Source organism: Ixodes scapularis, unplaced genomic scaffold (genome assembly GCF_016920785.2).
Source record: "Ixodes scapularis isolate PalLabHiFi unplaced genomic scaffold, ASM1692078v2 PGA_scaffold13__105_contigs__length_92229423, whole genome shotgun sequence".
Lineage (NCBI taxonomy): Eukaryota > Metazoa > Arthropoda > Arachnida > Ixodida > Ixodidae > Ixodes > Ixodes scapularis.
In genome coordinates this window covers 87,049,492-87,193,670 of record NW_024609839.1, presented here as the reverse complement: position 1 = coordinate 87,193,670, position 144,179 = coordinate 87,049,492, and the positions used below count along the sequence as shown (strand labels likewise).

The following is a 144,179-nucleotide window of genomic DNA, read 5'->3' as shown; positions in this document are numbered from 1 at the left end:
AGATCTAGAGACAAACTTGCGAAATTTTTAAGACAAACAAAGTGAACGACGAATCTTGCGGGATCGGGTTTGAATGATTAATAGACGCCGACAGAGCATCCAGGATGATGTGCGGATGAGTGGGCCGTTTTTGTTCACGCACATTAGACCCTTTTCAGAAGTGTAGTTCCCTTATGTACAGGCTTTGCTAATTATTCGAATCCGCCATTCTTTACGCACGTATTCCGAGCATGCATTTAACACGATGTTTGCGTCAGCATTTGCCAGGGACTCCTTTTCCAGGCACAGGCTTCGTACCAATGTTGCTCGATGAACTTTTGGAAACGGTCAGTTCGGTGGAGGAAGTAAACAAAAAACTTCAGGAGAACCGACGCCTTACAGCTTTTTATCTCACAGCGTAGACCCCTGATGTTTCAAAATAATCGCTCCACAGAATAGTTACAAAAAAATCTTTAAAAAGCTAATCGTTTTTCCAGTGAATATTCAAGAACCTTGCTCGGAACTCAGACGGCTGACTTCTATCATGAATGTATCCACGCCCTTGTGCCACAGCATGACAAAAGCCTAAAAGGAGCCCGCAAATGAAAATTCAGCTTGTGACCTATTTTAGGTATTACCTCATTGATGGTTCGGTCTACACGGGGAACAAACAGTAGCCACGAAATATTAGCACTTCATATTTTAACTCAAAATGACAAAAACAGCTGAACGTTTCCTGGCGAAACAGTGTGTAGAAGACGCGCCCACCACTGAAATCACCGTTAACTATTTGGTGATTGGTAGTCGGCAAGTGCCGTTAACATTTACTTTGTTCACGCTAAATAACGTCTGCCGGTCCGCAAATCATCGTTATTTTTTCGAGAAAGCGTTCTATTCGGCAAGAAAGATGGAAAACAGAGAAGAATATCATTCAAATGTGCAGGAATAAAGGGAAAAAAAAAACAAGACACGCCCGCATCACCGCGGCGGAACCAACCGTCGCGCATGCGCAGTAGTGCTGCGATCGCGTTGAGCTCATTCAACGCTGCCCAGCTAGCCCTAGCGCGGGCGCCCATCGTCCCATCGGGAATCAGCGTGCCCGGCTTTCACTTCAGCGATTTGTATCTGCCGTGTGTCGTGTGCTATTCTCGCCGTTCAGTCTGGCGCCTTCGTGTTTCTGTGTCGGTGTGCGCAACGTCTGTGCGCTTGATCGGGCACGTCTGTTCCTGGACGGCTCTACGCGCTATCCCGAGAAACTTAGAAGGCCTTACGAGTCGGACGCGATATCACGGGGTGTTAGCCAAAGCTAGAAGCTCGATAACGACCCAAAGGCAGACTTAATAAGAATCCAGGACGACCTCGTGGTTGAGATACGTATGATTATGTGCTATTCGCATCTCGCCCGCAGTCATTTCCTTTCGAAACAACCAACGCCGAATGGTTGCAGTAAAAACAAGGTTGGAACCCGGAATGTTTATTTGGGGTGGGCGACAATTTTGAACACGTAAACGGCGCAATTTAAAGATTATCCGATCCCTCTATGTTATACAGAAATCAACGCGGAAGGTTTCTGCGAAACAAGAGTGCACCAAATTCGTCAAAGCCGGCCAACGGATGCTTTGACGGACTCAACACTCTAATTTCCTATTTATTTATTTTTTTCGCGGATTTTTGTGTGACATTCGATAAAAAGTTTAAGTGAAGCTGAAAGACGGTGAGAGTGCAGGCGAGCTGGTGGTAGCTAATCATGTCGTATTACACCTGAGACTGCGGTGGAAGAAATCGGAAGAACTTTCAGTAGAAGGAACAGACACAGAGAACGTCTCAAAAGAGACGTTCTCTGTGTCTGTTCCTTCTACTGAAAGTTCTTCCGATTTCTTCCACTGCAGTCTCAGGTGTAATACGACATGAAGCTGAAAGAGTTCTTTAAATAAAACGAGTTAGAAGTGAATTCCAGAGCATTTTTATCTTGTGAATCTGAATAGCAAGTTCGTTTTCCACGGAAATGTAACTAAACGCGAGAAAACACGAAGAACCTCCGACCAGTCGTTGCGCTATAAAAGGACCTTTCGGGCGTCAAGCGTGTGGGCGTCGCGCGCAATCGCAGGCTAGTCTAGTGCCTTCTCCTGCACTGACACCAGCCGTGACATCTTCCGACTTATTTTCTTTTTTTAACAGCAGTGCGTGTGTATAGCCTTCATAGGCGCTGAAGACTCGTGAGAGCGGAGATTCCGAAATCTCCTTTTTTCACGTAACGCTCCGGGAAGAAGGATCATTATCGGCACATCGAAAATTATTTTTTGCGGTCTTCGTTCACCGAATTTAAAAATAATCCAGATATTCGTGATCCTGAAGCCCAAATGAAAACGATACAGGTCCTCTTACCCAAATAGAGATACGCTTCTGTTTCTTTTTAATGCTTATTTGCACTTGTTATTCCCAACATTCGCTCTTATTTGTGTATTTTTTTACGAACCTATCGGCTGCAACTGCCTACTCTGAATCGCGGCTTCGATCCCATCGCGCTGTATTCTATGACGGGGTGCGACGAAGTGGAAGACAAACAGCGTTTTACGCCTGCGCGCGTTGGGTTCGCCCAGACCGAAGTATAAACATCCCAAGTCCATTGGTAACGCCGATCGTGTTCAGGGCCTGAAGTTACGACGATGCAAGGGGCTTTAGCGACGATGCCACGATGCGAACACGTAGTCGGCAAGGCGGACATGAGCCTAACCCGCAGCCATTTTTGCTCCAACCCTCCACTCATTTAATTCTTCCGACTGTGCCACCGAAGAAAAAAAAAATATTGCCTCTTCTTCTAATTTTAATTCGCTCATAACTCCCAAGATAATTAGAATTTACGGAAATACATTTTTTCTCCATGTTACTACGTTCAATGAGGTCCGTTTCCGCGCAAATACCGAACCAGTTCGAAAATCACTGGAGAGTAACATAAACACCTAAAGAAATTTCACTAAACATTCGTTAAGGTATGCAAACTCTATTTAAGAAATAAAGCCACGTGCGTCTTTGGAAGTTTCTTATTGCAACACGAAACATTTATTCTTGATATACCACTGAAATATCTGAATTATTAATATCATAAACAATAAATTCCTGCCATGTCCTTAAAATACTGTATATAACGTTCTGTGGCCACCACAATATGTATTTTATCATCAATTTCAGGCTTCGAATGTCGAAGACGAGTCGAATGGTGAAGGTGTTGGAGGTGAGTCGGCTTTTTATCCTCATATTTTTTTCAACTAGATAATGTGCGTGACGCGATTTTACTTTGATTTTTTCTTTTGCGTATAAAAAGAGGCACACATCTCCTTAGCGGTGCACCTTCGACTATTTCAGTAAAAAATTACGATGACATTTTCACACAACATTCACTTACAACCTAAAAACGCTGGGTGTGACCGATTATGTTCAAGCTTCCTGATTCGTGGTTCGTTGTCCACCGTTTTTATATTCTCATTGGCAGCTGAGGATTTGGGAGACACTCAGAACTTGCTGCGCCCTGTGTTTTTTAAGGTGTAAGTGGCATGCAGCTTGACAACTGGCTGCATTGTGCCTTATGGAATGTTATTTTTTTTTTTTTTGGTTAGAGTAAACACCTACATAAAGTGGCTGGAAGCTCGCAGCACCCAGCTGCTGTCCGCGGGAGCTTGAAAGTATGTTAACAAATTTTCAAATACTGAGCAAGGTGTTTCTTTTTAATAATGTTTCTTTTTTGTAATAGATAAGTCGTGTATTTCTGTAAACATGGTATGATTCAGGCGGGTGTGACGTTACGTTACTCGGTCCTGATTAATACATAACGTAATGTTGAACGGGTTTGCTTATTAATTATGCTTTGTTTCAGCATCGGTGAGAGAACAGTCAAAGTTTACGTGAAACGGTGATACATATTCACAGAAGAGCAAGAAAAAGCGCATAGTCACGGCACATTCACAGCATTTTATTGATTTAGCAGGGATTAACATACAGAGAAAAGAAAGACCAACGCCGTGACGTTGCGTTTTAGATCCTTCTTGATTGGACTCTGTCTCGTAGCACTCTCACCTACAGCGAAACGTTGTGCAGTATTCGAAAATATTGATAAACCCTGCGTGAATAAAAAAGTTCAAGAAAAAACAAAAGAAATGACAGGACCATGCCTTCACAACTGCAAGTTTATTCAGCAAAGAAGATATACATGCACACTGCACTTCTACTTCGCATGAGCGTGCACATTCTTAAGGTCATTGACAACCTCCGGAACTCAGGACGTGGTGGGTACAGAACAACTTAACATCGCTTCGCAACCAATCGCATAGCGACGTTAACTGATAACAACGCCAAAGGAAGAATCACGAGCCGTGGACATAATGGGCGCGTCTTAGGTTTATTAAGCAGTCGCTGACTCTATACTTGGTTTCAGCTGAGGTCCAAGCGCGGCCGATGTTATGAGCCGGAGGGCCAATCAAACAGCGAAACAGGCACAACGTCATGGCGTGCCCTCTGCAGTTGATAGGACTAGCCGGTATTCGCTGTCTCTCTGTGCGTGCTCCTCCGCCAGCTATTCCTATCAAGCGCAGAGAGCACGCCATGGCGTTACGCATTTTGCGCTGTATGATTGGCCCTTCGGCTCATAACATCGTCCGCGCCCGGACATCAGGTGAAACGAAGTATAGTCACTCTTCGAACGCGTTCCAGCATCTAGTGCCGGCGTCCGCCTTAGAGCTAGAGTTCTACGCTTCGACGTCCCCGAAGGCTGGCTTACACAAGTGGAACCCTCCCTTTTGCTTAACTAGTATGCGTCAACTAGCTAGCATTTGCGACGGTGGGTCTCTGTTTTAAAGATAAGGCCGTGTCGCCGGCTCCTGCCCTTTGCCTCCCTTTGTTATCGTTACTCTTCGCGTTGTTTTTACCATGGACGTTAACCAAGTTGCACAACATTACTTTCTGGTATGAATATTTAGTTTATTTGTGTTTTATTGCTCTTTCTATCGTTGATAATAACATTTTATATTACGAAACACGTGTGAGCAATTTAGAACTGACCACCTCGACCTGCTTGCTCCCTTTGCTTCTCTCTGCAGAGACCACGACGAAGGTCTTCGATCTCGAAGATGCATTGAAGAAGTTTGTTCATATTTTTCAAAAGGTGTACAACGTCCGAGTGAAGTGGACTGATATGAATTCGAGTAGTACGGAAATGAAAAACCTTTTCAAGACTAAAAGGTAACTAGAACTTAGCCTTACCTCTCACAAAATTGGAAGTATATTACGACCTTTTTACTCCGCGCAATGTCTCTTTTTTCGAAGCCGTCCTTACACCGCGACGCTATCAATATAGCGTTACTACATGTCGTTTTTTATCTTTGATATTCACATCGAGGGATTCTGCTGCAAACCCGAAGCACATGATTTTTCTACACCGCTGAAAACAACAAAAAGAAACACAAAAAGTGATATGCTAAAGCTCTCTAATATGAGGTAAGACAACATTTTAAGGGAAATAATCAGTTCAGTTGAATAAAAAAAAAACGCTAAAGGAAGTGCTTAAAGGCTGACAGACCTGGAACTAAAACACGTTTAGCTGCTATAAACTGCTAAGAAATGAAATACGTTACGACTTGTAATTATTAAAGGACGATAATCAGACAGTGCATTTCACGTTAGTTTTGTCTTGCCCACCACCTGCCAGCGAGAGTATGATAGCTTCACTTTCACTGATCAACGGCTTATTGATTACTCGTTACTTTGAAAATGTAGCTCCGTTTTCCTTTAAGCTGAGAGTGGAAGGTTCGTCTTCAGCGCGATTTCTTCGCTTGCTAACACGAGTGTGAGCGCGAAGGCACGCGGAACCAAAGCACTGCACAAGCCAGTGAGCTCGCGCTGAAGGCGGAGCTCCTATTCTCAGCTTAAAGGGACACTGACAGGGTATTTAAACTCGCTAAGGTTTTTATTTGTACTTGACATATGAGAGCCCAATTACCCAGAACACAATTTGCGGATCGAAATGTGTGTTCTTTCCTCCCGAAACCCGCGTCGATCAGGAACTGGTCGGTTTAAGTCGGGCTCACTCTTTTCTCCATTGTCACGGGGCGTAATCTATTCACCGCATTCGGTGGGAGTTGGTACCACGAGGGCGCCACAGTATTTGGTGCCCCAGTAGACTTCCGGTAGTGTATTTATTTCTTCTTCAGTAACACACAGCGATCGTAAAATAAGATTTCCCTTCGGAGAGGTACGTGTGATAGGTTTGTAAGAACCTACGCGCTTTGTAGAACGTAGTACAAATAACAAAAGGATGTGTGACAAGAGGAAAAGAAGAGGAAAACCGGAAGCGCGCAGGGGTCCGCCGATAGTGGGCGGCAGCGAGCTTGTTTGCAAACAAACATTGGTGAATATTTATTGCATTTATTTATTGTTTAGCAACCACTAAATAAAATCATAGTCCTGGGTCATCGAACACGCACGCTCAATATTAAAAATACAAAAGTAGTGTGATACCCATTTTCGTGGCTCATAAAAAGTCGCAAATACGTTGATTTAAAAAAAAAACAGTTGCACAGCCACGTGACATTCGCCAACTCTCTCGTTCTCTCTATATATTCTTCCTCCCCAGTCCAGTTTCCGTTTCGGTTTTGAGCAGTTGCATTTTTTTAACTTTATTAGAAATATTCGTCATGCTGTAGCAAAATATTGATTGGGTAGTTTTCTGACACCACAAAAAATCAAATGGCAAAACAAAAAAACCGTATCTCCACGTGGTGAATGATGTTGATTGGGGCGAAGCTCTGGTGGTGCTTGTCTGCGTAGACGCTGAGCCGCAGCGTGCCGAGCCTTTCGTTCGTTTTCATCCATGTCACGCTGCGGTCAAATGCTCAAATGCGTATATAACCACGTTCCACACCACACATTCTCTTTCTGACATGGATGAAAACGAACGAGAGGCTCGGCATGCTGCGGCTCACCGTCTACGCAGACATGCACCACCAGAGCTTCGCCCCAATCAACATCATTCACCACGTGGAGATGCGGTTGTTTTTTTGTTTTTTTTGCCCTACACGAGCACGGGAGCACGTGCTCACGTGCTCGTGATTACATGAGCGTGTGAGCTCACGAGCAGGAGCAGGTGCACCCGACGGCGGACGGACATACGGACATGGCTAGCCCCTAAAGCATGTTTGGGGGTGTCAGTGTCCCTTACTATAGGACGTATTCACTGGACGCCATATTTGAGGGCGATGTTTAGAGCGCATGCTCAGAACGAGCTCACATCAATAGCCTGCTAAGACCGGCAACCTTTGATGGTGCTAAATGCACGCTCCTAAAGGACTGCGGAAGCTCCCCGTCAGCACGCGCGCAGCAGCGGCGCACACGGAAATGGCCGCCAGTGAATACTCCCTATTGGCAATGTGAGCGATCGAAAGCGTCGCTGTCGTCGGCCCACCACAATTGGCCGAAGTCTGACTATGACGTCAGCGAAGGCTTTCTCATCGACGGAAATAAGAGGAATGTAAGAACTTCAATTCTGAAGGTGTTGGCAGTGTTTCTTTGAGAGCGTTTTGATTTCAGGCTTCCATCATGCCCATTACAAACACCATCGATCTTGTTGTTCGTAAGGTAATGACGTCACGAAAGGTAACCGAACGAGGGCGCCACCGAGACATCTCGCCGCTAATAGTCCCCGACAAAGTGAAAATGCGTGTCTTCTGAATGCCCAGGGTTCAGTAAAGTCTTCCTGACTTTCGCCCTAATTTGGCTGCGTGCGCGTGCTCTAGGTGCACGAGACGGCGAAGCATTGTCAAGGGTAGGAATCTCGCGCTGGAGGTCGGACTTCTCATGCCATTTCCTACCCCAGGTTCAGCACAGTTCTTCGGGCAACATTAAAATGTTTTGTCTTGACTATTTGGGCCTTAAAACCCCGCAAATAACCAAGGTACAGCCAAACTTGACCTCCTTTGGCCGAAGTCTGCGTTTCTTGGCCCACATTCTCCAAACAAGTACAGAAGTTAGGCTTTACTGCCGGTTGTATGGATGTCATCTGGCATCTCTGACCCAAAATCGTCAAACAAGTGTCAGACATACTGGCTTCACTTCTGAGTTGGTTTTAATGTGGCAACTTTGGGCCCAAATTTCCAAACAAATGCCAGCCTTTTTTGGCTTCGGTTCATATCTGGCATTTCTCGGCTCAAGTCTGGCACTTGGGACGCAATTATGTGGAGAGTAGACACTAAAAAACAAAAATGGACTGGTGTTAACTATCGTCTTCTACCAAAACCGCACAAGGCCCAAGTTAGGCCCCTGAGATTGCAAAGCTTGTTTTGCGTTTCTCTGACGTGCTACCTGGTGCCGTTTTTACCTTGCCCATTACTACATTTGGATCATTTTAATCACGCCTTTTATTTTAAAGATTTCAGGTAACAGTCGAAAGGGGCCCTATAAAAATTGGTGAGGCAACAACAATCAGCAAAACCCGCACTCTCCTCTACGCAAATCTCTATGACAATGAAGCGAATGCAAGTCAAACGTATACAGTCACGCATTCTACCAGTCGCAAAGAAAAATCGTCTTACACGGTGAAACTAGGATTCAGCCTTGGCCTTGAGGTGTCGGGAGGTATTTCATTTAAAAAAATATTCGGGCTGAGTGGCAGCGTCGGACTTAAGTTCAACAGAGAAGCTGGCAACACAGACACTCAAACGAAACTCAAGACCTTTTCGGTCGGCACGAGTGTCACCGTTCCTCCAAATAGGACCGTGCAAGTGAAGTGGTACGCCACCACCACTCAAAAAGTACGTGATTTGCAATTTCTATGCACTGTCCAGTTTCTAGAGTCGGTGAGAGTAAAAATGTATGTTTCTGACAAGCAAATGTTACCAATATCAATTATTTGCATTAAAAATTGTGAATTTTTTTTATTATTAGAGCTACTTTGTTTTGCTTATTTCATATATTTGCCCGATCAAATTTCTTCAGGCCATTATTTTCAGTCTTCCCTTCATGATACTTTCTTGTATAAATTTCTAGTCTGTTTTAATCAAAACTAATATTATTATTGACACTCTTTACGTGAAACAGTAGTTAGATGCTATGGGTATTATTTCACAATAAACATCCTTCATGAGTTGCTTATAAGAGAAGTAATGCGTGATCGATATAATGTTGGGAAGCAAGTATTTGAAGCATTTTTTAATTGGAAAGCTAATCTTAGAAAATGGGTAAGCTCTCGTTTGTTATGTTTTAAGAACAGCAACAAAGGAAACAAACAAATGTAAAGAAATTACCACTGTGTGTTGTTATGCCACTGCATATTTTAACTACGACTGGAAAACCTCCAGTAGGCCAGGTACTTCTAAAAAAGAATTAAGAAACAAACGCGCATATGTGATTTACCTCACTTTTTCACGGAAAAACACTCCTTCTTCATTACTGTCACAGCGTATACAGGTACAAAAAGGCCATGTTTTTTTTTGTTTTTTTTTTCTAGATGCAGACATCTCTCAGTGACAGAGCAAATAGCTTATCTAAGCCCTATTGAGTCTCCAAATGCTGCTCTGTCTTTCCAGGATTTTATTTGGACCTGCGATATTACCATCAGTGGATACTTTGCTATCGGGCTCGAAAAACCGTTGGAAAACACCTACCTGCTCATCATTCCAGCGTATTACCTCGCCCTTGTGAACCACGAACTGAAAGTAGTAGGCCCCCGGCACGCGCGCTTCGAGGCTTCTGGTGTATTCACAACAATCACCGTGGAGGAAACTGAAATCTACACAACAGACGTGACGGACACTTTAAAAGACAAAATAACAACGATTTCTGGAAGGTCTCGAATTGTCGGATAAATTTTGTTTTAGAAGCAGGCGCGCGCTTTCGACATTATGTAGGGGCGGTTGCACGTCCGCAAGAATAATACAGGTGGCGTCTGTGCTCAGCATCGCAATACATACCCCCATCTAAGCACGCGTCAAAATTTGTTTTGGACTGAAAAGCATTATGTGCATACAGAATGCAAAATTTATGTGACAAAACTTAGCCCGCAATTAAAAATGAACAGAGTGCAAGTATTGATATAATTAAAGACGTGCGTCTGCGCAATCTTGGTTTCTGGATTTGTTATACAAACCAGTGGCATTCTCGATTTATTATTATGTAGACAAAGGAAATGTTTAGTTTTTGTGTTGACGTCTGCTTTCCAACTGGTGCGTGTATATTTCGCCGTATTTATTTGAAAAATGTTTTTCAATGAAAAATGAAAGCGATATCACTTGTGTTTAACAAAGTTACTCATCACCAACATTTGAAAAAAAAAATCCGGTAGACCTCAAAACTGAACAAAAACTATAATCAGAAACGCAACGCCAACCGCTTCTTCATAAGTACGTTGCTACAATAAAAGTTTGAAATTTTTCATTCTACGAGATTTTTGTTTCTTTCAGACAGCTGTCGGCAAGTTTGTTTTCATTTTTTTCTTAACTGCATGCAAGAGTAACTAAGTTGTTCTTTATATGAAGGTTATATGTTGGTGTATGAATTTGTTTAAAATAGGCTGACATAACTCAAACATTGCGGGGCTCAACTCTGAACATGAAAAAACGTGTTCTCGAGGGGATCGCAGTTAGGAAAAGACGTGCATTGTCATGAGAGCTGTAACAGTTGTTGGGCTGGCGGTTTGGAGCGATGGGAAGGGTCTCCTTATCGTTGTATTTATATTCTAGTTTTTCCGTCAACTCTTCACTTCGCTCCCAACCGCTCGTCTTGTTGTATCATTGCTAGTGTTCCTAGATTTCAGAGCGTTTCCAACTGCTGGATAAGGGTAACGTGGTTTATGGGCCGCGTTTGCAGAACGAGCAGCGAGGAGGTGCCGGAAGTGTTAATCGTCTGCAAACGTCTTTGCATTTCCGCCTGCTTTCCTCCTCGCCACGTGAAAACGCAGCGCATGCGCACTAGCGACGAATCTACGCAGGAGGCGTTAGCCATTAAATTGCAAACGTTCTCCATGGCTGGAGCGCACTCTCTCGCTTACGTCTACGCCAGGGTGTAAGATAGACAGGCAGGGAAACGGCCCATAGAAACCTACCGCAGCGCCGTGACCGGATTGTGTACTCGTCTGCTTGCGGGTACCCCCGATTTGCGACAGATGGCGCTGCGGCAAGAGGTAAAAAAGTCGGAATCGAATTTGCATGGAACTCTATGGGAAAGTTCACAAAATAAACCGAGAGCACGACAGTCCTCCATTGAAGATCCACGAGAAACCTTCTCCGTCAGTTTAGCCGGTCGCCACCGGTCGCCCACCCGGAGTGAGAGTTTGCGGTGCTCCACAAAAGATGGCGCCACAGAAAAAGAGAAAACCGATGGGGACACAATCTGGTCGCTCATTTGGCTTTCGTTTCCCCACCTGTCTATCTTACACCCAAGTCTAGGCTCTCCACATCCTTGCTTGTTACGTGGTGACCAAAGTGAAGGAGAGGTGGCCGTGTCGTAAGCTCTTCTGTGGCAGCCTTGACCATGAAGGGGTTGAAACCACCAGAGCCGCTCTTGTTTATAGGCAATGCCGTTGGAAACTGGAAACCCTTTAAACGACGAGTGAAAATATCTGCATAACAGCCACGAATCCGGCCCCCAAATGGGAGGACGGACAGAAGATTACGAAGCTGATGCTGTAGCACGTCGCCGGAGAACAAATCTTGAGAGTTCACAGCAACCGTCAACCTGAATGATGAGCACACCTACACGGCTGTCCTAGACAATTTTTAAAGGATCCGTTCGCCCGAGAATAATTAAACTTTTGAGCGTTGTATATTCAGGATGAGGGGGCGAGCATGAAGGGAAGCCGTTTAGCGATCGACTTTTTCCAAGGAGACTTCTGCGCATGCGCGCTTTTCCGTCAAACAGTGGCGAAAAGCTTGTTCATACTTCGCTTTACATTAATAGTAATAATAATAATAATTTTCATTTCCACATAGGTATTCTAGTATCTGCTGGGCACTGTGCAAGGCTAGAGAGTAAGGTTGGGACCCTTACGCAGGTTCACCTGCTCGCCCGCGCCGATTTAAAATATGTAGTAACTATATTGCATAAATGCATCAAAGAATATACAGCCCAAACACGCACACATACATATATACACACGCACGCGCAGACAGGCAAACTTGCTGTACATCCTGTCATCTTCTGAAGCACCGTGGCCCTCCCTTTGAATACAAGAGGTGGCCATACTTCTAACATAACCCTGGGCACTCCTCTGTGTATTGTGAGAGGGGCTGGCGTTCCCTCAGCGAAACAGAGAGGAACTCCCTGATGGTTGCGGGGATTAGTGTCATTCTGTGTCTTTTTGTACGGGACTGGAATCGTTCAGGTTGGCCGGTGCGTCTGTTCACACGTACGGCTGCGTATAAGTAGTTTCCAGATCGTGAGCCGTTCAACACGCGGCACAAGAGACGCGCACGGGCGATGCTCCGCGCTTACTCGAAGGATCGCAATCCAGCAATCTTCGGCTGGCTCTCGTAGTGCTCCTAGTTAGTTCCTGTAGCTCGTGCGCATAGAGTGAGTTCCACTTCTTTGGACACCCTCGATGCAAGGCGCAAGATAAGGTTGGGAAGGAGACCACACCGCACTACAGTATTCCAGCATGGGCAACACGATCGCTGTGTAGAGCGTACTGAAAGCCAGAAGGCCACATGGCTTGGACACACGAGGGACGAACTCCATAGTGCGACGGGGCTTGGCGACAATTCCAGTGACGTGGACAGACAAGTCGAGCGTTTGTGTAGAAGTGACCCCTATTATTTTTAATGAGTTATGCACGGCACTCGGGACATCACGTAGATGGTACGTAGGATTTTCCACACTGCGTGAACTGCTGAAGCGCTTCCCATAACTTTTGACCGGACTCAGTTTTAGGCGGTTTTGTGTTGCTCAGCACCCAATTTTGGTGAGGTAGTTTCGTAGATGAACGTGCGTGGCAGCTGAATCAAGTATAGCCAAGATTGAAGTGTCGTCCGCATATTGAACGAGAAGAAACTTGTCGTTTTGGGGCATATCGTTAGCAACAATTAGGAATAAGGTGGGGGCTAAGACCGATCTCTGGGGCACACCAGAGTGAACCTTTATGTCGGCTGAGCGTGCACCATGCTAGAAAACTTGTTAACTGCGGTTCCTTAGAAAGGTGACTTGAGGATAAAACACCCCACACCAGCTTTTATCACTTTATTTAAATGGAGGACAGTGCAAGGGTGTTGAAGGCATTACTGAGCCTTGCTGGATAAGGTCCGTCTCCTTGTGATTGTGAAGCTTGTTGCTCACGTATTGAATCAGGTTTGCCAGGGCCGTCTCACAGCTACAGTTAGTGCGAAAGCCGTGCTGCGTCTGTGACAGTTATCTAGTGTGCTCCCGGAAGTCTACAATGCGGGTGTTCACAACAAGCTCGAAGGTGCGGCATATACTATATGTTAGGGAGACTGGCCGATAGTTTCACACGTCATCCGTAAGCTTCCCCTTTCTCTTGTGTATGGGAGTGACGACGGCACGTCGCCAGGTGGGAGGGATGGCACCTTGGTCAAGGAGATCCAGCAGTACTTTCGCCAGCGATGGTAGAGTGTGTTGCGCTATCATCTTGAACAACGAGGGCACCATACTGTTTAGGCTAGGACTTTGAGATTATTTTATTTTGGAGATAGTGGTACACAGTGATTTTTCAGTAAAGACGACTGACGCGAGGAGGGGGCAGTCGCGATCAGTGCATGTGTGTGCACTAGCAGTGGGTGGGAAGGCGGGACCACCGTGCAGCGGCTTTACCGGACTAACGTTCAGATACGAGAAATGGTTTGCACATAGCACCACGACTTCGCCGGGGGCGTCAATCGCTCTTCCGCTTGTGCTGAAACTAGGATGACGGCCAGGTGCTCGAAGACGGCTCGGAGAGAACCAGAATACCTTTGGGTCGTCCCTTGCCTCCTTGGCTATTCCGGCAAAGTAGTGTTGGCGGGCAACGTGAATAGCGGCCTTTAGGGAACGCTGACTATCCTTCGCGATCTGAAGAGCACTGGGAACTTAGTTCGAAATGCTTTCTAGAAAAGTGCTCTCTTTCTCTTTGCTGCCTTCATGAGAATAAGGGTGATCTTTGGAAAGTACTTTCTTCGTGTAGAAGGAGTGCAGGAGGGTACGCATTCCTTCTTTATCGCTTCAGTCAGGTCGCACTAAAAGTCGAAATTGACGAGCGTGTCCTTTCCAGTCGTTGTCATGCACAATGGTGCAGGGTGTTTAAGTGTGTTGGGTGGTAATGTTATTTTTATCAAAGTTCCACAGTGCGCTTGCATGATGTTCCCGGCGAGGCAGCACCACATCGTACGTAATTTAAACCGCGAGGTGGTTGCTGCCGGGCAGTCCTTCAGAGGTCTCCCGTGATATGACCCGGGTAGAGTTAGTCACTAAAAGAAGTTCCAAGAAGCTTGGAGCGCCTTCACGAATTCCGTATGTTCGATCAAAACAAGCCTGCCTAAGCCCGTCCGACGTTGAGATGTCTAGCAGGACGTCGTCCATTTGATCCAGGGGAACTGGGATGCCATGAGTAACCCAATCAATAATGTGCGTTAAAATCACTGAACACAAATACGTTCGCGTAGTTCCTGCTACAGTAGTCTGTAACGCCTTGTCAAGATATCTGTATGATTCTTTCGGCGTCGATGGTGGCCAGTAGACGCAGCATACCAAAGTTATGCTGCGGGGCAGGCGGAGCTCTACGAAAAAGGCTCCAAGGGCATGGTGTTCAAGGTCCATGCGCCTGGCCACTAGTGCAAGGCCGGGAAAGCAAACAGTACGCCACCGCCCCGGGTGCCCCAATATCTCCAGAACACGGTGTAGACATCAGTATCAATAAGTTCGCTGTCGGCCACACTGTTATCTAGCTAGGTCTCTGTCAGCAGCATGATTGAATCCGGCGGCAGCGAGGTCACTTGCGCCTGAAAGTCGATTATCTTGTATTGTATAATTCGACAGCTGTTGTACCAAAAAGTGGACTTTGTTTAAACTATCAGAGAAAGTGTTGCGTTTACCGAGAACGGGTGTTGCGGGAGTCCTTTCGACGAGGCGGTGGAGTCGATAAATAGGTCGTTCGCGAAGTCGGCTAGGGAGCAGCCCAAGTAGTACCACGAGTCGCTACTAGAGCTCGCCCAGGAATAGGGAATGGTTGGAGGGAGGAGGTTACGTCGGAGGTGTGAAGCTGAGGAAGTTGCCCTGGGGCAAATCCAGTATGTGTGCTTACTGGAAGGGTATCCTCCCCAGACCTGACATTTTGGTTGGTTGGGGCGCCCTAAGATGTAATGGCGTGAGAGTTCGTAGGGTACAGAGTGGGTCTGCGCCTGGCATATGTAGGCCACGTCTGCTCTGGGGGGGAGGGGGGGGGAGCTTGGAGGGAGAAGGCAGGATACACCGTCGGCATCGTTCTTCGTAGAGGTGACACCTGCGTTCTCTGTGTTGCTCGGCGCGGTCTTCTCTGGGGTTATATATCTCGGACCAGGGCGTAGGGGGGCCCGGGGGTTCGCTATCCCAAGCCACAACGTAAGGACGCTCGTTCCCCTGAATTCCCTTGTGGCCCGGAATCCACTTGAAGGTCAGATGAGGGTGCGTTCTCATGTGCTCGTAGAGTATGGTGTGAACGTGGCCGGGTAGCGTCTTTGACTCCAATTCCCGGGGGGCTCCTTTAATGTCGGTGGGCACAGTTATATCAGGGGTGGAGTGCTCGTGGAGAGTGATGGCCTCTGTGATGGCTTGAATCCCCGCTGCAGTTGGTGAAGGGACGTCTGAGTGAAGACGCGTCAACATGGAGCAAGGGTTCACAACAGCCGTGACGACTTAGTGAGGTTGTACTTTTGCGTCAGTGTGATACGTGTCATGCAAGGGTATTGCTAGGTGTCTGGCCCTGTCCTGTCGGCGTTGTTGGTCCGCCTCGGGATTCATATGTTTAGGTATGGGGCGGAGGGCGATTCCGGGTATACTGCCCCTGGTTGCTTCTCTCTCCTCCCCTGACGCGCACACCTTTTATCTTTGTTTTGCATTTTTACACCCGCGCGTCGACTGTAGCGCCGCCTGGATCGAGCCAAGATAGAAGCCGGCATTCTTCAAAGGATGGCGCTACTTTTTCGTATAAAGGGGCTTCAGGCAGGGCAGCGCACGCAGCGGGCCGGCGAGGTGTGGCGGTGCAGGCCTGGCCGCAGAGACCGTTCGGGCAAATTCGGAGGACGTTGCACAGCCAGCTCAGCGCGGCTTACAAGAACGCGCGCTCGCCTGTCGGCCTCTACATCGGCAGTACAGAAACGTGGGCGTCCACGCCACTACGCCGCAGACGAACTAAGGGAGCGGAAAAACGACATTCATGCTTTCGCATTCACAACTCATAAGAAGTGCTAAATGGCCTCGAACTTCTTATTTCCCGCGCGTTCCCTGGGGAACAAAACAATACCGCCGGTGTTTAAAACAGTGGCGCAATCTGTTAGAAGATGAGCACAACACTACAAATGGCGCCACTTTTCTCAGGATGGAGGGGCTTTAGAACCGCCTCAGCAACGCACACCCGCCGTTCGTCAGAGCCCAGCCGGACGGCGTCCGCAGAGGATGGCGGAGCAAGCAGCTTGTATAGGAATAAGCTGCGCATACGAATGATTTCACATTCCTACACGCAGGGCCAGCCCTAGGGGTGGGCGACCTCGACAGTGGCCCAGGGCGTCATCAAAAGGGGGGCGCCGCCGCGCCACCCTTTTCATTTTTTTTTTTCTGATTTATTTGACTATGGCGCTTGACAGGACGGTTTATGCTCCATCGCCGTTCGTTTTTGGAATGCGGTTCTCGTATAACAAAATGCTCGTGTTTGGCAATACTAACATGTTTACTAACAGCGTGATGTCGATAGCTATATTTTGTCTCATCCTACGATGGACTAAAAGCCAAAGCCACGGTTCGCCAGGTCCAATCACATTCCAAACTAAACTATGACATGCTTAGCGTTCATTAGGGGTGAACAAATAATGTAAAATTGTTGAGTCACTCAGTGCTATTCGATTTGAACCACTGTCCACCAATCCCCATCAGTGATCCGAGGCGCGGGCACCAATACGTGTATCGCAGCGAAATACCGCACAATTTCTAAGTGGCTCGTGATTGGATCGGTCGATCCGTAGCTTTGGCCTTTAGTCCATCGTAGGACGAGACAAGTGTAGGGGCGTATAAAAAGGGAGGGGGGGACGCCATTGTTGGAGTTTGCCCAGGGCGCTTGATGATGTAGGGCCGGCACTGCCTACACGCAAGCAGTCTTAAGTGTCCTCCTGTAATTTCATTCTTGACGTCTTTGCCTCACTGTTTTTTGTTTTTTTTTTAAATAATTGCGTGCTCCCCCCTCCACCCTCCAGCGGCAAAAAAAAAAAAAGTTATATGGTTGCAATTTCAAGGTTTTGCGCCACCTAGAAATCTCGAACGGCAGAACCCGGTGCACTGCGTTAGTTGTTACGCTCGCATAATATTTCACTGACCTGTGCACTTTGAAACAAGTCTCACTCCGCACGGCATTTTCGTGTACTTGATTACATAAATGAAATTTTAATAATTCGCTGCTGCAACTTTCAACGTCAGAATTGTTGCACTGCTCTTTTTAATAATATTCTTTTTTGGGTCAAAATAAAGAACAAAATCGCGCATTCTCCTCGCTATCAATGTAGATACCCCAAGTAAGTGGTAAAACTTACTGTCCATCCGCCGCCATCGGTCTCCCTGTCATACCACACTCGCGTCGGATTCTGAACATTGATATCTTTACCGATCGTGTCGTTTGTTTTCCTCTGTGCACAGCTTACTGCTCGGTTGCCACTTGCAAAGAAAGAAGCGTGAAGGAAACGTCGCTAATCGATATTGGAAGAAGAGGGACTGTACAAGAATCCGCCGGCTCTTAAACAAAATTATCGATGAGTTTCAATTCAGTTTCTTGTGTATTCCCATAGAGTACACTAGAAACTCAATTGAAGCTCTACGATATTTTGTAGTATTTTTCTGCAGTTAAAAACCTGAAAATAAAAGCTAGTTCTTTACTTCGTTTCGCTTAAATGGCTCGGGCCTCGCTCAGCCACCGCTTAATCGGCGCCAGCAACAGTGACCGCAAGTTAGCGCCGCCAGGCTCCATACCACTTCCTGCGGTCGCCTTGAGAACTTTCGTTTCCCTCGGCAAAAATAACAACTTGGCAGGCCTCTCGCAGCGGATAGAAAACCAGAATCGAGCGGCCGTGGTCTAACAAAGGCCTTGATGAGTGCGAGCGCAGCGACACACATACCGATTCGTCAGTCTTTTGTTTGGTTATTCATCTGGCTTTGAATTGATTCAAATGTGTTCTGTGCGGACAGAGCTAATGTAACGAGCTTATTCGTTTTCAGATAGAAGTCGAAATTACACAGAGCACACGAGAAGAAAAGCGAGCATGAAATATATTTAAAAAGAATAGCGAGAATTATATGTCCAGGCAAACTGGGCAACACTGTTAGGGCGAACGAGCTAACGTCGGATTTTTTCGTGGGTTTTTTCTTTAGTCTAAATGTCGTCATCAAAATTACAAGGATGATGGAAAGTGCTCACTCAAACAACTAGTTGAAGTGGTAGCTTTTCCTACCTCTTGAACGTGTAGCGTGACGTTCTTGATGATTGCCTGCCTGTTAGTTTTGTTTTTATTTCGTGGCATGTCCAAAGATCGAAAGATTTTGGTTTTGTCGCGCTGTCTGATATAGCGTGCCGGTATTCTGTTTTGCGCGATTCGCTGTCTGGAATATTAGGGACGGAGGCGCACTTCAAGACGGCGTGTTGTGTGTGTCTGAGTGCCCGTGCGTGTTGTGAGCTGTGGTGCTCCGGATTAGTTCCTGTCGGTCACGGACTTCCCTGTCAATTGTAAAAGAACTTGTAGTTTGGCTAGTTCGTGTTGACTGTATTGAACCATTGTTAAAAGCGCTAAAAAGACATGCGCAAGATAGAAGCCCAACACGGGCGCTACTAACAACTGTATTGGGAAAGATGGAAGTATATATATATATATATATATATATATATATATATATATATATATATATATATATATATATATATATATATATATATATATATATATATTGTCAGGAAGGTGAAGACGACGACGGGGCAGTGGCGCGCACGACCATCTCGCGCCAGGCCCCACGGGCCGGCTCGGCCTCCATAAATCCTTTGGGTGTTCTATCATCGTGTACTGTCCTGTCCTTTCTGCTGCCGACAGCATCACCCTAACAGTATGGTGGAGGTGCGGAGCCATCCTCATCTCCTTCATTGAACATCGGCGTCGCTGTGATCCTATGAACCCGCCTCGTTGAGGCAGTCATCCGCAGCAGCAGACCAAGCACCTGCCCATGGCTCCGTCGCCCAGCCCCCGCCCAGACGCCATGACAAGCCGAATCGGACGAAGCCGCATCAGACGAAGCCGACAGACGATCCCCCGCCCCTATCCCCAGCCCCCGACGCTCCGACGCTTCTGAGTGACGTGAGTCCCCCAGCCCGGACCGTGCCGTCGTGTGGCTGGTGCAGAGGTCGGTGACGCTGCGGAAGAGGCCGAAATTCAACGTTTCCATCTTCATCGTCACCCTCGCTGTCGGCAGCCGTCCTTTGTCTTTCTGTGTGTGTGGCTTTCTAAGTGTGCTTTATGTGTTCATTTATTCACCGGCCGGGTCGGCCGTTTTCGCCGGAGGGAGTACTGTCAGGAAGGTGAAGACGACGACGGGGCAGTGGCGCGCACGACCATCTCGCGCCAGGCCCCACGGGCCGGCTCGGCCTCCATAAATCCTTTGTGTGTTCTATCATCGTGTACTGTCCTGTCCTTTCTGCTGCCGACAGCATCACCCTAACAATATATATATATATATATATATATATATATTGTTACGGAGATGGGGGTGCCGGCGGGAGAGGACAAGGATGTTCACGTAATGAAGCCAAATTATTTAATGGCGGCCGGGCCCTGCGCGTGGGCCTAGCGCGGATTAGTAGTGCACACGACTGCCGCAGCGTCGTCGTCTTCATCGTCACATTATCCCCCTCCTTGAAAGAGGACGACCCGGCCGATGAATGAGGAACACGCAAGAAAAACATGCACGCAAACACAACAGAAACATATGAAGACAGAAGGACGAAGCACTGCTGCCTGCCGCGAATTATGAGAACCTGTCGCCGTTTCATGTCCGGAAGACGCTCTAGCAGCATTACCGAAAGAAGCACCAGTCACAGCCCCACGACGACACTGTCCGGGCTGGGGAACGTCCGTCATGCCGTCACAAGATTGGGCTGCGGACGAGTCAGGGGATCGACGTTGAGGTTGAGGGGGGTGAACAAGATGATCGGTACCCCGCACCTCCACTCTGAGCGGATAATCCTGCAGATTTGTTTCTGGTGTCCCCATGATGGTCTAACAATCCCACAGAGAGCACTTACCTCCTGGGGAGTCACTCCTTTCCTGATGCAGAAGCCGATGTATCTTGCGCGGCACGTTGCACTCACGATGTGACTGACCAGCGTATCGACATTAGGAAGAACGGGAGGAACACAAAAAGCTGGACCCACTGTAGAAGAAGTGAATTTTGTTAGTAAAAATTGATCAGACGCTTGAGCAAGTACTCAATGATTTTAATGTTTTTAAAGTTTTTAGATACGTAGACGACCTTTTGATTGTTTTTAGAAAACAAACTTCTTTGGTGTACCAGCATGGGGTGCTCTCTGTCTTAGATGCTTTTAGACGACATTGTAAGGGCCTACATTTTACACATGAACTCCCTAACCAGGATCACCTACAGTTTTTGGACCTGAGCTTGAAGTTGCAGGAGGGACACGTGTGTTGGATGTATTCCCCACGATCCCCAAAAGCGCTCCTGTCATATGACTCTGCGCCTTCTAAGGTGGTAAAGAGAGGAATTACAACGCTCTGCCTAGAGTCAGTTATCAAGAAGTCGTGTGCTCACCGCATGCAGGCCACCTTCTACAACCAATTGACTAGACGATTGTCAGCGGGCTTCTTTCAAACGGTCTTGACGAGCGTGGCAGAGGCTACCCTACAGAAAGTAAAAGGTCACACAACTAGGAAAGGGACGCAGTCGGAACTGGGCAATATGAGGCCAGAGGTTGTACCATATGTACGCAAAATGGCGCACAACCTCGAGAAGGTGGCGAACAGGTACAGAGTACCTCTCGTGCTTTCAGCGCCAAAGAAACTCGCCCAACTTTGCCCTCGAATCGCTAAAAAAAGCAGGAACGAGCGAGAATGTGGCACGAAGCACGCCAGGCCGTACATCGAATGCGTCGCAGGGGTCGTGTATGAAATTCCCCTAAGGTGTGGAAAATCTTACGTTGGACAAACGGGAAGATGCACGAATGACCGTTTAAGAGAGCACGCACCAAATTTAAAGACAAATGACAGGGCACATTGGTTTGCGCACTGTAGGACCAGCAAATGCAAGCAACACTTCGGTGATACCACGATTCTCGGTAGAAGCAGAATTCAAAGAGCACGCGAACTGCAAGAGGCATATTTTATCAAGAGGGGACCCCAGTGCGTCAGCGACACGTCAATAGCATTGTATACAATGCTGAGATTGGTTTTTTCAATAATTACATGTAAACGAGTTTATTCTCTTGTATCTCGCGCGTGTGTAGCTTGGGGGACGATAAGTGTATCAGATATATATATATAGATATATGTACTTCCATCTTCCTTTCCCAATACAGTTGTAAGTAACGCCCGTGTTAGTCTTCTATCTTGTGTACGTCTTTTTAACGCTTCTAACCATGGTTCAATATTCCCAGTGATGAACGTCAACCGCTGGCCTGCCTGGTTTGATGCTACCACCACTATCATCGAGGGTGCTCGTCATCATCGGTGACACTCAACTGAGCGAGTTCCCTGCCGGAGGTTCAGGGGACCATGCAACCTCGGGCCCCCCGGAGTGTGAGCCTTGAGGGGAGGGAGGCGTGGTGATCTGGCTGCCCTCCCCCGCGCCGACCCTTCGGGCCCCAAATCCCGGCCTCCGAGACGCGTCATGCCTCGGCGGAGCGGCGATGGCCTCGTGTACCACAAGATCCGGGAATGGCGCTCCCCACGCAATCCGGGAATGGCGCTCCCCACGCGACTGGCTTTTCGGAAGAAAGGACCCAAGGCTTGATGACGGGACGCAGGACAAGGAGGGCTCTCTCTCGGACGGCGGCTCTCTCGAACGGCGGAGAGCTAGGAACGCTCACGCGGGATTCGGCATGGAGATGGACGCTGGAGGACGCAGCGATCCTGGAGGACGACGTCCCCATGGCGCGGTGTGGACGACTACCACTGGGACTTGGAGCAGCTGCAGTAGCAGCGGACTCTCCCCCCGGCCGCGCTGATGAACGTTCCCCGATCCCGAAAAACCCCAGGCAATAAGTGAGTGAATAAACCCTTTTGCCGAGAGCGAAGTATTGGTGTGTCATGTTCATCCGGGAACAGGGTCTCGGAGTTGAAAGCCCGCAAGTTTTAAGGTCATCTCAAGGATGACGCCAACGTGGCAGTGTTTTTCCTCGTCGTAATCTACCACAAGAGGTCGTAATGCACTCGGTCGTAAGCAGTCGCATGTGTGTCAACCAACCTAAATTAAGGTTTAAGCATCCATGCAACCAACGGGAGATTGCGCTCTACTACTGCCTGGTACAAGTTAAGGACCTCAGGTTTTCACTTGCACTGCTTTCTCCAGACGACCCCTCTACATGAAACACACACGTGTTTAAGGTAAATTTCCTGTTATTTATGTAAACGTTTTTATAAAACAGTTACGCAACCCATAAGTTGAAACCGAGCGACAGCTGAGGTGTGACGTCGCAGCCGCCAAGTTCTCATTTCGGAGCTAATGGACTGAATGAGCGGTAAAAGAGCTAAAGCACCATAGAGTTTGCATAAGAGTTTTGTATTAGACCAAGTAAGTCACCGTGTGAAATTTTCGTAGCGTTTCGGAATTAATGAGGGTGTATTAAGTAGAGAGCATTTCCTGTGTCTGCCTAAGAGGGGATCGCGTGTTTTCGTGCGTCACTTCAGTGCAAATAGTCACGCGTGCTGAACGAAAAGCGCGGAATAATCAGGGACAGAGAAGTAGACAAGACGAAGTGCACTCTCAAAAGAAGGTTTATAGATTTAAGAAATATACACTATTTTTGTGTATTCGCTATCTGTCACCTGCATTGATCGGGCACTAACACACTCGCTTTCCCCTTGCTTTCTGACACAGTATGCACCGTAAAAACCGAAGGCTGTTTTATATGCGTATCTTTCAAAAATTGCTGTTTGTGCTGATTCTGACCTGCCAGATTGCCCGGTGGGGACTGGGGTGGGACCATGCATGTTACCTTGCTATAGACCATTCCATTTAGCGCTCTCTGGGCGGCATCATTTTGTTCGACAGCAGCGCCTTCTCCATACATCCGGGAAATTCAGCGGGTTCGGCGGGGTAAAACGAGAGAGAGGGCACGCGTCCGACTCCGCTAGAAGACGACAAAACGGGAGGTTGCTAATCTCCATCTTTGGGCTGTATCGGCGGGCTGTACGGAACATCAAACTCTCGCTCGTGGCTGCCGTTGTGAAGTGGTTCGCGTTTTTAGAATAGTTATGGCTACTCTAAAATCAGCCTAGAGCTCTCTGTTGTTCTACTTCGGTAAAAGATCAACTCACATATCTTTTTTCCGTTACTTAAACAGCAATTGAGTCAGCCGGCAGTACTACCGTCAGCTACTGCGTGTATTGCGGCGGGAGAGCACGTTTTTATTTATTATTTCAGACATCCCCTCATGGTCGCTAAAGGCCTACACGGGTACGAACTTTGTATAGTAAAAAAGGTACAGCCACCGGATTCACCTTTCGCCGGAGAGACCGGCCAGTCTGACACAGTTTTCCCTATTTCTTTTTTATTTGCACGCAGATAACAGCGCAATTGGACTCTGTCCGTCTTTTTTATCTAACATAGTATTACCCAATAACTGGTATACCAAAATCTGCGCATCTGGGCTTGAAATCCCCAAAATGATGCGATTTCAAACAGAGTTTGTACGCCAGCCGGATGCTAGGTACTGCCCACTCGGCGGAGCAGACGACGTGCGGGCGAGAGGGGGAGGGCATTTTTTTCTCTTTTTACCCTCTCTGCTATGACCTTAATGGAACGGTCTATAGTCAGTTAGAGGTTAAGAAGGTAGCGGCAAATGCCCCTCAAAGGGAATCGGATATCCCTCCGCCACCTCCGCATCCAATAGCGTCCCACCGTTTCCGTGACGTCGCGGCCAACGCGCGAGGAGGGTCTTGCCTTTCTGTACATATTTGCTTTATCTTTGGAGTTTGACTTAGCATTGTGGAAGCCACGAGAGGGAGATTAGAGTTCTCCCCCACCGACGGAAACAAATACGACTTTCGGGGCTTAGCTTCCCCCCCGATGAATACAAAGGCTGCTTTCAGGGGCTCGGTTCCGCTTTCTTAAAAAGGGGGATCGGAGACAAGTGGGAATCCATTGAAGCGGAACAAGGAGCGTTTCCAGTGAACTCTTCTTTCGACTGCGGAGAGATTTGAAACGGGCGCATCACGGTTGTGGGAGGAGCTTCTCCTACCTTCATGGCTTGTAACCGACTATAGCGTGTATGACCATGCATGCTATATTGCTTCCTGGTTATCTCGTTATCAGCGGGCCCGTGGAATTGTTGGCGGAGTGCCAAAAATGTCCCTCCTCGATATGGAGCGCGGATTACTGAGCGAAACCGTGAAGTTTCCCATTAACGGCTATAGCTTTATTATCGCAGGAAAACGCAGGTTGTCTGTCGTACCGAATTCTCCTCACATTTCCTGTACAACAAAGACAACAGACGCTTTTTTAAGCTAAATATTTTGCTATTTAATTAAAAATCCTCGTAATAAATGCTAGATAGGGCCTTACTAGTGCGTGGTCTGCGTTAAAGACCGCAAATTACAAATAATGCAGCGTGGACCAGGTTGACGTATACACAAGAGACAAATAACTAGAAATGCCGCCATATGAACGCATGTTCTACGACACTTTTGAAATATGGCTCAAATCTCATCTCGCATTGAACAAGCCCACCTTAAAGGTGCAGAGTCAGTGCATTTTGGGTTAAGCCTTAGCGAGAGCCGGGATTGAGGTGAGAAGTCTTTTGTGCTTCTGAAGTGGCATTTAATATGACCCATTTTGTTTTTCTTTTGTATAAAACTAAGAAAGCGAGAAACACACGAGGTAGAGTGAATGGACACTTCAACTCAAATTAGTGATTTTTGGCACTGATGCAGACATGAGCTATCAAATAATTTATTTTGCCATTTCGCCCGTGCAGAATTTATAATCGATATCCCTGACCTTCATCTCTACTTTCTCGTAGACGTTTAGGTAGGAACTCCAATCGCCTATTCTGTACCACGTAATACCATGACCCATGTTATTTGACGGAACGCTACCTTTGAATTTACGCCCATTAAGATTCGAAAAGAGGCAACCAAAAGGCGGAAACCACCAGCCACCACTTCTCCGTGACTTTGAGCAATGGTCTATCCGATCGTTTTCTTTCATGACGCGAAACTTGGTTCTGTTGTGGAACGCCAGCCCGTCGTAATCAGGACCTGAACAAACACAATGTAAAAGAATCAATGACGTTGACCGCTTAACACTATTATACAAGGTGTTCTAAATAACTTTTACACGTATAACAATACAAAACCAAAACAAACAAGAAATTTGCGAACGCTGCGTTACTGCGTTCTATGCAGGTGAGTTTTACGTCCAGGGAGACATAAAGCAGGTTGATAATCGTTGCGATAAGTCTGGTAATTAAATAAGATGTATTGATTACCTTTTGAACTACTAAATAAGAAGATTCGGTTTCAATCGGAAATTTGTTGAGTGTCATAACAAAACTACTAAATCAATCGATGTTAGAAGTACTTTATGCACGCCTGGGAAGTCCGGGGATCTGTCAAAGTTGCCGTTCGTGTTGCAGGCACAGGGCAGGACAGTGCGAAAACGTGGATGACAAGATTTACAGTCCCGATTTCTAAGTATTTAATAGAAACCATGTTTACATTCACTAAGAAAAAAGTAAATCAACAATTATAAGTTTATTTCTCGACTTATCGTGCCAATTAGTCGAATGCACTGCTGGTATATATCGCTATTCTAAAAAAAATTAAAATAAACATTGCACCGATAGTTGGAGCAGTTTAGCGTCATATAGATACGGGATTCGACAGTGTATACACATGCGCAAACGTTTTCAACTCATCGTTTTCATTCAGAAAAGCTGTGTGTAATCAAGAAACTCGGGATGGCTCAGAAATGAAAATAGTTTGATTATAAAACGGTAAACGGGAGCCTTGGACTTCGAATACATTAACTGGCGCCGCTCCTACGCTCGCCATTTACAGCGTTTCGAGCAAAAAGACTTTGATTGATTAATTAACTGATCAATTGATTGATTTCTTGATCGATTTAATTATATATTTTATCTTAGCACAGATGTCAACGCGATTAGGAAAAAAGGTGGTTGAAATCACCTGGTCCACCAATACAACACACAGGCAGCACGCCTACATATTTGACAATATAGTGACAACCCAGGAGCGGGGGAAAAACAGGATGGACAAAACAAAGCTCCAATTGAAGCTTTGTGCTGTCCGTCCCGTTTTCCCTACCTTCTGTGTTGACAAGTCAGCATTGAACCAGCTCGCCTCCACGCTTGCTTTAGTTTCGGTGACATGTAGCGTTTTAGACTTTTGTACATCCTTTCGGAAGTAATGTCGGAAGTAAAGGCAGGAACTTCCGGTCACTTAGCTGATCACTTCGGACAATCCCAGTGCCCGCTTCATGCTGCGAGAGAGCCTGTTCTCCGTACTCAAGCATGCAGGCGGCTGATCCGTGTTCTCGGAGCAAAATTCTTGGGTAAGAGGTCGGGTATCCGAACTCCCACGGAGCGATTGAGGTGCTCATTTTGTAGGCTTAACGCAGGGGGACATGTTCATTCGTGAATCACATTCTCATTTTTTTCTTTCCGCATGGCTGGCATTCCAGTTGACAAAAAAAGCTGTACCGCTCAAAAGTAGAATATACTCTATACTTGAATGCGTTGTCCGGGCGCATGTGAACTCCTTCATTTCAGTAGAACCACGATTACTTTCTTGGCTAGTATTAGTAACAACAGCGTGTACTGCTGTTTTCTGTTTCAAGTGTAACAGCTAGTAAAGTGCTAGTAACGGTGATAGAGGTTCATTAACTACTGCAGTTACTATCATTTGACTACCTTTATTTCTATGAGTACGAGTACCTGTATATTTTTAACAAAGTAGACATCTGAGGTCGCAACTGGCCGGAAAACGCGCATCTGAATGTATTTTTCGAAGAGCGTAATTAGGTCTCCTTTCAGCAGAGTCAGCTCCTGCTCAGATAAGAAAATAATGATCAAATTTTTCCGTCGCCAGTCAGTCGCCAGTGATAAATAAAAAGCGAGAAAAGTCTCCGAGGCAACCCATCAGCGAATGCAGCGAGGTGGCAAGTCCCTGTATCCGAATCTCTCGAAATGTAACTTGAACTAACCGAAATTGCACTAGAAGAAAGCCCTGGCTCCTCGTTTAACTAACTGGCGTTACATTTAAGCACATCGAAATAATAGTTACCCTCCTCTACTTTCGGAGAGTAGGCCCTTGGCTACAGCCTGCTTAGCCCCCTCCCCTTATCCAGCCCTATGACAGACACGTTTCACAGTAGAGTTCACAGAGTTCACAACATCGATCCTAAACAACCCAGTGCAATGCTGGTCGTCGCATTCTCGGGTAAGGTTTAAATTCCTAGAGTTTGTCTTTAACCTGATAAACAGAGTCTTCCAAAATTTGCACCAACCACCGACTAACGCAGCGCTGCAGGCGACGCGAGAGCAGAGTGCAAGAGGCATGGTGAAAGCGTCGATATTTACCATTAGGGCTCCAGAAACCCTCGTAGGTCAGCATGTAGCCGTCCTTTTTGGAACCGACTTTAAATTTACCATAGTTTGCAACAATTGTTTGTTTATTCTGTTTTGTCAGTTCGATCCTGAGAAATTGTTCGTTATTTGGATGGCTCGTGAGGGCATGAATATTGTCGTTCCCTGTAGTGGAATGTAAGAAATGCATTTAGGAATAAAACACCAATACATCCTGCAGAGTAAGAGTAACTCATACATGTTTCTTGACATTGATTATTTTATGACTGAGGTAAAGCGTAAGCTTACCCCTAACATAAGCTGCAGGAATCAGCATCACATTTTAAACCTGAAACCCAGCATATCGTTGGTAAAGACTCGCTGACTTTACTGACCTGGCGTCGTATTACAGTGAATAAAGCTGCATGAATTACCATCCCGCTTTAAATATAAAAGCCCGCAATCGATGCAAACTCTCGCTGACTTTATTAACTTTACTGGCATGGCGTTGGCACAGAAGCACATATCAAACATATCTAAAAAATAATGCATTAAAAAATGTGACTGAAAGATAGCGATTCACACGTTTATTTAATTCACGTAACTATACATATAATAGTTCTAGAGTTAAAGATCTATAATTGTTTGAGCTCGTGATCAAGATAAAATGTTAGTCAAAAACGATTCCATGTTTTGCTGTTCTTTGCTTAATGCAAGAATCTGGTTTCTGGACCGTTTTCGTTAACGCAATAATTCAGGGTATTGAACCGAACCCGAACCGTGAACCGAAAACCGGCAAAAAACGTTATTTTCGCGCAAACCGGAGTTGACTCGGAACGAAATACTTTTTCTCGCTCCGGAGCGGAACCGATATGCTTTCCATGCGGTTTTCGGTTCATTCGCAAAGGCAGGTTGCGTGAAAAGTGTGTGGCAAGAAGCACAGTAACCTTAGAAATAAACCAAGAAATAAAAGAAAAAGAATATATTTTTGCGCAAACTGGGGGAGTTGAGTTGGACCGAAACAAATATTTTTTCGTTTCTGGAAAAAACTAATCAATTATATTTGCGGTGTTTCGTTCACGTGGAACGTAAAAAAAAATTAAGAAACAAAATAGGTAGTGAAAAGCTTTTTAACGTACCATTATGAGGGTTTCAGATAACGGTCGCCTTCATAATTTATAAAGTTTGTCTCAAGAAATCAAACAAAATGAGCACAGTAGCTATAAATTCTCCGGGATTTCTCGTTTTATGTATTTCTTTAAGAGATGCTTAGATTCGTCCCAACCTTTTCTTGGAGACCGGAAATGGCTTATCAAAGAAAATATAACACTAGGAAATACCCAATTCGCACGTCAGCAAAAGTGAGCAATTAATGAGCCTATTTGGTGGCAAACGGTGAGTTATGCTACTTGGTTTATCATCACGAACTAAACGCAAGAAAAAAAGGACAAAAAGAGGTATAGACAACACCCTTAGTGTTGTCGATACCTCTCTTTGTTCTTTTTTTTTTTTTGGCGTTCAGTTTAAGGTTTTTTTGGTGTTTCTTGTCTTCAATTTTGTAGAGTTGTGTGCAATTTATTTTAAACGCCTTGATTTTATCGTATAACTGATCGGATAAGAAAGCGATAGAAAGGTCGATGGATATTTTAGAACCTGCACGAGTTGTCATACTTTGGCGCTTCTAATCCGCTTTCAAAATAACCCAGTGGATTTAATAATCTGTCCGAAATTAAAGTCTAGCACCGGGAAGGGGAGGGGAAATTTAATCAGCAGTTACAACTACAGAAAACAGCAAAACAGCTTCAATCTCTGGTAGCAGAAACAGCGAGGGCCAAAACGTTTTCTCATCAGAAACACGAACATCAAGGCGCACAGCTCTTCTGAGCATTGCTAGACAAGGATCCGCAGCTTTCAAGGGACGCCAACGTGTTACAGCTTTGGGAGGAGAGAAGGGAACGCCATCCAGAAAACTACCCATTGGCGCAAGTAGTCGTGGGAGCGCCTGCGACCCACGTCAGCGTGCAGCGAGCCTTTTCTGCACTGAAGTTCATTCTATCGTCTCAGAGGTGCCGTCTTGCCCCGGATATGCATGACGACGTCCTGCTTTTTCGGTCAGCTGCCTGACACAGAACTGCGCTTTCCACCACGTCCCGAGGTGCCCCAGCACTAGCGCGTTCGTTCCACACAGTAATGTGAGCCTTTGCTTCTATATGTAACACTTTTATAAAATATGCATAGCTTATATTTTGCTGTCGTCAATTGATTTTGTAGCATTTGAGTACGAACCGGTTCGAACCGGTTTGAACCTTAATTTTTTCACTCCGGAGTTGAATTGGAGCTGAACCGTTTTCCCTGAACCGGAACGAAAACCGGAACGCAAAACATTTCGGTTCGACACCCTGCGCAATATTACCTTTTTATAAAGACAATTTTTGTTGTCCTTTTCGTTTTTTTTTTTCGGGGGTCATTGTAGGTAAATATGTAACATCACTCACAGATATGACGTGATGGACGTTATATGTTCACCACTAAATTTAGCGGGAAGTTTTACCACAGCGCGTGACGTTACCATGTGGCGCGACACCTTGACACCTGTGAACGTATTCTCCCTTCACAGGAGTTTTGCCGGGATTCTACACTCTAAGAAATGCTTGCGTGTCTACTTACCCTCAAAACACTGAAAGAGCAAATCTCTTCGATCTACGAAATCAGCTCAGCGAATGATGAGGCGGAATATCCGTTTAGACCTAAAAATGAAGTCTGCTTTATGGCATCACGCAATGCAAAGCGTCATGCTTGCATTGCGTAATGCCACAAGGCAGACTTCATTTTGAGGTCCAAACGGATGTTCCGTCTCATCATTCGCTGAGCTGATTTCGTAGATCGCAGAGGTTGGCTGTTCAAGTGTTTTGCGGGTAAGGAGACGCGCAGGCATTTCTTAGGGTATAGGCATGTTTTTGTTATTATTTGCTGGTGGCATTTTCGAAGAAGCATATACACAAGGATTGGTATAACTTGCCTATCCAGTACGAAGACACGCCTCCGTAAAATCCTTCCTCATACTCTTTTGCGGATTTCTCGAATTTGTCTTCACCCTCCTCGTCCGAGGACCGACGTTGGATTATCTGGAATTGGATTGAAGAGTAAGCGTGAAGCGAAAGTCCCAGAATATTTCGAGTTTTCGGATAAACATATTGCCACCGTGTTCGACCAGGTCCGTTTCAGCACATATTTAAAGAAAAAATTCAATAATTATTGGAGGGCCCATTAATAAAACGGCTTGTTTCTGTTTTCCTTTTTTTACGTGCAATGGCGCATTAAAAGCTTTTTTTAATGCCTTTGTTGGTATGCTTAATAGCAAGTATAATGCACTGGCGATTATTATTTTTTGTTTTCGTTTCGCAATAGCTACATTTTATCATTTTTGCTCTTTTTTTTCTAATGTTGGAGGTGCACAGGGTTATAATGACCACGGTTCACGTAACATTCCTTCTTTGACTGGAGAGAGCATCAGCTGTCATTGAGCGGTGCATCCTGTTGAACTTTATTTTTCACAAAATGAAGAACAAAATTGCGTTTTTTTTTCTTCACTGGGAATATGGATGCATTAAATAAGTGGTGACACTTACTGTCCATCCGCCGCCATCAGTCTCCATGTCACACCACACATAAAATTATTGTGAGGAGTGATTAAATAATCTTGGCTCTGATCATTTCCCTCTCTTTTTAACTGGGCACAGCTTACTGTCCGTCTGCCAGCTGCAACGAAAGAAGCGTGAAGCAAACGTTGCTTATCAATGTTGCAAAAGGTGGACTGTAGCAGAAACCTCCGGTGGAGCGTCCACTAATGCACCACAGGGATCGCCAACGTTACAAATGGTCAGAACTGCAAATTAAACCAAACAAAAAGGTGCTTTTTTTACTCACAAAATTAAAAGAAAGGCTCATTCTATACATCCGTTGTTAGCGGCCCTGAAAGAGCCACCGACAACTGCAATTACATTATTATTTTATTTTTGTCTCAAACGTCACAAAAACGCGCAATAACAACGTAAAAAAGTCCTGCAATTTCTTTTTTTTTTTACATAGTATGCAAAGAGATTTTTGAGAAATACATATGTTGCGATTTGGATGGCTGTAAGAATTATTAACGATGTTCAACAAACATGTTTTCACGGCAATAGACCCTTTTCAAAAGTCAAAGTCCCAAATGCTCCAATATTGCCGTTCCAGATGCGGTGATAGGAGATCATGCTCGGCTAAATCAAGCACCCTCGATCTTGTGAATCTAAGGTGACATGAAAGAAACAGCTTATTTTCCCCTTTCTGCTCTATGCTTTCGAAGACATTCGTTTTTTCTGGTGTGGAGGAGCTGCGTAGCGCCGCCATTACAGCATCTGCTTTGGCTCTGCACAGGGTGGGTATGGCTGACTTTCGGAAAGGGTCTATTGTGAGCGGGCTGTAGGTCTCCCACCTGAGAACATAACAAGAGAAGTCCCGAAAGTGTTAGTGACGATGCTTCGGTCAATACCTGGCTTTTCGCGTTGTTAGTTTAAACTTGACGGCGCCCGGCGACTGTGCTGGGCAACGTTAATACCCCGTGTCCCAAATAGCTGCCAGGCTATTTAATAGGATGGTGAACCGAAATTTGGATTTCAGGAAAAACAATGCAGGAGATGTAGGCGGGACGCTACGATCCCTACAGCACTACCCGTAAGGCGGTATCTCGAATGGACGGCCGTGTTTTAAGAAAAAGAGGTCGAGATTGAACCAGGCCGACGAGGCGCGTGACGTCAAGATATCCTCGTTTCCTCCTCTCTTCGCTTCACTCCCTCAAGGTGGCGAGGCGGAGAAGACGCGAGGCCGTTTCCTCTGCTTCTCAGAGAAACATGACGCGAACATTTTTATCAAATGCGCCTCCTTTTCTTGAAAAATACGGTCATCCGTTCGAAATATCGCTGTATGAGTGATGTTCTGGTATTTGTAGCATCCCGTTGCACCCTTTTGCCGCGTGCTTTGTGGAATCCAGATTTCGGTTCAGCATCCATTTAAACCGACCGCAAAAATCGGTTTATGAATTATCACGTTACGATTTTGTACAGCGTTGGCCACAGGTGGTGCATTTTTTCTACGAAATTCTCAAAGAACAAACTCACCTGAGAAAAAAGTAAAAAAAAAAAAAAAATCTTAGCTCCTGTGGAAATGCAGCGAAGCCACCGGTCTTCAAACCATAGGGCGCCGTGTTGTCTGAAGACCGGAGGCTTCGCTGCGTTTCCATAGGAGTTAAGCCGTTTCCTCTCTCTACTTTTTCCTCCGGTAAGTTCGCTCTTTGCAAATTTTATAGAAAAAAATGGACCACCTGTGGTCAACGCTGTACAAAATCGGAACGCGATAGGTTAAGAGACCAATTTTTGCGGTCGATTTAAAGAGCCTGGCCGCTATTTGGGAAACACAGTAGATCAAAATCTGTTATCAGTTTCACAGAACGCCGTGCGCCTTTTCGTGGAGCGTTCGCTCGGTGTTGCTTGCACGCTATGAGCTATCGAACAAAAATAATAGAAGAGATCAGAACCCGCAGAGTTCCAACGGGTATCTCAACAGGTGCAGATGGTGTACCAATAAAGTTGATGAAACAGTTAGGACCCAAATCTAAGAAAGCGTTAAGGAAAGCGGTAAGTAGCATTATGACGAAGGGAACTGCCCGGGAACAATAAAGGCTAAACAGAATAGGTTTAATATACAAGGGAAAGGGGGACAAAGCTGACATAGGTAACTATTGTCCCATAGCAGCAGCAGCATCAGTAGTCTACAGGTTGGCAATGCAGATTATTAAGGAGAGATTAAAGGCATGCATTGGCAAAAAATGAGAATGTGCTAGGAGAGCTACAAAATGGTTTCCGAGGAGAAATGAGTTGGAGGACAATTAATTTTAACACAGTCTATTGAGGCAGCAGAAAAGGAAAGTAGACCATTCTAACTTGCATTCCCAGGTATAAAGGAGGCTTATGACAATGACATGCAAGGCAATTTGTGGAACACAATGAGAAGCCTAGATGTGGCCGACGGAATATTAAAATTTTTAGGGGATCTTTACAAAGACAACATGGTACTAATAACATAGGAAGGAAAAATAACAAAGCCCATGAAAATAAACCTAGGTCCTAGACAGAGATGCCTCTTGCCGCCATTGCTGTTCGTGTTGTACTTACGTCACGTCGGATGTGTCGCCATAAACAACTATAGAGATTCTCATTAGGTGAACATAGTTCATTCTACAATTAGTTTGATGAAAAAAGTAGTCTCACGTTTTTTCAAGTTGCAGGGGTCAAATATCGTGTAGGGTTTTGTAAACCCGCTTCTTTCCGTTATTTCCGGAACTCGCTTAGAGCTGTTTTCCGCAAAGACGTTCCCGGCTACAATCGGTATGAAAAGGACCGCTACGAACATGTTGGAATTTTTTGCCGGCGATTCAGAGGTTCGTATAAGTCGTAACCAACGTTCTTATCCCATTTCTTTCCTGTCTTATAGAGCGTGAAGACTTCACAGGGGGAAAATCAAACAAACACGACGGACGTATTAAAAAAAAAAAGAACAAACATTTGAGCTTGAAGAGCATTGTTTAGCTGTGTACGCTGATCTATGACACAATAGAACATTTTAGCCGAGAGCTAACGATGACTACGTCAGACAAGGGGGTGCTGTGTCTGCGCGCCAGCTGTGGTTTTGAAACATATACTTGTTATACTCAGTTTCGCCTTACCAACGCTCATTGCGGAGGAGGCGCCGTGCAACAGAGATTTTGATGGCACGGCAAAAGATCGCCATTGGTCCAAGTTAATTATTGTTCCTCCGCTAGAGAGTGCCAGATGCCCCTGGTTTGTTTGCCACGAAAAAAAGAACAACACTAGTTTAATACTTACTTTAACAGTTAAATGGGTCAAAAAGCAATATCGGGTAGGAATGTTTATGACTTTGCAGAGGCGTACCGATCCTAGTTTGTTCCAAATATACTCGCACAGACCGCCACTGTTTCAGAAGCTTCGTTGTTGCGGTGAAATTGCCAGGCTAAAAAGGGACTATTAATTTCAGTCGCACCTTGGAAATGTTTGATGTCGTAATTGCGGGATCGAAACCTCACGCCTGACAACATTCGAGCGCGGCTCATGGATTGAACACCTAAACTGCGTGAGCACTCGACTTTGCCCCGTAACAATCAATCCCTCGGCTTTCATTTAGAGTGCACGTACTACACTTAAAAATAAAGCATACGCATTCTTCCCCCTTGCATCTCAATTTGAATTTCCGCCCTAGTGTATATTTTTATATATAAATGGTTATTATGGCTTATTTTTTTAATATTTCCTTGTTTATGTTGCCTTATCTAGTGTCCGGGAACAGATCCCCCAACTGACCCCCTAGCCAAAATGCTTGAAGGCCCCTGATTTGGATGTCCTGCAAGGCAAGTCAGTTCAGTGCACCAAACTTTTATCGAAATACGACAGCTACGCTTTCTTCCACGTCTGTGTGCAGGCACGTAGCCAGAGGGGGGGGGGGGGGGGGGCATGGGACCTGGGTCCCCCCCCCCCCCCCCCCCGAAATCTTCAATTTTGCTGGGACCTCCTCTCCTCCCTCGTCATTTTTAAAGCTTTTTTAGAAAGTAGAAAACAATGCATCTTTCTAGTCATTTTAAAGGAAGTTTAAACGCATCATAACAGGGCTTCAATAAGTCTAGGTCTGTGAAATCAAACTTGGCAAACTATTTCAGTTGCGTTGGTCCTTACCTCGCCAACCGTGGTCCGGTCGGCGCCATTTATTTCGACCTAATTAAGGCATTTGACCGTGTGCGTCATGAACTATTACTTCGTAAAACTGTGAGGATATGGAGTGTCTTTGCCGTTATGTCTTTGGTTCAAAACGTATTTGACTGGGCGTATTAACAGATTTCGTGTTATCGGTGTGTTATCAAGATTATTCATATGTCCTTCAGGTATTTCCCAGGGTTCAACTCTGAGACCTTTGCTGTTTAATAATTTTGTTAATGACCTTTATCCTTGTATAAAACATTCCGAATTGCTCCAGTTCACCGATGACATTAAGATCCACAGACATATCAAATCGGATGCTGATTGCGAAGTTTTGTAAAAAGACATCTGCAGTTTCGTGATGGCGTGAGATGCAACACTTGCGTTTAAATAGGAAAAAAACACGCTTCTCATTTCATCATCCCTCAAAAATGTGTTCTCAATTTTTTGTATCAGCTGGATAATGAACCATTCCGTCGAGTGGGTTGTGTGCGGGATTTGTTCCTCTATGTGGATTCCACCCTAAGTTTTGATGCATATTTGTCAAATTTCGTGACTTAATGCTTCTGACTTTTAGGTTTGGTTTGTTTTCGAGAATAACTCGAGATTTCAAGGAGACCCATGTCTTGTAAGGCTTTACGCCTCTGTTGTGCGCTCAAAACATGAGTTTGTCTCCGTGGTCTGGAACTGTTTGAGTATGGCAGACTCTGAGAGGTTATAGCATGTTAAGATGCAGCTGGCAGGCATTGTGTACGAAATTTATTACGGTTGCGGGATTTTTTTTAGTTACGAGTCAATGTTACACAGGATGAATTTCCAGACATTAGTAGCTCAGCGAAATGTTCGAGATTACGTATTTTTGGCCAAAGCTGTTCATGGAACATTAAGTTGTTCTGAATTTGTGTTTCTGCTCTCTTTATCCATTCCACGCGTGAGCAATCGCAACCCCAACAAGTTCTGTTTGCAAGACCTTTGTTCGCGTTTGCCCATGTTGCGTAGTCAAAATAGTTTTAATACACTCAGCGCGAAGGTTGATATCTTCGATAGTGAATGCTCGTTTAAAAATCCCGTAATCAATCAGTTTTATTAGGATCAAGGCTTTTGTGTATTCCTTTTTTGTACAAAAGGCGTATTTTTGTGTATCAGCATCCAGGCTTCGGCTGCTCCTGGGCACAATAAAGGAAGATTAAAGAATAAAAAATAAAAAGGGAAAATCTGGCAATACGCGCTCGAAATCTCGCGTGCACTATTCAAAAACACATGACACCCAACGGCCGGAATCAATAAGAGTCAGTTACTTCAGCATGTAAGTGTTGTGTTAGTTGAGTAAAATACTGTTCTATCAGCTTGACAGACTTAATGGGTGTGCGCGCCGAATATAAGCGCTCACTTTTGCTGTGGTCTTCGCCGTCACATCAAGGAAAATGGGAATATAGCTGTGATGAAACGCTAAAAAGCGCCACTACAAAATTGAAGATGAGGTTGACAGACAAAACGATTGGATGCAGAAACCACTATTGTTAGCTCTCTATGATTTGCTATAGCATAAGCCACGAGATCCACCACGCCTATAAAATGTAGAACCTTGACGTCTAGGACTACGTCAAAGACCAGCTGCTCGTGAAGAGCAGACTTATTGACTGCAGCGTCATTGCCTTCATATTTTTATTGTTTGTTACACGCAGCTGTTGAAAATCAAAATCGGCAACATTGCCAAGAAACATGCAGAGGTTTTCGCAAAGCGTGAATTCATTTACAGCTGTTTGCCTGTGCCCTCATCCATCCACGACTTTTATTGAAGCTTTAAACAATTCCGTACTTGTTTGGTGCTCCTCAAGATCAGTTGAACGTTTAAGTTCCGCCTAGTTTTTTATGGCTACGAAAGCAGATTATTGATGGTAACGTAGGATGGTGCACCCTCACATGTGGTCCACGACCAACCATAAATCAAAACGTGAATAGTTCCAAATAAACAGCAAAAACAGGATCGCCGCATGTCGTTGTCTTCGTAAGTGGTCGTCGTAGGTCGTCGTCATAGGCCGTTCTCGTAAGGCGTCATCGTAGATTGTTGTCGTGCGTAGTCGTCGTAGACAGTTGTCATAAGTATTCGTCGTAAGTCGTCGTGGTATAGGCCGTTGTAGCAGAGCGTAGTCATAAGGCGTCGTCGTAAGTCCTCGTTGTAGGTCATCAGAGTAGGGCGTCGTCTAGAACGTCGTCGTATGGCGTCGTCCTAGGCCACAATCGTACATCCTCGTCGTACGTCGTTGACCTAAAAGGGAGGCCACCCCAAAACCTCCTAAGACGTTTCCTCTTTGTTTTCTGGAAGGGGAAGATATTTGGGCAAACTGAGGACCCCAAGCGTTGGACCAGGCGGCCCACATACTAAATTGTCCATAGTCATTTCCACCGCGAGACGGCGAAGTGCAATAGGCCACGCGAGTCGTCGCTCCAGCGCTGATAAAAACTCGTCGTAGCGTATGCACAGAGGCTCTTGGTATTGCGGCGCGAGCGATAATGGTCTATAAATGACTACGTGTTGTTGAACCAGTGCGCTATATATGTACCAGTATCCGATACGGGTAGCAGCAAAGGAATTCTTAAGGCCCGTTCACACTCTTGCGACCGAGTACGACTGAGAGAGACGAGATCTCTTAAAACTTCTTAAATGTTTTTAGAATGAGGGAACACACTGGCATTGTGGCGCCATCTGTGCGGTGACCCTGGAACTGCATTTCACAAGAGCGAAGGTTTTCCGGGATTTCCGAGGTCAAATGTGCGTAATACTCATAGAAAGGCTCGTTTATAACATTGCCAAAGTTTTTCGAGCCAAGAAAAAAAGGATAATGTGCGAGAAATAAAAAAAAAATATGCCGGACCGCCGAGTTTACTCTGCTTCCCAATAGATGGCGCCAGTGTGTTCTCTGGTTTAAGAAGTTTTAAGGAACCCAGGTTTAAGAGGTCGCAAGAGTGTGAACGGGCCTTTACAATGTGAAACTGAACCTAAACATTTAGTGAGGAGAACTTGGGCCTGCATACTTAAATAGAAATCACAGCGCACCTTGCCATGTCAAGGGAAGGAAGACGGCCTCGAAGCGTTATCTCTACGCTCTACTCTTCCACACGCGGTACATTCAGGAATGTTCTGAACCGGAACCCAGAATGACAGCCGAGAGTGGGCTCGAACTTCCCAGAGCGCCGATTAATAGATGAAACAAACCCTGCCGAGCGGGGTTTCAACCCCGTTCCTCCGCGTGGCAGCCGTGTGCATTGCCAGCTCCGCCACGCACGCGGCAGCATCGTTAGCACTGAGTGAATCATAGACGCGAGTGTGCAGGATTGGGCAGATTTAGATTCACAAATTCTCGAGCACCTCGAACCTCTTTCAAATGTCACACGTTTGACTTAAGCCCCTGCCCCTCTCTAAATTTCTCCTAAACTAATAGTTATAAACACACGCTAAAAGTGACATTAAGGAACAAAAAAAATCCCACCTTACTACCCACGGGACTCTACGTTATACAGACTTGGGGAGGCACGGTCTTGCGAATGAATTTTGTCATCTTTCATTTTCTAATCTTGGTGATGTGTACGCAGGTTGCGTTCATGAACCCAAACAGAAACTTGGGAATGGGGCATGAAAGCATATAATTGTCAGAAACCCATACTGCTTCCGTTTGTTTCTTCAGTCGTTTCTGATATATAAGATCAAGAAAAATATAAGACACATGAAGAAAATGTTGGAGACATTTTCTTCATGTGTCTCCAGCGTTGGAGACAAGAAGATGTTCCAGCGTCGTCTCCACACGTGTTCGCGAGCCTGCTACCAGTTGGCCGTACGTAATAAACTCCATTAAAATTATTAATGGTTGTGATTGTCCTGCTCGCTGCCAGCCTCTACTTTTGGGTTCTCAGCGTTCTTGCCTTCCCCAAGGCAACCGGGAGCGAGCTCCCCAACCAGTGTGCACATGACAAACAGGCCGGTATGGGACGCAGCATATACAAGGCCGCCACTTTTGCTTTATTTTTAACATGTTATCACATGTGCACAGCTCCAAAAAAAAAGACAGCAAATATTTGCGTACGATATTCGCTTGCCCAACTTTAGGCATTTACGTTTGGAGCTCGAAATTTACAAGGTGTGCAAATTGTGCTGGTCCTTATGACCCCGCTCTCTGTAAAAGCCCAAGCCTGCGCACCCCCCCGCCCCAACCAACATCATCACTAGTGCATTCATGCACTTCCGCTGCCGGTCCACTGTTATCCACATTCTCAAGAAAAAAGGGTGTCAAAAGGTGTATCGTTACACCCTTTGTCCCATGTAATACACCCCGAAATTTCAATTCGACGTACAGCGCCCTAGAGTCGAACAGAGAGCCCGAAATTTTACGAGGGGCTTGATAGCCGTGGGGTACAACATTTTAAATAGCTAAAGTACGTATCCAAGACCACATAAAGGAAACACCGAGTTTTTACAGTAGGGCCAAGAAAACCCCTACTGTTTTTCTTGTTGTCAGTAAACGTACGTTAGCTATTTTAATAAGTTGTACCACACGGCTATCAAGCCCCTCGTAAAATTTCGGGCCGTCTATTTGACTGTTGGGCGCTGTACGTCGAATTGAAATTTCGGGGTGTATTATATGGGACAAAGGGTGTAAGAATACACCTTTTGACACCCTTTTTTCTTGAGAGTGCACATACGAAGAATGGTGGCATGTAGCAGAAAGCGCATCGTTGCCTGTGGGGACTACTTTGAAGAGTTATGTGCTTCTGGGAAAAACAAGGTTTCAAACTTGAAATCGAATATAATATATTCCAATACCATCACTGAATAAAAAAGCTGCAGGGTCGGAGTCAAAGCATCTGACAAAAAATGCGTTGGTGTCGTTTTTTTTTTTATCACCTTTGAGTGAAGGTTTTCCCAGAAACTTTTCGCGTGCAGAATTTCCAGAATGAGCGTTGAGAATAAACCGATCTCACAGCCAGTTTTAATACGCAACGGCTGCCGCCATGCATCACGGGAAATGTAGTCTTTCTGTCCGCGATATAACCCCACTGACGGACAGCGCGAGAGGAGCACCATGTGGCACAAACTGTTTTGTAAAATTACTCTTGCATCCAATTAACTAGAGTAATGGCAACTCACGCATAGGTAGAACGATTAGTGCGATCGGTCTATTCGAATTTTGTCAAGGCGTGCCAAATGTAATTCCCTCTACGTTGGCTTCCTGTAGGTGGCATTGTTCGCCCCGAACAACCTTCTGCTTTCAGACGCCCCAGGCTGGGAATAAGCGAGAGTCAAGAGGTCAAATACACATGAAGGGTCATGTATTATTTCTAAAACGCCTATGTCGTCAGTATCACACCCTCTCTGCCAACGCCATCCCCAAGCTGACGAACATTGCGCTACCAGCATCAAACGCAAAAATGTAAAAAAAAACACAATTTTATAGGCTATTGTGATATGAAGAATGATTTCGAAAATCTGTAGACTGCCAGGCCCCTTTATGGAGTTTGGAGATGCCAATAAAACAGTGAGTACAAAGGAGCATTAAAAAATGAACATATTTCCACCAGTCTTCCTTTACAAACAAAGTTTATCGACTTCTAATAATATTGCTTATTTTTTCTTTCACAAATGAAAGATGTAACGAATACATTAAATTGCATGTTTCTGACCGCGGACCATCGCAACGCAAAAAACGGGAGCTGCTTCTGCTCCTGCTACTGCGCGTTCCACTTGGTCCGAGCACAGCCAAGGCTACGAACCCAAGCAGCCAATGAAGCGGCTCCAAAAGGGCCTCGTCACGTGGCTCGTCCTCTTTGTGTTTGCTTTCACCGACTAAAGCAATCACCCGCACTGAATGCGCCATAATCTGCGCTTTTTTCTCTGCATGGTTGGCTTGGCCTGCTCGATTGGCCGCTGACCCATGGATTCGTCTCCAAAAGATTACTTTTAGCCGGGTTGTTTCATAATTCGGGATTTAAAAAAAACGCGAAAGACAAAGGACCTGACGAAGGAGTAACACGGACGCAGCGTTGGCTAACAACTGTGTTTATTGATTGCAAAATCGCAATATATACATGCGTTGTCAAGAAAGAAAAGGAAGAAAAAAAATTAAAGAGCTATTCAGCCCACGTAATACATCACCAACAAAAAAGGCACGTACAGAGCACGCGTACAGAGCACGCGTACAGACGCGTACAGAGCACGCGTACAGAGCGTACAGAGCACGCGTTTAACGCGTTTAACGCGTACAGAGCACGCGTTAAAAAAGAAGCAAGTCATGGAACTTTAAAACTGATCTCTTTGCCTGAAAGAGCCGCCGGAGGACTGCTTATACAAGCAGCGCCCAACCTCGCTGTCTCAACAGCCTCCAGAATTTCACGAATATGCTGGTCCCTGTGACGCTTAACTCCCTCACACCGTTGGGAGTCGGGTAGCCAACCACAGTCGCGGCAATGAAGGCCAAGATGACTAAACACGGTAAATTAAAGGTTGCCCTGTTTCATAAAAATATGATAATAATGACACGGGCAACTACCGTCCAGTATCAAAACTTTCACTTTTTTTTACGAGAGTAATGGAAAGAATTATTTCAAACCAGTTTAGTGACTGAGCAGAAACATAACCTCCTAACTAAATACCAATTTGGTTTTCGTAGAGGTTTCGGCACAAAAATTTGATTTGCTCGCGCAGAAGGAACTAATCCCCACTGCGCTTGATGAAGGAGAATTAGTTGTGTACCTTCGTGGATTTAACTAAAGCATTCAATCGTGTAAATCATACACTAGTGGGTCAAAAACTTCAATGCTATGGTTTCCGTGGGTAAACCGCATCCTCCCCAAGGAACCGCTTTCCCAAAATCTAAAAGAAAGCAGTCGACTACCCTTCTCGTAAGAGGAGACGGCATGATGTTACGTCGAGGTACACAGGGCTGTTCAGTGGCATTGATCTTTTAGGTGGTGTGGGCCAAGTCCGAGTTTTCAGGGCGCATTTGCGGCGTGCAGTCTACGTCATCAAGATCCCCACTCTTAGCAGCCCCTGGGTGTGAGCTCTCCGAGCATGTGGTGTGAACATGCTACGGAAGGGCCAGAATGACAGTTCAATATAGTTCAATAGACAAGCGAAAAGAATATTCAATTGTGGCGTCCGGGGCTTTCCCTCCCTTTAACGTCATCGTGTGGCAATGAGGCCCCAACTTTCTGTTTTCAATTGAATGTTCTTGACCTCTCGTTCTTTTTTTTATTTTATTGTGCTTTTATTTTTTACGGTGGCTGTCTTTGATTCATTCATTTTTTTCGGCATAAAATGAGTCGAGACCTAAGCATGTATCCACAGAGAAGTAAAAGACTGAATTACACGATTTTGTTTAACGGGTAACATGGTGCAAAGTTTTCAGATTTACCTCCTTCTCTTGTTGGTAAGCGTAACACTGAGTAAATGTTCGCTGTACGGCGCTCAGAGATGATGGGACCAATCAAGCAGCATAAAAAGTGCAAGTCATTAGGCATTTTTTGTTTATGACTGGTTGAGCGATGTAAGGACACGTAGAGAAACATGACAAACACCATTGCGGTGCGATTTCGGTGATCTCTGATTAATCCGATCAGCTCGTAGCGACAGCCGCATCTAAATTTAAGGTGAATAGAAGTATAAACCTGCTTTGTGTGGCCCTTCATAAATCATCTTTTAACTTGCTTCTTCGGTGAGCGATCACGAGGCTTGGCCATTTTTATACAGTGAGCGAACAATTTCGAAATAAATAATCTGGTTAAACCGATTCGCTTATTGGGTTGGCTAAAGGAAGGAAATTCCGCCACTGTCACAACAGTTAAAACTTTGATACTTCTAGCATGCCATATGCCCCACACTAGCGATGGTCAGCGCAGTCATAGTGATAACAGCTTTACGACTGAACAATCTTTAAACTACTTCAACGCCAAGGGATTTTATAAGCATGAATAGTAGTACTAGTAAAATTTGAATTAAATAGTATCCTAGGCATTCATTTAAATTCAATCGTCCTCAAAGATCTTTAACTAAAGAGTCTCTGTTTTCCTGGCGATAGAACACACTTCCTGGTGCTAGGGCCTTGATGAGGAAGAAGTCTTCTACACTCCGAGTAAAAATATTTAGCTATATTTTGCTTAGATAAACATTAGACAGTAGTAGTGTATTCCCCAGTATAACCAAAACTACACCTAACTCTTAAAATGTTATAATGAATGCGGAAGTTTTTTTTATCACAGATGTATGTTCAGAACTATTATACCTAATGCCCTAAATAGACCGAGCAACGAGAATATGTCTACAAGATTTTTCGCAATGATTGAAAGCTAAAACATTGACTTCGTATACCCCTTCAATTAAGAAAGCACGGCGTCTCTAAACAAAAAAAAAGTCCAAACTCAGTACTCAATAAAACGCGCCATTCCGAGCATACTATTAAACTTCCGTCTTGAACTGTAAAAGTAATCAGCTAACACAACTCGTTGTTTTTAATTTTAAGCGGAGGCGATGTCTCCGTTCAGCGTTCAAATATTAATTTCAGTTTGTTTTCTTTTCAATAGGTTCCCATCCAACAAGGTAAGTACACACAATTTAGCCACTCACTTCACAAATATGTTATTGTTTGTGAGAGTCACACAAGTAGTCATGAACCTGCCTATTTATTGCAGAGTAATATGAGGAGAGATTTTTTTATAAAAATCTATTAGCTTGGCTGAAGGACTACCTGAGCGAACGAAAGCAATGTGGGGGACTAAAGGTGAAAAATCCGAATATGTAGGTATCACTTCGGGTGTCCCCCAGGGTGCTGTCTTGGGCCCTCTGCTGTTCCTGGTATATATTAACGATACCATCAAAGAAATTCAATCATATATAGGACTATTCGCAGATGACTGCATTTTTATAGGGTAATTAGGCATGTGAACGATATCAATCTCTTAACCACAGATAAGAACCAAATTTTTGAACGGTGGTTTAGTTGGAGGATGTATCTAAACGTTAAGAAGTGTGTGCAAGTGAGATTTATAAAGAAATATGCCCAATTTTATCTACCTCTATAGTAAATATTGAAATAATTAAAACCGAATCAAATGTAAAGTACTTGGTGTTATGCTGTCTACTGATTTAGCGTGGAAATCGCATGTAGATACGATAGCTCTAAAAGCAGTAGGTATTATTAATTTTACAAGACAAAATTTCCGATAGGGATCAAGCAAAATTCATGAAACGTTGTATATTACTTTTGTTCACCCATGCATAGAGCACGCGGCAATAGTCTGGGACAATCATCTAATAGATAAACTTTAAAAAGTTCAAAACCAGTGTGCTAGATGTATTCTGAATAATTATCAACTTGGAGCAAGCGTCACCAGTGTGAAAGCAACCCTAAATTGTCTATCAATTAGCTAACGAGGAAAATATTTTAGCCTAAAATGTCTTGATAATATATGTCGCAATCGCCTCCAAATCAGTAGAGACACATTTCTGCGTGATCCTTTTTATATATCGGGAAGAGCAGACAACCAAAAGAATATCCGACACTACTCTTGTCGTACTGACATTTTTGCCTTTTCGTTCTCTCCAAAAACAATCGAAGAACAAAACAAATTGCTGAAGGATGTATTTTCGCCTTTTTTGAAAATGGTGTTTAATTATTTTCTTTTACTCCTTCAGTATGAAGTGAGCTTTGCCTGATTTTTCTTTTAGTTTTTATTTGTGCTAAATTAAAAAAAAAAAGATGTGTCTGATAGATTTGACAAGAAAAGTTCTGTACATAACGTACCCTGCAATCATGCCAAAACGGCGAAGCAGGTTTCCAGGTAAATGATAACATTAATATAAAAAAAACTTTTGTTAACGAACTGCATTTTTTTTTTTTTTTGCGTTGCCCGCCTTTGCTTTATTAATTCCAACCCATTTTTGCTGAAGAATGTTTTCTTAGAAGTTCTATCCCATGAGTTCCTTCTCTCCATTCGACTCGTAAATTACAAGTGTTGATTCATTTGTTTCCAACTCACGGTGAAACCATTTACAGACACTTCCCAAACACGCATGTAAAAAATGCTTTACTGTGTAGTTTGAACCACTCTACAAGCTTCTGAATAGCAACTTATACAGGCCTATGTTTTACCAAACCCAATTTACAAGTTTCTAATGATCAAGAATAAATAATAGCGGCTCGAGATATGGCTTTTTGACTCAAACTTAAGAAGCTCCGAGTGACAGCGTGCTCTAATATTTCGGTGAGGTCATGATCGGTATGTGAAATGTAAATGTAGTTCGTAAACAATACTGTAATAAAGAATACGCGTTGCGATGCTAATGTACATTTTTTCCGATTATTCAATTGGATGTGCCTTCCAAAGCAGTTTACATGCCCAATGCAGAGCAGAAGCGATAAGAAGTGAGCTTTTTTTCGACTTGGATGTAACACATTAACAAGAATAAAAGCTCTGCTCGGTCACGTTGCTACATCTGTTCAGCGAAACTGCTTCATCAATACATTGATATAAGTTCGTGAATATATTTGCACATGGCATAGTTTTAGTATTTTATATATTCCAGATATAATTATAATTTTAACGCAGTTGCATCTTCACTAGCGCCGTAAAAATATGCCGCAAACAAAAACAGAAAGAAAAAGCGAAAAATGTTCTTCTATTCTGAGCTTTAGCTTTTACTACTTGCAAAAAAAAAAAAAGAGAGAGGAACGAGATTCATCCGGAAAGGGTTTGTCGAATAACTTTTAGTCGAGTTCATTTTGCTTCCAAACGAGGGTTTTACTGGGATAGGAATAAATCTTTGGTGTTGACGTCTAAGACGTGGTATTCAGGCCGTGATTCAATAGACCATTCTGGTGAAGCGTCGGATTCTGATACTCAGGTTCTTAATCACGTTGTATCGAGACGCCATAAAAGAAATATTTTCTGAGAGACTTGTGTAGTCCTTGCTTATGTACTCCGCAAACTAGACATCGTTTTTTTTTTGTGGCAGCCGAAGATGTGACACAAAAACACTTATTCATCTTTCCAAAACCTCAGTTTGTTTTGCTGTCTTTTTTGCAAAGCTCCGGTTGTCACTTCTAGAGTTAATAGGGATTTTTTCCAAGTTCTACCTAAATTTACATACCATTTTGTTTTGAATCTAAGATCAAACTTTCGCGCATGTAACGTCCTCAGAACTCTTGGGCGACTGAAGTTTAATTGCACACTCTTAGACAGAAAGTTAGTAACTGCAGAATTTGCTACCTTTTTTTTTACTGTTACTATCTTTTTACTACTAATTACTACCTCAAATGCGCGGTAGGTAGTAAAAAGTTAGTAATGCAGAAGTGTACCTTTTCTTGACCATTACTATATTTTTACTATGTATTTACTACCTGAAACGCGCGACAGCTAGTAACTGCACGTGCTATACGGGGAAGCGAGAACATGACAGATGGGTACCTAGAGCGACGTTGCTTCACAGACTAGAAAAAAATTACTTTGTGTACCGTTCCCCCTTGGTAAGAGATACCATTCTTGGAATGTATAGCAACAAGCTTCAAAAACAATTTTGCTGCAAAACCAGCACCACATTTGTAACATCCCTCACTGACTAGGTGATAGCTAACCAGCCGACTTCTTCCGAATGGTCAGCATGAAAGACGCATGGGTAGCCTTTGGGGGCAGCGACTGAGCGTGTTTCGCGTGTCTGCTGTAACGTACATGACATACGTGACAACCAGTTTCTAGCTTTTACCTAGTAAACACTACAAGCTCTAAATTGTTAACAAACCATCTTTATCTTTCTTTTTTTTTAGGTTGCGGTCATTTTTTTGATATTCAAGATGTGATCTATGAATTCCTCGTGACAGAGTGCTCTAATGATGAAAGGTTGTCAACTTTTGATATCGAAGGAGACAAGAAAACCCGAGGTGACACCAAAAAGCTTGCAGAGTATGTTATGCTATGTTTTTGGCCTGAATAAAAACACAGCTAAGCTACAGTCACTAGAAATTGAAAGCACGTGCTTACCAAGAATGCTATCTAGCCAACAGTCGCTATTTAGCATTACTTACTTTCCATGTTTCCCGATATGTGATCTTGTGCTGCATTCACAATGATTGCCTCTCTCTTGTCGTTTGCTTATTTGCTCATGATTCAAAGCAAAGGGCAGAACCCACAAAGTGCTGGTATCAATTATTCTTATCTACTACTAGTATACAGAAGTAGAGCGAAATAGCTCACCGCAGGAGACGTCGTTTGTCTTCAAACAAAGCAAGGCAAGAAAAAAGACATGGAAACACCGGTCAAACATTATAATTGCCCACTGCTTTTTAATCCAGGTTCGCCCTGTTTTTTTTTCGGCTTTTCATCAATTAACCGGTTTATTTTTAAGGAATGGTATAAAATTTTAAATAAAAATCAGAACTGCATTTTTCGAAACACTACACCAATCATAAGCTACTTACGAGCTAGTTATTAGTGTTTACTTCTAACTAAATCCTACCCTTAGAATGAGGCCCTATCGTTTGGTGACCTCATAGCGTGTCACTCTATTTGTCTATGTTTTTATATGTATTTATTTTTATTTTACGTTTAATTAGTTTTTGATTTTTTTCTTTATATTATTCTTTCTTGCCTGTACCACGCAAGTCTGTAAGCCCATTTCGACGGTTCTTGTACTGTGGTCCAACTCCCAGGAAGCCCTGGACATGAAATCGATGTCTATTACCTCAAAACGCAAATCGTCGGTCTGTAATCAGTTCAACATGTCATGACCGCAATAGCCGCTGTGGTTTAAAGAGACACTGAACCGATCTCTCGGGTGAATACTTTTCGTCGTAAGGGCCAAAAGTATTCTGCACTTGTCAGGGCTAATAAATATTGTCCTTGGAATTTGGCGAAAATTTGACCTAAAGTTTGCCTTTCATACAGGTGTTTTCGTCCACGTCTGCGCGGGAAATCGTGTAATTTTTACTTTCCTTTGCTTCAAAATTTCACCGAATAACCCGTTAAAAAATTAATCGCGTATAAAAAATTAATTGATTAATCGGTAGGTTAATCCATCAATTGCCCATACCCACTCTCAACGTATTGACACGTTAACGATGTTATCATAAAAAAAGCAACTTGTTTGCTCATTTTGCGATTGCTTTAACTGCGCAAGAGGACCAACCTTCTCTCGTATGACGGGAAGCCATGGCTATGCTACCAAATGTATCCCATTACAATGTGATCTTATTCTTTCTCAATGCAGACACCCCCCTGTGGAGTTCGACGTCGGCCCGGTGACGTACGGTACCGCTAAAGTACAATCGCTAGAGTTGTCTGCAGTGTATGTCCAGACTTTTCACAACAACCAGTCTGACGTGTTGGGCAGGGCTCAAATATCGGAGCAAATAGAACACGAAGACGAGTACATGTGGACCGTCACCAGTGGAGCAGATTTATCTGTCAAGGTCAAGTTCAGCGTGTCGGTTCCACTAGTATACAGTTTCAGCTCAGAACTTTCAACAACATTGAAGACAAGTTCTGGATCCACCACGGTCGAAACACGCACTACGCGACAATGGATTAAACAAGATGTAGCAATACCCCCTGGAGCCACCATTGAAGCCAAGTGGCTTGTCAACAAGGCGCAAGTGGTGCGTAAAATTTAACATTTTTCAAATATCACCCGTCTAGAAGTTACAGCGCAAACACACTCTTTGTATTGCTGCATCGTCTATTGAATCACCTCTATACGACGTTATGTAAAAACCCGGCACGGCGGTATTTTCCTTTCACAAAGCGCAGAATAGAAAATATTTAAATAATTACTTTCCTTTCGAAATTATTTGCTTCTTTTATTATAAAAAACAGGCCGCCGGATGGCCGAACAAAACATGCTTCCGTGAAATTCTGTCAAAGAAATAAGCATTGTAGAAAATCAGTCGTCCGTGTTGAGTCCCAATATCACTCTATTCTTTTGTTCATGTCCAGCCCATTGAGTGGCACATCAAAAGAACCTAAACACGAAACTGATGGCGCTACACCGCCGTCTCCTTCCGCACAATAATATCCGTCTGCTATTGTCACCGAATATAAATAGACGCAAACGCGAATCTGGCGTCTAAAGCCAGCAATAGTGGACGACACTTCTCGATGGCTGTCTACCATCAACGCGTCAACGCTAGCTTGGGGCTCTAAGCTAGGCTTCCACGAATGCTCAGCTAAAAAAGAAAAAAGTAGTATAATCTCAGGTCAGATCTTGCACTAAGCCTCGTCGGAACCACCAAGGGTTCCGACGAGGCTTACACGATCAAAAATAAAAACAGCGCCACAGTACGGACAGTGTAAAAAGAGACTTGCAGACACGGTTGGTAGCGTGTCCGGATGTGACGTCAGGCGTAAGAGTTCTATGCTTTAACATATCTTGGAAAGGGGCAACTGAAGGCTATCGTTCGTGTCTCATACGTCGCTACTCAGGTCACCCAAGACTACACCTTAACCGCTTTTAAGTAACTCCTACAGCCGGGGTCACAACGCGTATACATCATACAAAAGACAGTCTCCATGCAGATTCGAAAGAGGGTCACCACGAGATCTGTGCTTCGAATGCCGCATGTCAGTGAGTTCAAGGAGGAAGCTTGGCACGCGGCATTGGAATCATGGGGATTTGGTGGAGTGTCGTGTTTGGCAGACTGTCTTTTGTATGATATGTGAGTAGTGTGAGCCCGGCTTATTATAGTAAGAACCGCAATTCTGACTGTTGTTTTGCTCATTAGGTGCTCAGTTACCCAATATCCCTGTTGAAGCTCCACGAGTCATTTGAAGATAAACCTATAAACGGATTAACGCTCCTTATTGTTGAAAAGTTAGAATCAAGCAAATTTGAATTCCACGGCTCTTTCACCGCGGTTCTTAAACTGATGTTTCTATCAAGATTGGCTCACATCATAACAGTCTTTTCTTAATTTTATTTTTAGGAGGTGCCATGGGTATCAAACATTTCCATGAAGGGATACATCGCAGCGTTGTTTGAATCACCCAATGCCTTAACATGGAAGTACTTCAATGTGACCAAGATTAAACATGATCAATTATTAAACGACGGAGATTCCGTCATATTCCAGGCAAAGGGGCTGTTTAAAGCAAACGTAGCTCAGAGCTACCACCTTTCCACCACCGAGAGAGAATTAACGCCTCACACTGCGAGCTTGGCTAAATATATTTTGGTGGAATAGAGTTCGTAAATTATAACCGAGTCAATTGAACAACCTCTTGAAGAAATAAAGAACTGAACAAAGCAGTTCCAATCATTACGTATTTGGCGAATGAAGAATAAAAACCGTCCCATAAACATATAAGTAAACCTTTGGCCCCCATTTTCTGAGTTATATCCTACGGCACGCCATCATCTTCATCTACTGCATAGTACATACAGGGTTATTTTCTAAGAACGACACTACTTCAGAAAAAAAAAAGCTGTGAAATATACTTTTATGCAGTTTGCGGAGGTGAGTTATAACTTATACGGACTGTGGGGCATCGTATATGGGGCTTAACATAACGGCTAACTAAGTAAAATATGTTATTTAAATTTTTAGGTAGTGAAAATAGGCATCTGGTTTCAATTTGAAACTTTCTAAGCATCATCCAAAACAACCAAATAAATATTGTTTTATAAATACTTTAAGTGCGTAGGAAGCGTAGTAGTGCGAAAGAAATCAAAGGTCAAATTAGTCGATGTTTATGCAGCAAGAGGTTAGTCTGCCAGAACATGGCGACATTGTTACCCACTGTAGATAAGCAATTTAGCCAGTGCAGTACAACTGCTATAAAGGTAACACTCGTACAACAGGAGCAAACGTGTGAATATATCAGGTCGAGCTTTAGATTTATACTTGAATGGCTCTGAATGAATTTTAGAATTTTACTATGTAATGGTTCTGTATAATTTTGTATAAGTGTAATCATCAGTAGTAATATTTAGTAGTACAATATGTTTATTTACGTAATAAATTTATCGTGCTCTACTTTGCCCTCTGAATGAAGAAGTAATGGCGAAAGGAGGTGGTCTACACTAAAACACCGTTGGTAGTCAGCTTTTTGTCTTCTAAGGTTTTTTTCTTTCTCTGCGTACAAGTATAATTGGAGAGTTCAAACTGATATATTTACAAGCATGTACCAACACGCACAACTCTTAACCCTTAAACAGAAGTAAGGATGCCGGTGCGGTAAGGGGCAGCGCGATTTGTCCGTGCTTTATCATAGCCCCAGTCTTGTACCTGTTTGACAGGAAGCTCGCTTTTATTTACCATCTGAAAGAGCTAAAACAGTAGTGCCTGAGGTCATCCTATAATCTTAAACCCCTTTCAGGTATGTCACTGGGCTCAGAGAGACGATGCCTGTTACGCTTGTGTAACTCGTTGGTCCAGTCCCCTGTTTCGGCGAGGTCCTCTACTTTCAAAATGTTAGATCCAGTTCACCACTTTCGTTTGCGTCTTACGACGGGTGCATTTCGCACATCCCCTATTCTGAGCTTGTGTGGTGACAAGAAGCAGACGCCCCTTGAAAAGCGCCGCCAGTACCTCTGTTTCATCTATGTATAATATATCTACTTCGATCCGAAACACCCTTCTTAAGGTCCGTTCACACTTTTGCAACCGAGTACGACCGAGAGAGACCAGACCGGTTTTTAAGCCTCTTGTGGCGTCTTAGGACCAGCTCCGCTGCAGCACATCCGGTCCTAAGAGGTCGCAAGAGGGTTAAAAATTGGTAGGGTCTCTCCCGGTTGCAAGAGCGTGAACGGACCTTAACAGTGCTTTTTGCAAATACAGGTTTCGCAGACTATTTGGAAACAAGCCAAATATTGTGCAGCCTTTAAGCAGAAGGATATGGGGCTTGTTTTCAAAGGCTTGAAAGTCCTAACTCATCTTTTCATATTCCACTTTCCGATCTTACTCTTTTGAAACACGGTGCCTAGACTGCCCCGTTCGTTGAGGCACCAGTTTTTTTGTTTGTTTTTTTTGTGACTGGTCACTTGCAAAGTGTAGTAGGCGGGCTGTTTCTTCACGGGTCACCCAGCAAGAGTTTTTCTCCGTGCGGCAGACGTGTAGGAATTACACACAGTTCTATACTAGGGCTCTAAGTCATCGTTTTTTGTAGGCTCCGCTGTATATATTCCAGTTCCTAACGTAAAGCTGCACAATTTAGCACTCTGGCAATCATTTTACAGCAGAACCTTATGGTATTTTATTAACCGTTGAACATATAACGAACAGCAATACACTGAAAGGTATTTTTTTAATGTATTGGCAAAGTAATTTATTGGAAGATGCATTTATACTTGATACGAAAAATGTTGTGGCGATGCCATGTATGTCATAAAATAAATCCAACTCTTCCATCTGGAGAGGACATTAAATTCTTCTGGGTGCCCAGTCATATGCGCATTACAGGCAAAGAGGAGGCTGAAAAATTAGCTGCGTTGTCTACGAACTCGATAATAAGATCTTCGCCTTGCCCCACCACAACCTTAGACATCTGTTAAAAAGAGCAATTCATACAGCATGGCCGTTGAAGTGAGACACTCGCTCTAGCAACCACCTTCAGCTAATCGAGGCTACTTTGGGAATGTGGAATAGCTCATCTCATAGGGAACGTAATCTTGAGGTTATTTGTGTCGCTTGAGAATTGGTCATACTTGTCTGACACATTGGCACCTGCTTTGTGGGAGAATGTAAAACAGTGTAAGCATTGTGCAGAAGTCTTAACCAGAGTGTCGAACCGATATTTTTATCGGTTCGGTTCGGGTTCGGGTTCACGGCTTTCGGTTCAGTTCCGGGGCACAAAAAATAACGGTTCGAACCGGTTCGAACCGCTAAATTGAGAATATATTTTCCGCGTTGTTCTGTCAATAGGCACTATTTAGGCCGTGAAACTAACTATGGTAAACGACCTGATTTTTGCGAGGACCTAATTTTTGAGAATTTCGTGAATCGTCTACAATTCGCGAAAAATGGGTCCCGCGAACAATTTCGGTAAAATGTAAACACATTGGAATTTATATTAAGATTCCACCGCGTCGAGAAAATTACAACCCGCGAGTTATTCCACAACTTCAGCTTTGACCTAAACCGGGAAATATTGAGCCCACGAAAAATAAGTCGTTTACAGTATATAGTTTTTTTATCGTTTTTTCAATCCAGTTTTATTTTCAGATACCAAAATTATAAAATTCTGTTATTTATTTCTACACAAAAAGAAAAGAAAATCTACATTCACATACAATACGTCGTGTTTAGACGACTCAACATCCCTTCGTTTACCAGAGTCACATACAGTGTACCTGAATCGAAATGTTTTCGCGAAGTAAAGTAGGTTGCCTAAAATACCCGTGATTGGTACAACTTCGCATCGCAGTGTTGGAAGTTGAATCGTGGTTTTGCCCTTGAACTAAGGAATTAATTACAGTGAATAAAATCATGAAATGGGCCCCTCGTCGCCATACATATCATAAAATGTGTTTTACGGAATACGTTTCACAATATATATATGATGACGAGACGACTCAGCTTAAGGCAATATAATTTCCAAAATGTCACAAAAGTTTTAGGACAAGCCCTTTCCAGTCTATATTTTATAGAAACACTAAGCGACAATCGCAATGCTTGCTTTTCGAACCAGCATTGTTTGCTCTCAGCACCATGATGCGGTCGACGAATCATGCGAAAAGGAGTGGCTGAAATTGTTCACTCTAATCTATAAGCACCTTCGTACTGAGATCGAATCTGGCCTAAAACAGTGCTTACCCATGTGAACATTTTCTTCTATTGGATAAACTAGCATAGCCTGGATGTTGAGGTTTGTTCTTGACAAGGTTCCGGTCGATTTAATTTGCAAATAAGCATCACCCTCGCTAATTGACTTTTTTTTTAAATAGAACAAAGTGTTATTTCATGCTCTACTCAGTTTGGAAGCTACTTAATTGGACACTTTCTGACAGTTTGCGTGTGTAATCGTCATAGTTCCACCATTCGTCCCAGTGTATTTTGCTTTGGTTCGACCCGCAGACACGTAAAAGCTCTGTTTACCACATAAAAAACGCGATATTAAACTTTTATATATTTGAGAAGTTATATAGGCGTGAGGAACACATAGTTATTTAAATTAGCTTCAAAATAAAAAAAAAATATTTAAAGCATTGCCAAATCACCTATAACGTGTCTATAGAGGATAAAAGCGCCGAAAGCAGACCATCTTTCAGATAATTTGAAGGTGCATTTACTTATATATCTTTTAGGTGAGGGTCTTTTATTTATGCTGCCAAATCTTCAGACAGGAATTAAGTATATTTTTATTATCATCGATAAATTTGACTTTATGAAGTTCATATAACCGCCTGAGACCGACACGGAACGACGATACTTGAAAATACGCCAGCTGTTGAGTCTTCGGAAACGTGCTTTTGTTAGCTGTTTTGCAGTGTAAAACACTGGGTTGCAGGGTATGCCAAAAAAAGACTGTGGTCACATGATATATCGGAAGGCAAATACACGAAATGTGCATAAATAAGGAGATGACAGGTAATTTTTCTAAATAATCCCTTAAACAACGCTTTACTGCAAAAAGAGATGCATAGATATGCATAAAATGATATTCCCAATTAAACATAAATTGCACGCAGGGCAAACGAAGAGTCTTAGGATCCTAATATAAATCTTTTTTGGGAATCAGCTTGCCTCAGTTAAAAACGTCGCGAGATACTGCCTCGGGAGGCTAATGTTATATTAGGTTTTAGGTGCACTTGTTTTGGGGCCTTACTTCACGACTGTGTTCTTTATCAGTCAGGCGCTCTAACCTTTCATTAGGCTGCCGTATACCATCGCGAGACTGCTATAAATACTACACAACTTTACAACCTTGGACGTCTACTGCTAGTGTTGCGAACGTCGCACTTCACCAGAAAGCTGAAGTATTTAACATGGTTTGCACGTGACATCATCGCTCTTTATGCTGGTTTTCATTGCGAGTTGTTCTTGCTGAGAAAATCAAATCCGGTGGGGCAAAAAGCACGCTGCAAAAGGTTCGCGCTCAGTGCAAGCTATGTATTTGAGAGGAACACATATTTCTTGTTGGTGCATCGTCGTTAGGCACGCCGCGAGTATCTGGCACGACGAAAACGTGCTTTCTAGCAAGAGTGTTTTTACAAAAAAACTCTTGATTTAACCAATAGAAGGTCAACACGATATAGCTTGAAGGAAATATTAATAGACAATAGAAATGTATCTGGAAAAGAACTAGCAGACGAAATGAATCGGCATTTTATTGACGTAGGCAAGTACATGGGGAATAGTGTCAGCACAGATAACAGTGTGTCCACGATGAATCAGATGCAGTCTATCATGCTAATTCCAACTACGTCAAATGAAGTGCAAAGAATAATTAGAAACTTAAAAAATGATGTGGCCGCTGGAGATGATGGAATAAAATCTTTACCTATAAAACAGACCGCGTGCATTATAAGTCCCATTTTGTCCCATATAATAAATATGATGCTAGAGTCTGGTGATTTTCCCGAAGAATTAAAAATAGCCAAAGTAATTCCTGTGTATAAGGGAGGAGGAGAGGAAAATATTAGTAATTATAGGCCGATCTCGGTTCTTCCAGTATTTTCAAAGATTTTTGAGCGCATTATCAATGACAGGCTAACGAGTTTTTTTCAGAAGCACCAAACAATAACGCAGGCTCAATACGGTTTTCAGAAAAATAGGTCTGCGAACAAGCACTAATTGATATAAAGGAAAAAATTGTTGAAAATATTGAAAACAAATTATTGACTCTTGGAGTTTTTTTGGACTTACAAAGAGCGTTTGATACTGTGCAGCACAATATTCTATTGAAAAAACTTGAAATCTACGGTGTACGAGGAGTTGCACTAAGACTAATAAAAATGTATCTTTCAGATCGTTATCAATATGTATCTATAAATGACCATTCATCTAATAAATTGAAAATACGACATGGTGTTCCTCAAGGCTCTATTTTAGGCCCTCTGTTATTTCTCGTCTACATTAATGACATTACGACAATACCAGGTTCCCCTGAACTAATAATGTATGCCGACGACACAAATATATTCTTTGCTGGTGCGACGAAAAAGTGCGTCGAAAAGTTGGCTAATGAATACCTTTCAAAATTATCAATATGGTTGCAAATAAATCGTCTACAATTAAATACAAAAAAAACTAAGTACATCATTTTTAAACCAGCAAATAAGCAAGACTATAGTTCCATTAAAGTAATATACGAAGGCACAACATTGCAGCAGGTAGCAGAACAAAAATTTTTGGGCGTCTGGTTTGCTGAGGATCTATCATGGAATTGCCATGTAAACAAACTAAAGGCTGATTTATCCCGGGTAACAGGATGCATTTATAGAATACAAAATTTGATACCGACCTGGTTAAAACACACAATGTATTATTCCTTATTCTACTCCAAAATTTGTTATGGTATTCTGGTCAGGGGAACGACGACGGCGGCGAATGATAATAAAATTATCCTTTTGCAAAAAAAAAATCTTACGAATGTGTGAAAATTATAAAGGGGATGCCAGAAATTTAAGAACACAACCACTCTTCATCAAATATAATATTCTTAAGGCAGATCAAATATATTACTTCAAACTTTTACTGTGGATACATAAAAATCGACTTTACACCACACCAGCGAACAGCCTTAGTGCATATCCGATTAGAAATCCGAAGCGAAGGATGCCGGCCATAAGAACAACTATGGTCAACAAACTTTCATTTTTCAAACAACTAAAACTCTAAATAGAACGGACTTCAACATTAACTTTAACAACACGTTACCTGGTTTTAAAAGGGATTGTAGAAGTTTCCTGGTTGGCAGTGAAATCGCATTCTCATTTGGATAGTGTATTTCACCAAGAATACAATCACTAGATATAGCTAATTTCAAAGATTTGTTTTCATTGTATTCCTTCATGAGAACTTGCTTGTGATGCTGGTATGTCGGAGGAGCACAAGATTGCATTCTAGTTTTTTGTTGTTACTGTTTGTTGTTACTGTTTTTGGTTTCTTACGACCAACACTCGTTTATAGAGTTTTTTTTTTAGCAAATGAATATAGTGTCTATTCTTCTTGTTTCTTTGACTTGTTTCTCTTGTTTTATTTTAACTGTATGATGTTTTTGTAGAATCTGTTATTATGTAACTACTTTGAGCTGCTGGACTTTAGGGGGCAGAGGCTTTGTCAGGCATCACGCCTTTATCTCTGCCCCCTACGCGGCAAACCCGCGAAACAAATAAAGAAAAAAATAAAAGTTACACCAACTACCCATCTTTCACTATCGTTTCAAGGCCACACTTTCTGGTCTGCGCTGAAAATGCGGGGCAGAGGAACCTTTACGACACAGTATGCTTTAAACCTACCCCCCCCCCCCCCTCCCCACTCCCTTTTCTTTTTTAGTTGCTCCTCAAGATATTTTTTATTCCTCAGGGATTGCCTGCTCCGTATTGAGTGGCGTTCATTCGACAATTATATTTGTGTCACTTGTTAACAGTAATTCTTCCCTGCTTTTACTTTGCACCAAACTGTGAAGTTTAAACAAAATACAGGGCGGTCGAAACTTGGAGAACTTGAGAACGACACTTGTGTGAGACTTAGAGCGGCTGCCAACGGTCGGCTATCCCCCTGAGGTTACTAGGATCTTTCTTTTCAGGTATCCCTCCCGTACACACTAATAGTTTTATGTAACGTCGGACTAATACGTCACATTTAGACCCTTTAACACTTCTATTCTCGGGACAACTTTCTGAGGCAGTTCAGCAACAACGAAAACATGTTTGGGAGCCTCAATGGTGTGTATACATGTAAAATGGGTCGTACAGCATTTTTTTACCTTAAATTGAATAAATACCGCTAAGATGTAATCCCTGACGTTGATTAGCTGAAAAAAATGCATTAGTTTGCCCCTCCGAGAAATGGCAGACGCAGTCAAAAGAAAGAAATGAAACAGCTTTCCCCTCCTCAACTCGCAATTAGAACTATCAGCCACGTGATCCGATCCTAATATTTACACCGTCAGTGTTTATCATAGTCATACGCAGGGTTGGCAAAGCATAGAGCATGGGCTGATATTCAGATATAGTTTTAGTTGGGCTATAATGTCCGAGCCCCACTAAAACGACAAACAGAAACAAACGACAGCGGCAAGCCTTAAACCAGGATATTTCGCGATTTGACAGGCTTTGTAGAATAAAGAAGGCTATGCTCAAACACGAGCGTCATGCACACGAGGGTACCACTTGCAGGCCTGTAAACACTCGTGCTAACTTCACGAGCACCGAACACCTCAAAGCCGTAGAAAGGTACCATCGCGAGCATGCTGCATGTGTCTGAGGCTTGTCGCTGTCGTTTGTTTCTGTTTCTATAGCTCTAGTGGGACTCGGGCCTATTATAATCTTTGCGTTGAACACGAGACGTTACCCGAATGTTTGGCGATGCTGGTTGTCATGAACCAGAGCATTCGACTCGGGATCATGACAATCGGGTACATCATGGTGTCACGTGTCCCTCAGTGCGAAGTTGTGATGTCATGTGACGTCACGGTGTCAGCAACGTTAATAGATCTAGCGACGTCCTCAATTTGAATCGACTTAACGCGGTGAGCCACGTGACGTCACGGGGTCACGTGATGTGACATTACTTGACAGCATGTCTTGACATCATGACGTCACGTGACGATGTGACACATGGCTAATCATAGTGCCAATAAGAAAGCGCCGCAAAAAAACAGGATTTATTATACATTGCAATTCTGTATATGACGATTTGATCAATACGTAGAGGAATACACGTGCCAATTTTTTATTCCCAAATATTAAATTTGTAATACTAACAAAAAACAAAAATACCGTGAACCATTTTGAACCGGTTACCGTTATATTTTTTTCCGGTTCAGTTCCGGTTCAGTTCCAAGATTGCGGCGAAGATTTCGGTTCGGTTCAGTTCCGGTTCGGCTAAAAATAACGGTTCAGTTCCGGTTTTCGGTTCGGTTCGGTTCCGGTTCGACACCCTGGTCTTAACGACTAGGCGCATCTTATGGCGCTGTCGTATTTATCGCCACATACTTCGGTCATGCTTCCCTGAACCTTTCAGATCGGTGGCTCCGTGGCGAGAGCGCCAGTCTACGAATCCCCATGTGGTGGATTCGAATCCCGGCCGAAGAGCCCGCAATCTGACGGAGGCTTATTGCGGAGAAGGCGCCGTGTAACCGAGCTTTTGGTTGCACGTCAAAAGATACCCAGGTGGTAGAAATTAATTTTCAGTCCACGCAGATGCCCGTCGTTGGTTTGGCACGTAAAACCCCGAAATTTGACTTTGAACTTTTTAGAGGTCATCTTCCATTTTATCCTTTGTTTTTACTTAGCAATCACCTACTAATACCGTTTATCCGCATTCTGAACTTTTTAAAGAGAGCTGGCTGTTTGTACCAGTTATAAGTGGTATAACATTTTAAAATTAGCTGGTTGTTTATACCAGTTATAGCACAGCATTGACTTAGCTTCAGTTTCTTTTCTTCTAATTAAATTTTTTTTTTGCCTGAAAAATTCAATTTGACGTATTATGGCCTTCCTTGCTGTACGCCATAAAAATCCTAATAATGAATCAATCAAATTTCCTAGTTTTTTACCAAAAAACTCATAAAAGTGGTCGGTCTAAAAATATATGTTCAAAGGTTATATAAAGTGTAGAGTTTATAAAACAAACAAACAAAATTATAAGACAGTTATTTGTAAAAGCGAAAACACAATTTGTTTAAATTTTGTTAATTTTCAGTATTGAAATTCTTGCAAAACATGCAGTCTCTTACGCGAAAACCAAGAAGTATAAGGTCCAGAACTACATACTTTACGCCCATAGGTAGCCTCTCACGAAGACATCTAACGACCAAAGTCTAAAATATTTTTTTCTAAACGCGAGATAGATATATTTTAACATTTTTACGCAAGGAAATTGATGATACGTGGCGTTTCAACCTGTTCAGGTGCGCACGGATGCTCTTGTTCGTTGTCTACATCTACTTCTTAGCGGGGACACTAACAACGGTACCATTAAAGACTGAGCATTCCATAAAACGTGTTTAGTTTGGGTAGGTCGGAAACACGCCGGAGCTTTAAGTTTCAAGTTATAAAGTATCATATTATTAAACTAACTATAATACTGAAACTGCGCCTATTTAATTTTACCCACGAAAGAATAAACAAATAAGTTTCATTTTTGAAGTTTGTTTCAGTCTGTTTCATTCTTGCTTGTTGGTAGTTGAACGATGCCGTGTCCTGCGCTCCGTTGTTTTTGTTTATTATTCCGGCATACAGCACAGAAATATAGTGATGGACTCTCTGCTTAAGTTCATTCGAGAAGCCGGTACCCGGCACTATTTTTAAACATTTCATCCTCATTGTATTCCCCATCTCTCACCCCTTATCTTCCCCACAAATGACGTAGGGTCAAGGTGGTGGAAAAATCATTGAAATACGTCTTAAAGAAACAAATGTTATTCCGTGTGCTAAATTCTACCTTATAAACACGCAAAGATTTTTTTATTCGAAAGAGCTAATCCTTCATAATTTGATTACAATATTTACAACTATATTATTCGCGACTCCAACTGTCTACAGGTGGCGCCACGCGTTTTACAAGATGGCGGTTATAGTGAGGGTCGGAGATGCGTGCTGGGTAAATCAGTTGCTGAGCGCTGTCTAGTGTGCTGGCTATAGTGAGAGACAGAAATTATTCCCGCTTATACGAGGGTGCTAGTGTGTTATGGGCAAAGGTCACATTTTTTATCCTAAAAACAAAAACGGTGTTTAGAGTAATATTTACGCCAGGAGGCACTTTTTTTATTCAGGAACGAAACCGAAACGAACTTCTACTTTGGATTAAATTTCTCGATATGGGTGTTAATTTCGGTTTTTCTCCCAACTTAAGATGTGTCCCACCGCGTAATTTTTTTCGCTTACAAATTTGCTCGAGGAAACTTTATTTTGTGGCATACATGACCAATCCAGGAACTTAATGTTTTGGAGAGTACAGTGTCCCTTTAAAGACAGGTTCTTCCGTAAACCTTAGACGTAACAGAATATTGTATTTGTTGAAACATTCAGCGCTGATATTTGCGTGCTCTTGCTGCCTTTTCTCACTCAGATCATTTTAATGTGAAATATGAGCTGCGAACCCTTTAATCGGGCCTGAAGCATATAGATGATTCATCGCTTTGGCATTATTTCCAGCAGAAGAATAACAAAATCAATCAAAATTTTACAAAATTTTCGCACGAGTGATGAGTTTATATGTTCACAAAAGGTATAAATGAAAAAACGCTTTTCTTAAAATTCTCAACTCGGAATCTGAGTCTGAGAACAAAACAGTGTTTTTATGGCAACGCGTGGCGCACAGGACTATATATAAAGATCCTATGTTTATGACGATGTCAGTTTTTCATACGCTTAAAAGAAAACAAAAGTAGACCTTTCCGTAAATACTGTGATTAAGTGGCAAATTTAGTGATTGCGGCGTTTATTGGGCTTTACATTACGGCAATTCGTATTAATATTCATACAATTAAGATATTTTATTAAGAGTTTTTCAAACTAATATAATTTCTTCCTTGTTATCTCATTTCAAACGCGCGCACAACTATGGCAATCCGAATTTGGCAAATCATTCATTTTCACTGGTGCTAAATGCAGCGTCCTTAGTTAACGACTTGGGAAATAAAAATAGCCTAAACCCAATTAAAACATTCAAGCTAGTCTAAGAAATCCACGTAAAATTATATTACACTGTGGGTAAAGCGTATGGATAAATATATAAAGCATATCAAAGTCGCGACTTTTGACTATCAGCAAAACTTCAAAATTCGCCTCCAATATTTCTGAACCAAACGCCCCAAAATACAAAAAAAAAATCAGATTTCGTTGTATTTTTTAATTAAAAAAACTACCCAAAACATTTTTTTTTTTTTTTAATTTTACGCGTTGTTTCTTTGCTTAATCTCAGTCTTTTCAGTTCAGAGGCGCGCACAACCGCTGGCACGTCTGCTCACTGCAGTAAGTTTCACTGGCGTTGGAAAGAAAATGAAGCAGTAGGGAAGTTTAGTATTGCTTACACAAGCGAACGCAAGCACTTTTTGTTTACGTTAGCGTTGCGTGTTCGACGGTGCAAGTGCGCGGAACCCAATATTGCAAATTGCTGTCTCGGATAGGCACATAGCAACTACGCACATATGCAGCGTGGAAAACGCAACTCTAACGCAAACGAACAGCACTTGCGTTTGTTTCTGTACGCAATACTGAAACCTTCTAGTAAGGTACAATCCCATACCGCCTCCAGCACTAAATTGGGACAGTGAAAAGTGTTGTCTGCATTAAGCAATGACTGTTGACGAGCCATGATCGCGAGCAGTTCCGCCGTGACCGCTGATCCGGAGAACCGGGGGACCCTCACTAGAGTGCTTCCCATTTCCGCCGCGAGAGGGCGAGCAACGAGCTGGAAGCGCGAATAGCTTCCTTGCCATCTGAGAATGTTCCGGTAGTGGTGATGGTGTCGGCTTGCGGAGATGCGTGCCGTTGACCGATGTCGGTGATCGTTCTCTCTTGTGCTGTGCCTCACTAGTGTGCGTGTGACGTCACTTTGTGTGTGACGTTATCGTCTTCTTTGTGGGCGCCATTTCACTGCTCGCCTCAAATTAATACATACGTATCTTTCTCTGTTTGTAAAGATCGGTAATCGTTTTAATAAAGTATATATTTATCGACTTCATGAATTTTTGTCATCCAAAACTTATTTTTTCTATATATAGAAGTCAGACAAGACTGTCCATGAATCGAAGTATACTCCGTTCACCCTTAAAAAAACACTGAAAAAAACAATTTGTTTAAACAATCAAGTTGGGACACGCGTGTCAAACAAATGTGTCGCGAAAAAAAAAAAATTTAGAGAAATATTTGCGGCGCGAGGCGCGATTTAGTCGATAGTCACTACTTTCCACTTGTTTTCTCTCGGCATTTCGGGCGCGTGGAGAAGTGGACCGGCGTGGCCATCACGTTGAGGCAGAAAGAGGGCATCGCCATTCCCTAACGTCGTGGACTTTGCGCTCAAAATTTAAAATAAATCTCGCGCCGTCAATATTGCTCTAAATTTTTTTCTTGCTCTTAAAATAAATTCTGGCACGCGTGGCCCAACAAGACTGTTTAAAAAAAATTGTTTTCTTTTCATGGGCCTTTTACGCTGAGACTGCAGATGAGCTACTGTCGAGATCTAACCCGCGCTCCTCGCTTTGATATTTGCCATAGCTTCCTCTACACTGAAAAGGCCAGACAGATCGCCACGAGAAGCGGCCGCCGAAATCGAAGAGTTAGAGCGGCAGACAACCGATGAGAGGGGAGCCAAATGACTGGCGCCCATGACTGGCGCCCCGCTGCGGCGAGACGCCAAAACACACTTCTCTTGAGCGATGGAATGTCGCTCCTGGTCCTCTCGTTCCTCGCGCTACAGCTTCTTTTCTCGTCGAGTTTGAAAACCATGTTTGGGGTCCTCGCCGTTGCAAAAGCTGAGCACTGACGACCAGGTTCCCGGAGAAATGCTCTGTGCTACCAGATCCTCGCGCTCCAATCTGCGACCGCGCACTGTATGACTCCGTCGTCAAACTGCCAGGCTTTCTGAGTATGGAGGAGGCTATGTATATGCGTATCTAGCGCGAGCGCTTGTTCTGCGGAGCAACGCTTCGAAGAAGCGACCTCGAGCACTCGTCCTTGTGGCACTGGCTACATTCTCAGCCTAAGGGTGAACGATGGATAGTCGAATTTCGTCGAATATCGCACCAAGTCCAAAGGTGTGCCGAACTAGGCGAACCCCTAGGTTCGACCAAGGTTCGCGACATTCCTGTACTCTGCCTCCCACCGCCGTCACTACCAACCGATAACCAATCAAGCTGCACAAAAAGTGCGTCGTCATGGCGCCCCTCGTCTTGGTGACTTTGCTACCACCGGCTAGAACCTTCGCGCACAGAAGAAATCGCGGGGTTTCAGCACTTTCCCTTTGCGTGATTGGTTCAGTGTCGACATAAAACGCACAAAAGCAACGAAAAGCGTAAAATTGCACCTTTGGTGCTGCTTGACTGGCTATATACGTCGGGTCGTAGCAACACCTCCTATACTTCGTTTCAGCTTCGGTCCGAGCGCGGCCGATGTTATGAGCCGAAGGGCCAATCAAATAGCAAAAGAGGCACAACGTCATGGCGTGCTCTCTGCAGTTGATAGGACCAGCCGGTATTCGCCGTCTCTCTGTGCGTGCTCCTCCGCCGGCTAGTCTTATCAAGCGCAGAGAGCACGCCATGACGCTGAGCTTTTTGCGGTGTTTGATTGGCCCTTCGGCTCATAACATCGGCCGTGCTCGGACCGAAGCTGAAACGAAGTATAGATAGGAAAGCCTAAGTGTTTTCCTGCGGCACTAAAGAAGGCCACCATTGGCCAGAGATTGAACACGATTTCGGCCTCGTCGTTTGTCTATACTTCGTCTCACCCTACGATGGACTAAAGGCAAATGCTACGGACCGCCATACCCAATCACGAGCCACTTAGAAATTGTGCGGTATTTCGCTTCGATGCACGTATCGGATCCCGCGTCTCGGATCACTGATCAGGGGATGGGTGGACAATGGCTTAAGTCGAAGAACACTGAAAGACTCAACAATTTTACGTCGCAAAGAAAGCCACTACCTTAGGCTCTTTGCAGCGTCGAAGCTGTAGAAATGATGCGGCGCTTTTGGATTCGAAGCATTATTCGTCCACCTCTAATAAATGTTAAGTGTATCATAGTATAGCGTGGAATGGGATTGGACCTGGCGGCCCTTGGCTTTGGCCTTTAGTCCATCGTAGGGTGAGACAGAGTATAGGGGTCGTGCTCTCCCTGATCGGACACGAGCTCCAGCGGCAGGCTGAGGCAGCACTCGTGTTCAATCTCTGGCCTAAGCTGGCCTTTTTTAGTGAGGCAAGAAAGCACTTTGGATGTTCTTATCTAGGATATGTTGGTCGTAGCGTCGGCAGCGGTCGGGCTTAAAGGGCCGCTCAATGAGCACAAAGGAAAAACTCGCCCGAAATTCCTTCTTTCCATCGGAGAAAGGGGTAGACCCTCCTCTTTTCTGTAGGGAGTAGCTCAGAGACGCGCTCACGTGGGGAAAGGAGAAGAGAAGAGGGCGAGAGGGAATGGACCGAAGGAAACTGGGATCTGTTTGCATTTTCCCGACAAAAGACGAATCGCTCTAAGACGGTCTTTAAAGTGAAACGGAGCATAGCAAGGAGGCACCTTTATCGAAAGGAGCGGAAGCTTGAAATTCGGGTGACTAACTGTCTTTTTCTTTTTGTGGCGAAAACACAGCTTACATTAAAAAATAAATCGAATGAACGTATAAGCTTCACTTCCAGTGGCTATAGAACCTTCGAAAGAACTAACTAGCTTTGTTCCTTTGCATTGAGCTACGTTATCCACGTCAGTATTTTTCCGCTCCCTTATAAACGACTGCAACATTGAGCGCTAAAAATAAAAAAAAAACTCAACGCCTCACAGTTTATTGCATCGGGACAGATTTTCAAGTGACGCAAACGCAAGGCTGCAGCGCTTTGTAGAACATATTTGATGTTACGCAAGGCTGCAAGGGCGGGTCACGGAGTCGTCGTGTAAATTCTCAAAACCTTCACAGCTGCTGAGCAGACAATGGCTCGAGGCTTAATAAATACCGTGGTTGCGCAGACTGACTTCCATAGGCGCCTCGGGTCTTGTGTTGTAGGTGTCAAACGCTGAACGCACGCAGTACAACCATGATTGCCCAAAGACTGCTGTATGGCTTTGTTGTCCTTACTGCGGCTTTCGTAAGTCGTTTGAATTACTTTTAAAGCAGATCATAATACTAATCTCGGAAAACCAGTTAAGTTTGCAAGGTTAAAATATAATTACGAAAACCATGCTACGAAATTTGTGTGTGTGTGTGTGTGTGTGTGTTTTTTTTTTTTGTTTCTGTTTTCTTTTAAAGGGATTATTTGCGCCGAAGGCTGCGGAGGGTAAAGTTGAGTAGCATATTATTATTGTCGGATTCTATAAGCTGCTAGGGTATTGTTATGTTTTAGGTATTACGAGCTTTTGAGAGCTTATATTTTTAATTGGTTAAAACTGAATAAAAAAAGTGTGTACTCAAAATCTCCAATATTTGGAGTTTCAATATCGGAATAGCATTATTAGGTGAAATCATTACTCGGTTCCACTTATAAAATTAAATATTTGCACACCCTACCTCGCAATAATCGTATATAAGTAATAAAACAAAAATGTCCCGCCGCCTTCGAATATTTGAAAAGATTCAAGAACGCGACAAATTTGCCATCATGTTGCCCTTAAAGGTTTCATAAGGCAATTTGCGAAGTTTATGGAACAAACGCCTTGAGTGAAAGACTGATGCAGTATAGGGTTTGAATGTGTAATGAAAGGCTATAAAGCAACAATAATGGAGTACGGAGTCACGGCCCCTCCATAGGACGGAAGAAAACAGATGGCCGTGGCGGGGCAATACGCCGTTTGTGGTCATGAAAAATTCGGTGAAGGAAGTGAACGAAAACATTCTGGAGAACTGAGCTCTTAAACTTTTGATGTCACAACATATGTCCTTCAAGTTTAAAAATAAATACGTAAAACAACGTTATAAACTAGTCCAGTAGAACAAATCATGTTACAATGAATGATCAAATGTAGGCTTAGGATTCAAACTGCAGACATCTATGAGTTGGGTATCAAAACTCTTGTGGCTCACAATAATAAATTCATTAACACCGAAAAAAATTTCATCGTGAAATGCCTTCAAATATACAGAATTTATTAAAAATAACGCATTCCACATGCACTTATTTATATATGTTTCAATATTACCAGCCTCCTGATCGGTGATTAGGGCAATGGTGAACACTGTTTCGCAGACTCTACAAGTGGTGATTTGGACCTGGGGGATTGGTGGCCGAATGGGCTAGCACACATCAGTTTGGAGCCCGCGGAGCGAAACCTCTCGCTGCAGGTGCATGCAGGGTGAAAGGTCAGAGGACCTTTCACCCTGCATGCACGAGTACAATGCAATACCCTGCATGCATCCCCGAGTACAATGTCAGAGGACCTTAGGTGAGAGCGAGAGCAACGTTGGGGGGGGGGGGGGGGGGGGGGGGGAGTAGCCGGGTTGCGTGAGAGCTAGATTTTGATCGTACCGTGTCGAGGCGAGCTTCGGCGATCATAGGGATGCCTCGAATCTGGAAGCGTCCATGATCACGTGGTTCATAAACACCATGGTTGGATGGATGTAAGGTAATGGCTATATTCTTTGTAACGGGCGGCAGCATACGCCACTTAGCCTAACATTTCGTCATTACTTCTATTTTAACATTTGTATAAAATTTTTTGTAACAAACCCTCCTCCCCCGCCTCCTTTTAAATCGTTTCCCTTGCTTATTTTTATCTGTCTTTTTACCCCTCCCTAGATTTTTCCACCAATCTTCCAACCTCATCTTGGTTACTGCAACACTTTCCCTATCCATTCGTCCATCCATGTCTGCAAATCCTAGTGCCCACTGCAAATCTGTAGTCATCCCCCCAAGAGGGTGGGACGAAGCCCCATGCACCTTACAATTACATGTTCTATAGTTTCCCTTTCGCGGTTGCATATGTCGCATTTAGTGTCTATTTCTTGGTATTTAATCCTATATGTTTTCGTTCTTAGCACCCCCGTTCTAGCTTCAAACAGCAATGAGTGCCCCAATCAATTATTATACAACTGTTCCTTCTTTATTTCTTGTTTTCTGTGCCCTATATATTGTTAAAGCTGATTTCCCCTGCATTCTCTCTTCCCACAATTTCCTCTTTGTTTCCTTTACTTCCTTTTCTACTGGTATGCTCTGATCGGCTCCATGTCGTTGAATGTATTTAGATCTCAGCTTGCGGGTTCGGTTTGTCCACTTAGTGCTAAGACTTTCTCATATACAGATACTTGTACACTTTCGCTGCCCATCGTGTATCCTCAATTTCAGCCAGTTTTTGTTCAAGTTTTAATTTATTGGACGCTTCTCTACTCTTGAAAGATGCCCAACCCATATCCCCTTGTACACCCTCATTTGGTGTACTCCCATGTGCCCCCAATGCCAACCTACCCACACTCCTTTGCTGTATCTCTAAACCTGCCTGGATTTTTGACCTCATGCACAATACCGCATTCCCAAATGACAGTCCTGGCACCACGACTCCCTTCCATACACGCCTAACGACTTCATACCTATTATAGTTCCAGGGTGCCCTGAGTTTAATGATAGCTGAATCTTTTTTCCCCTTCTTTATTGCAATACCTTCATGTACTTTTAGATACTCTTTTCCCTCACTTAGCCATACTCCCAGATATTTGTACGTTACTACGAGTTCTATCACTGTGTCCTGTATCTCCAGGGGTTCCCCCTTCTCGTCGTTGAAAACTTTTATACCCGACTTGTTCCTATTGAATTTTAGGCCTAAACTGTCTCCTTCCCTGCTGCAAATCCTAATCGGTTCCTGCGTTGTCTCACAACTTTCTGATACGAGTACAATGTCGTCTCCATACAATAACCCTGGCAATACTTTATTTACTTTAAGTCCTACCTCCATGTAAGTCAGGTCAAACCCTCGGCTGCACTGCTCTAATCTTCTTTTCCATCTCGCTGGGGTATATCTGAGGTGACTAATTTGGGCAGTGTTGCCAGGTTGCCAGATGAAAATGGCCGAAATTCGTAAATTGATATTGCTGTTATTCCAGCTCTTAAAATAACGAAATATCGTGTATATATACACGACATTTACACGACATATTGTCGTGTATATATACACGACAATATCCTACCCGTTTACATTTCGCGTCTTATACCCTTTAAAGACCCCAGGCAACCGGTCGTACTGCACTGGCAAAATTTTTCATCTACAGTAGATATACCAGACGCTCATTGAGGCTGACGAACTTTCGGCTGTTTTAACAGACACAACATTATTGTTTTGATTTGGACCAGTGGGTTCATAGCTAAGTTAAACATCGCGGAAATAACACAATGAGCAAGGCAAGAAATCACTAAGGCGCACTCTCAGCTTATTTGAAAAGAAAAGTGAATATAGCCACCCAGAAACGCCAAGTCATTACGTATTGCGGCACAGCCCACACTTCAGAAATTCGTATTTATTTGTAGATAAGGCTAAAGGCGTTTCAATTATGCTCATTTAATTTCCAGTCTTAATCTCAAACGCCTCGTAAATACCCCGCGACATTTCCCTTAACAATGTGCCAAAATCTTGGTGTCACTGAAGGCAGTGACACCAAGTAGCAGGTGCTCAGGCTGCATGAGCACCTGCTACAGTGAACGGAAAGGCGTCCTGATTTTGTTGATCGTATGGAAGCTGCATATTCAAGGACACGACTGTTAACGCCGGACACGTTTTAAAGGAAATCGATTGAGTTCATTAATGCCTAAAAAAAGAGCGTCCTAGGCCGGCATTGCTTCAGCTCCAGCGGCACGAGCGAGAGTGTCTGGGAGTGCGAATCTTCCCTCTCCTTGGGATCGCGCTGCTCGCGCGCCCCGCAGACTCCGGGTATGTGGCGCCATCTCGAGGTGGAAACCCGTGGACTACACAATCATTCACACATTTAGCCGCCTTGTCTTAAATCGCATATACCAACAACCCCAACGCACGGCGTATAAATGGCAAGATGTGAAAAAAATACAACAAATGAATTTAGAAAAAAAAAACATGGTGTATTATGCTAGAAGTATGTAGCATAGCACTCTGATAAATAAAATTATAAATAGCACGCTATGGTAACGAAAATAAATGCGACGCAACCGCCGAAATGAATACTTTGGCGTAAAATAATGGAACAAATAGTGAATAACATGAATATAGGATAAGTATAAACAAATATTGAAACAAAACTAACCTTTTAATAGTACTAAGTATTTTGTGGGTGCCGTGACAAAGGCAGGAGTTCCTTGTTTATTGGTGATAATTAACGGTATATTATTTCATTCTCTGATGGTACGAGGAATGCAAGAATACTTGCATTCCTCTTACATATTTTTTTAAACACTATTGTGGTTTTGTTACGTTTGTGGCATGTGCGTGTATTGATATCATATTGCATGTAGCTGTCAAATTGAAGTTAAAAGTTGCCATTGACTAAATTATACAGTAGTCTGAGGGAATTAATTTTTCTGTAGATTTTGAGTAGAACAAGGCGAAAGTTATATTTTGGATGTTCCACGTATATACGCGCATTATTAGTCGCACAAACATTTAAATTTCATCGTGTCGTTAAACTATTCGCCGTGTAGAATATAAATGTCAATTGACAAAACAATACACATTCGTTTGTTTTAATTTCAGGCAAAAAAAAACAAAGGTGAGTCGATGCTTTTTTTTTTTTCTTGCAAGTTGCCCCAATTTGGTCAAATTCAAAACGAAGATTGAAAGAGTGTATTTATCTAATTTTTTTATCGTGTGAAGAGCGGCAGAAATCTACGCAGCGATGCAACATCTACTATTTCAGAGTTCGGACAGAAAATAATGACAATTTTACACTACCTCGATTATAATGAAATGATCACGATAGTTCTTGAGAACCTCAAAAACGCGGTGTATGACATATTACATTTACGCTTTTTGATTCGTGATTCCTCCACCGCCGTTCCTATCGTCTAATTCCGCATTCGAAGAAAGGCGATAAGAAGCAGCCAGAACTCCCCACGTCCTGCGGTCCTTAACCTATCGGTGACAGTAGCTTGATCAGGTCCTCCGGAACGTCACAATTTCCTGATTACGGTGAACGCCTACATATGGCGGCTAGAAGTTCGCAGGACTCTGCTGCTGTCCTCAAGAAGGAACTTAGGAAGTTTCTTCGCGACTTTTTAAATACCAAGCAAGATTTTTATTAACGAATGACAGTTTTCTCCTGTCCAGAGAAATCATAAATTTCGGTTAAAAGACCGAGATTCAGGCGGTGTTTCCTTACGTTACCCAACACTGCTGGATAGGTAACGGAACGTTCAACTGGCTGGCATACATCTTATCCTTTCTTTTAGTAATCGTATAAACAAGTTAGAGTGCAGTCGAAGCGTACGTGACACAGATACACAGAAGAACAAAAAACACAGATGCACAGAAGAACCAAAAGGAGAACAAAATCTACACACACATGGTGGGAGTGTAGATACGATGGCAAAGAGACCTTACCAACATGAGGAAAAAATCGGTTTCTTTGCGGGGCCTGCGGAGGCACTCACGGGAGAAAAGTAGTCGGCAGAAGTCCGAAAGAGAGTGCGGGGAAAAAAAGCCTTCCAGTGGATAGAAGCGGCCAAGGTGAAGTCAACTATGACGCTATGCAGGGGGAACAAATCAAGCGCTCGACTGAAACGCGACTCTGTGACAACAGCTTGGTCAGCCGTCTGCTCTTCGAGGCTCCAGCGAGGGATCTGCGAACGCAGGACTATCGAAAGCGCTATGATCCTAAGATTGAATCTACAGAGTGCCGTGCGTGCGGGGAAGTAGTCGAAACAGTGAAACACGTGGTAATAATCATAATGATAATATTTACATGCGACTTGGAGAGATGTTTGTGGTTGCAGAGAGACCGAAGGACAATACCAGAGGCCTGCACACGAAAAGAAAAAGGTACAAAAAGAGCAGTAAGGGTGATTATAGGCTGATATATTATACAAAATGCATTGTGCCCCTGCATAGATCTGTTCTGGAAGTAATTTTTTTTTTTTTTTGGCGAGTGATTTGCGATTTTTGCGATTTCTGCGATTTTTGCAATTTCCGCAATTTCGGAGATTTCTGCGAGTATTGTGCGAGTAAACACTCACAGAACTGTATGGTGCTATTCTGCGAGGGCCTCGCGCCACCTTTGAAGGAACATGACCAATCCCATGCCGGGAGGAGGGCTAGTGGAGGCACTGCTGTTCCTGTTAACATCAGACACGGGACATGCGTCCACAATTGGGGCAGGCAGAATGCGTGGGAGGAATTCCAACATTGCCTGTTCAGCCACATCAGCAACAGCTAGGCCGGACACTGACTCGTGCATGCAGGGTAAGCCGAGGACGAAGGCAAGACATGAGCGAGCACTGTTGGCACAAGATACGTGACAACACAGGGTGATGGATCTTGTTTTTAAATTTTGACCACGGCAAGGATATTTGAGCTCGCCCGTTACAACGGGAACATTCACCGTATCATCAGCAGCAGCAGGAGCAGCAGCAGCAGTAGAATTCTGGGGATGGTCATCGTTTTTGTTTTCGTTGTCTTTAACGTCGACTTCTACCAAACTTGCAAAATTTCCTCTCTCTCTCCCTCTCTCTTTTACTTTCTAATTATTTCTCTCTCACTCTTCCTCCCTTTGATGATAGCACCGTATATTAAGATACATTGGTAAGGTATAAAAATCGATGCACCTCGGCCTCCTCCTTATTACGGATTTCTAAACTAAATGTCAAAAAGGCTGCATATGGAGTTCGTAGTGTTGGATCCTTGAAAGTGCTTCGTCCACGAACAAAATTACGAGCTCCAAATGGTACCAGTATAGGCTACCAACAGAACTAAACTTATTAGGAGGCCAAAAAGTTTGTCTTGGTGCACTTAATTAGAAAAAATACGCAAAATATTCATCTTCAATTTTTAATATCTTCTCATGCATAGCACAGATTGTTTCTTCCATCCTTTCATTTAGTAATACTTTTTTGCTGTCGGCCGATCTTCCAGTTGGGGGGCAGGGGCTTTGTCAGTCTGCAGCTTTTTCCCCCGTCTCCGTCACCCCTATGTAATATGGAAAGAAACATACGAATTTATTTTAATCGCATGTGCTTCTCTTTTCTGCAGAGGACACCCCGAAGGTCTTCACTCTCGAGACTGCATTGGAAAAGTTTGTTACAGTTTTTGAAAAGGTCTACAAAGTCAGAGTGAAGTGGACTGATATGAAGTCGGAGCGCGAAGAAGTAAAAAAACACTTTGATACTAAAAAGTATCTAAACCTTATACTAAACTTACAGACAAATGAACGAATATTGCGGCATTTTTTATTCTACGCGTGTGTTTCTTTGGAAGGCGTATTTTCATCGCGGTGTTATTAATGAAGTGCTTCAGCAGGCGGTGTCTTCCTATATTTGGTTTTACTTTAGGTGCAGACGCAGCCGATGCTACAAGCTGATGGAGCAATCAAAAAGCGTCGGAAGCGCACAATCACGGTGTTCGTCGTGTATCAGTACGTGTTCTATCATCGCTGAACCAATCCTAAATAAAACAGGCCTAGTAACGTGTGCTTTCTATGGTGCTCGATTGGTCCCATTACGACGCAGCGTCGGCTACGTTTATTTTCAAGCTGCAACGAGGTATACCACAACATTGACACAAGGGACTTTGACTACAACTTAGCAGCGCGTGATTTCATGCCTCCCTACAAACAATGACAAACAAAAAACGATTTACTAAAGCTCCATATTGTGGGCTGATATAACATTTTACGGGAAAGAATCAGTTGGAAGGAACGAAGAAATGCAGCAAGCGGAGCTGGCAAATGCTCAACCAAGATCATGTACTAACACGATCAACGTAAGTGAACGCCGCACCGCGTCGTCCGCGGTACTATCCTCGGTTTCAGATCAGGTTCAACCACAGCCGACGCCACACCCGATTAGCCAATCAACCAGCACAAAAAAAACATCGTCACAGCGCTCGCAGCCTTTGTGCGTTTGGTATCACCCGCACAATGAACTACGCATTAAGAATGCGCAGCGATCCCGAGTTTTTCTCCGCGTGATGCGTGGTTAAGCCGCTGATAGCAGACCGACAAAGACGTCGGGCGTCGTGACAACGCACTTTAGGCGCTGTATCATTGGCTCAATACGAACGCAGCATTCGTGTCGTAAGCACCGCTCGTACTTTGTCTGAAACTGAGAATACCTGTGCCTCGCGTAGGATGCTTCGCGAAGTCAAAATGCACACTGGGGCAAGAAAAGTAGCCTCCTGCGCTCTAAGCGCCGGAGGCTTCACTCTCGTATCGTCTGCATACGCCGCCAATGGCCTCCGTCATCGGTAGTGGAACGTCCTTTGCGTCGGAATAAAGCGCGAGATACACGCGCGTGAAAACTGTCCCATCTGACTTGCGAACTGTCGGAAAAATGGCTACTCCCACTCGCCGCACTCGACAGTTAGACACATGCTTTCGACGCGTCGTTCCGTTCAGCTCCTCCCAGTTTTGGGTATCCTTCTATCGGTTGGATAGATGGATGCTAATATATGTATTTACAACGGGCGGTAGCTCGCGCACCCAGCCTAGAAAAAAGAATTATTATTCCTCCCCTCGCCCTTCGTGGTTTTTCTGACTTTAAAACTGTGGTGTCCAGCGCGGCGCCACTCGCGCATAAAGGACGAAGATCGGCATTGCCCTGTGCGCGCGATCCCTGAGCGCGCACTCTGGAACTGCGAGCTACCGATGGCGCAAGCTAGGCACTGAGGCTCTTCTGGGTCATATTAAACTCATAAGTATTCGGGCTGTAGTTGTCATCACCACCCGGACACGACACTGGCGACGAGTAATCAAGGACCTACGACGCCTGGAACCTCAGACCTCGAGCCATGTCTAAGTCAGGCAAAATGGAAGCCTTCTCAGGCAAGTCATGGGCATCCTGGATTGAGCGCCTCGGATTCTACTTCGTGGCGAATAACATCAGCGCCGTGGACAGGAAGCGAGCTGTCCTACTTACGCTGTGCGGTCCAGAAACATATGACATCGTACGAGCGTTGGTAGCACCCAGAGGACCCGGGGATGTCGAGTTCGAAGAACTCGTGACGATCCTCGGCGCGCACTTCGATCCAAAACCTTCGGAGCTCTATAGCCGGTACAACTTCCAGAGGCGAGACCAACTACCGGACGAGTCCATAAACAGCTACGTTGCGGCACTCAAAATGCTGGCTGGAGACTGCAATTTCGGCATCTTAGCTTCCGCAACTACGCTTGTGGCATCGACAACGGCACGGCAACCGGCGTCGCAGCAACCGGCGTCACAAGCAGCAACCGATGCAGTGGCTACGGCTGCACAACCGGCAACTCCACAATGGGACACTAAACTGCCACTGGACGTGATGCTGCGCGACAGGTTTGTCTGCGGCATCCGTGACGAACTTCTGCAACAACGTCTGTTCGCAGAAAAGAACTTAACGTTCGCAAGCGCCTTAGACATCGCCGTCCGTGCTGAGAGTGCCTCGAAACAACAACAGAGTATAAAAAACAAGGAGGATCTCCAGGTCAACAAGACAACGGATGCATGCAACAAGTCCGCTTCATACAAGGGACGTCCGTGTTATCGTTGCACAGGTCAACACGACCCACAGGCCTGCCGATTCAAGACTACCGAGTGTCACTACTGCAAAAAGGAAGGACACATTGAAAAGGCATGCATTGCAAAGAAAAAACAACAAGGTAAAACAGGCTACAAGAAAGCTAACTACAACGTTGAAGCAGCGACTGAAGTGGTGAGCCAGCCAGCGTGTTCTTCTAGATGTACATGTCATGAGCTGAACCAGCTGACCACGCGAAGGTGCTTCCCGAAATTTTATGTTTCCCTTCGGATTGAAGGTAAACCACTTCAGTTCGAGGTCGATTCTGGAGCCGCTTGTTCGTTGATAAGCGAAGACACATTTCGCTCAACCTGGCCCAAGAACCCACCAAAGCTCACGAAGAACGACTTGGAGCTCTACACTTGGAGTGGCGAAGGCCTGAAACTTCTGGGATCGCTTCAAGTTCGAGTACGCTTCAAGTCCAAGGATTACCTACTGCCGCTTCTGGTAATGAAAGGGGCCGGCTGCAGCCTTTTGGGTAGAGATTGGTTCGACGCGCTCAACATCCGAGTTCAAGGAATCAATCAGATGCAGCAGCAGACCACGCCACCGGAGGTGGAGGCAGTGCTACAACGACATTCCAAGGTATTCCAAGACGACATCTCTGGATACACGGGACCTCCAGTGCACTTGGAGCTGGAGGAAGGAGCCCCGCCAAAGTTTTGCAAGGCTCGCCCTGTTCCTCTCGCGCTACGATCAGCGGTGACAGACGAGCTTCAACAGCTGCAGAACCAAGGGATAATTGAGCCAGTTCAACACTCTGAGTGGGCTACGCCGCTTGTACTCGTTCGCAAGAAGAGCGGAGCTATCCGACTCTGTGGCGACTACAGGAGTACGGTAAACGCCGCATCGAAAAAGGCCAGTTATCCGCTACCAACAACAGGAGAAGTGCTCTCGAACCTCAGAGGCGGAACTACTTTCTCCACGCTAGACTTGTGCCAAGCATACCAGCAACTAAAGGTAACTGAAGAGACGGCAGCTGTACTTACAATCAATACGATGAAAGGATTGTACCGAGTGACACGACTTCCGTTCGGAATTTCAGCAGCACCAGCGATCTTCCAGCGAATGATGGAAACAACACTCGCCGGCATAGACGGAATAAGTGTCTATTTAGATGACATCATCATCAGTGGAGCGAGCAAGAAAGAACATGCTGAGCGTTTGGAACAAGTACTGTCCAGATTAGACAGCACCGGTCTGAGACTAAAAAAAGAAAAATGCAAGTTTGCAGTCAGCGAAGCTACCTTCCTGGGACACAAAATTGATGCTTCAGGGGTTCACACAACCGCTGACAAAGTGCAAGCGATTCTAGACGCTCCAGAGCCAACCGGGAAACCTGAGCTGCAAGCCTTTCTGGGGTTGTTGGCATTTTATGACCGCTTCCTCAAGAACAGAGCTACAGTCGCAACAGACCTGTACAAGCTTCTCCAGAAAAATGTTCCTTGGCTCTGGAAGGACAGTCACAAGGAAGCGTTCCGAAAGCTCAAGCAACTAGTCAAGGAATCCACGGTCCTTGCCCACTATGACGAAAACAAGCCCCTGCTTCTTTCCTGCGACGCGTCACCTTACGGCGTAGGAGCAGTGCTTGCTCAGAGAGACGCCTTGGGACGTGAGGCTCCGATTGCTTTTGCGTCGAGGACGCTAGGAGCAGCAGAGAAAAACTATTCCCAGCTGGATAAAGAAGGGTTGGCCATTGTCTATGCAGTATGTCACTTCCATGAATACATCGCTGGACGACAGGTAACCATCTACACGGACCACCAACCACTTCTGGGAATACTTGGAGGCTCGAAAACAATACCTCAAGTGCTATCCCCGCGTATGACACGATGGTGCATCAAACTAGGTGCATACGACTACGAGTTAAAGTACAGACGGGGACGATTACATCAAAACGCAGACGCTCTGAGCAGGCTACCGCTACCTGCTTGTGTCGACGAGCCCTGCCAACCTGGAGATGTACTGATGTTGGCCGGCTCGCCTATTCCTCAACTTTGCCCAGAACGCATTGCAGCACTCACAGCGCAAGACAAAACTTTGGCACTCGTCTACAAGGCCATACATCACGGCAATCTGGGAGAGTTGAGCAAGGACGAGTGCGGGCTGTACAAAATTATCGCCACTGAACTGTCGACACTTAACGGTTGCTTGACGCGAGGCACGAGGGTAGTCATTCCCAGTGCAGCCAGAGCTCACGTCCTCGAGCTACTCCACTCAGGTCATCGAGGCATGGTGGCCATGAAGGCAGCTGCACGAGGTTACGTTTGGTGGCCTGGTGTAGACAGAGACATCGAAGCCAAGGCAAGAACGTGCAGCAATTGCCAACAGCATCAACGGGCACCGCCCAAAGCACCTTCTCCGGAATGGCAACGACCGACGACGCCATGGGATACATTACATATCGACTTCGCCGGACCCGTTGAAGGCAAGATGTTGCTGATAATAGTTGACGCCTTCAGCAAATGGCTGGAAGTTCGTCAAATGAACACCATCACTTCCAGCTCACTCATCCAGGAACTCCGTAATGTATTCGCAACATTCGGAGTACCACGCAAGATCGTCAGCGACAACGGTACGTCACTGGTATCAGCCGAAACCGAACAGTTCTTTAAGAATAACGGTATTCGACACGTCACGAGTGCACCGTACCATCCGGCGACCAACGGACAAGCTGAAAGGATGGTTTACGAGACCAAACAAGCGGTGTCGAAGGATAAGACGGGGTGCTTATCGTGCCGAATCGCTCGGTTTCTTTTTAAGCAACACACCACCATCAGTTGCGCGACGAGACAGACTCCAGCCATGCTGATGTTTGGTCGCGAGTTGTCAACGGCGATCACTCGCCTCCAACCGCAAGCAAGAGGAAGAGATGAGGATACACCAGGAACAACGAAGTCTCCCAGAAATCTTTCTGTTAACCGAGAGGTGTTCGTTAAGAACTTTACAGGCAAACCGTCGTGGATCCAAGGAACAATTATAAGAAGACTTGGATCTCGTTCTTGGATCATCAGAACAGACCAAGGCACAGTACGACGACACGAAGATCACATAAGGAACCCAGTAACAGACCACCCGAGACATTTTGTCACAGAAGCATCTTCGACAGCGAAGACCAGTAATGGCCCACAAGGTTTACCAGCGCAGTGGACCATTCCGACGACTGGGGAACCGTCACCAGCAGAACAGCAATGTGCCCCAGAGGCTCAAGCAGAAGTGCAACCCAATGCCGACTTGGTTCCATCAAACAGTTCCGCTAGACCTCAACGTCAAAGGCGACCTCCTCAAAGATATGGCGACGGCATCTAGAGGGGGAAGGAGTGTGATGTCCAGCGCGGCGCCACTCGCGCATAAAGGACGAAGATCGGCATTGCCCTGTGCGCGCGATCCCTGAGCGCGCACTCTGGAACTGCGAGCTACCGATGGCGCAAGCTAGGCACTGAGGCTCTTCTGGGTCATATTAAACTCGTAAGTATTCGGGCTGTAGTTGTCATCACCACCCGGACACGACAAAAACGAAGAAACTATTTTATCATATACCATTGAAGTGCACATGAATGAAGATTTTACGGGAGGTTCCTTTTTGTTTGACATCCCCTAGTCACGTTGGACCGCAGCGGACTTCAGGAGCCATCCCAGCGAAGCGAGCACTGCGTACAGATCACGTGACTTTGCACCCCGCGTATTGCTGCGCCTCTCCCGAAGTTCACGTGACACTCACATGACACTGGAATGGCTCGTAGCGTCCCGTGCTGTCCGTCGTAAAGTGAAACGGAGTATATTCATGTATCCATGGTCGCGATCGGTCCCAGAAAGCCGCCTTGCCATGGACGCACGAAATCAGCTGCTCGTTGTGCGCGCGTGGGAAAACTCGACGGCGTCCGTCGCCTTCATAACGACGACTCGCGTGACGCACCGCGCACCACTTCATCCGCTTCCCCGAGCCACGTAGCACCTCCTCTCCCGGGAGGTGCTACGTCCTCTCACCTTCTCTCCCAGTAATGCGATCCCCTGGAGTGGGTCATCAAGCTTTCCGATCCCCGCTGTGAAATACTGCGTAGGCATTCCATCTTGCTTCGTGACGATCAATGCCTCGACATGCATTCGGGCATTCTCCGTTCTACAAGCTCATCATGCAGCGCGAGCTTTCTGCCCTTGATAACACAAGTGTGAACGCGCAGGCATGCGCAAGCAAAGCACTGCGGTGATTTCGAAAATAGAGTAGTTGACTGGGGAGCAATAATGATACACCAAGGGTTCCCCACGCCCTGCGTCTCTAAAGCTGCCAGTGACTCTAGCAGACGATCCGGAAGTGCAGAGTAGTGCAACTTTCGTTGGAGGCGACATGTCTCGTCCTCAAAGTGACTATCCATACGGAGCATTCGACAGAGGGCACCGGTAGTATCGTGGGTCACACGGAGCGGCGTTCACACTCAGATTGGTCGCCATGATACCTCTATACGCAGAAAAGAATATGAAGCGGTTCCCGATCAAAAATGAATTAATGCCTGCCAATATCTGTAACGTATTGTGCACATTAGCTTTGTCTTGCTCGTGCATTTATTGCCAGCAATAGTACAAAGTTTGCTCATTCACTGATGAACAGTTTATTTATTGCTTCGTTTGTTTGAAAATGTAAAGTTGGATCGATTCAACGCTGTCCTTTATTTCGCAGATTTTTTCTAAGTGTCGACATGGACCATATACAATTGGGCAAGCCAATACCAAGAGACACTATCCGCACTCTTCTGTACGCCAATCTCTATGAAAACAAAGCGAATAAAAACCAAACGTACACCGTCACGCACACTACCTTTCGCAAAGAAAAAACATCTAGAACACTGAAACAAGGATTCAGCGTTGGCTTTGAGGTGTCGGGCGGTGTCGGATTTAAAGAGATATTCGGACTGAGTACCACAGTCGGTACTAAGTTCGAGAGAGAAACCGCCTCGACTGACACTCAGACGAAACTCAAAACTTTTGCGGTCGCCACGGGGGTCAACCTTCCTCCAAACAGGACCGTCGAAGTACTCTGGTACGCCAGCACCGCCACAACAGTGAGTGATCTATTTTTATTTCTAACCAGGCTCTGCCCGCCGCCATTCTAAAGTAGGTGAGAGTAGAAGTACATGTTTATGAGTAACAAAACATATACACTATTTGCAATTGACATTACAAGTCGCGTTATTTTTTTTATCATAGTAGGTTGTTTTGTATTAGTCCGAATCTACGTTTGTCCGATCAAATATTTTTATGCCACTATCAATAGTGTTTCTTCATCATTGTTTTCTAAACATATTACTCTGATATTCCGATTAAATCAAAATTATTTTGCAATAAAGTTCCCTACGCGAAACGCTATGTAGCAGTTCTGGCTACCATAGACAAAAATTGATTGCGATTTGTTTATACAGGAGCAAACGAGTGTTTATTACACTTGTATCTAGAGAGACATCTAAATCAGGTTTTTATTTGAAAAATAACGTTTGAAGGTTGGTATGGTCCCAGTTTCATATTAATGAAACAAAAACAAAGGTAACGACGTAATCACTAACTGCATTGCTAGGACATCCATTAATTTTATGTAATTTTTTTAAGTCTCTAGTGAAGGAATGAGTAAAAACTTGAAGAACCAAGCATCAACTTATGACATATTGTACGTCAATTCTACAGAAAGTGGTGCTTGCACATTACTGCAAAACAGCATTGGGGTAAAAAAAAACTCAAGCTGTTTAAGACCGGGATACCGTTAACGGTGCCACAAATGTCTCACCTCAGGTTTATGACTTGACGAATGTTTATCTTCTCCTTTTCAGGATATTCCCTGGACTTGTAATGTGACCATTAGTGGATACTTTGTTATGGGAATCGAGCCAGCGCTGCAAAACACCAACGTGGTCATCCTTCCAGCGCATTACCTCGCCCTTGCCAACAAGGAACTGGAAGTGGTAGGCCCCAGGCACGTGCACTTCCAAATGTCTGGTGTATTCACGAAAGTCAACGTGCCGGAATCTGACATCTACACAAACGACGTGACAGACATTCTGGAGGGCAAAATAATGGAGACTTTATGAAGGTCTATAATATTTGGGTGAACTTAATGAGCAGGCGGGCGCTTTTGACATAATAAAGTGTGTTTCTCTCGTCCCGCAACGGTAACACTGTTGGTGGCTGTGCCCAGCTTCTCGGTACGAATTCGCTGCCTAGGTGTTCGCCAGGCATTTTCTTTTTATTACGTAGAAACCCAAATTTATTGTAAAAATCTTATTGCAGTATGTAATAGCCATCTTGGAAGACAGTGCTTGCAATAAAAAAGAAAACAAAATTAGTGAAAGTTGTGATATTATTGAAGGCATGCTTCTAAGTAATCAATGTATTTTGGCCTCGTCATTCAACCGCACTATTAAAAGGTGGCGCGTAAAGTGAGAAATCGCCCATGTTCGTCCTAACGACCATACCGCCCTCTATTCAAAAGCGATCATTCGGGCTGTTTGTTCCTCGAACAGTTCGTTGTTCCCAGTGGGGTTAGAACCCTTATCAAAGTCTTGATCCCCTCTTCAACAATGGCTGCCGCATGGTTTTGATGAAGCCTCACTCGAGAAGGTATTTTAAAAAGAGGCTTTGGTAAAACAATCACCTGGTTCCGTGATTTAAAATTTGTGACCACAAGCGCATATTCGGTGAAGTCTCCGTCCGCGAAAATCGTGAAGACGGATTTAGAGCGATGAGGGCTAATCTCTCTCTCCGACCCTCTCCACTTCTGATTTCGCCAGTGAGGATATGAGGATTCGTGAAGCAAAGAAAATAGCTGAGTTTGAAACGTCCCTCTATCTGTGTCTTTTCCTTCGACTAAACGTTTTGCTTTTTGTACCACAGTTTCGGGCACTGAAAAAAGAATCGATGTCCTCTAGCTCTCCTGCACTCGACTGTTATTAAGTGAGGACCACGAAAAATAAGCCACCAAAACGTTAACAAGATCCTGCACTTCGTAAAGATATTGTTTTTATACTTTTAGAATTTCCCTCTTAGAAATGAAATGACAACTACCCCACTGGATGAAAAAAAGGAACGCCGTTCCTTTTTCCGTTCCAGTAAAAATGTAACCAGTTCCCGTTCCAGTTCCACCGATGCAAAATGGAACGGCGGCGTTCCTTCGTTCCTCCTAAAAGGAACGCGTTCCAGGAACGCCGTTCCTTGGAAAGCCGTTCCGTAGAACACTGCTCCTTTGGCACACGAAACAGCGACGGCTTACGATCGTCGGTGCTCCGGCTGCCCTTGTTGTCCGCGTAGCCCGACTTGCATACCGGCGCAAATCTGTGTGTGTGTCCGTCTTTTTCCTTGCATTCATGACCGAGACGGCAACGGAACGAGGAAGACTCTCCACCACTACACCACAAAGAAAAGTGCTACGGTGCTACGTTCGGGAGATGCGTACCGCCTCAGCTTCGCCTTCTTCTTCGCTCATCGCACATCTGCCACCAATTCTCCTAGGGCCCGGAACTCCAGCGCCACTCGTGGCCATCTACGTCGACCGTTTTCACGCGGCGCACTGTAAGCGGGCGCCGCTCTTGCTACTACATCCTCTAGAACACTGTAGGCACGCAACTCCGCAAGACGACACCATCACAACTACGAGAACATTCTCAGATGGCAAGGAAGCTATAGTATAGCTTCCTTGCCATCTGAGTGTAAATGTTGTGAATAAATCATGAAGGATTAGCCTTCTAAAATGAAAACGTAAGCGTGTTAAAGGTTCAGTTTTAAGCACAGAATAATAAACAAATAGGACGGAGCACAGGATAAGACATCTTTCAACTGGCAACCAACAATATTAAAGCAGAACAAAACAGACATCAAGAATAAAGCCTATCTGTTTATTCTTTCTTGTGCAAAATTGAAGATACGTAGTTTCAGTATTTTAGATGGTTTAATAATATGAATCTGTATAACTTGAAACTTAAAGCTGAGGCGTGTTTTCGAGCTACCCAAATTTAACACGTTTTATAGAATTATCAGTCTTTTATATTACCGTTGTTAGTTCCCGCGCTAAGAAGTACCGTATTTACTCGAGCAATACCCGCACTATTTATGAACAAGGCCCTTGCGTCTGCTTTCCCTCAAAGCACATATACAACCAACCATCGCGTAGCGCATAAATTACATAGCGAATAACTAGACCGAGAACACGATTCTCCAAACAAATGTAGCCTTCACAGGTGGTATCTTCGCGCGAAGACGTTATCTCTGTCCTGTACACAGCTGGAATCATGCTGTCGATTCCGGTGATGGACAATTCGCGTGCTCCGCGGAAAAGCGAACCCTCAGGTTTTCTTCATAAACAGTGCGGCTATCACTCAAGTAAATACTTTTTTTTTCTTTATTGCTTACTCAAGTAAATACGGTAGATGTATACAACTAACACGGACATCCCCGCGCACCTGAACCGGTATCACCGCCATAAACCATCAATTTTCTTATGCAAAAATATTAAAACTTATTTATCCCGCTTTCAGAAAAGAATACTTCATTCAAACTTTACTGGTTTGCTGTCTTAGTCGCACGCTACTTATGGGCGTAAAATATGTAGTTTTAGACATAATTCCTTTCGGCTTTCGCTTACAAAACTGCATATGTTTCAATAATTTCAATACTGCCAATAATAAAATTCAAAAATTGTATTTGCGCTTCTAAAAATAACTGTTTTATAATTTGCTCCTTTGTTTTGCGAATTGTACACTATCTTAAACCGTTAAATATATATATTTTAGACCAACGACCCTTATGTTTTTTTGTTTTTTTTTTAACTGTGTAGTTTAATTGATAGAATATTGGGATTTCTATGGCGTACAGCAACGAAGGCCATAATACACCAAATTGAATTTATCAGGCTAAAAAGATTAAACTAGAAGAAAAGCAACTGAAGCTAATTCAACGCTATGTTAAAACTGGTATAAACAGCCATTTAATTTTAAAATATTATACCAATTAAAACAAGTAAAAACAGCCAGTCATTTAAAAAAAAAAGTTCAGAACGCGGGTAAATGGTATAAGAGGCATGGTTGCCAAGTAAAAACAAAGGGTGGAATGGAAGATGATCTGTAAACGTTCGGAGAAACACGAACGACGTATGTGGTGATGAACACCACAATGCAATAAGATGTTTTATAAGTGTTAACAGTTCTCCACAGGGCTTACATTGCTTTACACCCTCCCCACAAAGCAGGTGCGAATGTGTCACACCAATTCTCAAGGGACACACAATAACCTCAAGATAACGTTCACTATGAGATTAACTCTCCCAGATTCCCAAAGTAGCCCAACTGAAGTTTCTCCTTAGTTTTAGCAAATACCATGTTTGGTTTTAGTGTGTCATTCCAACTGACATGCTGAACGAAATGCTCTTTTAACAGAGGTATAAGTTCCTGGTGGGGCAAGGCTAAAGATGCTATTTCGAGATCGTAGACAATGCAGCCAATTTATCAGCCTTATAGTTGCCCGCAATGCCCATATGACCAGGTACCCTGAAAAATATAATGTCCTCTCCAGATGGAAGAGCCTGATTTATTTTGTAAGTTACATGCATCGCAACATTTGTCTTATCAAGTATATGTGCAACTGCCAGTAAAACACTTCCCGAATCTACGAAGAGGATAGCTTTCGCTGTATTGTTTTTCGTTATATGACCAACGGTTAATAAGATACCATAAAGTTCTGCTGTAAAAATGCTTGCCCGAGTGCCAAGTTGCGCACCTTTCCAGTAGGAACTGGAATATGCAGCGGAGCCTGCAAAAGACGATAACTTAGAGCCTCAGTATAGAGCTCTGTGTAATTGCTACCTCTGCTGCAAAGCGAGAAGCTCTTGCTGGAAGACCTGCGGAAACACAGCCCGCTTACTATACTTTGCAGGTGACTAGCGCACGGTTACTCCTTCCTACGCAATAATTTCTGAAAAAAATATTGATTTAGTGGTTTTGGTTAACGCTCAGCATGCTTCTATTTCGAACCTTATGCCTATTTTCACTAATAAAAACTTATTTAACGCATTGTACCTAATTATGCCACGGCCCGTCATGATTAACCCCCTATACTCGGTACCCTGGCCGTATAACTCACCCGCGCAAATCGCAGAAGTGTAGCTTTCACAGCTTTTGATTTTAAAAAGATTTCGACTCTTAGAAAATCACCCTGTGTATACTGTAGAGTAGATGAAGAAAATAGTGTCGTGTGGTAAGATATAACTCAGAAAAGGATGGCCTAAGGTGTACACACATCTTTACTGGACGACGTTTTAGTTCTTCAGTCGCAAGAGAAGTAATGTCTGGAACCGCTTTCTTCAGTTCTTTATTTCTTCAAGAGGCTGTTGAACACTCGGTCATGGTTTACGAACTTTATTTCTCGAAAATATATTTAGCCATGCTCGCAGTGTGAGGCGTTAATTCTTTCTGGGTGGTGGAAAGGTGGTAGCTCTGAGCTGCTTTTGCTTTAAAAAGCCCCTTTGCCTGGAATATGACGGAATCTCCTTCGTGTATTAATTGTTCATGTTTAATGTCTCTCACATTGAAGTACTTCCATGTTAAGGCATTGGGTGATTCAAACAACGCTGCGACGTATCCCTTCATGGAAATGTTTGATACCCATGGCACCTCCTAAAAATAATAAAAATAAGAAAAAACTGTTATGGTGTTAACCAATCTTGATAGACACAGCAGTTCACGAACCGCGATGAAGGCGCCGTGGCGTTCAACTTTTCTTGATGCTGAACTTTCAACCACAAGGAGCGTAAACCTGTTTACTGGTTTGTCTGTAATTCACGTTGTTCTTCAAATGGCTCGTGGAACTTCAAGAGTGATATTGGGTTAATGAGCACTTAATGAGCAAAACAACAGTAAAAATTACGCATCTAACTATAGTAAGTCGGTGTCACACTGCTCATACGTCATAAAAAAGACAGTCTGCGAACACGAGTCAGCGCAATATCCGTGGTTCAAATGCCGCATGCCAAGACTCTCCTTGAACTCATTGCCATGCGGCATTCTAAGTACGGATTCAGTGGTGATTCGCGTTCGAATCTGCACGCACACTGTATTTTGCATGATGTATACACGTTGTGACTCCAGCTGTAGGAGTTATTTAAAAGCGATTAAGGGACAGTCTTGGGTGACGTGAGCAGCAACGTACGAGACACGAACGATAGCCTTCGGTTGCCCAACACAAATGTTTAACTATAAACGAACTCAACTATGTTACGTCACGCCGCGGTGGTGGCGCGTCGGGCGCACTTCCCGGTTGGGGCTGTGGGTGGAAGTCACCATGCGAGACATGCATTCCTGTCATCTTTTGGAAGAAACCAGACCAAAATTTGCGTTTTCGTCAAAACGCCGTGACGGGGGTGTACAAAAAGAGTCGAGATAGGTTTGAAGATAAGTTTTTATGTGTTTTTTGCCTCCTTCGTTCGTCCGAAAACGTAGATAGTGGCGGGAAACACTTTGGGCTGAATTCATGGATACTTATTGTCGTCAGATTTATTTGTTTCGTTCCAACATGAACGAGGGAAAACCACGAAGTTTTCTGGACCACCCGCGGGTTATGTGCGTCTTCAAGTTGAAACGGCCGCCTGATCTTTCAAACTGTCGTCTGCTCTTCTAAACTTGTCTACTTTTCGCAGTGTCGTGTAAAGTACATCCAAAAGGTACTTCAAGTAAAGTTCAAGTAAATTAGACGTGATGTACTTCAAGTAAAGTATTAAGTACTGTGGGTGCAATGTACTTGAAGTAAAGTACTATAAATACAATGTACTTTTAAATTAAAGTACAAGTATTTTAACACAATCGTTCATGATGCCCTTTAATTTCCCTATGCAGTTATTTTTTAACTGATATGCATTGCACGGGGGTAATCAGGGCTGCGTGACCTCTTTTTCAAGAACAGTGGCAAATATTTGATAAAGTGGCCACAGAGTACTTATTTTCAGGAATTGAGCCAAATTCTTGAAAATCACTGTATAGGAATTTTCGTGCATTAGATTGTTGCGCCCAAGGGGGTTAAATGTACTAGGAGGTAGCATGACGTAAGCCTTGTAGCTTCCGCAAGCAATCCTCTCAAAGAAGAGTGTCCTCTCCTTAATAAAAAAAAAACACTAAGTGTGCAAGCGAACTGGTGATAATTAATCATAATGTGACACCTGAGATTGGGGTGCGAAAAAATTTAAGGAAGTTTCAAGTCGAAAGAAAAGACAAAAGAGAATGTCTCAAAACATTCTGACGTTCTCTTTTGTTGACTTTTTCTTCGACTCGAAAGTTTGATTTTTCCGCACCACAGTCTCAGGTGCTACATTACGATTAATTTTGCTCGCCTAATATTTTAAACCTCCTCGCTCGCACTGATCGGCCGAGAATTAGCGAGAGTTCAGAAAGCTACGGGAAAGTCGGCCCCAGATCAAACGGAGCTATGCGTCGCCCTCTCACGTTTCTGGTAAGGGTAGAATATCTTTCCCAGTATTTGTTTGGAGTTAAAGCATTATTTCGTGATACAAATTTAAGAAAACCAAATTTGGGGAATGTACTTTAAAGTCGGCAATTGTACTTTCCTCGGAAAGTACCAGAAAAAAGTACTTTAAGTAAAGTACAAGTGCATATTAAGACAATATACTCCAAGTGAGGTACAAGTTCCCTAAACCTACTTGAAGTAGTACTTTAACTACAATGTACTTCAAATGCTTCCCAACACTGACTTTTTGTCGTCTGCTCGTTCAAATGACAGCGGCCCGTAGACCAAACGTTGACTCCGCAACTGCGAGAAGAAGTACGTGCAAGCCTCAAAAGACTTTTTAGTTAGAAGGTGAGTTGGGTTAAGTAGTCTCGGTGCAAACAATAGATACAAGGAGATGTTGATCATTGTTACCAGTGGCCATCACCGACTTGTTATGCCTGATTCACGGGGTTCGATTCTGCTTACAATTTTCAGTATCAAAGCCGACGATCTCAGCTACGGTTCACGCTTTTCGAAGCCCGAGCGACGTCGCGACTGAAAATAGGGAGGAGAATCTCAATGCGAATCAGTCTTTACCGCCCATGCTGTGACGCCCACGCGAAATGAATCGCCGGATGTCACATTATTTACGAGACGTTTTGCGGTGCAACGAGCCTCGTTAATATCGCTGAGGCCACTTAAGTAATCGGACATTGCCAGGAAGACGTAGAATCAACAATTCCAACGCAGAAAAGAGCACGGGGACTCACCACGACGCCGACAACATCGCCTTCCAATGGTTTGTCTATGGGCGACGGCGAACTTCTTGCCCACACTCCCTCGCGCATGCGCGGCGCCAGTGGCGTCCGCTAGGGGCGCTCCGGTTTGTTTGTAAACATGAGTTGGTGTATAGGACTCTTAAGCGCCGTTCACACCCTTGCGGCCGAGTAAGACCGAGAGAGACCAGACCGGTTTTTAAGCCTTTTCCGACCTCTTAGAACCGGTTGCGCTGCTGCGGAGGTAGACCCAAGACGTCGCAAGAAGCTTAAAAACCGTTCTTGTCTCTCTTCGTTCTACTTGGTTGGAAGTGTGTGAACTGCACTTTACTCCTGACGTCACTTTGGGACACGATAGCAAGCGTGTCTGGAAGTCTTCTTTTACTCTTTCCGTGTCGTGGTGCTGTTTGTATGTTCAATCGCCTGCCGAACCATTGGCGGTTCCGACAAAGCTTAGTGCAAGCTTGGACCTAAAATTATAATTCATTTCTTCCAAGCGGAGTTTCTGTGGAAGCCAAGCTTAGAGCCCCAAGCTACCGTTGACACGTTGATAGTAGACAGCCTTCGAAGAGTGGCGCCCACTTTTGCTGGGTTTAGACGCCACCTTCACGTGCGCGTCTATTCACATTCGGTGACAAGAGCAGACGGACATTAATATGCGGATGGAGACGGCGGTGGGGCGAAATCAGGTTCGTCTCTATATTCTTCTGTCGTGCTTTTCAATCGGCTGAATGTGAACAGAGAGAGAGAGAAAAAAAACTTTTAATAAACAATTCGTTTGGCTCTTCCGAGGCGAGAGGAGCCCTCATTCCAGGGCCCCTGTAGCTGTCGCTGCGGCACGGGCCCGCGAGACCAGATTACGCTGGTCGTCCGGATCCCAGCTGGACAGCGCAGCTTCCCACTGCTCGGCGTTTGGGTTGGGAACTGGGGGGGCAGCCTGAATCTTAGGGCATGCCCACGTGATGTGATATAGTGAAGCCTTTTCGGTGCACAGGGGACATTTGTTTGTGGGGTATACTGTAGGGTACATGGCATGTAAGAGGCTGAGGTGGGGGAAAGTATTTGTTTGCAACATGCGCCAACCTACAGCGTCCTCCCTCGTTAGAGATTTGTGCGGCGGAGGAAGGGTGCGGCGACTCAATCGGAGATGTTGAAGGATGTCACAATAGGTAAGGGGGATCGGGATGGGGACCAGGGATGGGTCTTCCTGCGGTGGCGGGGCCCGGAGAGTTAAAGCTCGGGCTGACGCGTGTGCGCGTTCGTTCCCGCTCAGGGAATTATGCCCCGGCGTCCATATCAAGGCTACTGTAGGGAGTTGTTCCGGGGGGTGATTAGTTAAAATTCGATGAGCAAATCTGGAGAGGCGACCGTTGACAAAACTACGGCAAGCCGCCTGCGAGTCAGTAATTATTGAAAGAGATGTGATAGCTGGGGTGGACGTGATAGCGAGCGCTATGGCCGCTTCTTCTGCCTCAAGTGGGAGGGAGGTAGGAATGGTCGCGGTGGTCACTTCTCGCATGTCTTCGTCGATTACGCTGACAGCCATGGCCAGTCGACCCGGGTAACTGGCGGCGTCAGTGTATCTGACGTGGCGGGCATATTGAAGTTTCTTCTGAAGAGTGCGGGCGCGAGCCTGTCGTCTCCCCTGATGGAACTCGGGGTGCATGTTTTTGGGTATTGGGGCAACTGAAATTTTGGTGCGATAAGCAGCAGTGAGGGGAGTTGTTTCACTGTGGCCCAGGGTTTGAATTGGATAGCCCAGACGAGTTAGAACCTGCCTGCCTGCAGGTGTTAGCTTGAGACGTTCGCGTTGACCTGTGAGGTGTGCTTCAATGTGCTCTTCGACGGTATTGTGAATGCCGAGAGACAAGAGACGTGGTGTCGAGGTTCCGGGTGGAAGACCGAGGGCTTGTTTATAAGACCGGCGAATCAGTACTTCGAGTTTTTCTCGTTCCCGAGGTTTGAGGGTCAAATAGGGGACAGAGTAGGTTACACGGCTAATGATGAGTGCCTGGATGAGACGGGTAGCGTCTTCCTCTTTCAGGCCGTGTCGTCTGTTGGCAATTCGTCCCATCATACGAAGGATTTGATTCGTGGTATGCGTAAGACGTTGAAGCGCGTGTGGTCCTCCGCCGTCTTGTTGGAGAAAGAGGCCGAGAATCCTAATGCATGTCACTTGCGGAATGACTTGATTCTCGAGTGTGAGAGTAAGCTGTGGCGGATCATAAGGAATGTTCCGGCATTTCTTCTTTACAATGAGCAGCTGCGATTTTTCAGGCGCACATTGAAGACCCCCACCACGTGCATACCGTTGAACCACGTCGGTCGCGCGCTGTAAGGCATCTTGGATCTCCCCGTCAGAGCCGGAGGTGGCCCAGATAGTAATATCATCGGCGTAGAGGGCGTGATAGACACCCTCTATTTCTGCGAGTTGGGCAGGGAGCTTCATCATCGCCACGTTAAACAACATAGGCGACAGAACCGCTCCTTGTGGCGTTCCCCTGTTGGGAGGGGGGAGAGGTTGGGTCCGAAGGTCGCCAATGCCGATCGTGGCGGTGCGGTTTTGTAAAAATGCTTGAATGTAAGCAAAGGTTCGTCGACCACAGTTTAGATCACTGAGATTGGTAAGTATGATGTCGTGACTCACATTGTCAAATGCCCCCTTCAGATCCAGCGTCAGGATGGCTCTAGTGCTGTGAGCGGAGACTTGTCGATTGATATCCTCGTGTAGTTGGAGGAGGATGTCTTGCGTACTGAGGTGCGGACGAAAGCCGAAGATTGTCGGTGGTAGAAGGTTGTTGTTCTCGACGTATGGCTGGAGCCGGTTGAGTATCACGTGCTCGAATAGCTTCCCAATACATGAAGTGAGAGAGATGGGACTCAGGTTCTCCAATTTGGGTGGTTTGCCGGTCTTGGGGATCAGGATGATATCGGCATGTTTCCACGCTGCCGGTAATGTGCCTTCCTCCCAATGCTGATTAAAGAAATTGGTGAGGGCTTGGATGGAAGGGTCGTCTAGGTTTCGAATGATACGGTTTGTAATCTTGTCCGCACCGGGGGTGGTATTGCGGGTAAGAGCCTGGATGGCTTGATTCACTTCGGCCAAAGTGATGGGATTATCAAGGTCCGCGTTGGGGGCACCACGGTATTGCATGGGCTGAGAGGGCGGATGTTGTTGCCCTATGTACTTGTCCCGCAGAGCGTCGAGAATGTCCTTGCTTGTCCCTGGATATTGATGTAGGAGTTTTGTGATAATATGCCGGGTGGCTGACTTGCTCTTGGTGGGGTCAAGCAGGTGGCGCATCAGGGACCAGGTTTTGGCGGTGCCCAGGGTGCCCTGTAGGCTGTTGCAGAACTGTTGCCAGTTCTGTTGCATGAGGTCCACAGCGTAATCAGCGGCCTCCTCTGTGAGCCTTGCTATCCGAATTTTGAGGGTCCTGTTGTGCTTCTGCCGACGCCATCGCTTGATCAAGCTTCGTCGAGCTTCCCACAGATGGAGTAAGTGGGGGTCAACGGCTTGTCGTTCGTCGGTTAACATGATATCTTTGGCATAAGCGGAGACGTCGTGTTGTAGAGCGCTCACCCATTCGTCGAAGGAAATGATCTCTGAAGTGGAAGTGGTTTCTCTCTGCTTACGAAACTCGTCCCAATTAACGAGTCGTGTCTTTTTGATGTAGGAGTTCTTGCGAATGAGGGGGACCGTAGTGATGAGAATGCAGTGGTCACTTCCGAGCGTTTCCTCGGTGTTGCACCATTCAGCGTCTGCGAGCCTCTTGGTCATTGTCAAGTCGGGGCACGTGTCCCGCGACACACTGTTGCCAATCCTGGTAGGGCAGGCAGGGTCTGTGTGTACTGTGAGGCCCTGTTGATGGATGAGCTCCCACAATTTATTGCCTTTCACGGTCGCCTTGCCGTATCCCCAAGCTGGGTGCGCCGCGTTAAAGTCGCCCAGGATGACGACGCCGTTCTGATTGGCTAGTTTGAAAGTCGCGGCGAGCAGGTAGGCAAAATTCTCCTTTCGTCGACTTGGTGGACTGTAGACATTGAGCACGAAAATACTCATCTGACCCCTTTTTGCAGGCAGGATCTCGATAAGGTTATGGTCGATGTTACTGCCATCAATTTGGTGCAGAACAGTGGTGAGTGATTTGGCAGTGAGTGTGGCGACTCTACTATCGGCGGACGTTGTATGACAGTTGTAGCCGGATTGCGATGGGACCGATCCGGTTTCTTGAATTGCTATGACATCAGGGGGGGTTTCGGCATCGCATATGTATTGACGAAGAGAGGCATGTTTTTGTTTGTACATACGACAATTCCATTGCCAAATGGTTAGGTTGTGGGAAGTTTGTTGAGCCTGATTATTCATCATGACCGGGTGTATGAGTAGGAAGGGAGGGGGATTCTAGGTTGGGTATTAGTTTTGCTTTTTTGCGGTTTGCGTGGTCAGTATCTTCAGTGTTAATGAGCGTATGAAGGTGCTGGAGCGCCTGTTTCATCTCTTGCAGCTGTTGTTGGGACTGCTCTTGGGACAGCTGCATTTGCTGCTGGATCTGAATGATTTGCTGTTGCATTTGTTGTTGTGATTGTACGAGTGTTTCTCCTAGTCCTGTTCCTATTTGCGAGGGCATGGGGCCTGTGGGTTCGGGGATTACAGCCACTTCATCGGAAGCTGACACTGGTGAGGTTGTTTTTTCCCCCGGATGTGATTTGATTGCGGGTATGACCTGGGAGGGGTCTGGGGGTGGCGAGGATCTTGAGGGTGTAAGGAGTGTTCGGAGTTGCCTATTCTCCTCTCTAAGTTGCCGACTCTCCTCTTTAAGTTGTTGATTCTCAGCCCTTAGTTCCTTTAACTGGTTTAAAATTTCGGTTAGCTGCTGACTAACATCCGGCGCGCAGGACGAAGAGGAAGTGGTCTGCCTCTTTTGGTTGTTTTGTGGGAATAGCCGCGCTGCCCAGCTCACCCTGTTGTTGTCTGTTGGTTGACAGAGTGCTGCTGGTGCCTTGTCGCATTTTGGGTTGCTTGATCGTGTCCTGGAATTGGACCTTGGTCTTGAGGAAGACCGTTGCCTCGGTCCCGTCCTTTGTGGCCCTCTGGAGCGGGAGCGTGACCGGGAGTTGACGCGAGTGTCCTTTCGTCTTCGGTGATGGTTCGAGACAGATGTTGGTGGGCGGTGAGCCAGCTTTTTAGGGCACTCCTTGGAGCCCGTAGGGTGGGCGCCTGTGCATAGAGCACATCGGGGCGTACACTCGTGGCCTTTCGTTGGGTTGGAAACACCACACATCACGCACTTAACAGTGTCCGGGTTTGGGCACACATCAGCGCGATGACCGATCTCGTGGCATATGTAGCAGGCGTGACGGGTAGGTAGATACCAACTGCATGGAAGTGCTGCGTGCTCGAAGATGACATATTTCGGTAATTGCTTGCCGGTGAAAGTAATAAGAGCTGTCGATGTTTTTCCGATCATTCGGGCTGAAAGAACTTCATAGCCCGGCGAGTAGAGATTGTCGATTAGTTCTTGGCCAGTGGTCTCGGGCGGGATGCCACGCACCACGCCGCGAGCCGAGTCGTCGGGGGCGGCAATATAAGCGGTAACTTCATATTCGTTGTCACCAAAACGCAGGGTTGGAATGTCTCTGATGTGTCGGGCCAGGTCTTCACTTGGGGTGCTTGCGATGGCGATATTTTGTATTCTGTCCATGCGGACTTGGAATGTTGTCGAGTTTGGTCGGTCGCGGGTATGTTGCCGAGTTTTCTCCGCGATGGCGCGAGAGAGGTGGATAGTCTCGAGGTTGGCAAGATTTAAGGCTCCTCGCGGGCGAATAATAATTTTGAAATCGTCTCGAGGGAGCGGAGGTAGTCTTGGTTGTCTAGTTAGGGCCCTCTGCGGCGTCGGTTGAGAGACTGAGATTGTGGCCTCGGTATTTTGTGGCTTGACCTTTTTGGATCTTCGCCTGCGTATTTCTACCCAGTCGTCTCGTTCGGGTTGTTGTTCTTGGAGGGGGATGCCGGTAGCATCGCTTGCCTCCATGGCCGTTGCCATGCTTGGGTTGTGAGCCGGAGGCGGCGTGGGGCGAAGGCACGTGCCTAGCGCACGAGCACCGGGTAAAATGCTGCGTACCTGGTTAGTAGGCTTAGCGTGGCGGCCGTCGCTTGGGAACTTCGAGAAGCGATATTTCCGAGGGAAATTCACTCACGCGCTGGATGATGGTGTGCACTTGTTCCTTGCGACGAACTGCGTTGATTGAGACCAGAATTGTTGTTGGATTATACTTTTTGCCGGTGATTGAGATCTCTGAAAGCGGGAGCCCGTGAATAGTACATCAGCGCCAGTTGGCCCTCGTCTTCTTTTCCAATGTGAACACAAGAATATTTTTATATAGGGACTCAACGCGGATGACTGACTTTCTACAACGCTCAATTATGCTAGTTTTTCACAGAAGCGCGTTTTTTTTTTTCGGCCATTTGGCGGCCTGTATCTTACAATACAAGAAGTGAACAATTTGTAAACGAAAGTAATTATTTAAATATTTCTATTCTGCGTTTTCTGGGAGAAAAATACCGTTTTGTTGATTTTTCAACATAACTTGAAAGGTGATTCAATAAACGATGCAGTTATACAAAGAGTGTCTCCGTTCTGTTATAATTGAACGTGTGGTTTAATAAAAATATTAAATTTTACTCACCACTTGCGCCGTGTTGACGTACCACTTGGCTTCAATGGTGGCTCCAGGGGGTATTGCTACATCTTGTTTAATCCATTGTCGCGTAGTGCGTGTTTCGACCGTGGTGGATCCAGAACTTGTCTTCAATGTTGTTGAAAGTTCTGAGCTGAAACTGTATACTAGGGGAAGCGAGAGGCTGAACTTGACCTTGACAGATGAATCTGCTCCATTGATGACGGTCCATATGTACTCGTCTTCGTGGTCTATTTCCTCTGATATTTGAGCCCGGCCCACCACGCCAGACTGGTTGTTGTGAAAAGTCTGGACATACACTGCAGACAACTCTAGCGACTGTACTTTAGCAGTGCTGTACGTCACCGGGCCGACGTCGAACGCCACAGGGGGGTGTCTGCATTAAGATCACATTGCAATGGGATACATTTGATAGCATAGTCATGGTTTGCCGTAATTCGAGAAAATGTTGGTCGTCGCTGCGCAATCAATGCAATCGCAAAAATGAGCAAAAACGTTTGCCCCTTATTATAATACCGCTAACGAGGCAATACTCTGAGTACCAGGCAAAAATCATAATTATCAGAAAATTATGTAATTAGTGTTAATGAATCAATATGTTTCATAGTACTCAGCAAACACATTGCGGTTATTGTGCAGGGATACTGGACAAAAATACGATAAACACAATATTCTGAAGGTAGAAAGACAGCACGAATCAGACACAAGTGAAGCACAGAGAAAAGAAAGATGAGCACACAACAAAGATAAAACGAAATGGGGTTATAATGCTAATAAGTAAAAAAATCAAAAACCTGAAAACCTAGAAATGCTTCAGACCTAGGGGTCATAGTTATTCGAAGGAATTCAAACGCCTCGTGAATGTGCTTTATCCGCTTACAAAATTGTAAAAAGAAGTTTAATAAATGATGGCACGTAATTTCTTTTCCCTTTTCGTTGCTCGTACTTCCTCAGCGCCTCATGGGGTGAATAAACTTACTACCATACGTTTTCCTTTAAGTTCGCCCTCAGCCGAAGTTACGATCCGGTGGAGACACCTAATCAGCGCCAACAGTGTGTCGTCCTGGCGCTCGTTGTTTTTCTGGGTTTTTTTATGATCTGCTAATCCATTCACACACAGAAAACAAGCGCATAATAACGGCGGATTCAGAGTACTCGATTCATTTCGCCAGTCATAGCTAACGCCCAAAATTATGAGGCAGTTTTGGCGCCGCTTCATTGAATCCATCGGATTCTAGTTGCGTCTGCAATCAAACTTAAAGGAAAGATAAAACAATCCTTGAAAAAAGAAATAGAGAAAACTAGTTTGAAGTGTATTTTGACGTTCTTTTATCCCTTGAATTTAAATATCACGTTCGTTTTCTCCGAAGATGTAACTAAACGCGGGAAAACACGAAAAACCTCCGACCAGTCGTGACGTCATACTAGGATCTTTGGACCGCCAAGTGCGTGTCGCTCGTGTGGGCAGGGCGTGCAATCGCGACCTTGCCAGGTACATTCCCCCGCACTGACACCAGTCGTGACGCCTTCTTCTGACCTTTTCGAAAATAGCGAGAGTGCGCGTGCATAGCTTTGATAGGCGCTGAAGATGCGCGAGAGAGCGGAGATTCCGGAAACTCCTTATATGACGTCACGTTCCGGAAGGGAGGGGCTTCGGCGATGTTTTGAAAGTTTATTTCTGCCTCCTCCGTGCGCCAAACCGAAGAATAATCTCGATATTCGTGATCATGTAGGCCAAATGGAGATGATTTGGGTTTTTTTTTCGTCAAATACAGAACCGATTAAGTTTTCCTTTAATTGAGAACGGAGCATAGGGTGGGGAACCGTCGAAGTTTCCAGACCAGGCGGCTCTAATCTGACACTCTGCGAACAAGTCGGCCAGGAATTCGGCGGCCGCGATTGGCTGGTGCTGTGCTTGACCATGGTACTGAAATAATAGTCAAAACGCAGGCGAGCTGGTGAACAATCAAAATTAAGAATTTAAAAAAAAAAATACAATAAGAAAGAAAAAGACGATAAGGAAGAAGACTCATTTGGGTGTGCTCGAGGCTCCCTTAATGTAGTGACCGCCGAATTCAGAAACCTCACTCAAACCACACTCAAACTGAAGGGCCCCTCCACTTCCTCGAGGAAGGCGCGAGGGCCGGCGCTGGCCAATCGCGAGGACGGATCCACCGTCGCGACTGGCCAGCGCCGGCCCTCGCGCCTTGCTCGAGGAAGTGGAGGGGCCCTTCAGTTTGAGTGTGGTTTGAGTGAGGTTTCTGAATTCGGCGGTGAGTCTCCCTGCTGTTTAACATGTATAATTTAGATGGAGGATGACAAAGAAGAAGACTGCTGTGGAAGTAAATGACAGCTGTATGCTGTGCTGGTTTTGAGACGGTGGTGTGTATGTCCCCTTTTTGTTTCCTTGTCTCAATGTTTTAATTCTTAATTTGACCGTGCTGCCGGCCAATCATGGCGGTTCAATTCCTCGTCGACTTTTGCCAAGTGTAAGATTAGAACCCAAATAAGTAATTACTAATAAGTCTGAAGACCTGGCTAAACTCTGCAGCGTCACGCTGCTGGTGCTTCAAAAAAAGACTGTACCTCTAAAAAGTGCAGCGCGCGTTTTGTTTGCATCGGCCCTTATTGCCACGGAGGCCGCATGGTGCCTTAAGGGAGATTGAACCGATATGAGAAGTTTGAAAAATAATTCCCGAGCGAGCTTCCAGCCTTCCTACAGTTTGCAAATATATGATTCATACAGATGGATGACGATCGGAGTATTGTATTTATTTGAACGAAGTTCTCTGATCACGCCGATCGGCCGAGCCGTCATTCCGGAAGCAGACGGTGCGAGCGAGGCTTCTGTAACCGTTGCGGAGCTGATGGATTCAATTTCTTACTTGTTCTCTATCGTTCTTTCTCTATCTTTCTTTCTCTCTCTTTCCATTTCTCTCATTCTCTCTCTCTCTCTGTCTATCTTTCTTTTGATTTTTATTCTCTTGCATAGAGGGTATTCAAGGGACGCCATATTGTTGGACCTTCTTTTAATCAACGTTACTAGATCTGCGAGTTGACAAGCTCTACGGAAGAGCAGCGTTCGAAGTTGGTTCTTCTCTGTTGCACGCAATCAGGTACGAACGGATAACGTTACTAGCGCTATAAGCATCAACGCGTCCCCGGCAACAACAACAAAAAAAGTTTTTGAACGACGCTGTTTTTGCGTCGATTTTTGCGCAAACTTTATATTTACCATAAAAATAAAAATGAAAAACCTAATAGAAACTTATTCTACTGCAGGCAATGTTCATCCATTATTCCACCGGTTCCCCCGCTTTTGCCCAATGGGCGGGCTGATAGTGTAGCGATAGCCACCGAGCGCACACGACACGATAAAGCGCCAGGCGTTCCAGGAAGCTCGTAAACTGACTTTCATCGGGTAGCGTTGGTTGGGGGATCGGTGGCCGAGTGGGCTGGCTCACATCAGTTCGTTGCACATAGAGCCAGAGCTTGCTCTGTAGAACCTAGTTATCCTGGGTTCAATTCCCACCACTGCCCGTTTCGATCTCGATGAGCATCGTACGGGTGCGCGGTAGTGTATCTCTACAGCGTGATGCACGTTAAAGACCGCAGGCTAGCGGTTGCACTGCATGCACTGGCTAGATTGTTCATATACAGCTGCGACACCAGAGTCCCTCGAGAATTAAAACAGCGCAATGATCGTGGGACCACCTGAAGAAAGACACAGACACATCGCTGTGTCCGAGCCTTTCTTCATCTTTGCGATGATTTAACTCTCAAGTATGTCGTACCAACTCTCCAAAGCTTGAACTTTACCAGACGCCCATTGGGGATGACTAAGTTCCGGCTCTAAGAACATACACAACAAAATAATTATTACGTTGGTGACCAGCGCATGCTCAGAACTAGCTCCCATTTAGTGTCTTTCAAGAACAATAATACCCCATTCACACGACTGTAAAGGTACCTTTACCTAAAGGACCTTTATTCTCTGCGGACAATCAATTCACGATCTTCCGCGCGCGGCGTGTGCTCGCGACCCAAGAGCACGGGCTGATTCGCCGATAGCGAAGGGACCTATGTTAAAGGTACCTTTATGTTGACCGTGTGAATAGGGTATGACTCTGATTGCGAGGAATGGGCGTTGAACGTGCTTCCGAGCGCATTCCTTGCACGCAGTAAATTCAAAGTTAAGTGTACCCGTGCGCTCGCGGACCGTACGCACCGATCAAAGCAATCGCTTCTTCAGAAATGCCGAAGAAAGTTGTCCTCGAGCATCGTTTTGAGCGTGCGCCTCGACGACAACGGCAATGCTAACAGCGCGCAGGCGTACGAGGTGTACGGCAGCACTTTAGGATAGGCCTCTTCCCTGGTACATGGTTGCGCTTCTCATCAGACGGCACTTCGCTGCCGTTACTGCTGCTGCTGTTTCCGCACGTATCCATAGCACAAGCGAGGCCCGAGCTCGAGGCAGGAACGGATAGGAGCTAGCTTGACCCGAGCCGTGTATAGAGAGATTTTGGTCAATGGGAAAAGATGGCAGAGCTAGGGTGTGTACAAGACACAGAAAAGTGCTTGACACGCTGTCTTGGCCAACCAGAAGCTGAAAATAGGGAGAAACAGTTTTAATAAGTCCGTAAGAGTTAAATGTAGTAACTCTTAATGGTTGAAAGTATGGTGCACATGAACTTTTGGTTCTGGTCATGCAAAAATACGTAAAAAACTAATGTGCCGCTTGTACTCTCTTTGGTCAAAGCGGAGTCTGGCCGCTCGGACGGTAGATTCTCGGCCGTCGTCGCCTGCCGTACGGATTACGTCGATCGTTCTGCTATTCGCGCACGTTTTTTATGTCATCTATATATTTATATATCTCCCACCATAATTTTGCGCGACCGTGATCGAAACATCACGTGCACCTTATTTTCAGTCACCGAGATTGACTCCGATGCATTTTTAATTTCGTTTCTCGCTAAAACCACCAGAGTATTATTCGAGGCTTCTGGCTGACCACGTTCAAATTCGTGAAGATGCCCTGGAACACCTCGGCCCGCTTTCGGCCAATGGCGCCTCGTCATTTGCCTCCTATACTTCCCAAGAAATGGCCAAACTCTCTCTATAACGGCTTTGCGCTTGACGAGCACGGAACGGGCCGAGGTCGGCGAATACCGCATGGATGGGTGACTAACGGCTATGGCCTCTGTAAAAGCCGGCAGCTTAAGCCAGCTAGCCTAGACCGGCCAGAGCGCCTGCCCAAGCGACCTGCCTAGCCGGGCAAGTATCGTGACGACACCAAGCGAGCTTCCAAATGCGCGTACCAGCGGTTGCGTACGATCTTTATATTTTTATTTATTAAGTTTTGGACAAGATCTCGGTCAAGACAACGTAACTTACACCTTGGAGTGCCATGAATGTCAATACAACTAAAAGCTTCAACCCAAAATATCGCTTCAGTATCCCTTTAAACAGCAATGGCGATTGCGGTCATGATATGTTGAACAGATTACAGACCGCCGATTTGCGTTTTGACTTAATAGACATCGATTTCATGTCCAGGGCTTCCTGGGAGTTTGACCACGTTGCAAGCACCGTCAAAGTGTGCTTACAGACTTCCGTAGTTCACGCATTAAAGGATAATATAATATAAACTTCTTTTTCGAGTATCCTAAAACGGCCAAACAGACTTCAGTTAAATGCACCGCCTCGGGGGAAAAAAAAGAGAGTGAGAGTAAAAGAGACACGACACCGCGCAACATTAAAGACACCAAATTAAATACAAATGCAGAGTAGAAACAGTAAAAATATGAAGTAGAAACAATCAAAAACTCAAATCTACTAACGCAGTAAGTATACTTAAAATTAAAATAAATACATATAAAAACATAGAGAAATAGAGTGACACGCTATGAGGTGACCAAACGATAGGGCCTCATTTTAGGGGTAGGATTTAGTTAGAAGTAAACACTAATAACTAGCTCGTAAGTAGTTTATGATTGGTGTAGCGTTTCTTAAAAATCAGTTCTGATTTTTATTAAAACTTTTATACCATTTCTTAAAACTAAACCGGTTACTTGATGAAAAGCCGAAAAAAAACGGCGAACCTGCTTTTAAGAGCAGTGGGCAGTTATAATATTTGATCGGTGTTTCCACGTCTTTATTCTTCCTTTGCTTTGTTTGAAAACAAACGACCTTTCCAGCGGTGAGCTATTTCACTCTACTTCTCTATACTGGAAAGACATGTCTACTGGCACATGATAATAATTGATGCCAGGAATTTGTGGCTTCCGCCCTTTGATTTGAACAGTGTGCAAATAAACAAACGACACCAGATGGCAATCATTGCGAGGGCAGCCGAAGGTCACGTATCGCGAAACTGGAAAACCAGTAGTGCTAAATAGCGACTGTTGGTTAGACATTAATCTTGGTAAGCACGTGCTTGTCATTTCTAGTGACTCTAGCTTGGCTGTGTTTTAATTCAGGGCAAAAAAAACAACAGAATAACGTACTCTGCAAGCTTTTTGGCGTTACCAGTGGCACCTCGGGTTTTGTTGTCTCCTTCAATATCAAAAGTTGATACCCTTTCATTGTTAGAGCAGTTCGTCACGAGGAATTCGTAGATCACATCTTGAACATCAAAAAGGTAGCCGCAACCTAAAAGAAGATAGTTTATGCACTTTTTAGATCTAGTGGTATTTACTAGGTAAAAGCTAGTAACTGCTTGTCATGTATGGTACGTATCTTACAGCACACACGCTATCCCAATCGCTGCCCTAATGACTGCCCATGAGTCCTTCAGGCTGATCATTTGAAAGAAGTTGGTTGGTTAGTGATCACCTCGTCCGAGAACAATGTTACAAATGTGGTGCTGCTTTCGCACCAAAATTGTTTTTGAAGAATGTTGCTGAAAATTCCAAAGATGGTATCTCCTACTAAGAAGGCACGGTACAAATATTAATTATTTTCTACAGTTTGTAAAACAACGTTCCTATAGGTACCCATCCGTCATGATCTCGCTTCCCTGTAAAGCAGGTGCAGTTACTTGCTATCGTGCATTTGAGGTAGTAAATAGCTAGTGAAAAGCTATCTTAGAAACAAAGCAAAAATGTATGTAATTTTGGTTAGGACTTGGAAGGAATCCTCACTAACCCCAAAAGGGGCCGCCGAAGCTTCACAAAAAAAATAGCGAAACAAACTTAGGTTTTGGAAAGTTCAAGAAGTGCTTTTGTATCACATTTTCGGCTGCCACAAAAAACGAAGGAAGTCAAGTTTGCGGATAACATAAGCAGGGACCGCACAAGTGTCTCAAAAAACAGTTCTTCTCTCGCTTCTCGATACAACGTGATTCAAAACCTGTGTATCACAATCCGACGCTTCACGAGAAGGTTCTTTTTATTTACAGCCCGAACACCATGTCTGAGACATCAACACCAGTGGCATATTCCTATCTTAGTAAGACCCTCGTTTGGAAACAAAATTCAATCGACTCAAAAGTTAATCGACTAACCCTCCCCAGATGAATCTAATTCTTCTCGTTTTTTTCTTGCAAGTAGTAAAAGCTGAAGTTCAGGATAGAAGAGCATTTCTCCCTTTTCTTTCTGTTTTTATTTGCGGCATATTTTACAACGCTTGTGAAGATGCAACTCCGGTGAAATTATAGTTATATCTGGAAATATAAAATACTAAACTTTTCTTATGTGCAGATATGTTCGCGAATTTATATTATTGTATTAATGAAGCAGTTTTTCCGAACAGACGTAGCAACGCGACTGAACAGAGTCCTTATTTCCGGCAATGTGTGACATCTAAGTCGAATAAAGTAGACTTGTTGTCGCTTCTGCGCTTCATCGGGCATGTAAATTGCCTTGGAAGGCACATCCAATTGAATAACCGCAAAAATGCACATTAGAATCGCAATGCGCATTTTTTGATGACGGTATTGCTTACGAACTTAATGGGGACTTTTAGGGGACCGTTTTTGCACATTCGATACGATACGGTCGGCCCTCCAGTACGAACTGCACATGCCCTACTGCTGAAGACTCGCATATGTGAAATTCGTAAAGGAGAGCCCATCCTAACGTATCCAATGTGCAAAAAACGGTTCCCTAACACTCCCTAATGTTTCACATACCGATCATGGTCTCACCAAAATATTATAGCAGGCTGTCGCTCAGAGCTTCTTGACTTTGAGCCAAAAAGCCACATATCGAGCTCCAAATATTTATTCTCGATCACTAGAACCTTGTAAATTGGGTTTGGTAAAACATAGGCCTGTATAAGTTGCTATTCAGAAGCTTGTAGAGTAGTTCATACTAGACAGTAAAGCCTTTTTTTTTTTACATGCGTGTTTCCGAGGAGTCTGTAAATGGTTTCACCGTCCGCTGGAAAGAAAGGAATCAACACTTGTAAACTACGAGTGCATCCGCAGAGAAGCAACCCTTGGAGTAGCACTTCTAAGAAAACACTCTTGAGCAAAAATGGGTTGGAATGGATAAAACAAAGGCGGGCAGCGCAAAAAAAAAAAACGCGATTCGTTCATAAGGGTTTTTGATCTTATCGTTTACATGGGAAAACTGCATCGCCGTTTTGGAATAATTGCAGAGTACGTTGTGTACAGAACGTTTCTCGTCAAAACTATAAAACGCAATTTTTTTTATTTAGCACAAATAAAAACTAAAAGCAGCCGAAACTCATTTATTATCGAAAATTTTAAAAACACAAAACACATAAAACTACATTTTCAAAATAAGGAAAAATAATCCTTCAACAATTTGTTCCGTTTTTCGATTGTTTTTGGTAAAAAACGAAAGGCAAAATTATCAGTACGACAAAGAGTAGGGTCGGATATTTTTTGGTTGTCTGCTCTTCCCGATGCACAAAAAGGATGCTTACTGATTACCAGCTGAACGTTAGGAAAGCTGAACGTTAGGAAAGCGACGAAGAGAGAAAGAAACACACTGCTGGACTATCAACCCTTTTTTTATATACACTTCCTTTTCCTCAACCCAATCCTTAAAAGGGTAGCTTCTTCTTCTTCTTTCAAAGCTTATACTTAAACTTCCTTTTTCTTCTCACGGACCGTGGTGTTCTCCACCTCTTCGACTTTCCCCATCCCAAAAGGGTAGCTTCTACTACTTCAGTCGGAGCTTAGACAGAAACTTCCTTTTTTTTTTTTCTTTTTTCTTTTTTCTCACGATCCGTGGAGTTTTTGTCTTCTTCGACTTTCGGATCTTGAAAAATGTCTTTCTTTTTGTCTTTTATATTTCCGGTGGTGTCACCCTCGTTTTTCTCGGTCGGATCTTGGAGTCACAGGGTCCCAACTTGGTTCATCCGAGGTGCCGCTCTCTTCAGATACATTTTTTCTTTGGGCAAGAGCCCAATGGAGGCAACACTGACGCATTCTCCCTCCCCCTCCTCAATGGCCAACGCTTCAAGGAGCTCCCTTCCAAGCTGCTTTCGGTGTTTTGCTAAAACGGTGACGCTTGTGAAATCAGGAGCACATTTGCAGGCCCGACAATGTGCCGAGAGGTGGCCCGCCGACGTTAGTGCGGTCACAGAGGCTGCATGTTCTCTGGTGCGGTCGTTGATGCACCTCCCCGTCTGTCCTATGTAGCTTTTGCCACATGACATAGGGATCTTGTAAACCACTCCTTTTTCGCATGGGGCGTAGGGTGTTCGATGCGCAGTGCTGCAGGTCGTCGTCCCGTTCTGGGCGGTTTTCCGGTTCACCCTACGGCACATGGCGTAGGCCTTGTTGGGGGCGGAGCACACAACGTGGACGCCTTGTCGGCCGGCGATCTTTTTTAATCGATGAGTAATGCCGTGAACATACGGGACCACTGCGAAAGGCGTTGGGGGCTTCTTTTGAGTTGTTTGACTCTTCTCAGGATTTTGACGTACTTGCCTACAAAGCTTTTCACATACCGGTACGAGGAGGGTACTCGAGTACCCAGAATCCTGGAGTCGACCCAGCTGTCCTTGAAAGCAGCGCCCCACCTTATGAGGGCAGGACTTCTGTAGCGCCGAGGCTAAAGCTCTGGTGGCCAACCCCCGTTTTACGTTTTTGGAATGTTCCGAGGTACACGGAAGGAACCCCTTACATGAACGGGGTTCATAACTCCAGCACACGTGGGAAGGTTGAAACTCCAATGAGAGGTCTAAAAACCGTATGGAATTGTTGACCGGAAGTTCATGGGTAAAAGCCAATCCGTGGCAGCTATGTTCGAAGCTGCGCATGACCACGTCTAAGCACCCGTTACTCTCCTCATCTGCATCAGAGTTGCTTAGTATGAGGAAGTCGTCAACATACCGAAATATGGCCTCGATGCGTTGATCCTTTAACTGGTGTTGAATGTTCCTCCCGCACGCTGCTAGGAATAAATCGCTCAAGTAGGGGGCCACTCGAGACCCGATGCACACACCGCTTCTTTGTAAAAATAGCTGATCCTGGTGTGACACCACCGTTGCAGAAAGATATGCCGTCAGGAGCTGAACGTTCCGTCAGCTGAACGTTCCGTCAGGAACGTTCAGCTGGTAATCAGTAAGCATGGATAACCAACCGGCTCAGCTACAGGCCATCACAAAAAGGATCATGCAGAAATGTGTCCCTACTGATTAGAAGGCGATTGTGATAAATATTATCAAGAAATTTTAACGACAAAATATTTTCTCCGTTAGCTAATTAATACCCCATTTAGGGTTGCCTTCATGCTGGTGACGCTTGCTCCAAGTTGATAATCATTAAAAACAAATCTAGCACAATGCTTCTGAACTTTTTCAAGTTTATCTATTACATTATTGTCCCAGATAATTGCCGCGTGGTCTTTACATGGGCGAACAAAAGCAAAATACAACGTTTACTTAATTTTGATTGATCCCTGTCGGAAATTTCGTCTTTTAAAATGAAGCACACGTACTGCTTTTAGGGCTATCGTATCTACATGCGCCCTCCACGTTAAATCACTAGACAGCGTAACACTAAGTACTTTACATTTGATTCGGTTTTAATTATTTCATGATTTACTATATAGACGGATGAAGTGGGACATCTTTTTCTAGTAAATCTCACGTGCACACACTTCTTAGCATTTAGATTTATCCTCCAACTTAAGCACCATTCAAAAATTTGGTTCATACCTGTCTGTAAGAGATCAATATCGTTCACATGCTTAATTACCCTATAAACAATGCAGATCATCTGCGAATAGTCTTATATTGGATTGAATTTCGTTGGTTATATCGTTAATATATTCCAAGAAGAGCAGAGGACCCAAGACCCTGGGGGACTGCAGAAGTGGTACCTACACATTCGGATTTTTCACGTTTTAGCTCCACACATTGCTTTCATTCGCTGAGGTAGTCCTTCAGCCAAGCTAATTGCTAATTTAAAAAAAAACTCTTCTCATATTGCTTTCTAACAAAGAGGCAGGGTCAATACTACATGCGTGACTGTTACAAATGATAAGATATTTGTGAAGTGAGTGGCTAAATTGTGTGTACTTATTTTGTTGGATTGGAATCTATTGAAAAGAAAACAAACTGAAATGAATATTTGAACTTAGAACGGAGACATCGCTTCCGCTGAAAACTAAAAACAGGAAATTGTGTGTATAATGCAATTAAATGCAAAGGTGCAAGCGAGCTGGACAACAATGACGAAAATAATATTTGGAGAGGGGGAAGAAGTGGGAAAAAGGGTTTGTCCTTTGTCCCTCTTGTTTCTTCAGAAATTGTGTCAGTTAATTACTTTCACAGTTCAAGACAGAAGTTTATTGTATCGTAGTAATGGCGCGTTTGATTGAGTACTGGGCTTTGGGCGTTTTTCCATGTTGATGAAGTTATGCTTTTTAATTAAAAGGGTGTGCGAAGTCAATGTTTTCGCGAACCACCTTTGCGCAAAATCTTGGAGGCTTATTCTCGTTGCCCGGTATATTTAGGGCATTAGATCTAATATTTCTTAACATACATCTGTGATAAAATAACCTCCGTATTCATTAAGAAATTTTAAAGGTTAGTTGTAGTTTTTGTTATACTGGGTGATACGTTACTACTGTCGAATGTTTACCCAAACAAAATACGGCTAAATATTTTTACTCGGAGTGTAAACGACTTGTTCCCCACCAGGGGTCCGACACCAAGAAGTGTGACAAATCGCCAGGGAAGCAAAGACTCTTCGGTTCAAGATCTTTAAAAAAGATTGACTTTAAATGAAAGCCTGGAATACCTTTTATTCAAATTATATTTGTACTATTTCATCCATATTATAAAAGCCCTCGGCGTTGAAGTGGGTTAAAGATTGTTAAATCGTAAAGCTGTTATCAGTATGACTGCGCTGACCATCGCTTGTGTACGGCATATGGCATGCTCTAGCTGCTATCTGAAACGTAGTAGAAGTGTCAAAGTTTTAACTGTTGTGACAGTGGTGGAATTTCTTTCCTTTTGTTAACCCAATAAGCGTATCGGTTTAACGAGATTATTTATTTCGAAATTGTTCGCTCCCTGTATAAAAATGGTCAAGCCTCGTGATCGCTTACCAAAGAAGCAAGTTAAAAGATTATCTATGAAGAACCACACAAGCAGGTTTATCAGTACGTATACTTCCTTTCCCCTTAAATCCAGACGCGGCTGTCGCTACGAGCTGATGGGATTAATCAGAAAGCACCAAAATCTCACAAGCATAGCGTTCGTCATGTTTCTCTAGGCGTGCTAACATCGCTGAAGAGATCATAAACAAAAAGGCCTAACGACTTGCAATTTTTAGGCTGCTTGATTGGTTCCATTACATACTATCGCCGTATAGTGTACATTTACTCAGTGTTAGGCTTACCAACAAGAGAAGGAGGTTAATCTGGAAACCTTGCGCCATGTTAGCCGTAAAATAAATTGTGTAATTCAGTCTCCTGCTTTGCTGTGGATACATGCCTCGGTCTCGACTCGTTTTATGCCGAAAAAATGAATGGATGAATGAGAGCCACCATGAAAGACAAAGCATAATAGAAAAAGGCGAGACGTCAAGAACCTTTAATTGAAAGCAGAAAGTTGGGGCCTCATTGTCACACGATGATGTTAAAGGGAAGGCAAGCCCCGGACGCCAAATTGAGTATTCTTTTCGCTTGTCTATTGAGCTATATTGATCTGTCATTCTAGCCCTTCTGTAGCATGTTTACACCACATGCTATGAGAGCTCACACCCAGGGGCTGCTAAGAGCAGGGACTTTGATGACGTAGACTGCAAGCCGTAAAAGCGCCCTGGAAGCTCGGATTTAGCCCAGACCACCTAAAAAATCAATGCCACTGAGCAGCCTTGAGTACCTCGACGTAACATCATGCAGTCTCCTCCTACGAGAAGGGTAGTCGAGTGCTTTCTTTTAGATTCTGGGAAAGTGTTTCCTTGGGGAGGATGCGGTTTACCCACGGAAACCATAGCATTGAAGTTTTTGACCCAGAAGTGTATGATTTAGATGATCGAATGCTTTAGGTTAGTTAAATCCAAGACGATACCGATAACTATTCTTTAAGACAACCCTGAAACTGGGAAAAACAAGAAGGACAAACACGACGAAATCGAAGATTTCGTCGCGCCTGTCCTTGTTTTCCCCAGTCTCGTCGTTGTCTTAAATCATGACCGTAAACCAGCTCGCCTGCGCCCTATCACTCAATACCGATAACTAATTTTCCTTCATCAAGCGCAGTCAGATTTAGTTCCTTCTGCGCAAGCAAATCCGATTTTTGTGCCGAGACCTCTACGGAAACCAAATTGGTATTCAGTTAGGAGGTTATGTTTTTGTACCGTCACTAACTAGTTTAAAATAATTCTTTCCGGCGCTTCCTAAAAAAAAGTTAAAGTTTTGATACGAGAAGGTGGTAGCCCCTGTCATTTTTAGCGGCTTTTTTTATGCAACAGGGCAAATTTCATTTTACAGTTGTGCTGATCTGTCCCACTGCTCGCCTGAAAGATAGACACGCAAGGCAGGACATAACATAGCACAACTTTACTAATTACCCACCAGGCTTCGAGTCTCCGCCGCCGAGGCTCTCGTGCGCCACGCACGCGATGGTTCGAGAGCTCGTGCCCCGTGCCAGTGGCACGCTCCTATCGGACACCGTGGCGCGTGACTGCACACCCCGCTTGTCGCTTGTTCTCGAAAATGTTCTCAAAATTGTTCGTTGTCATCAATGTTTATGGTGGCCTCCGCAGCATCTGCTGGTGACTGGTCTGAGTGGCATGGAGGGCGGAGGAGAGCAGGGCGGAGCCTCCTGATAACTGCAATGGTGTGTGCAAGATCGTCCTCCCTCATTCTTTTGAGGTGTAAGATGGCAGCTCTTGCGGCGGCTGCCGACTCCAGTGTGCGATGAAGTGCCCCAGCTCTGTGGGTACGGCGGTGGATTTCTGGTACCTCACAGAGCGGGCACAGGAGTCGGCGCTCGTCCTCTGTGTAGCTTTCTGGTGGGTTCGCCGCGCGGTGGGCGTTCATCGTGAAACCTCTGAAAGGTTCGGGCACTTGGACGTCCATGTCGACTGTCAAGGGGCGCGGCTGGTCCTGCCAAGCAAAGCTAGACGACCCGGCCACTGGGTGTCCCTGGTTGTCGAAGGTGCCCCAGGTGGCCGTATAGAGCGCTGGTACGATCGTCTTGATACCCGGCGCGGGTGGTAGTTCGGGTTGTCCGTTCCTCTAGGCTGGTAGTAGTTGACTGGGTCGCCAGTGCCGGGGGGGGTGGTAAGGACCGTCTTACAGCCTGATTGAGTCGCGGCATGCTTGGAAATCAATATTAAAAAACTTGATGTTGTAATGTCCATTAGAAAAGCGCAAACATCTACACAAACGCAGCAATAGGTGAGCTAAGGTCGCGAGAACAGTCAAATGTATACCGCTCAAAATCGCGCGCAATCAATCGAAATAGGCGGTAAACTGCTGGTTCTCGGCTAAGCCCATCGTAATCTTCTTTCTATAATCTTCGTCTTCGTTAACGACGTTCAAGTCTTCGAGGGAGTAAACGGTAAACTAAGTGTCAGGCAGATCAGCAACACTCCCCACCTGCGAGAGAAGTTCATCAGCCGAATCGTAACACTGCTTGAGGTCCGTGACTTGAACAGGTCCCGTGAGTCGACCACACTCACTGTCGACGAGCGTGTACGTGAGGCGTAAAGTTTTATCACGTACTCTATATGGACTGTCCGACCTATTAGCCAGGGATGCTGTGAAACATCTGTGAGGCGTTACTAAGTGGGTGGGTCCGGCGCATGCACCAAGTAACCAGCGTGGAATTGCACGTCCCGGTGACCTCGGTTGTACTGCTCACCCTGTTGCAGTCGGGTGACGTCCAAGCTCTCTCGGGCATCACGAACAGTGTCCCTGAGTTTCCACCGTAGATTCCCTGCAAACTGGCCATAGAAGCGAGCAGCACCCGGATCGTCGGCAGAGTAACTATTTTCGAGCGGGAAAGTCAACTCCTTGCCAAAATTAAGGCGCGCGGGTGTGAAACCGGTAGATCGGTTAACCGTGGTTCGGGTTGCGATCGCGAGTTCTGGAAGCTTCGCATTCCAATCTTGGTGGCGCTTGGTGTGAGCGATCAACATCGACTCCAAATTTTGGTTTACCCGTTGGATAATACTTGCCAGCGGGTGGTAGGGGAATGTCCGTTTGTGTTGTATACCCAGGGCAGTGCAGGTGCCTGTGAACACTTTGCTAGTAAAATACGTAGCATTGTCGCTGATTAATCCGTTTCGAAACCCGAGTCTCGTAAATGTCTGCATCATGCAAGACTAGATCTTTTGAGACGTCAGTGATCGCAATCGAAATAACTCAACCCGCTTGCTAAAGTGGTCCGTGACGACCAAGAAGTACTGGTTGCCACAAGAGCTGCGTAGGAAAAGGCCCATGACATACACGGCAACGTATTCTCATAGGAATCGACTCACAACTGGCTGCATCAGACCAGGGAGTTGACCTCCACGCGGTTTTACTTTCTGAACAATCGGGCATGACCAAGCATATTTCAACACGTCCTGACGAATGCCTTTACAAGAAACAGTGCGGTGAGACTTCTCAAAAGTATTACAACCACTATTGTGACCGGCCAGAGCAAGGTCGTGGTAATATATTATGAAAGATGTGCGAATTCGGCGAGGTCCTATCATGGCTCGGAATGGAGTATCTGTGGGGCCACTCCCCTCGTCGTCTATCTGAGGTATGTATCGTAGTAGGAGACCATCCTCAGCGAGCAGGGACGAATCGAAACCAATGTCAGCGTCTCTATTGCCACGTCGGTCACGTGAAGACAACCACTCAGAGACCCTGTGGCAAAGCCCATCGTTCTTCTCTGCTTCACGAAGCTCATCTCGGCTGATCAAAGTACCTCAGCGCGAGCCAGCATCTATCACAGCCACTAAAATTGGCATCCTCGTACACGTGCTCTTTGCCGAGAGGACCGCGCGACACAGCGTCTGCGATTTCGTTTTGCGAACCTGGCTTGTGCACAATGGCGTAGTCATAGTTTTGAAGCGTATAGTGCCCAGCGTGCTAATCGTCCTGCCGGATTCTTCAGCCGCTGAAGCCAGGACAAGGCGACATTATCCGACTGGATCACAAAGCGCGCGCCATCAAGATACATGTTGAATTTCTGCAGGGCAAATAGGATGGCTAAGCACTCAAGCTCGCAAACGTTGTAATTCCGTTGAGCTGCTGTCAAGGTATGGCTAACAAACGCTACGGGTCTTAAGACACCATCAAAGTCTTGAAGAAGCACAGCACTTAAACCGTAACCGCTCGCATCGGATTACAGTACAAACGGACGGTTGAGGTCTGGGAGCTTCAAAGATGCTATTTTAGCAATAGCTCTGGAGAGCTGTAGGAAAGCATTTTCCTGTGCCTCCGTCCAACACCACTTGACGCCTTCGCGCAGCAGTTTGTTGAGAGGCCGCGTTATCTCTGCATAGTGGGAGATAAAGTGGCGGTAAAATCCAACCATGCCCAGAAATCGCTGCAAACTCTTTGCATCATAAGGGGAAGGAAATTCAGTTATGACCCTCGACTTGTCCTTGTTAGAGCGAAGCGCTCCATCCTCGATTACAAAACTGAGCAAAGCTAATCATAGATGTTTTCAGTTGCATTTTTCCTGGATGAACTGTAATACCAGCAATCCGCATGCACTTGAGAATAGTCCGAAGGTACACAAGATGTTCTGAAACGAGCGTGAGTAGACTACTACGTCATACATATATGCCATGACGTAGTTGTGCCGCGCATCTCCAAGCACGATGTCCATGAGGCGTTGAAAAGTGGCAGGGGAGCTGCTCAAGCCAAAAGGCATGCGAACAAACTCGTACAATCCTCTGTTGCATATGAATGCTGTTTTCTCGATGGCAGAGGGTTCGACCTCTATCTGGAGGAAACCGAAACTGCAGACAAAAGTCGCGAAAAAACTCACGTTTCCCAAATTGTGCATGATCGACTCAATCGATAGGTACGGGTACGCATCACGAACAGTTACCGAATTCAGACGCCGAGAGTCGACGCAAAGCCGAGCCGTTCCATCCCTCTTGGGGGCAAGGACGATCGGGAAGGCCCAAGGGCTCTGCGACTCATGTACGGCACCCGTGTCGATCATCTCTTGGAGCGCCTTGTACAGCAGGGCTCGCATGTGTACGCTGATCAGTCAAAGGTTGTAGCGTAGAGGCTGTGTACTCCCGATGTCAGTTGAATGCTTTAGGACACCGGTTCTGCCGGGGTTCTCCGTGAACATCGAGGAAAACACCTCCAGAACACTTCTGCAAAAAATCGCTTACCGCACATGGGTGTAGAAAAGCAGGCGTTCTAACGCCAACGTTATCGACACTGACGATACAATCCTCTCGTCTGGTAAACGGGATCAGTTTCGCGTCACTACCTAACCGGTAGCCTTTGTTCGGAAAGTCAAGGCCCAGGTTCTCCCCGAAAAGCTGACGGAGTTTTTTCTCGTTGCACCCGATCTGTAACCTCGCGAGCATTTCTGGTCCCGACTAGAGTGTACTATCCCGTCGCTAGCTTTAAGCGCACGTTAGTCTCGCGCAGGTTAGCTTTCTTCTCTTTGCAGCGTTCAATTTATTTTATTTTATTTTTTTATTATTTTATAGTAATATATATATATATATATATATATATATATATATATATATATATATATATATATATATATATATATATATATATATATATATATATATATATATATATATATATATATATATATATTGATGCGGTTAGACCGCAATCACATAATTTGGTTATACAAAGAACGACGAAGTAGCCTGGGGGATAAGGAAGAGGAAGTTGGTCGTAAATAAAAGACCTAACTGACAAGACCTGGTTGCCGTGTCCTCCAAGTCCTTTCACACCCTATATAAATATATATATATATATATATATAACGGGCATGGTGGCGGGAGGCCCAAGGCGTGGGTATATAACTGAGAAGAAAAAACCCTTGGTGAAAACAGCAGCAACGGACGATTTATTCTTTGACGTTTTGGCAGGAGTCCGGCCTTCGTCATATACACTGATCTCAATGACAATTGCTGGATCGCGCTTCCCGCTTTCGCAAGTGAAGCCACCGGACGCAACCTCGCTGGGATACGATTTCCCGTTTTGCTAGCCTTTTGGTGCGGTTTTCCAGCGTGCTGTAGACACGTTTTCTACTCGTTCGTCGTCATTCGCCGAAAAAGTTTTTTGAGACTCTTTGTATTGTTGAGACTTGCCGTTGTGAACACGTGGAAAATTTTACGAAAGCGCAGTGTCGCAGGGAGACGACACCACTCGTCGAAAGCAAGGGTCTGGCGGCGTGTTCAAAGCTTCCTTGGCACGCCAAAGTGCCGCGTCTCTGTGCCTTCGCGCGCTTGGATACCGACCAAGAATCGACGCCGTGTGGATGTGTTTTGCGAGTGCAATGTGCTTGAAGCCGTATCAAAAGGTACAACTCGTCGAAAACAAGTATCGCCGATCTCGCGGCGTCGTCAAAGCTTCCTTGGCACGCCGAGTGTTGCATCGTTGTGCCTTCGCACGCTTGGATACCGGTCAGAATTGACGCCGCACCAAAGTTCTGAACGTGTGTCGCGCGTAGATGCCTTTAGATCATTTATATATATCGGCCACGGAGTTCTGGATCGTCCAGCTGTTCCGGTGAGTTGCTATCAATAAAAGGGGGGAGATCTGTACGTGTTCTTATCTATACTATTAACCATGCAGGGCTATGTTCCAAATCTACTCTAATGGATTATGTGGGAGTACAAATAGGGCAACACTGTGGAGCAAGGAGGGTTTTCGAAAGCAAAAGTACAGGACGGTGAGGATGAAAATCTTTGAAGCGCGGCCGATATGGTCGTGTGCAATTTGTTGACCAATCACAATTAGGTGAGCCGCACTCAGACGTCAATTGCAATTCAGTAGGTTGATAATAAGCCAGCACTGATCAGTGCTGAGGAGCTGTTGTGCACGGTATCGTGTAAATCGTCTAAGGACGAAAAAAAGACGTACCTTACCCCCATCTTCCGTCGCTAGTGGACGCTGGATTAAGCTCGTTCCTAAACCGCGAGGGCCTAGTAAAGTAAGACGCTGATCCAGAGGCACATACAGCTTCACGCACATTTCACTCGCTAAACACATTCACACGGCGTCGGTTCTTGGTCAGTATCCAAGCGCGCGAAGGTACACAGACATGGCACTTCGGCGTGCCAAGGAAGCTTTGAACACGACGCCAGACGCTTGCTTTCAACGAGTTGTGCCTTTTTCCTGCGACACTGCCCTTTCGTAAAATTTTCCACGTGTTCACAACGGCGAGTCTCAACAATACACAGAGTCTTAAAAAACTTCTTCGGCGAATGACGACGAACGAGTAGAAAACGTGATTATTGAATTTATTGCCTTAAAGTTAGGGAAAGGGAAAGGGAAAGAGAGCTGGCGAAAAATTGGGCCAGGAGCGGGGATTGAACCCGCAACCTTCGCCTGACCGGGGCGACGCCTTAACCGATTAGACCATCCTGGCCACTGGTTTCGGCGGACTCAATTTCTGACCAGCTCTCTGTGTACTGTTTTTAGTTTCGAATTCGCTTAACTGGGTAGACGACAACCGTTGCTGATTTAAGGCCCGCGCTATTTCCGACATGCGGCGGTGACGTGGCACGTCATCTCAGCTTGCAAATGTCGGAAAGGGCCCGTCTTCCAGGATATCTAGGGAACCACTCCTCCCCATAGGGACAGGCTGCACCGTATATATAATGGGATTGAGCGAAGATTGACAAGTGCAGCCGTAGTAATATTGAGAACGAAGAGGGGAGAAGGTGATTATTGAATTTATTGCATTAAAGTTAGTGAAAGGGAAAGGGAAAGAGAGCTGGCGAAAAATTATATATATATATATATATGACCACTGATCTCAATGACAATTGCTGGATCGCGCTTCCCCACACACACACACATATATATATATATATAGATGTGTGTGTGTGTGTGTGTGTGTGTGTGTGTGTGTGTTTATTTGGCGCTCAACGCGGGGCCTGCTGCTCTCCCGTGGGACGGACTGTATACCATTTAACCCGTTTTAGGCGCTTTTAGCAGGGTTTTTCCCGTTTTGACTCTGTTCTGCCCGTTAGGCCTATGTGGCCGTTCAACTAGGCTTCGGCCACCAGACGCCATCTTTCCCATCCCTGTTAGGCCGTCGTCTCTATCGTGCATATTGTATAATAAGTGTTTTTCTTCTGTTCTTTTCTGTTCTGTTTTGTTCGGTTTTTGTGTTTTTGTCTTTTCGCCGTCACTTTCGCGATGAGCCACCGCAGAGCCGCCGCTGACCGAGCCGAGAGTGGAGACCAGGGGCCCTGTGTTACACGTTTTGGACTCCGACGGCGATTAGGAGAAGGAAGTGACGTCAACGACACAGCAAACGCAGATTGGATGTTGACAGAAGAAAAAAAAATCAACATCCAATCCGCGTTTGCTGCGTTGTAAACGTCACTTTCTTATCCATAGTCGCCGTGGGACTCGCAGGGGTGGATTTAGAGGGGGGGTTCGGATGTGCTGACCCCCCTCTTGATTTCTGCATGTGTAAAATTTTGGGCCGAAAACGAAGGAAAGGGGGAGGGGTTCCTAAGCATATGGCACGCTGAACAACACCTGACCCCTCTCTCAGGAAATTCCTGCATCCACCCCTGCATGGGAGTCCAAGACGTGCCACAAAGCCCCCCAGCCTCACCCGGAAGGCCTTATAGCTCGGGTGGCAAACCTATGTGACACGGTCACACAACGTCTTCTGCAGGCTGACCCGGGACTTCGAGGTCGTGGCCCGCGTCTCCAGGTGCCAGTCCCGACCTATACCGGCTACGACGACCGGAAGTCCGTGGCCGACTTCCTCACGGGCGCCTCGGACGAATACGTCCTCGCGCGCGTTTTGCCCGTTGACTTCCAGGTGAGAGCCACCCGCTGGTGGCGCATCGTGGCCCCGTTCTTGACCTGGGAAGACTTTCGGCGGCAATTTCAAGACAAAGTTCTTCCGCCTGGGTGCCAGTCTCGAGTCCAGCGAGAACTGGAGCGCCGAACTCAGCACCCGGACGAGACCCTGGTCGAATACGTCCGGGTGACGCAGGAGCTCCGGGTGATTGCTTTGGTCGGTGAAAGCAAACACAAAGAGGACGACCCACGTGACGATGCCCTTTTGGCGCTGCTTCATTGGCTGCTTGGGTTCGTAGCCTTGGCTGCGCTCGGACCAAGTGGAACGCGCAGTAGAAGGAGCAGAAACAACTTCCGTGTTTCGCATCGCGATTGTCCGCGGTCAGAAACATGTAATTTAATGCAATACGTAACGAATTCCATTAAATTACATGTTTCTGACATATTTCATTTGCGAATGAAAAATTGAGCAATTTTATTACAAGTCGATAAACTTTGTATATAAAGGAAGACTGGAGGAAATATGTTCATTCCTTAATACTCCTTTGTACACACTGTTTTCTTAGCATCTCCAAACTAAATAAAGGGGCCTGGCAGTCGGCAGACGCTCAAAACCATTCTTCATATCACAATAGCCTATAATTTTTTTTACATCTTTTCGTTCGATGCCGGTAGCGCATTGTTCGTCAGCTTGGGAATGACGTTGGCAAAGAGGGTGTGATACTAACGACATAGGAATTTGAAGAAGAATACGTGACCCCTCCTGTGTCTTTGACCTCTTGACTCTCGCTTATTCCCAGCCTGACGCGTCTAAAGTCAGCAGGTCGTTTGGGGCGAACAATACCACATAGAGGGAGCAAACAAGAAGCTAAGCACATTTGGCACGCTTTGCGGAATTCGAATAGACCGATCTCACTTATCGTTCTAAATATGCGTGACGCCGTCATTACTGTTTTTCGTCGGATGCAGGAGCCAGTTCACGAAATAGCTTGTGCCGCCTGGTGCTTTGCTCGCGCTGTCCGTCAGTGGGGTTATTGCGCGGGCAGAAGGACTACATTTCGCGTGAAGCATGGCGGCAGCCGTTGCGTATTGAAAATGGCTGTGAGATCGGTTTATTCTCAAGGCCCATTCTATAAATTCAGCACGCAAACGTTTTCTACGAAAAGCTTCACTCAAGGGTGATGAAAAAAAATATAGCAAAAACGACAACAATGCATTTTGTCTGTCAAATTCCCGATGTTCGTCGTCTCCACACGTGTTTGCGATCCTGCTACCAGTTGCCATTAATAATAAATTTCATTAAAATTATTACTAATCGCAATTGTCCTGCTTGATGCCAGCCTCTATTTTGGGGTTCGCAGCGTTTTTGTCTTCACCAAGGCAACCGGAAGCGAGCTCGCAAAGCAGTATACAGATGATGAACATGATGGTATGGAACACAGAATATACAATGCCGCCACTTACGCTTTATTTAACATGTTACCACTTATCTGTCCAGCTCTGAAACAAAAATACAACACTTTTTGTAAAACGATATTCGCTTGTCCAGCTTTAGGTATTTACGTTTGGAACTCGAAATTTAAAAGCCATGCAAATTGTGCTGGTCCTTATGACTTCGAGTCCTGTAAAAGACTTAGTCTGCGCACCCCCCTCACCCCCCCCCCCCCCCCCCCCCAACCAACATCATCGCTGTGGATTCATGCACTTCCGCTACCGGTGCACTACTATCCGCATACGGGGAACAGTGGCATGTAGCAGGAGGTGCATCGCCGCCTGTGGGGACAACGTTGAGGAGTTATGCGCTTCTGGGAAAAACAAAATTCCAAACTTGCAATCGAATATACCGTCTTCCAATTCTATCACTGAATAAAAAGGTTGCAGTCTAAGAGGCAAAACTTATTGATCACCCCTCGTATACGGGTGGTGATCAATATGTTTTGCATGCACTTCACCAAGAATAGAAAATGAAAGATAACAAAACCCATTTGTAATACCCTGCCTCTCCGAGTTTATATGACGCAGAGTCCCGCAGGTATATAGTGTGCTGGAACCTTTCTTTTTTTTCGTTTTGTAAGGTCGTTTTTAGGGTGTGTTTATAACTGTGAATTTAGTAGCAATTGGGAGAGAGGCAGGGGCTCAAATCAAACGTATGTCATTTCAAACACATTCGAAGTGTTCGAGAATTAGTGACTCTAATCGGCCAAATCCTGCACACTGGCGTCTATGATTCACTCAGTGCTAAACACCACTAACGATGTTGGCGCGTTTGAGGTGTAGCTGCCAACGCACGCGGCTGCACGCGGAGGAACGGGGCTCGGACCCCGCTCGCACCGTTTGTTTCTTCTATCAATCAGTGTTCTGGAAAGTTGGAGCCCACTCTCAGCTGTCATTCTGCGTTCTGGTTCAGAACATTCCTGAATGTACCGTGTGTGTAAGAGCAACGCGGAGAGATGACGCTTCTAGGCCGTCTCTCTTCCGTCGCCAAGGCAGGGTGCGTTGTATTTTCTATTTAAGTATGTAGGCCCAAGTTCTCCTTACTAAATGTTTATTTTCCCTTTCACATTGTAAGAATTGCATTGCTGCTACGAATCCCGACCGAGGTGCCCGCAATATGACGGAGGTTTATTGCGGAGAAGGCGCCGTGTAACCGAGCTTTCGGTTGCACGTCAAAAGATCCCCAGGTGGTCGAAATTAATCCTCAGTCCTCCGCTGGGGCGTGCCAGATGCCCCTCGTAGGTTCGGCACGTAAAACCCCCAAATTTGACTTTTTTTTTACATTGCTGCTACCCGTCTCGGAGACTGATACATATATAGCGCAGTGGTTCAGCAACACACTGTCATTTATAGACCGTTATCGCCCGCGCCGCGATCCCAGAGCCTCTGTGCATACCCTGCGACGGCCTTTTATCAGTTGCGGAGCGCCGCTCGCGTGTACAATTGCACTTGGCCGTCTCGCGGTGGAAATGACTAGGGACAATTTAACATCCGGGCCACCTGATCCAACACTTCAGAATCCCAGGTTGCCCAAGTATCTTCGCCTTCCAAAAAACAAATAGGAAGTTTTGGGGTGGCCTCCTTCCTTCTGGGCCAGCGTCGTACGACGACAACGTACGATGGTGGCCTACGACGACGCCATATGACGATGCCCTATCATGACGACCTACAACGAGGACATACGACGACGACCTATGACGACACTCTATGAGAACGACCTATGCCACGACAACTTACGACAACGAGTTACGACGACGACCTTCAACGACTACTTATGACAACGGTCCACGATGACTCCGTGCGACAACGACCGACGACGACGCCTTACGAGAACGGCATATGGCGATGATCTACGACGACAACTTACGAAGGCGACGACATGCGGCGACCCTACCACAGCTGCGTACGACCACGCCCTACGACAAAGATTACGAAAACGGCTTAAGACAACTTACGACGACGACCTGCGACGATAACTTACGATGGCGAACAACGACAACAATGAAGACGATTATGAGGGCACCCGACGATAACCACTACTGAGGGCGGACAACGAGAGGCACGAATTTCACGCGACGATCCCCACTAGAATTAAATGCCTGGAGAACATGAGACCACAATCGAGACTAAGGATGGCATAACATTTTGATACTGGGTGCATTTCCTCATTATTTTAAATGTATTTTGGTAAGCAGAAGGTCGCTGGTTACCAAAATGCATAAGGGGCTAATACCGCGTGCGTGGCAGTCAAGCGGACCAACGAGCTTTGAATCCCTCTTGACCTGGTTCTTTTTATTCCAGTAGCTTTATGGGCCCAACCACGCTCAAGGTAGCGAAATCAAGGCTATAGGAAACGGCCGTGGCTGTAGTGCCGGTGGCTAAAGCGATGGTGGCTGAAGCGCGCGTGGCTCAAGTGCCCTCTTAGTTTTCCTCAGAACTAGTGGACTTACTTCGCAGCTGTAAACGCCATCCCTTCCAGAGTGTCCAAAAGTGAAATTTGAACCATCATGAAACTGCACTCACGGTCGCCGACATCTTTCTAGTATTACTTCTGTCATCCTTTTCTTTCCCCCCTTCCCATACAAAGTAGCCCGCTAGGACAACTGTTCCAGAGAAACGTCTCCGTCCTTGCATCATCTTTTTTTCAGTTACTCAATCACTTAATATTTTGGTTTATCTGTGACATTGAAAAAAAAAAGTGTTTTCTGCTATCGCGGTTTGTTTTGAACCATACACTTTTTCTTAAATTTATAGTGGGCTGTATACTACATGTGAGGTTGTCCCATCCTATGTTACCATCAATGATCTGCTCTCGCAGCCATAAAAACATTAGGCGGAGCCTAGAACGTTCAGTTGATCTACAGGGGCGCCATACAAGTATGGAATTGATAAAAGGTTCAATAAAAGTCTAGAATGGATTAGGGCTCAGTCCAACAGCTGTAAAGGAATTCGCGCCTTGCGAAAACGTCTGCATGCCTCTTCGCATTGTTCCTGATTTTGATTTTCGACAGCTGCGTGTAAGTAACAAATAAAAATATGAAGGCGATGAGGCTGCACTGAATAAAGTTGCTCTTCCCTTGCAGCTGGTCACTGACGTCGTCTTAGAGGTCAAAGCTCTAGAAAAATGCTATCGCAAATCATAGACAACCAACAATAGTGATTTCTGCACCCAATTAGTTTTGTCTGTCGGCCTCATCTTTAATTTTGTTGGGGCCCTTTTTAGCGTTGTTTTTTTTTTTACAACTGTATTGTTGTTATTTCCTTAATGTGACGGGGAAAACCACGACAAAAGTGAATCTTCGCATTTGGCGTACAAACCCATTTGCTTTGTCAAGCTGATTGAACAGTTCTTTACTCAACCGGCACAGCACTTACATGGTAAATTAAGTTATTTTTTTATTATTTCTGGTTGCTGGATGTTTGGTGTTTTCCCAAGGTGCCCGCGAGATCACTTGCGAGTATTATCGGAGTTTTTCTCTGCATTAGAGATCTGCAAACGTTTTAACAAGGGGGCCTGTTTGGGGATCTGTTGCAGTCTCGAGGCCGGAAGCTAGGTAAGACAGCATAAACGAAGAAATACTAAATAAACAAGCTTAGAAATGCATTTAAATACAAAAATATAGACTAGAGTGAGATTTGAAAATAAGATGCATGCGGGACAAATACATGTGCTTTGTTTTTAAGTGCAATATGTGTCCTCTGAGTGTCTGCCGAGGCATTGATTGTTACGAGGCGAAGTCGAGAGCTCACGCAGTTCTCGTGTCCAATCTATGAGTCTCGCTGGATTGTCGGCAGGCGGGTGGTTTCGATCCCACAATTACGGCATCAAACATTTCGAAGGCAAGACTGAAAGAGATAGTCCCTGTGAGGATGTGACTTAGTGCGCAAAAGATGAAGGGTAGGTCAACCCATGGATCGGCTTGGAGGGACAAGGGAAGACGACGAAGGAGGGGAAGAGATGGGGAGCGCGTGCGCGGAGAGCGTTCGGAGGACTGGCCGGGGGAACGTGCTGGGTCCGAAAGACACCATCGGCCAGAGCAATCGGCTGCTCGCTCTTGCTATCTGACAAGCAGCCTTGTCCCAGCGAGGGCAGCGCAAAGAAATCTACGCTGCCCGGTTTCCTACCGCGAGAGCACATGGTGCGGTGACTCTTGGGTCATCGACGGAAGCCAACCGCTCCCGCTCCTGACTGCCAGCCACAACCGTGGCCCGACAACGACAGCTCCAGACACGAGACCCGCTGTTGCGCATGGTTGTTCCAAGACATGGGGACTGTTGCGTTCCCCTTTCTTTCATTTCTTTAACTAAGTTTTCTTTTTTTATTTCAGCATAAGTATACGAACTCTTGATTTCTTTTGTAAATACATGTTTTAAGAAAAACGATGGCCATGAGAATCTTGTCTATATTTAACCCTAAAAAACCTTGCTACAGTCCCCTTTTAGCCTCGCAATTTCACCGCGACAAAGAAGCATCTGAATCAGTGGCGGTCTGTGCCAGTATACTTGGGACGTATTAGGACCAGTACGCCTCTGCAAAGTCATGAACCTTCCACCCGATATAGTTTTATGACCCCTTGAATTGTGAAAGTGAGTATCAAATTAGTGTTGTTGTTTTTTCGTGGCAAACAAACCGAGGGCATCTGGCACACTCTAGCGGAGGACAAATAATTAAGTTGGATTAATGGGGATCTTTTGCCGTGCCACCAAAATCTCTGTTGCACGGCGCCTCCTCCGCCTTGGTAACGCGAAACTGAGGATAACAAGCATATGTTTCAAAACCACAGCTGGCCCGCAGACGTAGCACACCCTTGTCTGACGTAGTCATCGTTAGCTCTCGGCTAAAGGCCCGTTCACACTCTTGCGACTGCTTGCGACCTCTTAAACCTGGGTTCCTTAAAACTTCTTAAACCAGAAAACACACTGGCGCCATCTATTGGGAAGCAGTGTAAACTCGGCGGTCCGGCATATTTTTTTTTATTTCTCGAGCAATATCCTTTCTTTTTTGGCTCGAAAAACTTTTGTCAATGTTATAAACGAGCCTTTCTATGGGTATTACGCACATTTGACCTCGGAAATCCCGCAAAACCTTCGCTTTTGTGAAATGCAGCTCGAGGGTCACCGCATAGATGGCGCCACAATGTCAGTGTGTTCCCTCATTCTAGAAACATTTAAAGGGCAACTCCGCTTCTTTTTCAGTAGTGCAAAACTATACAGTTCTCTTTGTTATCATCTACAAAACCCCCATGGCAAATATTACGACGGAATTCCGCCTAGAAGTTCATTAAAATCGCTGTCAAAGTTTGACAAGCACGAATCCGCTGGTTTTGGATGAGACGTGCGGGCCAGACAACACTGCCCGGCTGCATTTCCGCTTCCTCCAAATTCCTTCTCCCGGCACGTCCGCGACGTCATCAAACATGTACAGCTTCTTTTTGTTTTTTCAATTTTGTTTTCTTTCCCGGGGAGAGCACGGGTGGCGCCAGCGCCGTGAAAGACGTGAGTGACGCGCTCGGCCGGCCCGGCGCTCGACTATTGATACTACTGATAAGCCGATCGCCTCGTTGAGCGCGGCTTGTGTTACATCGCATACTTTTGAACACCAAGTAAAAGGAGGAGAGGGAAGCTGCTTTTGTAAGAATTTTGAGTGACAGGTTAATCTTCTATAATCTTCTGGGAGGAGAATAGCGACGCCTGTGCTAATCCAGGAGGCACAAAGGAGGATCCTGATAAGAGGGGAGCTCCTTCTTCCCCTTGTGTATCACGTGGGTGTACATGCTTAGTGATGCCGAATATACAATGTTGTCCGGCTTTGCCACCGTTTCGGTTTCAGTTTGGGATCATGGCTAGAGTAAAATTACACGAAAAATAATTTATTTTTCGCGAAACAAAAGATTGGGGATTGTTTTTGAGTGCTTCAAAAAGCAAAATCGGCCACTATCTCAAACATTTTGAAATTAAGCGGAGTTGCCCTTTAAGAAGTTGTAAGAAATCTCGTCTCTCTCAGTCGTACTCGGTCGCAAGAGTGTGAACGGGCCTTAAAATGTTCTATTCTGCTGTGTTCTATTGTGTCACAGATCAGCGTAAGCAGACAAAAAGCGCTCTTCAAGTTCAAAGTTTTCTTCGTTTCTTTTTTATACGTCATTCGTGTTTGTTTGATTTCCCCCCTGTGAAATCCTTATGCTATATAAGACAGGAAAGAAATGGAATAAGAACGCTGATTAGGACATATACGAACCTCTGAATCGCCGACAAAAAAATTCCAACATGTTCGTAGTGGTCCTTTTCATACCGGTTGTAACCGGCAACGTCTTTGCGGAAAGCATCTCTAAGCGAGTTCCGGAACTAACGGAAAGAAGCGGGTTTACAAAACTCTACACGATATTTGACCCCTGCAACTTGAAAAAACGTGAGACAACTTTTTTCATCGATCTAATTGTAGAATGAACTATGTTTGACGAATGAGAATCTCTACAGTTGGTTATGACGACACATCCGGCGTAACTTAAGTACACTGGGTGACACTGTTATCACGACCACGAGATCGGTGATCCTGCAAAGATTTTATTTTAAAAGACTATTTTCAGGCACCAAAAGGTACCACTTAAGGCCCGTTGAAGCCCTTGCCTTTGCTTGGGACCGAGTTCTTGCAACCTCTTACGACGAGGGAACCGAGGGAACAGTGGGGAGCCTGTGTTGAAGAGAGGGTCCATCTCAGACCGTGGGGAGCGTTTGCATTGTAATGGCGGACGCCTTTTGCGAAGACTGGTCCCAAGCGCGCATGCGCGGGGCTCTCGCGTGACCAGGAAGAAAGCAGGTTGGAAGGCGGAGCCGTTTGTGGACGATCAACGTTTTCGGGAACTCCTCGCAGCTCGTATTGCAAACGCAACCCGTAAACCACGTTACCTCGACTGAGCCGTTTCGAAGCTCTATGTAGCCCAGGCTCTCTAGAGAGCACACTGTCTCGATGGCGCCACCTATGAGATGAAAATAGAACCGTTTTTCACAAAAGTGAAGGTTTTGCGATATTTTCCAGATCAAATTACGCACTATCTTTGATACATGGTCGTTCATAACATTATCAAAGGATTTTCGAGCTAAAAGAGTATGATGCGCGAAAGAAAGATTAAATATACGTAAATACAAAGCGTTCCACGCCTTCCCATAGGGCCGCAAGTGTGTTATCTCGTCGTAGGAAATTTTAGGGTGTTTTAAGGCAACCGGTCCTAGGCAATCACAAGTGTGGGAACCAGACTTGTTAGATTTCTAAGTGAACAGTACTCCCAAGCCGCACGGCAATTCCTGTCCAATGTTGTGCAAGGGACGCCCGAAAATTGGTCTATACATGGGCCAAATGTTCAGTTTTGCACCACAGCCCGGTTTCCGACAGATATTGGTGTACCGTCTTTTCGCGACCGGCCTAATATCGGCGCCATATCATGCGGGTACTGGACGAATCGGACTGCCGCCGAATATTGGCAGGACATTGCGTACAGCTCACACAGGAAGAATAAAAACACAGAAATAGGCGAGGGACAGACACTCACAGTTCTTTCATTTCTCTTTTTTTTTTTATTCTTTATGTGTGAGCTGTAGTTTATCTAACGCTCTCTGCTACCTGTACCTGACATTGCATATGTATGTTATGTATCGGTCGTTACATATCATATGAAGCGCATACACAGACAAACGGAATCGTTTTCGATCGCTCCCTGAATTATATTACACCTTTGTCTTTGCAGCTGATTCTCGACACATTTAGCAGAGATACTTCTTTGTGCAACGGAAAACGATCTAATAAATACGTTTACGCTATTGGGATGCAAAGCAAAACTCATAATTACAATACGGAGGACCGTGGAGGTTCAGAGAGAAGCACGATTACTATCAGAAGGGTGCTTGCAGAGTATTTAAGAAAAGAAACACCGATCTTGAGTAATATTTTCTATATGTATAAGCCGACTCTGGCAGCACAGGAAGCGTAAACAAAAAGTCGAGAATGAAGAAGGTCGCCCAACATTCAATACAATCTCTCGATTGTTTTGAATGTTGGGCACTTGACAATCGACGCACTTCGACAAAGCAGTTCTTTGTCGAAGTGCGTCCGCCAAACACAGCACAATAATAGACCTATCTTACCAGCCAGTTTGACTACTCCACTGCTGCCGCAATACATCGAGGGAACTTCAGTTTTTTCTGCACGTGCAATGACCATGCTGGAGTTCTTCCCTGGTGGAGCAAGAGACGGCACGAACCCTCGCATGTACGGCCGTCTGCCTCCCATGGACTCAAGGTATGGTGGCGTCACGCATGCGGCAAACGCTCAGTGAGATCGGTCTATTGCCTGGACTACAAAGAAGAAAACCACCGACACCGAAAAACGTGCATAATTCCTTGGGTACTAGTGGTTTGGTGCAGTTTGCTTTCACCTGAGGAGAGAAAGTTGTAAAGCGTAATGGTATTTTATCGGGAGCACCTATTTGGAAGAGAGGAAATATAAAATCGTGAAACTAACTCGGGCTTGACGTTCAAATATGGCATGAAATAAATTTTTGTTTACGAAGGAAAACCAGCAACATCCCACCACGACTGACAGTCGCGGCACGACTGACCGGGGAAAACGCTTAGCGCCTCTAGGACTAAGCATGAATCACGCTTAATCCTAGAGTCCCGGCGTGATTCACGCTTAGCCCCTCTAGGACTAAGCGTGAATCACGCCGGTGCATCGGAACTAGTTATGGGACGAACTATTTTTTAGAGCGCAGCTCTTAGGGGCCCGTTCCCGGTTTGAGCGGCGTCGGCGTCGCCGTCGGCGTCGCCGTCGCCGTCGGCGTCGCCGTTGGCGTCGGCGTAACCAAGGTCATCCCAAGGTCACGTGACCCCCAAGGTCACGTGACCCCCAAGAACACGTGACCCCTCCAGGTCACGTGACCCCTCCCAAGGTCATCTCAAGGTCACGTGACCCCCAAGGTCACGTGACCCTCGAGGTCACGTGACCCCTCCCAAGGTCATCTCAAGGTCACGTGACCCTTTGAAGGCCACGTGACTCCCAAGGTCACGTGACCCCCAAGTCACGTGACCCCTCTGAAGGCCACGTGACCCCTCTGAGGTCACGTGACCACCGAGGTCACGTGACCCCCAAGGTCACGTGACCCCTCCCAAGGTCCTCAAGGTCACGTGACCCCAAGGTGACCCCCACGTGACCCCCCAGGTCACGTGACCCCCCCCCCCCCCCCCGAGGTCACCCCCTCGAGGTCACGTGACCACCCCCAGGGTCACGTGACCCCCCCCCCCCCGAGGTCACGTGACCTCCCCGATGACGTCATCGTCACTGATGACGTCACCGGCATCCGCATCGTCATCGTCATCATCACTGATGACGTCATCAGTGACGTCACTGATGACGTCACCGGCATCCGCATCGTCATCGTCATCATCACGGATGACGTCATCAGTGACGTCACTGATGACATCTTCGGCATCGTCACGTGACCCCCCAAGGTCACGTGACCCCCCCAGTTCACTTCACACCCCAGTACCCTTCCCTCCTCCTCCTCAAGAGCTGCGCTCTAATTCGGTGTTACAGGGAGTTGTAAACGGCTTTCACTTTTTTAACAGAGTTTCGGACCCGAATTTGGAGATTTGGGAAAGTTCGAATGATTGACTGAATCGTCTAGCGATTCGGACGGTTCGGATGGATTCGGAACGTTGACAGACTTGCACGCCACCACGCCCTTCAAAAGAAGATATGAATCCTTTGCTCACTCAAAGATATTTATTATACTTTTATCATAGACGACACATTAAGCATCCATATTAAGTTCAAAATCCCCATCATAGGAAATATTGAAATGAAGGAAATAAGTACTCACTCAATCCTAATTCCTGACGAAAATGTTGGGGCGCTAGCTAAGCCTTACTCGTATGCGTCCCCGAAGCGCAGGGACCCCGAGAATCGCGCTCGGTGCCAACGGCGGAGATGGAAGCTTGTAGGTACGACGCACCATGTGCACGAAACAAAATGACTGACTAGGCTGTTTTTTTTTTTTTCTTGTTTTTTTCGTGCCAAACAAACTAGGGGCATCTGACACGCTCTAGCGGAGGACAAATAATTAATTTACACTAATCGGGATCTTTTGCCGTAGAACCAAAATTTCTGTTACATGGCGCCTTCTCCGCAACGAGCCTTCATCAGACGAAACTGAGTATAACATGTATGTTTCAAAACCACAGCTGGCCCGCAGAAGTAGCAGTGCCTTGTCTAACGTAGTCATCGTTAGCTCTCGGCTAAAATGTTCTATTGTGTCATAGATCAGCGTACACAGACAAAAAGTGGTCTTCCAGCTCAAAGTTTTGTTCTTTTTTGTATTTTCCTCGTGCTTATTTGATTTATTCCCTGTGAAATCCTCCTGATATATAAGACGGGAAAAAAGTGGGAAAAGAACGTTCACTACAACTTATGCGAACCTCTGAGCCGCCGGCAAAAAATTCCAACATGTTCGTAGTGGTCCTTTTCATACCGGTTGTAGCCGGGAACGTCTTTGCGGAAAGCATCTCCAAGCGAGTTCCTGTACTAACGGAAAGAAGCGGGTTTACAAAACCCTACACGATATTTCATCCCTGCAACTTGAACAAACGTGAGACAACTTTTTCCATCAAACTAATGGTAGAATGAACTGTGCTTAACTAATGAGAATCTCTAAGCTGGTTATGGCGACATATTCGGCGCACTGCAAGTACACCGGACGACACTGTCATCACGACCACGAGATCGATGACCATGTTAGGATTTTATTTTGAAAGACTATTTTCAGGCACCAAAAGGTACCACTTAAAGGGAAGATGGGGCACTTCTACATTTGAAAAAAAACGCATGAATTGCGTTCATTTGGCCTTTAGAATAACAGATATCAAAATTATATTTCAATGCGACGCGTCGGAGAGCCACAAGAGCAATTTCAAAATAGGGCTGAAGCCCCGCCCCCCTAGCCTTGGGCAGCCAAAAGAGCCGTCGATGACGTCACGGACAGCGACTGTCTTTCGCGTTTTTCTCGCGTTTACCAATACTTACGCAGCAAATGGTTTGGGTATTCGGGTTCACGGGGTAAAAATACACTAGAATTCACTTCTAACTCATTTTTTCCAAGAAGCTCCGTAGCTTCCCTTTAAGGCCCGTTGAAGCCCTTGCCTTTGCTTAGGTCCGAGTTCTTGCAATCTCTTACGACGAGGGGACCGAGAGAACTTTAGGGAGCCTGTATTGAAGAGAGGGTCCATCTCGGACCTTGGGGAGCGTTTGCAATGTAATGGCGGACGCCTCCTGCGGAGATTGGTCCCAAGTGCGCATGAGCGGGGCTCTCGCGTGGCGAGGAAGAAAGCAGGTTGGAAGGACGATGCGTTTGTAGACTACCAACGCTTTCGGGAACTCCTCGCAGCTCGTCTTGCAAACCACGTGACCCCGGTTCAGCAGTTAGAAACTCTCTGTAATCGAGGCTCCCTAGAGAATACACTGGCACGCTAGCGCCATCTATGTGTTGAAACTAGCATTGCTTTTTACTACCGCGCAGGGTGTAGGGTATTCGCCAGATCAAATTACGCACTATCAATGAGAACTAGTCGTTCATCACAATGTCAAAAGATTTACGAGCCATAAACGTATGATGCGCGGAAGATATAGTACAGCATTTAGATTTTAAGAGAAACACAGAACATTCGACGATCACGTGTTCGCCCTAACATATGATTCCCGCTATCCACTTGAGGTATATATAATGCTCGAGTCGCTATTCTTCTAACATATCCAATGCAACTTTGGCTGTTTCATAAGAGCAAATGAGCTCGTAACATTGGCTCTGTCCGCCCAGAATTTATTTGTTTTAAGTGACAGCCAGATCAGTACCCGAGCAAAAAAATTACGCATCAGTGTGTGCGTCTCCACGTCTGCATTCATCAATAGCTCTGATAGACGACGGTCACTCGATTCTGGTTCCTGCTCTGCTAGAGGCGGCTTGCACAGTGCCTTTTTCTTAATGGGAAACGAAGATGCTCAAAGAGGCCCCAGAGTGTGGTATTGAGCCGAGTGGCGCTGCATATGGGGTATCTACACGAAGGAGAAATCCGCCACTTTGCTCCGCGGAGCGCGCATCACGTGAGACATACGTCATCCCTTTTTGACGCCTCGCGGCGCCGTTCTCCTCCGGCGTGGCGGAGGCGCAGAGGCTTCGTACTGTTAGCACGAAAGCTCCGCAGGTGGGCGGCGGAGCCGAGGGCGGAGTTTCCCGGGTTGTTGACGTCACGACATCCGTCCGCGAAGTTCTCCTTCGTGTGGATACTCCTATAGCGGTCACAGTGGCTGGCGGCGAACGAGCGACAGCGGAGCGAGTCCCGACCAACGCAAAAGCATTACTAGTGGCTGCTGTTTCACGCCCCCAGTAACAAGCTCAGGAAACTCGACTAGGGCTCTAAGTTGGACACTAGGCGACAAGTCCGGTGAGACCTCCGACCGCCGTGATTGGCTAGCGCCGCGCGGTTCTCCTTGGCGTTGGCCAATCACAGTGGTCAGAGATCTCGCTCACTTCCTCGCCGAGTGCGCAACTTAGAACCCCTAGGTGCGTCTTTCTGCGAACCTCCTGATGAAGTGACAGGCCGTAGTGAAGCGGCAGTGATGAAGCAGCCGTAGTTAGGTAGTGAATAGACAGGCCTTGAACTTTTAGAGCGCAGCTTCTATAGGCGCGTTTCCGGGTTGTTCGGCGCCAGTGTCGTCGTCGGCGTCGACGTCGGCATAACCGCGCACGTTGCATTATGGGACGTTTCCCCGCTAAAAATAGCGGGGAAATTGTCTCGTTAAATTTAGCGGGGAAACTGACGTTACGTGATCTCAACACCAATTTAGTTTCCCCGTTAACTTTAGCGGGGAAAATGACGTCACGACTACGTGTCAAGTCACCCATGAACAAATTAAGCGGCAGGAGGAGAGGAGGAGAGGAGGAAAGGAAGAGGAGGAGAGGAGGAGGAGGATGGAAGGAGAGGATGGTACGGAGGAGGATGAGCGGCATACCATCCCCTCCGTACCCTGCTCCTCCTCCTCGAGAGGTGCGCTCTAGTTCCGCATTACAGATATTCGTAAACGTCTTTCATTTTTGTTCCACCGATCTTTGATCTTTTCAACCGAAAATTAGATAAAGGGCCACTGAGTACCGAGCATTACTATATTTTATGGTGGCAAACGACTTACAATTATTCCTGGATTGCCCTAAATATCTTAAGCCTGAAAATCGCGTGTTTGTAGAAAGAAAAATATTTTTATAACGCCCGATTTAAAAGTTTAGCTTGAATACCGTATATAATCTGTGGCGAAATGGTGCACTCCTTGCATTTTTGAATGAGTTTAAACAGAAAGTGTTTAACTTTCCCTCTTATCGACCACGGCAATCAAGGACGCCAGCATCTGCCAACCTATCAATCAGCGCCTACTTTGCTGTGCGTTTGCCACGGGACCTTTCACACAGTACTGACGAAGTTCCCTTTCAGTTCCTTTTTTTTTTTTAGCAGTCTTATGCTTAATGGGTCTAATTGTTTTTTTTAGTAAGGTAAAAGAGAAGATGACGTGTTGCAGACTTTTGTGAGAAACGCGTATGATATGCCTAACTTCTTCAATTCTCGACCAAACGCTCTTCCTAAATCCTAAATTTTACCAGACATGAAAAAAAAAAAAAACCGTCCGAGCTTTAGCCGATTTTCTTATCGTCGTTATTCCTCTCAATGCAATCAGAACACACGCTCTTAGATCTATGAGTTGGCAAATCTTCCCAAAATGGCGTCGTTCGATAACGGTCGTTCTCTGTTGCCCGTACGCGAGATGGTCAGATATATACCGTTCCTAGCGATACCGCTCCAATGTGCGACGGACAAGGACTGTTTTGATCGACGCTCTATTTGCGCGAACGTTAAGTTCACAATAAAAACCGCAGTAGAATCACATTCCACCACACGTAATGTGCATTCGACTTTTCATCGTTTCCGTCGCCAATGTCCACATGGCGGGCTGAACAGGCACAGCCCCTTTTTTTGCAACGTTGGTAAGCAAGGTTCGTTTTACGCTTCTTCGTTTGCAGCTGGCAAACGAGCAGTGAGCTGTTCCCAGTTAAAAAGACTTGGAAATGACGTGACCAGTGAATATTTGATCAATCCCTACCGTGAATTCAAGGTGAGGTGTGACATGGAGACCAATGGCGGCGGGTGGACTGTAAGTGTTACCATTTACTTGAAGTTTCCATGTTCGCTGCGAAGACAGAACGTATTTTTGTTCTTCATATTAAGAAAAACATTATTAATGGGCCAGTGCAACAATTTCGACATCGAAAGAACCTTTAGCGCGTTATTTTTATTTTGTTTATTATTTATTTACTTTTCTGACCGAGGCATTACAGAGTGGAGTAGATTAAAGCGATAACAACAAAATTAAACGCATTGAAATGATTACACATATTGATTACCGCTTGAAGTTTTGAAGAAGTCGGTGTCGGTGGTCGGAGTGATGTAGGCGGTAAGGGTGTCCTAGTCGGTGCAAGTCTTCTGGGTGAAAGAACTAAATTGCCAATTTGTGAGGATGCAGTGGTCGCCGAGCTTGAACCTTGTCCTAGCAAATTTGAAACAAAATAATTCGCTTCACCATAGAATAGTTCCTAAATTTCACTAAACCTGAAAGAAAGAAAAAAAAAACTGAGTACTTTACGCACCACAGACGTGAAGGCCACCATGGGAACCACCTCAAGAGGTATACAGTGCAGTAAATGATCAGCCTGTTCCCTGATCTGCTCACTTTAATCAATCTTGTCTTCCATTTAGTTGTCGTCGAAACGCTCTGTGCCAACCGACTTTAGAAATAAGTTTGATACAGTAGGCCATCCAATAGATTGGAGGTCGTCACATTGAAGACCCTGGTCGGCTACGTCTGTGACATTTTCAATGTCCCCAATCTTTATGTTAAATACTTTTCCTCTCTAGTAAATTCCAGTGTTCAGGTATCAACTAATACTGTCCCACGTCTTTTATACTTTCAACCCTGTGTCTGTTTTTGAATTGACATCTGATGATGTAGTCTCGGTCATAAAAATATTACTCCGAGAAAGTTTTGAGGGGAAGATCGGATTCGCCCCTTTATTGTGACAGGGTGCCTTGATATACGGGACTTGTTTGTGGTATGGTGCTTCTCTAGAAGGCGCTTAACTTTGTTCTTGATTCTTCTCTCTTACAAAGCCGAATTTCATTTCATGTTCTCCGACGAAAAAATATACTGCCGATCTTTCTGAACTCTTTTTACCTAAAACCTGGCCCACCATTGACACGGATGAAGTGGAAAACTTCACTAGTTATTTTGTGGAGTTTGAAAAGAGTGTATTACAAATTATTAGACGCTGGTAATTTCTTTATATTTCGCCTCGTGTACTATAATAATGAAAGTTTATAGTTCGGTTAATTAAAACACCCGACCCTATGCGCTATGAAGCTTGCACAGGTACTAATGTGATGGTTTCCGCTAATTGTCAAGCAAGTTGCGTTATGTCCTCGCGACTACCACGACTTGAACTTTATCAATAAAGGATGCACAGCGCAATGTCAGTTAAGGCTCTCTACAGGCAAAATAAAAATTGCATAAAACGCGGTCATCATAAGCCTATTTGCACCCCCCCCCCCCCCCTTGACTAAAGAACGTAGAAAACTAGAAACAGCGAAACAAAACAGTATCACCAAGGAAAAGAACCCTGCCAATAAACAAACCAACAGATGCATTAAAAAAAAAGTATTCCAAAAGATGCAGAAATGAAAATATGCAGCAAACTGCTTTATTCAGAAAAGTGAAAAAATAAAGGCGCATTTTAGAAAGGCGAATATAAGAGCATCGTGCGCGGAAATGGCGCGCATAGTAAGACCCGTCTCAAAACGCATAGGTGAGTAGAAACTTGTGCGAGATAAACAAATGGCAAAATGCTCGGTTTTCTGCCGTTGAAGATTTCTAGCCTGCACAATAGCTTACAATTTCTGCAATGGATTCATCCCAAACCCTCCAAGGCCCGGGAGGCCTCGGAAATTTTGGGGAGATTGAGATCGGGGGCCGCCGGGGGTTCCTTGTGAGGGGAGGGGGGGGGGGGGGCAAATATTTAAGCAAATACTAAAACAACGACAAGAATAATGCAATTTGGTGGGACCCCCCCCCCCTCACCAAGACCGCCCTTGCCAGACGGCTTCACCGTGTCTACGTGCTTCTCCGTAACAGGATGGAGAAAAGCGCGTACCTTGAGGAGTAGAACTTAAAATTACATCTCAAGGAGCGTAAAGAGTCTGGGAGAATGCTTCACTTCGCGCGTACTTTTTAATCGACTTCCAGGTAATTCAACGTCGGGGCGGATCTGAAACATTCGAAGAGAATCTTTTCGAGCGAACCGAAAAAGAATACCAGGATGGATTTGGAGCTGGCGCGACTTCATACTGGATAGGCAAGTACAAATATATGCATCCTCGTGCCTTTACTTTCTAGCGAAGGCAACGAGCAAATTGTGGAGAAAAAAAAATGCCTGGAATTCTGGCAAACCCGTGTGAACGGAAACAACGTTCCCAGGTGTCAAGGTGTCACGTGAGACCATGGCTTTACGTAACGTGGTAACTTCACGTGTTGCGTTTTACTGCTCTTTTCTGTGCGAAAAGCTAAACCTTCGTCACGTCACATCCGTAAGCGTTACATATCTCTACAATTGGGGTATCTTCACGGGGGAGCTGCTTCGGGGAGGGGTGTCCCTGACGTCAGCGTTTGGCAGAACTAGCGGGACTCCCTCCCCGGCTCCAGCATACGCGAGAGGAATGTCAAGGCCCGTTCATACACTTGCGACTCCTTAGAACCTTTTAATATCTCTTACGACGAGAGAACACGCTGGCGCCATCTATGTGGTGACTCTGGAACTGCATTTCATTAGAGAGAAAGTTCTGCGGGGTTTCCGAGGTCAAATGTGCGTACTACCAATGCGAAATGGTGGTTTATAACGTTGACAGAAGTTTTTTGAGCCGAGAAAGAAAAGATGATGCGCGAGAGAAATAGAAAATATACGGGCGCCAGTGTATCCTCTCGTCGTAAAAGATCATAAGAGGTTCCAAGGCACTCGGTCTTAAGAAGTCGCAAGTGTGTGAACGGGCCTTCAGTGTTATTAGCAGACGAACTTAACGCGCTCATTGTCGAGAACGAGGCTGAGTGCGCGCTGAGGAGAGTAGAAAAATGGAGGCGCAAATTAAACGGCGGTACGCGATTATGGCAGCAGTGCTCTCAGAGTGTTAGATAAAAAGACTACGCTCTGCTTCCTGCTAAATTAAGGCTGCCGAGTAAAAGGGTGGATGCAACACAAAAAATGCGGAATCCAACACAAGTTCTATGAGCAGTTGCTTGAGGACGACATTCATGAATATTGATGACTCCTTTGTGAAAGAGTGAATGGAATATTCAACCAGACAACGACCTACTCAAGCCACAACTTAGGCGATCCCCATGCCATCGCCGGCATCCCTTAAAGCACGATCTAAGTTGCCACACACGAGAACAAAGTTTTGCTAATTGCGGAGAGATCCCGCGCCAAGGCGGGGACTTTTTTTGCAAGCCGATCACAATCTCCCCCCATCTTTCGGGGATGAGTACGTCAGCGTGCCTCCATGCTAAGGCATAACGTTGTTACCATGTCATGGGTATCTCGGAGAACAAAAGGATTGATTTCTCCCCCGTATGAATACCCCTTGAGAGAGTGAGCTGGATCAAAATGCCATGCAGGAAAGACGGCGCTACGGAAATCAACGCGCAACTCATAGGGAGCCAGAGTTGCGCGTTCATCCCCGTAGCGCCGTCTTTCCTGCATGGCATGTTGATCCAGCTCCTCACGTGACTGAATTCGGCGAATAGCAGCGCCGCGCGTTCGAGGCGCGCGGCGCGCTCAAAAGCAGGGGAACGTTCGGCGGGGCGCGTGCAACGTCTACTTTCCTGCACGGCACTTGATCCGGCTCATCACGTGATCGGATCTCGGCGAATAGCGGTGCGGCGGCACGTGGAAAACAGATGCGCAACTCTAGCTCCCGTAGGAAGCCTATACAGGAACTCTAGTCGATGTCATAACCTCAAAGAAGTCTGACGTGTCCTGCCTCGGCTTTACCAACCTCTTTCTGGGGGTAGCCGCGGCGGCCCGGCGCGTAACTGGGCGATGCATGCCGAGACGAATCTCAACGGCCGAGATAATTCGGTAAGCCTCCGCAACATCGACACAGACGGGCGCGCCTCGGCCCCCCTCTAAATCGTCGCATCGGTCGTGCGGCCGGAGCTTTCGAGCCAGGACTGACCCCACAGAGAATACAATAAAATTATTATGAATCTATACTGACTCATCCTCTGCTATGGGAGCATTAATTCGATATTCACTTAGTAAAATATTGTGTTTTTTTTTTTTGTTCACTATATTTATCTCGGTTTAACTTGGGCTCGTAGTGAACACCAGCTTAGAGAATTATGGGATTATTTGCCAACGATTGCATGCTTTTAGGTTTAAGACGTGATGCTCATTTCTCCAGGTTTTGTTAGGAGCGAGCTTAGGCCCTACCTCGGTCGTAAAAGAGTTTACTACAACCGATGTTGATTAGCTAGTTTAAACTTTGACGGATATATTAATTTGCTTTCTACACGCATTTCTTGCCTTTCTTTAAAGGGAATGATAATCTTCATCACCTCACGAACTTTCCAAATAACAGACAAGTTCTCAGGATTGAACTGACGAAACAAACCGGGGACAGTATCACAGTGGACTATGGTCATTTTAAAGTCGGCTCCAAAGCACACGGGTACTTACTCAGCATCGGCAACTACAAGGGTCCTCAAGGTAGGTATCGGCGCTTTCACCATGCCTGTCGTGCCGCCTTCTACGCTGCGTCAGTCGGTAAATGCGGGAACTTTTGGGAGCTGCTTGGAGGCAAACTCTAGGAAGTGGAAGCTTCCATCAGCGTGTGATGACCCTATTAGCCCCGAGAAGTTCGCGTGGCGCCCCCTTACGGCAAACCGGGGTGACGTCACGGCGAGGAGAGAATTTTTCCCCGACTCGCCCCGCTCGCCCTGTGGAGGCTGTGACGACGCTAGCTGTCGGCGCGCTCGTTTCTATTTAATTTTTTTTGCGTGTTTTTCGTAGAAAGTGTAAATTTTTATATGCGCCTTTATTGAGGCATGGCCTGTAGCTATAGGCGAAACTTCAAGCAACATTTTAAGCATGGTTGACAGGGCAGGCAACGCATAAATCACGGCTGGTATATGAAAATGAAGAAGTATGGCCACAATTGCAGGAGCATATAGATTTACCTCTCGCACAATAAATGTTGCTATTGGTCTGAATGAATTGGCAGCTTATGTATACTATTTTTTTTTGTATCTCTGCTTTTTTACACGATCGCCGAAGCAGAAAAGCTGCATGCTGCTCGAGCAACATGCTAAATACAGTCTGGACCATGGGGAGAGGATCACAAGTAAGACAGCCCAAGCGCAGGGGCAAAGTAAAAAAAAAAAGCAAGGAACATTTATTATATGCATTGCTTACATTTAACCTTTGCTGGATGCGGATAGTATTTCAACGGACTACACGGGTGGTATGTGTGGACTTGTTTATATCAACACTCAACTAATGCAAAACAAACGTAAGCGAAAATGTCTAGCTCGTTATTAGTTCCTTTAAGCCCTAAAATCGATATTTTACTTAAATCAAATTGTCTTGAAACTAAAATACCAGAAGCTTTTCTCACGCAGACTGTCGCCCCTCACAGGTTCCACATTTTCTGCTACTAGTGCTGCATCTACCACTGGACAAAAGTTCGAATGCTTGCTTTTACTCCTGTTTTCCCCTGTTGTCAGAGAGTCCAGCTGTAGGGAGTTTGGAGGCTGAGGAAGCTTTTGGGGACCTGCAGCAGTGTCTCTTTTAATTGTAAATGACAATTCAGACTAAACGGTGTATTTTCCGAATACCCAAGACTGGAATAAAGAATGTCACGAAAAAAGTATAAACATTCCAAATTCCGGCACTATTGCTGTGCATATTTTGGGCAGTTCAATACACATCATACAGGCAACTGGGGACAATTCGGCCGTTTTTACTGCTACCATACAAGCTAATTTCCAGTAATTGTGCATCTTCTAAGAAATATGCCTGCATACGTGTATAAACTATATAATTAATTCACGAAGAAACTACATTTATGTAAAATAACCCTGTTCCACGAGCACTTCAAAGATAATCAGACACATGGCCTTTAAAACATCTTCGAACCAGCGCATGCCGAGCGGCAGCGCAGAGTCAGGGTCGCGAGCTAAATTGCCGACCACCCAAAGGCCCATGATATAAATGTCACTTCAAATGCTTTGAAAGCGGGATGTATAATGTCGTCCTAAATCATGAACATGCGAGGAATAGAATTCCAGCGTCTGAAAAACTTGCCCCACCGCTTCACCGACCCCTCGCAAGCTTGCCTTGTGTCGTGTGGGCGGACGGGGAGGTTCATCAGCGGAATTGCCTCCGCCGATTCTTTCGGGATTTGTAACCCAATTTTAATAGTAAAAGGGACAAGCAAACTTATAAAATGTACGGAAGCACGTCAATATCGACCTAACTCAACGTCTTGTACACCGAGTAAACGAAGTCCAGCTCCTCGAAAAGCTTGCGGCACACAACGCCAAACCAGGAAACCGGTGCTGGGAAGCGAGCCGATGCAAGATCGCGGAGCGGAGTCCTCCCCCTGACGTCACGGTACACCTCACCCAATCAGGGCGCGGCGACCGCAGCGACGCTTGTGTTCGCTCTCGGGGCTAATAGGCTTATTTATGGTTGATGGTGCGAACCCTGCTGACTTTAGTGGGATGTGAACCAAAGTTCCTTGATCAAAGTCGAACGTTGGTGTAAACCGAGTCTGTCAAGTGCATTTGAGAACATAAAAGCCTGAACTTTTAAGACTCGATAGGCCATGTTACTTTCAACGTACTTTTTCTTAAACCCTTGAGTATCGTTTTTTCCCCGCGTGGAGAACGCAAATTTTGGCCTCAGTGACACCGTCGCATGCTTTATAAAGAGCGTTTATTTATGAAAGACACTATTGTAAGGGCAAAAATGTATTTGGGTTCTTAATTTTTTTAAGATTTAACATTTTTCTCGTATAGCACTTTTCGAGACACGGCACGATGCAGTGGAATCCCGTATTCGTACCTTAAGATCTCTCTTTCGAGAGCTCTCAGTCGTTATTTTTCGAATCGAAACTGTAGCTGTCTCGTTTTGAAAGTCGTTGAATACCCAGTTCAATACTCACTTCTAGATTTGAGTGCTCGCCATGAAGCGCGAAGTAGAACGACATAGATGCGCAATTCTGTAACAGCCAGGAGCATAACGAAGAAACAAATTGCATACGAAAAATAAATAAATGCGATTCAAAGCTATATAAAAAAATATAAAACATCGTTTTGATCGCTTGCTCGTTTGTGTTGCTACATGTAAAAATAGACAAAGAACTGGAGCGCAGTTGGGAATGGCAGTGGGCAAACCGAAAGTGAAATTACAGGGGAACATGGAGGAGTGTACACAGGCTAAGGGACAAAGAAGAAAACAGTCCGCTTTTATTTTCATACTTTCACTGTGCACACCACGTTTTTTGTCTCCAACAGCCGATGGTAAACAGTTCTGAGCACCAAATAAATTGCGGAAACGGGAGCCCAAAGCATAGAACGAGTGACAGCGCCCAATAGAACAAGGAAGGTGAACAAAAACTCACGTAACGACGAAATCTTAAAAAAAAAAAAGTCGAACAGAAAAAAAAACATATATACCATTGGCTCGTACCACGTAATGGCAGTAGGAACGCTATCTTTCACACCGTTGATAAAGAAGCACCACTCTACATCTTTTGTCGATTCTATAAAATGTCTGAGCTTTGGAGCCAACGTCTCTTGGCAAGGCCCCTATAACGAAGAAAAGCTAGCTCAGTTTAAGTGAAGGTTTATTGTCTTTCTTTTTTTTTTTTAAGGAGCTCATATGTTACTTAATGTTTTGCCACCACAAGTTAGTTCAAGTCACTGTAAACGGTTAAAGGGGCGATGCAACAATTTTTGTGCTTTGCTCAAATACCGTTAAGAACGAATCCCTGACGTTAATGACCTATACAAAACGCGTTCGTTTTTCACCCCACGCAATAAAAGTCTCCGAAAAAAATTAAAGAAAAACGAGCAGCGTTCACCCCCTCAACTCGCAGCCAGAACAAGCGGCCACATGATCTGGAGCCGATTATATGCCGCCAATGTTGATCATAGCCACGTGCTGGGGTTGGCAAAGCAAAGGACACGCGCTGAGTGCCCGACATTGTTATGGCTCGGCTGTTGTCGTCGTTGCAGCGATTGGACACGGGCCACTACCCGAATGCTTCTCGAGCTAGTAATTATCACGAGCCCAAATCAAGTGCCCACGCAATGCTCGGGTTCAATCTACGAACTGCATTCAAATATCGTTAATATCGTCATATCGTACTGTGATCCCCACGTTACGTCATCACATTTTGCAAAGTAGAGATAGAGTGAAAATGATAGCTTTTGTCCTTGAAAGTATACCGCATCAAAGGAGCATCTTGGTCAGTGGCGTTGCGTGCGAGTATCATTGAGTCCCACTTGTGCCAGCAATCTCGTGGAAATTGAAAAACATTCCAACTGAATATTGTTGCACCGCCCTTTTAAGGAGAGTTTAAAGAAAATAAAAAAGTGGGGCTTTTTCGTATATATTTATGTGCAATTTATCCAGAATTAAAGACAAAATGAGTTCCGTTTTTGCACAAATAACAAAACTACAATAACGGATAAGAATATTTTAATATTTATACGTAAAATGCATTTAGAGATAATCATTTTGATATATTTTGCGCCATTTTATTGGTAGTAGTTCGTTTGTAAATAATTAGTAAATGTGTCTGTAAAACGTGTCGATTTGAGATGTTTCGCAAATATTTTTTTATAGAAATTTTGAAGTGTAACCTTTAATATGCTATGCACATGTCGTAAAGTATTAATAAAATAAGTAGATTGAACTGTTGCTTATGCTTAGTTGTGAAATTGACGGTTGTGCAAATCACCACAGTGAAATCTTGGCAATCTCCACGCCTCGTACTTAGAATTGTTTATTTCGGGGGAAAAAACACTCACAGCATTTTCACTTAGGGCGTAGCTAATTTAGCTGATAAAATAATAAAATATATGTTGAAGCCATGTAAAAGCCAAGGACATCTCTTCAATATATATGTTTTTACATAGTTACAAAAAAATGTGTCGCGGTCATTCATTGCATTATGTAACAGGGATACACCTAGCACTCACTGCTGTTTTCCGCAAAATTTAGTTTACCAGTTAGTTCGGCTACAGGCATTCGTGTTGAATCGGATAGTAGATGTTAAAACCCAATTCAGGTTATAAAGATGCGCCGTTTAAGAAGATATAAAACGTAAAAACAAAATATGTCTTACGCAGCAGGATCTTTTGAGGTGTGCTGGTTCAATAGAACAGTTTATTCTATATTTGCGTTGTGTGAGTATATTGTAATCTTAGAGTGATAACAACCATTGATTCATTAACGCGGTGTTTGTGCCTGTGCAGGTTACGACGCTCTGAAAACCTACAACGGATACGAGTTCTTTATGGGGAAAAGCCAATTCATGGAGCCGTATTCAGGTTGCTACCCACCTCTAAGTGGTGGCTGGTGGTATAATGAGTGCCTCCGCTCGAATCTTAATGGTCGTAAACTACAATCCACTGATTCGAAAAATAAAAGGGGCCTTGGTATTACCTGGTTCAAAGATGGCGATCGAAATTCCTACGATGCCATCTACGACCAGGTGGAGATGAAAATAAGGGATGCCGATTTTGACTTCTGCACGGGTAAAATGGCAACATACTCTGATATCTGATTGTTGTATCCGCGAAAAAGTACTAATTTGTGTGGAAAGTATCATATAGTACGTCATGTAAATTTCTCACTTTTTTTTTTAATTTCGCTTTGAAAACTTTAAGAAAATGAACAAACCTTGGAAATAAAATATACTGCCCGAACACAACTGGCTTGTTATACTTTACTCAGCTCTCGCAAAGATCCAAACCAAAATTCACGAAATATCCACCACTGGGTTGGACCCCATTGTTCAATGCCAGGTGATTTGTAAGGGTGGTTTCATTTGAATTCGACAAACTTTGTCGGAGTGGGTCCTCAAATTTACCTGTAAAATATACATGGGAAATCCCAATTCCTATGATGAACAAAACTGTAGTTAAAAAAATAAACCTATCTAGTTTGAGAGAAAGAAAAAAATGTGAAACGCTGCCGGATGGAATGCGTGAAAATCGCGATTCGATTTTTGCTCAAGTTTAGACGGTCTCCGCAAAATATTGACTTCTTACCTTTTTAGTCATATTACTTTTTACACTATACGTATGCAATCCGGGCTGTTTTTAGAGTACGATTGTTGTCTTTTACCATTTTTGTTTATTTTTACATAAATTCGCAAACATATACCCACCCAGAACAATTTTGACTAACATTGGAATAGCTAAATCAAACAAGCGGTAAGGAGCTATATAACGAGACATATATCGATACGTAGCTGTTTATATAAGCTAACGATTGGTATATATTTTTGTTCATTGAAGTTATTGGACAAATTTTATTTCGCCCCAGATGTGTACAAAAAAGGAAAATATGCATATTTTGAGGTAAAGTTTCTAAAAAAAAAAAGTCGTTTTTTATTATCTTTTAACTTCTTTACTTGATAGGTGTAGTAAATACTGCATATAATTATGCTTGGGAGAAGAGCGTGTTGGTTTAAGTCATGGATGAAGAAAGAATAAAACAATTAAAACAGGGACAACACAACCACATCTTTCATGAAAGATGTGGCTGTGTTGTCCCTGTTTTAATTGTTTTATTCTTTCTTTATCTATGACTGCATATAAGTCTTGAGTGTACCATTTTTGT

At 45.0% G+C, this 144,179-nt stretch overlaps 5 protein-coding genes and 1 non-coding gene across 6 annotated transcripts in view; 4 read left to right on the top strand and 2 right to left on the bottom strand.

The window, feature by feature from the left end:
* Positions 1-9,827, top strand: part of LOC115328381 — a 10,328-nt gene extending 501 nt beyond the window's left edge. Inside the window, exons 2-5 of the mRNA XM_029989576.2 lie at positions 3,169-3,211; positions 5,070-5,211; positions 8,393-8,774; positions 9,549-9,827. Of these exons, the coding sequence (XP_029845436.2) occupies positions 3,169-3,211; positions 5,070-5,211; positions 8,393-8,774; positions 9,549-9,827 (846 nt within the window). The remainder of the gene's footprint in view (positions 1-3,168; positions 3,212-5,069; positions 5,212-8,392; positions 8,775-9,548) is intronic.
* Positions 9,828-31,622: 21,795 nt separating this feature from the next.
* Positions 31,623-109,091, bottom strand: LOC115322970. Its single transcript, XM_040211347.1, has 5 exons — positions 109,037-109,091; positions 102,733-102,877; positions 96,215-96,602; positions 72,481-72,537; positions 31,623-31,738 (listed from the first exon to the last, which is right to left on the bottom strand). The coding sequence occupies exons 1-5, from the start codon at positions 109,089-109,091 to the stop codon at positions 31,721-31,723; spliced, it is 663 nt and encodes a 220-aa protein (XP_040067281.1). The 3' UTR covers positions 31,623-31,720.
* Positions 43,164-50,999, top strand: LOC120840711 (cytotoxin-like). Its single transcript, XM_040211346.1, has 5 exons — positions 43,164-43,202; positions 44,353-44,368; positions 47,592-47,727; positions 49,031-49,418; positions 50,742-50,999. The coding sequence occupies exons 1-5, from the start codon at positions 43,164-43,166 to the stop codon at positions 50,997-50,999; spliced, it is 837 nt and encodes a 278-aa protein (XP_040067280.1).
* LOC121835580 lies at positions 66,668-82,387 on the top strand. The gene is made up of 5 exons (XM_042290019.1): positions 66,668-66,722; positions 70,082-70,093; positions 73,764-73,905; positions 80,956-81,337; positions 82,097-82,387. Exons 1-5 carry the CDS (start codon positions 66,668-66,670, stop codon positions 82,352-82,354), a joined length of 849 nt encoding a protein of 282 aa, XP_042145953.1. The 3' UTR covers positions 82,355-82,387.
* Positions 109,092-116,168: 7,077 nt separating the features above from the next.
* Positions 116,169-116,242, bottom strand: Trnat-ggu. The gene has a single exon. It is a non-coding gene; the product is annotated as a tRNA-Thr (tRNA).
* A 9,155-nt stretch (positions 116,243-125,397) lies between these two features.
* LOC8033362 (angiopoietin-related protein 7-like) lies at positions 125,398-143,118 on the top strand. Its single transcript, XM_040211352.1, has 5 exons — positions 125,398-125,539; positions 133,242-133,372; positions 135,515-135,623; positions 137,859-138,029; positions 142,808-143,118. The coding sequence occupies exons 1-5, from the start codon at positions 125,398-125,400 to the stop codon at positions 143,116-143,118; spliced, it is 864 nt and encodes a 287-aa protein (XP_040067286.1).
* The last annotated feature ends 1,061 nt before the right edge of the window (positions 143,119-144,179 follow it).

Bases quoted from the DNA above. Each gene is read 5' to 3' on its own strand.
- LOC8033362 (XM_040211352.1), top strand. From the start codon at position 125,398: ATGTTCGTAGTGGTCCTTTTCATACCGGTTGTAACCGGCAACGTCTTT. The intron at 125,540-133,241 runs GTGAGACAACTT...CTTCGTTTGCAG, and splicing joins CCCCTGCAACTTGAAAAAAC to CTGGCAAACGAGCAGTGAGC. The intron at 133,373-135,514 runs GTAAGTGTTACC...ATCGACTTCCAG, and splicing joins CCAATGGCGGCGGGTGGACT to GTAATTCAACGTCGGGGCGG.
- LOC120840711 (XM_040211346.1), top strand. From the start codon at position 43,164: ATGGTGCAAAGTTTTCAGATTTACCTCCTTCTCTTGTTG. The intron at 47,728-49,030 runs GTATGTTATGCT...TTCTCAATGCAG, and splicing joins GACACCAAAAAGCTTGCAGA to ACACCCCCCTGTGGAGTTCG. The intron at 49,419-50,741 runs GTGCGTAAAATT...TTTTATTTTTAG, and splicing joins TTGTCAACAAGGCGCAAGTG to GAGGTGCCATGGGTATCAAA.
- LOC121835580 (XM_042290019.1), top strand. From the start codon at position 66,668: ATGATTGCCCAAAGACTGCTGTATGGCTTTGTTGTCCTTACTGCGGCT. The intron at 73,906-80,955 runs GTATCTAAACCT...TTTATTTCGCAG, and splicing joins AAACACTTTGATACTAAAAA to ATTTTTTCTAAGTGTCGACA. The intron at 81,338-82,096 runs GTGAGTGATCTA...TCTCCTTTTCAG, and splicing joins ACGCCAGCACCGCCACAACA to GATATTCCCTGGACTTGTAA.
- LOC115322970 (XM_040211347.1), bottom strand. From the start codon at position 109,091: ATGGCGCAAGGTTTCCAGATTAACCTCCTTCTCTTGTTGGTAAGCCTA. The intron at 102,878-109,036 runs GTAAATGTACAC...ATCTTCTTTTAG, and splicing joins GTTGGTAAGCCTAACACTGA to GTTGCGGCTACCTTTTTGAT. The intron at 72,538-96,214 runs GTGAGTAAAATT...TTTCGTGTGCAG, and splicing joins ACGTCAACACGGCGCAAGTG to GCCTCTGGTATTGTCCTTCG.